We start from the raw sequence: 144,179 nt of genomic DNA on the forward strand, positions 1-144,179 counted from the left end.
GCAGATGCCGAGCGGCATGGAGAAGGAAGAAGAATCGGTAAGATCTTCCGAGTGGCTACAGGACGGTGTTTTGGTTGAGTAGACCACCTTTGATGCCGTCCGTTTTTCTGCTGCGCGTGTTTTTTTTTGTTTTATTGGTTCCTCTTTTTATGAGATCGTCGGCTTTAGAATGTCTGTTTTGTTATTTTCATCCCGCTTTGAAGCTGCTTCCATGCAAACATTTTAAATCGAATTATGACATTTGCATATATTTAAAATTGAAACAGTTTTATCATTTAAAATAAAATAACCAACTAAGCTGGATAACCAAACTCGTGTAAATGGACCTAAACATCGTACTGCAGGAAATAGTTGTACTAATAGCAAAACAATAACAAACAACGCTCATCGATTATTGCACCGGTGCCAGTTGGGTTTGGTTGGTATGAGAAAGAGAGATAGAGAAAGAGAGATTGCGAGGTGCGAGAGCAGGAACACAAGCGTGTGAATTGTTTTTTTTGTGTTGTCTCAAAACAAAACAAAAATCGCACACTTTTGTTGTTTTGCATTTTTAAAGTTTTGTGAAGTTTTTTGCTTTTGCATGGTTAATGATGCATTTATTTTATTGTTTTTTTTTTTATATTTCAAATGGCACAAAGACACTCTCAGCACAAAAGGTCGGTGTGGCGTGAAACTCCGAATGACTTATTTAAATACCAATCGAAGTGAGCGCTGCGTTTGTTGCTTTGTCTGTGAAACACACTGTTGTTGTAAAGAATGTATGGCAAACACCAAGGAATCCGCTGCAGTGGTGGTGTTGTGTGATTGTGTGAGGGGGTGACCACGCGGTTCCGATTTGTTTATGTTTCCCAGTGGTGTAATCCGTAGCTCCATTAGCTGTTTCATTGTTGAGCTCCAGCTTGAACGAATAACCCCTCGCATGATGATGTTGATACAAGCTTTAGAGACTTTCAAGGCAATATAATGCTAGAAGAATGCAAGATTTAATCCGTAAATGATCCATTGGTAGTTGCTTCCAATAATTATCTGCCTCATCCAATAATATGTGCTAAGTGGAACCATTAAATTATGTAAAACCCTCACCATTATACCCGACATACGGTGCGAATTAAATGTTTCATCAATATCAATGTTTATCCTACGAATGCTAATGATTTGTTGTGTCTTCTTTTCTTTATTTACTCTTTTCGATTTACGCAGGAGCATCATCTTCAGCGGGCAATATGCACCGGACTCATCATTCCCACCCCGGAAGTGTACGACTCGACAGATTCCGAGTTCTACGACAAATACTACCCGCCCGACTACAAACTGCCCAAGCAGCTGATCCACATGCAGCGTAAGTAGTGGCAGCTGACGTGTTGCTAATCTGCCTGCAGTAATATCTTCCGGATCATCTGGCCATTAGTATAAACAAGCGAGATCGATAAGTTCTCAAGCTCGATTGACGTTGGAATGTAAACAAGTGAATGGAATAGTTGCATCGATATATGCAAGGTCTTGTGCGAAGTCGCTCATGATCGCGGTCTGGATATAATAGCCGTTCAAGCTAATCACAAACATTATTTATAAACCTCTAGAGCATGCCTGTATCTCTAGATCTGTATCTGAATCTGTAGATCGATAGGTGTGCTAATAAGAATCCAATTTGTTTTAAATAATTTTACAGATCTTTAATCTTTTACCGGATTGAAACTGTCAGGAATTTAACATGTCTATCTCTTAAAACGGACGAGATGAATTTTTGCTTCTCCGATGCTTGTTACTGACTAGTTTCCCGTAAAAATAGATTCAGTTTCTCATCTTGTACCATAAAAACGTATTGTCGTTGCGTGAACAGCTGAAAGCTGAGATCATTTCCTATGTTTTATATTCTGTCCGTGCTTTAGCGGCAGAAAGGGTTTGAGTGCCGTTTGAGTCATCGACATAACGGAGGAGCTCTTTGTCTGAATTCGCTGAAATTGGCCCGATCTTTTAATTTTTTCACAATTTTTACTTAATTTCAGCACTCAACCTCGAGCAGGACATACCGGATTACGATATGGACAGTGCGGACGAGGTATGGGTTACGTCACATGAGAAGAAGCTCGATCTAGATCCGCTGAAGTTTGAAATCATGATGGATCGGTTGGAGAAAAGTTCCGGCCAGACGGTGGTCACACTACAAGATGCCAAAGCCCTATTGAAGCAGGACGATGAAGTGAGCATAGCTGTGTACGATTACTGGCTAAACAAGCGGTTAAAAATGGTAAGCAAATGAATGTTCGTATTATATTCCGGCTTTCCTAACTTGAGTCTTCCTCTATCTGTTCCCAGCAACATCCCCTGATACTGTATGTGAAGACGGAAAATCGAGGCAACATGACACCGAACAATCCCTACCTTGCATTCCGGCGGCGAACGGAAAAGATGCAAACGAGGAAAAATCGCAAGAACGATGAGTCGTCGTATGAGAAGATGCTGAAGCTAAGGTACGGACCATCGCTCCTACACTCGGCGATGCAAGTGAACGGCAGTGGGGGACAAACGGTGGATGTGTACCCCCCACACATTTAGTCGAATGGCATTCATACGAGACCATCTTGGTCCGCTTGTTGTTGCATTTTAGGCGGGATCTGTCGCGCGCAGTGACGCTGCTGGATATGATCAAGCGGCGGGAAAAGCTAAAACGGGAGCAGTTGCACCTGAGCATCGAAATCTACGAGAAGCGTTACCAAGCGCAGGATTTCCATGGTCATCTCCTGTCCGAGTTTACGTCCAATGCGACCCGTGTCACGAGGTATGGAGCGTACCGAATCTGGCTCGTGACGCTCCATGAAGGTGTAGCGCTGATACTAATTTCTTATTTTTTTTCCCGCGTTTCTTTTCATGCAGACCTGCATTTGCACCCATCTACACCAACCAGTACGCACCGTTGGCTGGTGGGCAGGGTGTCAATGCGGTGGGTAATGCTGGTGCCGGTTCGTATCTGAACAGTGGAGGCTCCTCGTCCCAGTACGAAGGTCACGGTACGGGTGGTAGCAGTGGCACCAACAAACGTGATAATGAGAGTCTCAGCAGTCGGAAGGAGAAGCGGCAGTATAAGAAGCGGAAGCTAAAAATGCAGAAAGACCGTGGGTTATCGAGCGGTGGTAGCGGTGGCGTCGGAACGGCAGGTGGTCGGGGAGATGTGGCAGGTGGCACGAATAGTGCAGGTGGTTCCGCGTTGCATCATCATCACCATCCACAGCAGCACTACCACGGAACGATGCTAGGTGGCATTGGTGGACGTGGTGTAGATGGCACTGTAGTTGGCGGACATGGAACAGGTAAGCAGACACGTATAAGTATGGAGTTATAGATTCTGACGATTCACCTTCTATGTTACAGACCATCATCATCATCATCTGCACGGGTCGGGTGATCATGTAGTTTCGTCCGATGATGAGGAACTTTCTAATCTGCAAGGTTCCTCGGCAGAAGAAGAGTACGCTTATGCATTCCGAAGAAGTAAACACAGCCAGTATCACAGGGTAAGCGATACGATTTATTATTTATTCTTTTAGACTCTTGATTAATATTCCAAATGCTCTTACATCGCTTACAGCCCCGCGCGGATGGTTACGGTAATTGGCCGTGGACGTCCCGGGAGGAAAACGGTTCGGCAGATCCACGATATCGGTTTACCCTTACTTCTTTACGATATCCAAGGTAATGTTGCATTTTATTTGCAATCTGTCTTTAAAGCTAGATTTTTAATGTATGCCTTTGTGTTTTCTTTATGTTGCAGACCTCGATGTATAGGTTTTGCGCGACGGCGTTTGGGTCGCGGTGGGCGTGTCATTATTGACCGAATAGCGACCGATTTCGATGATTTGTGGTCACGGTTAGACTACACGATCGTCGAGAGTGAAACGATCGCATCACTGAACACTACCGAGCCAACAAAGTCCCGGGACGAACAGAAAACGGACGAGAACAATGAACCGATCGTGATCCCAACGCGTAGACGGCAAATCGAACGTACGGTTAGCGTTAGCAGCAACTGCAGCAATACCAGCAGTACTGCTGGTGTGGTTGTGTCGTTGAAACCTCCTCGATTACCTGCGATCTTCAACCATCAACATCAGAACCTGCCATTAGTCAATGGTTCCAATGAGTTGTCCTCGGCTGCGAACGGTACAAACACCGTAACACGAAGGAAACTGATTCTGAAGCAGGAGCAAGCTCCCGTGCTGAGTGACTACGAATCGGATGGTGGTGAGATTCAATTTTTGGCCAGCATTGGGCTGATGAATAAGGCTGAAAAGGAAGCGGAGGCCACATTTGCCAATACCAAGCGTCGGCTTCGGTTTGACAGTGAGGAAAAGGATGAAAATCGTCCAGGGACGGCGTTGGATGGGGATAGTAGTGAAGTGTCCAAGGATGGTGGTGTGTTGGGCGATGAAAGGACATTGCGAAATGTTCAAAACTCAGATTTAATTGTGATAAAAAGTGAAGACAGCACTGAGCTGGTGGTGTCGACGGGTAGGGACGGTTCTGCAGTCGTAAAGCAAGAACCGGAATCGTTGGAGGATTACCAAAAGGTGGGCGGTGGTAGTACCGGTGGAGTTCCCATGGGAGAGGATTTCGAGCAGTTGATAGACAATGTAAATAGTCACAATCACGTACGGAATCGTTTTAACGTTACAACGGAGGGCGTCGGAAGCAGCAATAGTATTAATTCTTCGTCGAACTATGGAGCGATCGGGTTGTCGGATGAACTGCAGAACCCGCAGCACACCCAAACCCACCAACAAATGCTCGGTTCGTCCAGAAAGCGTCAGGGGCCGGAAGACTCTCCTTCGCGATTACACGATGCAACTCGGGAAGATATCAATGCGGTGTATAAGGATCTACTGAACGATATTCAATCGAACTGGTTACACTTTCGCCCGAAAACTCCGGAACCTAGCCAGGATGATCTGCTAACGCTAGATGGCGATCTGGAGCACTGTTTCGGTTTGACCGATCGGAAGCGTATCACACTGGAACTGCAGGCCCTTGACGAACAGCTGCCAGCGACGTTATTCGCTCCGAGCAAAGGAACGACGGTATCTTCACAGTTCCGTACCACACCATACGATCTGGACAACCTTATCGAACCGCATCCTTTGTCGCTCGAGGAGGGAGATAGCTCTGTAAGTGCGATGGCAAAAGGAGCCACGATCACCGCATCATCATCATCATCATCGGCCGTTGAAGTTAAGCTGGAGACGTCGGGTTCGTCAAGTGCGGATAATAATCTTAGCGTACCGTCAGAGTTGAATCTAAGCTTGAACGAATCGAGCGAGGATAACGAAAAGATGCTGGACAATATTCTGCAAGAGTGTGCGATAGACGACCCGAAACAGTTGCACCAAACGAGCAACTTCTGGAACGGTATCCTGGACGATGGTGTGCTGAATAATCTCGAGGCTGGCGGTAGCGAGAGAAGCACGCAGGAAGATGATCCGATGGTGGAGGAACAGGAGTCGGGCGATTCGAACCTGTTCGTTTCCAGCTCCGCTAAGATTGGATACCATTCGGAGTTGGTCGGGTATGGGCGACCCTCGGGAGCCGCCGATCGCCGCACGAGCAAGAGCAAACGACGAAAGATGCTGAAACGTTGCAGCTATTTGGTGGGCAGTAGCTACTTCGCGGTGAAAAGTTTACCCAAAGAAGAAATATTTCAGCCATTACTGGATGCAAATGGTCAACCGATATTTCTTAGCGATAGCGATGCGGATGCTACGATTGATGGTGTAATGGAGCAAAATGAACTTCGCGATGTTGAGGACACGATGCAAAGCGACTTACAGTCCACTGCCGTTGGCGTGGAGGCGATGGAGATTAAAATGGAAGAAGAAACCTCGCTGGCACCAGCGAACGACCTTCCGGAGGGTATTTCAACCGTCCCGGTGGCTGTAGCGTCAGGCGATCACGTGATCAAGATTGAACCGCCGGACGAACTGGTACCTCCAGCTGATGGAGGAGGTGGTTGTGATGCGACATTACTGGGCAGCACTCCAACCACGGTTCAATTTCTACCTCACAACAGTACCATGGCTGCACCGGCCGCTACTACCATCAAGCTGGAACCGTTCAATCACATCAGCCAAATAACGGCGCGAAGTTCGACTCCGGACGGGGCACGCGTTGTACCGACCGGTTCTGCGACACTGATCCCGGCAACGATCGTTGTATCGCAACCATCGTCGACGGGCAGTTCGTCGATGTTTTCGGCCACTTCCGGGACGGTTCCGGCCGTTGTATCCGTTGCACTTCAGCAGGGTAGTTTACACCAGCTGGTGCACACTTCGTCCGCTCCATCGATGGGTGCCGGTACGACAATGTTGGTGATGCAATCCATTCCAGCGAACAACGGCGGTTCGTTACAATCGTCGCCGTCCGTGTCGTCGGTCCCAGGTACACCGACATCATTCCTACTGACCACTTCCACCGGTAACGCAATCAGTGGCAGTAACGCCATGGGAACAGCGTCGTCGATCGCCGGTTCGATCCTAGTGCAATCGTCCGCATCGTCTTCACTTTCCAACGTTGGCCAATCGTCTTCGGCGTCAACCGCCTCGTTACTGGCTGGTTCTACACCGATCGTCGTTACGGTGCCACCGGCCAGCAGTAGCGGTATGTCAGTCACACAGCCGATGAATGTGGTAATGCCAACCAGCGGTACCAACACGGTCGTATCGATTGCATCTCCGATCGTTGTATCTTCGTCCTCGGCAGCAACACTGGCCCAATCGATCGTGCATGCACAGTCACAGTCGTCTCAGTCATCGGTTATCGCTAATAATGCAGCCGCCGGCAGTAATAGTTCCACCTCCAGCGTAAACACAGCAACGACTGCCCTGAACAGTTACATTGTGCAACACAACTCGACACCGATCATGCTTTCGCATCAGCAAATGCAACAGCTAGCGAACAGTGGTGGTGGTAATATCGTAACCGTCGGTGGGCAACAGGTTGTCACGACGAAGCAGCACCACGGCGAAACGTATGTGCTCACACAGACGCCGCTGAAGAAGCAAATCAATGGACCGTCCGATGGTAACAAAAATGCCACCACTTCTGCTGGTAAGAAATGGTTCTGTTTAAGCCAACCTGTTTGATTATAAACTTTAACGTTTGTTCGTCTTTTATTTTAGTCAATGCGCAAAATATCAACAACCAGAAGTTCCACGCACTGTTGAGCCAAAAGTTGGGCAGCAAATCTACCGATCTGAACAAAAAGCAGCTGGAAATGTTACGCAAAGCGTTTGGTTCCACACAGAAGATGATCGTTAAATCGACCAACCATACGCAGCAATTGCATGGTGGTACCGCTAGCGGTAGCGCTGGCATAGCCGGACATCATCAGCAATCCGCAGCTCAGCAACAGCAGCAGCAACAGTACAACGTTATTCACCAAAATTCGTTGAACACTCCGATCACGATCGTTTCCGCTCAAAGCCCTGGCCAGCCGACGCAGAACAAAATCATCCTAACCTCTTCGCCACACCTGCTGCAACAAGCAACTGCAGTCGGTGGCGCCACAGCAGGACAACTGATAGCTGCGGGCCATGGTAAGATTCAGCTTACCACGGTCCAGCAAAGTCAACAACAGCAACAAGCAGGTCAGGTGACTACCGGTACGACCCGGGGACAGATTGTGACGCTGGATCCAACGGGCCAGCAAGGGGCGGGAACAGTGGCCGGTGTGCAGCAGCAACTAAAGCTCGAGAAGAACAGCATACTGTACAACATCAAGAACAGTCGCGGTCAGTTTCTTCACCTCAACCCAAAGGTGGTCAACATTATTCAACCGGTGCAGCAGCAAAAGATCGTAAACAGCTTGACGATTCAGCAGCAGCAACAACAGCAACAGCAGCAACTTTTACACAATCAGGCCGGTCATGGTGGGACGACTACAACCATTCTGAGCAAAGGCCAAACGGTTCAACGAATACCGACGGTTAGCATTCGCACTCAGCAACAGGCACAACAGCAGCAGCAACAGCAGCAACAACAGCAGCAGACAAACCTCGTCGATATGGTCGTGGTGAACAATGCAAGTAATATAAAGTTTATTCAAGCCGCAGCTTCGGCAGCGGCCGCTGCTGCTGCTGCAGGTGGTGGTGGCAGCGTGGTAAACAACACCACCGGAGGAACGTTGGCATCGAGTCGCGTAAATTCCGTCACAACATCGTCGGTCGGTGGCACCGCGCTGAATGCTTCTTCGGACGGTGGCACTAGCAACAGCGGTGGCACCAATTGCGTACAGGTGGTCGCCACATCATCCGCAAATGTGAACAGCGTCGGCGCGGGAGCGCTAACGAACAGCAGCAACTCGGGCGTAGTCGCTTCGGTTGCATCTCCGGTGGCGACGGTAACCGCTGGAACGGTGGTCGGTGGTAGCACAACGGTCGTTGGTAATGCTGGTATTGCGGCCAACAGTAGTAATGGTGGTGGCGTAACCGGTAACGCCAGCGGTAACACTAATCCTTCAGCCAGTATAAACATTACCAATAGGTGAGAGTCGAAGATCCAGCTCAGTAGGTAACTGTTACTGTATTTTAACTTATTGCTAATTAATGTTAACGTGTAGGGGAAAATGGTAGGGAACATAATGAGAAGTAGGCAAACTAGCAAACGCTTTCGGTACGAAGCACACACGAGTTTTATGCATAAATATGGGAAGCAGCAGCGTCGGATTGCATGTTGAAATGAACCTGAAAGACACTAATTAACGAGAACGCGCGCGCAAAAGGAAAGGAATTTGTTTTTTTTTCTTCTTTCGAGTGTGCGAAAGAGTGCGCGACCGCCACATTAATGATGTGTCCACATCGGTCAACCTGTAGGTACGGTTTCCAGCAGAATATGAACATGTCTTAAGATGCACAATCGTATGACGATTTCATTCTTTTGCTTTCATTAACTTATGTATCGCGCTGGTTTTAGTTTGAGTATTTGACTTTTGGACTTTTGGTTGAATGGGACGCACAGTCTCTCGAAGGCAATGGTAACACAATGTGGCATAGATTATAAGGAACTTATGCTAAAACAATGCAAGCGTAACGTTCTACACAAGCAAACAAACGTGTCGAGCGATTTAAAACAATCGAACACAACCTTCAGTCAAGAAACGCTTCGGTTCTGCACACATAATAATATATTTGCAACATCTGTGATTTTGATTCAATTATTGTAGATATATCGTTTGCGAGGCGCGTGCAGAAAACATAAACGTTTAATTTTACCACCTTCGTTTGGTTGCTCCCAGCACCATTCCATTCGTAATTGGAACGAATTTCCAAATTAATTAAAACAAAACCCTTCTTTAAAGGTATCGAAAAGGACGATGGTTGGTGCGAAATATTGCAACAGGTTGACCGATGTAAGATTCTATAAAGCTTTACAATAAAACATGCAAGTTAGGTTAAGCAGAAGAACGATTAACTTCAATAGGTGAGGTAATGCAAGCTAGGGAAGCCTGTGGTGTGTCCACTGTACTCGTGGTACGCATGCGCTTAGTTTCTATTCTTTTAATTTTCTAAAAGAATAATGCTATGGAGGGGCAACATCGGTATCGCAGCGAGAAACCGGCACGGGCACATGGTGTTCAGTATTATTTGCACGCTATAGTTTTGCAGCTCAAAATTGTACATGCTAAAATCTTTCCTTATCGAACAAACATTCTCCACGGAACTAGTATTGAGGCTAAGCGGTGTTGTGAATGATCATGGATATCATAATTAGAAGAACATGACAGACACACGAAACAAGCACCGAGCGCTCAATCGTACTATGTCCATATAGAGAGGGGAAAGCAGCGTTCGGCGAACTGACACTGTTGCGTGCCGGTTTGTGTTGGTAAGAGGTCTGTAAGAAACTAAGTACTGTAAATAATTTGTAGCTTTAACAAAAAAATAAATAATTAGCTCTTGTAAGTCCGTTGTACCGTAGCCGGGTATTGATAAACATAAACAACACACACACTAGTAGGGAGAAAGGTGACATTCTTTGTTGAATGCAATAAACAGCAGCAAACTCTACAACTAAATACACTCAACAGAATGAAATAAAGCAAAAGAAACAAATCAGAAGCAAACAAACACAGAAGCAATTCCAATGAGGGAGATTAGAGTGAAAAAAGAAAAAAAAAACACAGAGACAAAAATGGGGCAATGATTATAAAACAGATAAAAGGAAGCAATGAAACGAAAAGTGAACTGCGTGAAAAAAAAATACAACAAAAGAAAAATAGAAGAGTAAAAAAAATCACACACATAAAAACCAAAGTTCTATTGGTTTGGAAAGGCATTATACATTTATCAACTCTCCTGCCAGACGTGCGAAATCTTTTCCCTTGTCGCCCCACACTGGAAGCGGTCGGTTAGGAGAATGACTGAAGTTGTGGTGCGTAGTTTCGTGCCGGGATTTTAGGTTGCCACCACGACGCAGGTTTGCGGATTAGAGACCCCCTTTCCTCATCATATAGTGATGACAGTTTTCAGTGTTGTTTTGTTTGTTTGTTTGTTTTGCTTATCACAAAATGTGTTCCGACGCGTCAATTTCCCCGTTTTTTCATTCCATTCCCTGCTTAACACTGCTTGATGCGGAACTCTTGTCACACCGAAAGTACTGTGTTCCTGTTGTTCGCAGACAGTTTTAAGTTTCTCCTCACTCTTCTCTTGTAGTTCAGTGTTGTGCTTTAGTTTTGTGTTGTGTATATGTGTCCTCTCTCTCTCGCTCTTTCTCCTTCTCTCTGTCCATTGTTTTTCTTTTCTTTCGTAGTTACTGTGTCTGTGATTGTGATGTCGTGTTTCCTTTACGGAGTTTTATGTTTTGTTCTGAGAGTTGTATAAATTAAAAGAAAACAAAACAAACCACACCCTATAGGTAGTATTAGGAGATTTTACGGAGATATCGTGCGCTACTGGTAATAAAAGTCTCGTTATAGTAAAGTACTAAATATTATGGTAGTAAATTTATGAAAACCTAGTATCGAATATAGATTACATGACTGGCATCATAACAGGAGTAGCAAGTACACACGTAAAACCACACACACACACACATACACTTCAACATTCACTTAAAACGCTTACGAAACGATTAGGACTTACCATTTCTACCTACGATCAGTGCGGCGGGTAATCGTGCGCAAGAGAGCCGCGTGGTCACGGCAGCTATATCGAACCCCGGTATAAAGTGTTAGGTTAGGTAGTGACAAATACTTAACCCACTCCCCATCGCTCCTCCACCCCCGTCAAGGGCACGTTCTTACTTTCTCATGCAATTGCATGCACACTAGTGTTGCGGTACAACAAGCGGTTGGCGAAATAAGGGTTGAGGGCGCGAATCCAATGCGCAAAGACATTAAGACATTCGGTTCCGTTCTAGTGCTACATTCACAGATGCGATACCCAGTAGTACGGTTACTACCAATGATCTACTATAATTATCATCAATAATGCTATTACTATTACTACTATCTACAGGCACACGTACGAACACACACATCTACCTACTATTACTACTACCACTACTACTACTACTACTTCGGCTAGTTCCACTCTCTGACAAGTCGGAAGGGAATGTTTTGTATCAATAATACATACGTACGAAGGTGAACGATCGTGGCCATTTTACAGGGGTTGAAGAATGAATTCTTTAACCATCAGCTAATATCGGTCAACGAATAAGGTCCAAGCGTACAAGCGGGAAGGGGGAAACGGACACAACGCGGTGTTAAAAGATAGACAGAGAGAGAAAACAAAAAAAAACAATTGTTTTAAATTGTTTTTCTGTAAGACGATGTACTTGTGTATTCGGTCTGCTAAGTAATTAGAGGAAAATCAATCAATACTACCTTATAAAAAAAAACTATGGAAAAAAAAATATCGCGAGTATTGTTACAATCACGCAGATTAACGTTAACAGACTAGAAAAGGAACGCGATCCTTAAAAAAAAATGCCAAAAATTGCATCTGCGGAAGTCATTGTTTCCCATTTTGGTAACACACGGATTGTTGTCCAACCGTCTAGCGCTTTTTTATCTGTCCGCGTCGTTAGATGAATGCGCATGTGCTTTTCTTCGGAAACTTTCAAAATTCCTGCAAGAAAGTATGGCTTTTTTGTTGAGCATCTAGACGTAATATTGGTGTTTTGACAACTATTACTCCACTTTCTCACCGGGACGTGGAATTAGTGCTGGGGATGATTTGTCTTTCGTTTTGTTTTTCGAATGCAAACCAGTTACCAGCAATGTTGCAGCGTGTGGAAGAGGTTAGTATGTGTCCAGGTTTGGACCTGTTTTTGGGCTATCTTCACGAAAACCACCACCCCTCGCGCTTCAGAAGTGTTAGAACACGGCCGCTTCTTCGTGTGTCTGTGTTTGGTGGAGTTTGTCCCCTCCGGGGAGGGGGAGTGGGACCTCCCCCCACCCGCAATAAGATAAGAAAGTAGCGAGTGTTGTGCGTAAGACAAAGCAAACGTAAGACAGTTGGTAGTAGAGTGTGCAATGGGTAGCGGTACTACCGTTACTGACGAAGTTGGGAACGCATTTTGGTCAAAAAACGATACCAGTACAGTAATTTAACAATGACACACACAACATAACACACATACACACACACACACACGTGCGACATGTTAAATAATATCGATTTGGTGGCAATTGAAGATCCAGTAAAAGAAAAGCTAGAACATATTAAAACAATTGCAGTAAAAAATAAGAAAAAAAGAGAGAAAGAGAGAAAAAAAACACGAAACGTTGTAACGAACACAGAGTACGAACATGATGAAGTCACGGTCACAGTGCGATTGCAACGAAATGCAAAACAAGACAAGAAAAATAAAACTCTTTGCTACACTTTGCAACAGTTGGTTAAAAGTAATAGTAGTAGATCACTACAGGACAAGAAAATGTGCAACACAACACACTACAGCGCAGCGCAGTGAAACGCAAGAGCGGAGTGAGATTAAAAAAAAAACACGGGTTCCCTCAAAAGAAAAGAGAAAAGCAGTAAAACAAAAATAAAGAAAAAAAAACCTTTGAAACAAATATATGTGTGTGTGTGTACGGTAATGTAAAAGCAAAGTAAATCTTAATGACTACAGTGAGAACACGAAGTTGTGGGGAGGTGAGAAGATAAGTTAAGCAGGAAGCAGAGTGCAGTGCAGAGAAATACATACACTACAGAACAATAGTATTGCCCCCCCCCCCCCTCTCGGGGGGAGGGAGGGTGGTGAGGGGCGATTTGCCGGAGCATCCAAACCCCCGCGTTACATCAGATCACTCAAACAACAAGTATTATCCTTATGATGAGAAAAACCAATAAATAAACGAAAGAGAAAAACATAAAAACATGAAAATGATAAAAAAAACCATGGAAATTTTTTTTTTCGGTGTGGAATGGAGTTTTGGAAGAAAACGCGTCGATGATTTTCAGTACTTTCGAGACGTAGTGTTAAAGTTGGAGCTATTTCTAAACTATTTCTGAATTTTTGTGGTTTTTTTTAAGTAGAGTTGAAATTTTTCTCAGTTTTTGGTACTTTTGCTAGTTGGAATCGTGTGTCAGATGTACAAGCTTCAAACAGAAACAATTAAATTTGGAAGAACTCCCAGAAAGTGTGAAGAATTCCACATCTCTCTCAATGATATGAAAGCTTGCAAAGAATCCCGAAATAGAACTCCAATTATACATACTTTTCGAGTGCAAGTGAAAAAATGAGAGCCATTTATGGACGCTTTTCACACTGATCTGGACTTTGGTGCACTAAATCCGGAGTTCTGTCTACGTTCTTGATCTCTTGTAAGTTGAAATATATTCGGGACAAAGATGTTTCTGTTAACACATTTGCAATTTTCATTTTTTTTTGTTGAGAAAGTTATGAGGAGAGTCGACATAAGTAGGCTGCGACGCATTCTAGTTCAACTTGAAAAAAGATTCCAAAAACTCTACTTGACACCGGCGAAAACCCTGTAAATTAGGAATGTTAGGAAACAGAATCGATTTTAGCTGGCAAAAGCTCACGGAAGACAGACAGACTTCACATCTACCACTACATGTTCCACCTCAGCTTGAAAAGAGTTCAAAAGTGGTTCCAACAACACAATTTGAATACCCTGTGTAAGTTATTTTTGTACACAAAAACACAACTATCGGACACATTAAAAGAAAATTGAAGGTGAATGGGTAAGAATGCAAGAATAGCAATTGAATACATGCAGTTCCCATACTAATTACACATTTACTTCTCTATTTTAGGCCACACCGTGCAGCGCAAGACGGGGTAATGATGATCGTTCGATACACTTTGTGTACGTTTCGAGTTGGAACGGATGAATCAACGCTGTGGACGGAAGAAAAAACAAAAACGATATCTTATCCAGCCCGCGTATAACAACGGCAGTGGCGGGACCCTCCTATCCTCACTTTCATCTACAGGAACGCAGGTTAACCGCGTTTACGTGGGGACGTAATCTTATCTGCGCACTGCCTGCGACACCGCAAAAACCCGAACGGGGAACGCATCATAATGCGTTGCGTGAAATCGGGATCGGAAACCATTATCAGATACCTGCCACAAACCTGCCCGTGTGCATTTTACGACGGTGTCGCCCGATTTAAGCTTCATCGACGTTACGATGACAGTGTGGTTGTGCGCGTTGCCAAGCGATGGTGGATACGTTGGCTCGGAATGTGCTGCTGGATGCAGAACAGGCGGTCGCCCTGTTCGAGGAGCTGACACGGAGCGGCGAGAATGGTGGACCGCGCGAGATTCTTTCCGGTGTGGTGCACAGGCTGTGCGAGGAGGAGCTCGGGCACGTTCTGGAGATAGTGCGCTTCCTGCGCCGCTACTACCAGACCCGGACGGAGCACACGGAACAGCGGGTGCAGACGCTGCTGGTGGGGACAGAGGAGCTGTTGCGCTATCTAGACGCACTGGTGCCCTGCATACCGAGGACGGGCTGTACGCTGCTGGTGTACAGTCTGGTGGATGAGGTGTTTACCAGCGGGGCCGATTTTCTGGACCTGGAAGAATCGCTCCAGCGGGTGGTGAACCTGAAGCATTCGCTCGAGTACGTGGTGCGCGACGTTGCGTCCGCTATCGCCCAGCCGATGGCCGATGACGATCGGCACAATCTCGCCGCGCTGTTTGACCAGATATCGAGCGAACTGTTGAAGCGTCTCGTCGACGAAGCGTACGCCGACTGCTCCGACGGGTTGCCGCACGTGTGCGACTTTCTGGAACATTTGCCCTGCATCGATCACCAAATCATCGCCTGTCAGGTGCTGTACCGGCGGATGAACATGGACACGGGCCGGCTAAGGGTCGGCGCAACCGTGCTGGCCCACCGCATCCGGAAGGTGATGCGCTATACGGACTTTGTGCGCGCCAAGCACGTCGGTGAGATGCGTAAGCTGAAGCTAAAGCTACCGGAGGGTGTGTACGCAATCACCTGGGGCTACGTTAACATTGCCGGCGCACAGTTCATGGCACCGAAGCCAAAGTCCGAGCGGATCGGTGAGCTGAAGTGCAAGCCGGCCGTTTGGATCGAAACGTGCAGCAAAGCGGCCAAACACGAGCTCCAGACGGACGATCGGGGCAAGAGTTTCGCGATCAAGAACACGCAGACTGGCCTGTTTCTCACCGACGTGGAGGGTGCGTTCTGTTACGTCGAGACGACGCCACCGGACCGGTGGACGGTGGAGGTTATCAAGCGGGGTGAGGATGTGTGGTATAAGATTACGAACCGGCGGACCGGTAACGCACTGGTGCCGGCCGGTGAGGTGCGCGTCGGCATTGATGACCAGTGCGATGGGTTCAATCTGGTCGATTTCAACGAACGGTCGCTGGTGGTGGTGCAAAAGTTTGAGCTGCACCGTAAAAAGCCAGCCTGTAGCGTGCAATAAGTAGGTGGAATTAGGAGTTCCGACTACCTCAAAGCGATTAACTAGTTCGTTAAGTTGATAGGGTTTTAAACAATTTCATTTTACCATCTTTGCGACGTTATACTCTGTTCCTAGTGACACCAAGCGTTGTGTTAAACAGCTCACATAGATGAAGTGAGCAAGTGTATTTTATTTCATACGAGGTCATAGAGCTACCGAGCTCTATCTCAAGAGGAATCATCCTTCAGTAGGCATTTTGGTTGTAGTTTGTGTGTTACAAAGGCAGTGAAAATAAAGAGCAGTCCCGTACCTTTAACGAAATCGATTGATCAATTGAGTTCAATGCCTTATCGTGACTACTCAGTTCCCTTGTGACAGAGGACTCTGTATTGTAGCCTTGTAAGATCTATGTTAGTGTTTTCTAGTGTTGTGTAGTCGCCTTATTCTCCCAACCTGATCTTAACAACTGCGTTGCGCACTCCGGAAGATCTTTGGAAGATCAGGTCACCAACTCCCTCCCTTCCTGTCCAATCCGTTGACAAGTATTGGGGCTCTCGAAACTCTTGAAACAAGACGCTCCAATGTCCAAGCCCTTTTCACCTCCTCGATCGTGCTCCATGATCCATATCGATGTTCCCAGCCTCATCTCTACACTGTACCTATACGTTCCAACCTACTTACGCCCAGTCTGTTCTACGGAGGTGGTGTAGATGGCCTACTCTTCAACCACGTGCTAGAGAGGACCATCCGTGACTCGGAGATGGACACTTCTGGGATCATGTTCTATAAGTCAATTCAGATCTTGCACGTACTGTTGACACATGCATGGTATGTTCAAGGCTCTCCTTCGTAACTGATGTTCACCACAGGATCTTACAGATCTCGACAAAACATTGGGTCGGAGAATAACGGAGGGTTGTAACGGTCATAGTTGGGACCCATGTAGTTCCAGTATTCACATACGGCTTGTACAAGTTGTTCAAATTTAACGAAAACATCATAGCCGCATTGGAGAGCAAGATACTCAGAAGGATTTTTGGAATTTCTTCGTATAAATTGAGGATCTCTTTGACTTGTAAGATGAACCCACTATCATACAATGAATTGTCTGTCCGTACTCGTCAGAGTACGGTGGACTTGCAATGTCATTAGAATGACCAACGGAGGACCCATTTTGTAAAGTCCTTTAAGGTCTTCTACATAGACAGAGAAGACGTGGTAGATCTAAACTACGATGGAGTAATGCCGTTGATATTTCCGCCATAACGTGCTCTGTACGCAGGACGTACTTATCTAGCTGCGGGTAAATTAAGTCAAAGAAAGCCAGAAATGGCGAACCAGAAACCTCTCGAGGTTGCAACAAAACAAGTAGAACATCAATGACAATCCTAAACTAGGTCGCTGCTCGTGAGAGTAACCTGACACAACAGTAACATAAAAATGTTTGTCGATTACAATTCAAAAGATTGGAACATAGAAGACTTCCCACACTTGCTTCAATTTTATGTCCCGATAGCGTTATTGGAAAGGTGAAAATGAGTTGCCCATCAATTGTTACTTGAAGGAGGACCCCCACCCACTCAGACCAGAGCAAGAAAAATAAGGTGCGAAAAGACGACTGTTGAAGTTCACATATTTTACAACGTTGACAGAAATAGAGAGCTTGCAGGGGGCGGGAAATTCGAATCCGGACCGAAAATTGTTTGAAGAAAAATGTCATCCTATTCATCAATCGGATCGTTACTACGGCTTCCGGTGTGGGGCTACTACGGTGGGGAGGATGCCTTTGGTACGTCGTGCTGCATCGAGCAACCGTGGAAGATACATGCGGAAGGTGTTTTGTATAGCCAGCGGCAACCGAATCGAAGCAATCAATCTCAGCAACCGGAGGAATGGATGAATTTTCCTTCTTCTCCAGTTACGGTAGGTTTCGTCACACACTTTTTTTTTTGAGTTTGCTTCCCTCTTCACTTATTGCACTTTTTTTTCGGTACGTGTGGGACGAGCAAGACGATTGCACACCGTTTGGCGGCAAATGTTAATCAAAGTTTGATAAAGAATTTGATCGTTTAATTCTATCGTTCTGCGTCATTTAACACGGGTTTTCAATAAAAGTTTGGTGCCTTTTTTTGTCTCTCTCTCTCACTCTCTTTCGCCTCGAATGGTTAGGAATTGAATACGGAAAGGGAATGTTGTTGTTTTTTTTTGTGCTGTGTTATTGATTGGAAGATTGTTTGGTTTTAATTGTACCTTTAGTGTTTGCTTTAGAAGTGTTATTTACTAACACAATTTTAAGTCCATTTTTTTGTTCAATTCTTTTAAATAAATTTTAAAAGCAGGGGCATCTTCCCGTGTTGATTGCTGTTCAAAATAATTTCTATCGTGTTTTTTTTTTGGTTGGCGTGGAAGAATTTTTTAATTTTTCTGCCTGATCGGGGACAAATTAGTTTCGCTCCGAATTTGTATATGTGCGCGTGTATCGCAAAGTGGGTTTTGGAAGGGAAATTCTAATCTGGCGAGGTGTGAAAGGACGAGAGGGTTGAGCAAGAAAAAAAAGTTGAGCCCCAAGTGCTATTTTTACTAGTTGAAGAAAAATTACACCAATCAATTCTTTTATGAAATATTTAATTTAGCTAACGTTAAGTAAACTTTTGTTCAGATAAATTTATAAAAAAGCTTTTTATAACTCATCACAGGCTTATTTATATCATAAAAGAAAACATTTAAAGTAGTTTTTTGTAATAAAAATAACAAAAAAAAAACCATTTCCATCCAAAAGTGATGACAAGAACGCTTTAGTTTTAGGGAAAATGGAGTCAATAACAACAACAAAAAACTACTGTTGCTATAAAGCCGCCACGTGACGAAAAGCATGGCTAATGCGATCAATTGCAACCAGCGAGAAGTGAGAAAAGTGTCACGTGGAAAAAAAAGGTTTTCCACCACCGAGGGCAACATTCCATTTCCATATGAACGATGGTGTGAAAAATGTTCACTAATGGTGTGCATCTTTTTTCCGTTGGGGTTGGGTTTTTTTTGCCCTTCTCTGTTGAGATCTTTGAGGGTTTTAAATTGTTGTGTGTTTGTTTTTTTGTTAAATATTTGCAGTTTGCTTTGAGTACTCTTTGTTGGATAGGTGTGTGACATTGATTACGCAGCTCTATCTTATGTTTGCTGATTCTATGATGTCTTTGGAAGCGGTGAGTAATTTAGTGCGATAATGGGGGTTTTCTTTTCTATTGCTAATGAGTTTACTAATGAGCGTTCAAGTTAAGAATTGCATACGTTCATTCCTGTGTTGTCTAATTAGTATAAAATGTCTTAAAAAATTAGGTTTGTTTAAATTTTTGTTGATTATCTAGCTCGACTACAAACATAGTTCCATTTTATAATCAACCTCTACATACTTAGAAGAAGAAAGTAAAACAAAAACTCTCATTTTACATACTTCATTCTTCAATTTATTTCTCTTTATCTCACTGCAGAGTTGACTCATTTCGTTCCATTCTGCAACTCGCCTGTGACACCCTCGTAAAGTTGTGCAATTAATTAAATTTTATTTGATTAGTCAGTGGTGCGGAGTGAATGGTGCGAAAGCGAGAACTAAACGAAACGGGCGAATAATAACGAAAAAATAAAAAAAACCCCATCCACTACCCCGGACACCGGCGCACAGAATGTGTTTCGTAGGCCTGGTACGTGAATCCCCCGTTTGGCGTTGGTCATGAAAACTCGAACCACCGTCAGAAAGATGGAACCGTCGGGCGGCGAGGATAATCTTGGATGCCAAAAATGGGAAGAATCCCTTTGCGCCTGGGCTGCCTGCTAGAAGTGTCCGGCAAAATTATGCGAAGAATGCCCGTGACACGGTGCAATAATTAAAAGTAACCGGGAAACCGGAAGGTAAGGTAGACATTTGCACAACAAAACAAACACATCGTCGGAAAGAATGCCAAAAAGGACGAGTCTTTGCAACAAAAAAAAAAAATAAAACGCCCCACAAAAAAAGAAGAAGGTAAACGATTATAAAATTCTCAAGATGGCGACAGAGAGCGTAAATTTACGGGTTTTAATGTGACTCGAGGATGGCAGGAGGAGGACAACTCTAAAAAATCTACACCCACCCCGAATTGGTTGACGTAATTTAGGTACATTTTATTTTGCTCTCAAAATGGAAACTAATTTCGGCGAGTTTCTTGGGACTTCGTTTTGGACTACGACCCGCTCTGCCAATTCTACTCAGGGCGGACGATAGTTATGATTCAATTTGATTTATTTTTTTTTGTAATAAAAAAATAAACTGCAAATTGATCCCGAAAAAGGGTACAGTGGGACATCGTAAATAGTAATTGAAGTTGGAAATGGAAAGGAGTAGCATTGTACTTGAATAATTGATAACATTCAAAGCAATTGTTTTAAATAACACTTTTAAAGAGTGGACAAAAGGGCGGGAAAACCCTGTAATAGAATGAATTTGTGTTATACTCTTTATATAGCAGCAATAGTATGAAGTCATTCGATACCTTCATATTTCCCACTTTAAAAACCTACCTGTCAAACCTATGTCATGGCGCCTGTATAATAATGATGATACTTAGGCCAACAACTCTCCCTATCGTACCACACCCCATCGCAGGAGTTCTCACATGGCGCAACACACCTCATTAGCCGGTCGAAACAATTGCGTACGGAAAAACGAGGAGGTGTCTACCGGAATTACCCTCATACTTCAATTGGTCGTTCCGTGGTGGTCCGTGGTCCCGCAAAGGGGTCTGCAGCTATATCTCCCATAAAGGGGTACCAAAGGGGGAATAATATTCCAACTGACCATCCCGCAATTGCTGTAACCATCTATTTATCGCGTTTCCTCTCAGGGACACAAGAACTTCGTGGCGATGGGCACATCTTCTTTATCGAGGAAGGGTGTCTGACGACCCTTTCCCCCGTTCGGAGGACAATCGACACAACCGTTAGGGAGTTTTATTATTTAATATCGCATAAGCTCCCGGAGTTTCCCGACCTGGAACATCGGGAGTTTATTTAATATATCGACCACAAATGGCCGAATGGCCCTTAGACACCGGCGTACCGGCGGTTGGGACGGTGCAACACACGGCCATTCGGCAATGGTTTCACGCACGGAATGGGAAACATAAAATTTAAATGGTCTATCGGAGATCGGACAACACACAGAGGCTCCGGCCCGGTGAGGGCGTTGTTTTGGGATGGGTTGTGCCATGCAGGCGTAATTGTTGGGCCTCGATGCGTGAGGGGTGGACAGTAATAGCTTTATAGGGAACCCGCTTGTCAAATGCGGTACGGAATACAAACGGGAAAAATTGCTTCATTGATGCTGGAACTTGGGGAACTTCCAGTCTGTGGAGCAGGAAGCTAGTGGCCGAAGTTAATACCAGTGTACTATTATTAGGAAATTAAAGTACGTCTAGACAATTGCAGGTTGAACGTACAGCGCGGTAAAGGTACACGATTGGATAGAAAGTGTAATTATGGTGGAACGGTGGATCTTATTTTGTTTGTTAACTGCTTCAATCGTTGCAATGGGTGGAACTGATGTGTGGTTTTGTACGATATGTTGCGTTTGTTTTTTTTTGTTTCATGGTAGCAAATTAAGTGAAACTGTTTTTTATATTAATTTGATTGTTTTAAAAGGTTTATAAGCTCTTTCTACTTTCTCGCTGTGTCTAGGTACAATGATCTTCTTTTTAGACTACCGTTCAGCCGTAGTGGAACGAAGTCACTAACAAACGTGACTCATATTTCCCTCGTAGCGCATACATTTAATGACCGTTGACATCGCACCATTTTCATGTGGCATTAACGTGTGACACCCTATTTAGGATGCTGATATGCGTGATGCCCACCATCCACCGCCAAACGTTTTCCACCAGCGTACGAACCGCGCGATCGCGAATCCAAATTGTCGTCCAATTATGTTGGCGTTGATTGCCTTAAATGCTAATGATAACATCGGACCCAATTGTAGGCTGCGAGGCTTCGTTCAGGGTTCGAAAAGGGGGGGTGGGGGTGGCACTACACCACCAGGAAGCAACAACATAGTCGTGCGTTCCCGAACGGTGACATGGTGTGCATGTTTTTTCGCGCCCGAATCGTGTCGGCGTGTTACGATTCCTTTTGACCCGGTACAGGGTGGTGGTCGAACATCCCCCCCCCCCCCCCCTCCCTCCCTCAGCTCGCCAAACGGTGGGTGCAGGATGGATCTTCGTGTAGCAGTTGTCGATTGGAACTTATTAATGTAAGCCTCATTATTGGTTCCGTGGTGGCACCAGAAGGTTGGGAAGGAAGGAAGGACGAGACTAAAAAGTTACACCGAAAATGGGATCATTCGGGTGCGGGAACAGATGGGTATGGAAAAGCGTGTGCTGCTGCTGTAGCAATAATGAGGTATCCGGCATGTAATGTTGCAAAAGCAGGGAACAAAAATCCCCCCCGGTCAACGATTTCGTGCGAAGCTGCTGGTTCGTTAATAAAGTGCTTGATCGGCAAGGGCGCTGTGGAACGGATTTGCTTTATTGTGCTGCTCGACCATCATTATCACATTTGCATGCGAAGGGAAGTGTAAATTGTCGGAATTGTCGGTAATTAAAGAAAGACGCTCTCGCCACACATTACTAAACACTAATGAGGAATGTTTTGTTGCTTTCTTGTGTGGTGTTTGGATAGGCTGCTACTGGTTGGATATGAACCATGTGTGTCGTCTTTATACTGTACGAGCGTCTTATTGTGCAAGGAGGTGAGCTGAACCGAAGAGTTGGTTTAAAATCTGCATTTAGCAAGGAATTTTATTCGAACAAACTCTTCTCTTTAAAAATACAAAAAACAAGTAGATCGTCGTCTACTTTCGATCATATTATACACAGCCTACTGCTTATCCAATTCTACCCAAACCTCAATAGACCTCATCGACGCAATCGCGATCTTTTATTCCTCCGGCATATAATGATATCACACCTGTTTTCACTAATTGCAAATCCGAACTAATGATAGTCCATCTATACAATGCAATGGAGGAAGAAGACACTGTGCTTCATTGGAGAATTGATGTGAATGCTTTAATTAGCTTAAATTAACACCAAATTGCAGGTTATTAACGATTCAGACAATATCTTACCAAAAACATATTTTCTATGTAGCGTAAATGACTTGAAAACTCCTTAACAATACTGTATTCTGAAAAGTATTCAACTCTTGGCGTGTACATCTCGTTAATATCCTGAGAATTCATGGGATATATAAAAAAAATCATTTGGACTTAATATGCTATATTTTATAAATGAGACCAATATTTCCACTTGGTTCAAAATTTTGTCATAATTGATCAATAACAAAGTGAAATTTTAATTAAATCCTCAGCTCAGGAGGAATGGAGGAGCATGTTGAGACTTGGTAATTTCAAACCAGTTGCGTTATTCAGTCGCAATCTATTTTAGCGACATATTTATTTCGTATTTGCAAATAATGCTTTAGCTCATCTACAAAACATTGAGAAGTATTTCGTGATACACTGTTAATATTTGCTAGAAAAACGACAGAATAAAGTGAAGGTTAAGATTACCTCTTTTTCATTAATATTTAATAACCCGTGTTAAATATTTCTCAATCCAGTGGTTTCGGTCAATTTACATGGCGTTGACTCCTCAAAAAGAAAAGAGAAACTAATTTATGCAACCACTCATCTGCAGGTGTAACAAGATATTCGTAATTGATGTTCTGGTGGAGTTTTTTTATTTCACCAAACCTCAAAAGAATCTCGATCTTATCCCCAACCACACAATTTATCGTTAAATGCTTCGTTTACCGTCAATTGCACGTTCATTGCGGTCTCTTTTTACGATCACAGGCTGTCGATGTGGGTCGCTCGATCTGAAATTCCGCGCTCCACTAATGGCGCCATCCTTAGGGACATCTCGTTTCATCCACAGCCGTTTAGCACCTGATTTAGGAACCGTGACATGCCGCCGCTGCCAGATGTCGCAAATGTCCCGAATCTCTGTGCCGGAAGTAGTGGACGCGGTGGTGGGTATGATTCGGTAGTAATTTTTAATCATGCCCAACCGTTTGCCTTCCTTTGCCCTTTCAGCATCACCAGCAGCCAGCAAAGATCATTAGCAACCACAAAGGTGGACGGTTTGAGGTTTGGAACGGGATCCCGATCGGCACTACATCCCGGCATGGGTTGCTCTATTTTCTCGTTCCGCTTTGCTACCCGAAACATAAATCAATCATAAACATGTTACCACCGATCGACTGCGGTCAGTCCGAGCGGCTGCAGCAGTTCCGTTGGTAGCAATGAGTGACATTAATGATAGTGCCGTGATTCTCCGGGCTTAATCGAACCGTTTACGGGGAGAGTTACGAATATAGAGGGTTTGTCGTTTCATAAGCGACATTAAAAGGACAACAGACTGCTACGGACCTTTTGATTGAGACAATTCGTCGATCAACGGCGGAGACAACCTGTTGCAATAGCGGAACACAAATTCCACCGGAAGATTACGCTAATGAACACATGTCGAAAGATTGAGGAATTTTTGATCGCATAACTGTCACTTACTAGTGACATTCCGTCTTATCGCTTCTACGATTTTTTTCTGAAGAAATTCTTTTAACGTTTTTGTGTAAAAGGTTAAATTTACGGTGTTGAATGTCCATATGTGGTACCGACGCAAATTATCCCGAGAGATGCAGGAGATTTGCAGGAATAGTGATGTTGGTGTGAATATAACCCCGTTGCGTTCTACTCGATGCAAACCAGAATTCAAATATCATGACTTCAGATAAGAATTTATTTTTAAAAAAAGGATAAAACCTACTTAGGCAAATAAAAAAGGCCTCAAGACGTACAGCTTCGATGCATCAAAGCATCAACGAGCCGCCGTCGTAGCAAGCCGGCGTTCACCAAACCGCAACAGCATCAAATCACCGCCTGCTTTGCGCGACAGATGCTCAACGACGTGGAAGAATTGTTGGCGTTCGCGGCATCCATTTTCCAGCGCGGATCCGCGCGTAGATGAAGATCAATTATGTTTCGTGCGCGGCTAGGGCTGGGACTCCAACCGACAAAGGTGAGATGGCGAAATAAAAAAAAAAAACCACACACACACACACATAGATACTTGTTATTTTTCTAACAAAAACAACTCTCTTTCTCTGCATCTCTTCCAGCATCATTTGTTGGAGTTGCTTTGGAGCTACACACGCGCACACCATACTCCAAAGTGTCGATGGGAGCGGTCCACACCGGTCGGACTTGATCGTGAAGAAGTTAATTTCCTATTTACTGTCGCTCGTGGAAACCGCGGCAGGAAGTGTTCTAGGTGCGGCAGTGAGGTAAATCTCATTACATGTCCGATCGTTCGGTATTCTGCTCCGACTTTGTACATGTGCTGCTGGTCGGCCGCTACTTAAAGCCCGAGATGCTTCCGGATGTGTTCCTGGGACTGGAATGGGAGCGGAAAGGGGGAAAAGATTTTCGCTACTTCACACTTTGCCGAACGTGACCGCAGCGGACGTGTAATGATGGTGCTCGTTCGTTCGATTGAGTGGCCGCTTTTGGCGCCGCATCCGTGCGCAATAAGTGGCGGCCGGGGCTTGCAGTTGATTCCCTCCTTTTTTTTTCGCTCCATCCCAGTGCGTACGACGCAAAAGGTGTCCAATGATGCTCTTTTTGTTGTTGGTTTGTTAACCGATCGAAACGAGATTATGCAAATGTGTTGCCCCGGTGGTGGGTCGGGACGGGACGGCGTTCAATTGAAATAAGGCATTAATTAGACGGGTTCCCAGTAGGTTGGAAAGTGGGTGGCAAACTGAGATTGATTTGCTTCGTCTGATGATTTGCCGATTGGTCCGTTTACGGGAATAATTCGATCGTGCGGGAAGTGTCCATTCACCGCCTGCCGATTGTGTGGAAGCTCCCGCAGGAAGGCTTCCCGCCGCGAGGATGGACGAATAAGTTTATTTTATTGTGCATCGATAGAGTTTTCTCACGCCAGCGAGTGGCCTTTGCGGTGGGATTGGGTTGGAAATTAAGATCAAAATGGCCGATTGTTAGTAAGACGGAGGACGAGAAGTGTACTACAACATTTTTCTTAATTAACTTATCTTATTGTCATAATGTTTTGATATTAATACATATAATAATTGCTCTTTTTTGTTAATTGGTGAAGCTTTGAAATATTTAATTAAAGGGTTTCCCACATCCAATTACATCACGGAGGAAACGTTGAAGAAACTTATTTAGTTATTCGATCCTTTTCAAACTTTCAGACAGTAACATATCAGCTATTAGGATGGTTTTGGCATATTCATTTCATTTAACTTCAATACCATAGCCGTACGTTCTCACCACACGCTGAAATCTGCATATTTGACTCACTTTTTTCTTAGTGTCTGCATAAGATTTGACCTCTTTGGGATGCTTCCTTAGTGCCTGTTTCATAATAACCTAGTATTATTCATAGGTCATTAATCTTCAGTCTTCAGGAGCGAGAGAGATCCCGTTGGCTTGAAAACAATTCAGAAAAAAATGAATAGTGGCACGATATTAGATCAGGCCAGCAGTTGGTAGGACTCTCGTTTTGCTCCTAGGGAGGAAGCAGATGCATCTGTAGACTCTTCTTGAGGTAGATCTCCCAGTTTAGAGTCCCAGCAGTAACAAATGCGCTTTACTTTGTGTGAGCACATGAGCAGATCGCTTGCCGAATCATGTATTTCTTGCCGAACTTCAAACAACTTCTACTCAGAATTTAAGGACAGAAACCATAATAGATTGTAATAGTTCTAATAATTAATAATATACACTTGAATCCTACAACCTGCTTCTAAAAAAGCATATCCAAACACAAACTCCTCCGGTAGTTTCCAACAAAATAGCACTGCTGAGTTGCAATGCTATGCAAATATTTATTTAAACCCTTTGTGCAAATCGTGCTCATTCCGGTGGCCAACAAACCGATAGTATATTGCACCTTTGCGCTGCAGCACAAAATACCTTTGCCATTGGTCATACAAAAAACTGGCCAGCATTTTGGGTATGGGACACACCGAAGCAAGCTAAACTGGGTAGCAAATGTTAGAAACTGCAGCAAAATGGTGATGCGCCTTGGAACGTGGCTGACTCCGGCAATGGTAGCGCCTGTTGTTGTGGTTTGCGTGTTTGCTGACAAATGGTAACATAAATCAAATACCAAATCCACCGGCTAGGTGCGCTGTTGTGCAAGGGCTAAGGGCGCAAAACAACTGATTCCGTGAGCAGGTAAAAATGCCACAAACTTTTTTTTTTGAGGACTTTTCCCAGGACACCCTGGTGGCTCCTCTGTTTTAGACTATTCTACTCATCTTATTTTTATTGGAGCGGATGGTTGTTGGCAACTGTTTTGTGGTTTTAAAAATCTTCTATTTTTTGTGTTTTTGGTTAGAGAAAGTAATGATTGCAATGCGATTAAAACGATGTCCCTGCAGTTGTGCAAAATATTCAAGCAAACCCGGTGGTTTCTGTTCTAACTCTGCATGAGACGGGAGTTGTGGAAGCAATTCTACAAAATGCAACAAAAAAGTACATGTTTTTGTTGCTTTTCAAACAACAAATGCCATAATGCGTTTGGCTTTTAAGGATAACATTAACTGCCTTTAGCTCTAAGCGGTTTAACCTTGATGATACGCTTGATCGAGTAGCGAGTCGTACAAGGCAGGTATGGGCATTGGAGTTCCAAATGTCCTTCTCTAGGTTCCAGACGATTAGCTTTCCATTCCATCGCAACATATTTCGAAAATGTAAACGTTTTATCCTACCATTAGAAAGGTGCTGCTGTCAAAACACCGACACAAATCAATGCCCTACGGTGGGACGGATCAAAGGAAGGACCTTCCGATTCCCTGTGGTGTTTTCGGCAATTTGCACCGTGTCCGGGACATCCTACGGAACGATCTATTGTTTCTGAACGCTGCGAGCAACCTATTGTCGGTAGGCGCAATTTTCGGTATAAAGGGAATGTGTTTAAGGCGTATAAATATTTTGGCAGACAGCAACATACTCATGGTAACAGCTCTTTGATGGGCGTATTGAGGAGTAGAAATACACCAAAAATCTTGTCAGAAGACTTGGTCGTACCGCCAATTTTGGTATAAAACTAAAAACTAGTTGTAAAATAAGTAAAAAAAAAACTATAAATAATTATTTGATACGGAAACTGACTAGTCAAGGGCCTAATTTAAATATTACCAAGAGTTTTATGTATATCAGAGAACATTTAAAAATCAGTACCCATACATGTAAGCCACACAATTTTTCTAGAAAACCAGTGTACCGATTGATTTCACAGTTTTTTGTTAGGCATTCTTAACGCCTCTTCTCTTCAACTTCACGAAGGAATGATAATTATTTTCAAATTTTGGCAGTAAAATGGGGCAAATCGCGATTTTACCTTTAAACTTTAGAAATTTATTGAAGTGTCTAGGACGTCGGGCTGGTCGAGTGTCTTTTTGCTATAGTATCTCATTTATAATTATTGCAAACCTCGAGTTTCCCACGATGACGAAACGCCATTGAGTTTCGCAAAATATTCGTTAACTACGCCTACTTGGATGTTTTTTTACATATTTTTTGGCGTATTGTTGAATATGTTTACTTTGAATTACTTTTCCTTTTTACGTTTACTTTTGAATATGTTGTATGGAAACGCTCCATATCCAATATTTTTGGTAGATTTTCCTAATAAAAATCTAAAGATCGTTCTTTTTTAAGGTTATGAGTGTACGTCTCTCCTTAAAGTTATTTTAGACTTGAGTATTTTGTCATTTGTCGTCTGCTTTTTAATTCATCAATCTTCCCGTGTTATAGATTTTAAATAATAGAATTCAAAACACTTAGGCAATAAAAATAAGGCAACTTTAAAAATAATCCACAAACTGAGGTGTATCCACAACAGTTTGAGTTCCAGTATGAGCAAATGGCAGAAGCAGCAAACTACAGCAAAACACAACAGTGAATAAATTTCGTAAAGAAAGAACAAACAACGAATCGGTGTGTAGCGGTCAGAAATGGCTAAGAATCACGAGAAAACGGCAAACAAAACAGCATCGCGATGCCTTTTTGGCGCGTGTAATGTATGGCCCCAGGGCGGGCACAGCTTAAGCACCGCGCGGTCGAAACAGTAACAGAAGGACGGCAGCAACGTGAACGCGGACAATGCCACATTCGACATGAAGCGCAAACAAATAATAAGCGCAAAACATAATCACGCCGGGCACGGATGCAAAACACAATGCAACACGATCGTTAAGCGAATCCTCCGAATATAACCCCTCCCGGGTGGTGCAGCCGCGGGATGCACTGGGAGTATGGGGGGTGAAACAAGTGGCGTGGTGTGGGTTTTATGCAAAATTCGTTAATCGAATTCATGATGTCGATTGGGGCAGTCGATTGGTTTGCGCGTCCCGTGCACGATAATAAGCAAACTTGCGCCAAGTGATCGAAGCACTGAGAGGATCTCCAGTACCAGGTGACAATGGGTACCGCTTGGGGGACAATTGGAATGGAAAAGGGGTGGCTGGGATGATTCGTTTAGTGACGTTCTTTTTCCCCGCTTTTCCTTCACTTTAGGATCACGTTTCGCGAACATTTGGAGGATTGTTTCTGTTGGAGGTGTTCTGTGTTTTTCGTACTCAAATTTGCACCCACCCTGTAGAGTTCGGAAAGGGGAGCGATATTTGATCCTCTTTATTTACAGCAGAAAAGGAAAATGAAGGAGAGGGATTCTGTGTGGGGGATATAAGGAGAGCCAACAAAAAAAAAAAACCCCATCCAAAGGCAGAGATGGTTTCTGGTTTTGGTTTAATTCAATTTGCCTCCGTTTCGGAGACGTCAAGCTGTCTATTGGTGGCATTATTCTTACTGCCACTTTTCGCAAGCGCACGGAACCGGCGGGATCCGCAACGACAGACGTGATCCTCGGCGAGAGCCCTGACGCCCAACTGGCTCCCGAGTGCAGCCGAATGGTAAGGCTGGCCATGTTTGGTCTAATGAGGCAGAAATGGTTGTCAGGTGAGAAATGTTTTACCATCGTGTTTGTACGCTGCTCGTCTCACCCCTCGGGGGGGGAAAAGCAAGATCAGCCGAGATTGCGATCTTGGTTTGCAGTTTTCGGTGGTTTGGGAGAATGCACGAAATGACGGTGACCTTACATGGGAACAATATGATCGATACCTTAACGCTTGTTTGCGGCCGAACTGTGGTTAGTGTAGATGAGACTTGCAGTTTGTTTTCACCCCCTTTTCCAAGGAAGATGTCGCATTCCGAAAACAGTGTGATGGTGTTAGAAGCGAGGATGCGAGTCGTACGATTTGCATAGCGAGGAATTTTCCATGTGACATTGTGGTGATGTCGAGGGTACGATTTGCATTTAAGCAAATAAAGGATCAACGTTGATGGACGTGTGCATTCTCTCGGCTGCGAAAAAGGGATGAAAGGCGAGAAATGGAGCCTTTTCTTCGTTAAACTCATCGATTGGAGCGTTCCCGACAGAGCACTTCTGACCTGTTGAGATAGTTATGGGATCAATAAATCCCAGAGATCTATAGTTTATGATGCTACTGAGGCATCTTACACAGTTACCAACCTGCAAACGTACATCAGAAACCTTCTTTAATTTATTTTCCTTATTGATCTTACGCATTGCTTATCGATACTTCACCCTAGTTCACCTAGTTCACCCAGCGAGTACTCCAAGAAGTAGTTTATTATCTCAGCTACTTAACATTCCAGCTAATGTGCAAATACCTTGCTTAATCGGACCGCTCGCTCCAGCTCCAGAGTGTACGCGAACCGATTTCCATCCCGCCTGTTAACATTTATCTGTATATCAAACTTCATCCGATAAGTTCGGAACGGGCTCGAAAGCAATCCACCACGCGAGGGGAAAAAAAATAAATCCGGGCAAAAAGATTCATCTCCATCAGTTTCGCTATCGTCGTGACGCTGTTACCGACTCGCGGACGATAATTTAGTGCCGCACTCGGGATGAAAAGGAACTGCATCCCGAAGCGAGGGCCCACTGTAGCGTCGCGCAATCGTACACGGCCACAAACTGAGTTGCAATAATAGTTGCACATGATGGTAATCATGATCATGGGCATGTTTTATCATCTTCGACATCGTTCCCATCGGTGGTAAAACGGAATGGGAAAATTGGACCCCTTCCGGCACGCTGAATGGAAACGCGGCCGCGTACAAAGGCGTAGCGCTTTTCCGAAGGTAAACCGTGAGGTGGTGAATTGGGCGAAAGAAAAAAAAACGAGTTGACTGTTGACCGTGATCGAGATGGTAGCAGGAGGAAAGTCTGCATTTGGGGTGGGGGTTTTTGTTGGTTTTTTTATGGGGTGGTTTTTCTTTTCGCCTGTGTTTGATTATCGATGGTGGATATAAGCTTAATTAGAGTTACTCTTGAAGCATATCCTGGTTGTTAATGTTTTGCGAGTATAGTCCATCTCAACTGGATCTTTGAATATGATGAACCTTCCCAAGAATTTCAGTTCAAGAGAAGAGATATACAGACATTATGTTATTTTCTAGAAGCTTAAGATATCCAAAGGAATATCTCAAATTGCTCAAATCGACACTAACAAATATCGCACAATGAATCAAATAACCCAAACATAGGGTTTTCTCAATATTTGGCGGAATTTCTCCAATTGCTCGAAAAGTTAATAACCCAGTTATTTGTAATTTTTATCAGGTGTTTTGGAGCGGCCTGGTAGTGTATTAATAGCGACCTGTCTTCACATGAGGCGACTGTCCCAAAATCCCACCCAGTTCAATCTCCTATGCGATGGACAGTTTCGAGTAAAATGAAGTCAAAGAAAGCCATAAATGATAGGGCTAACCCTGACAAGGTTGTTGTGCCGATAAATAGAAAGATTTTTACATCATTTATTCATAAGCCATGAGAGCATTTGGTTTTAAGTGAAATTATTCCAGGTGTACAGCCAACAACAATAAATTTATTTTATCTTGCATTATGTAATGTATTGAAATTTTCCAAAACTATTATCAAAATATTAGATGGAAGTATTTTCTTTCGTAATTAAATTCAAAAATAATTTTTGTGATGAAATGTGACGAAAATCCTATGGGAAATCGGTTTCTTCTTGGGTTTCAAAGTAAATGCTACAAAAATGTCATTTTTGTGTGTGTTTTCTATTATATTTTTACTTACTCTAAAATGTGTAAGCTTTTCGAGAAAAAAAATTCCAATTAATTTTCATTTTTTTATTAGCATTAGATCGGCCAGGCCGGTTAGCAATTGGATATTGGAGAATGTGGGACTTCCCAAAAAATCCCAAATCTGAGAATTTTCGCGTGTCTGAGATGTATCTCACTCAAATTAGAATTCTCTTACAAGAATTTCCATTTCTTGGTGTTTTCTGATTAAAAACAATTATTGATAGAACATTTCAGCTTAAAACATATCTCTTTTATGTACTGTTAACTAATGTTTGTGACGCACTGTAAGAAAACCTCATCTGTAGCTACAACAGTCGTGTACTTATCAATTCTTCCAGAAATTCACACTTCACCCAAAATATAAATCTCTTTAATGCCGTATGAACCAATGTTTGTGACGCACTGTAGTGCAATCCTTTTCCGACGATAGATCCACGCGGACCAGATCCAGATTTTACGAAAAGCTTTTGCCCGTTCAACATTCTCGCATTTGATTGCGGCATTCGGGGCATTTCAGCAATCAGCAAAAACGATCGAAATCAGTAACAAGACAAAGCAGAGGTAATTTGAAACGAGTCCCCCCCCCCTCCCCCCCCTCCTCGAGTGGTAGCTTTTCGTTCCAGGGCAGCATAAATGCCTCATAATGCTGGAAGTAAATATATGGAGTGAACATTTTTATTTCCCCAACGTTTTAGTTCGATTCTGACATCGTAGGCTTTAAGTTCTATGTAAACGAAAAAAGCTCTTCGAAAACAGGGCTGAATGTATTCCGTTTTTATTTTTAGGAGCCTGCTTGAGGAGCTTTCGTGGGGCAGGAATAGACGGAAGAGCTCATTAGGTTGTGAAAGGTTCTCCCCATTGATCCACCCGGCAGGACATTTTTATCTCAACGAGAATATACAGCCGAGCAGCGGCACCACAACGGCTACAGTATAAAACTCTTATATACCAAAGCCTTTTCCATCTGCTTCATGCCGTACAAGCTTAAAAGTCAGCTTTTGGGGTGATGATAGAGGGATGTGGAAGGACCCAATGGGGAGGAAAAGCACACCGAAAAAAACATGATGCCTCTAATTGCGGTTCTGTTTTGCCTCGTCTGCCTCCGGGGTGACTTCTGGTCGGCGAAACAGACAGTTGTCGGGTTCGAGTGTGCAGCGCCAGCGCTTTGCTCGTGCGTGTTGGGTACGCGAGGGGAGCATAAAAGCATGAAAGCATTGTACGAGAAAGAGAGTAAGCGAAAGAGCAAAAGGCAAAAACGATGAAATAAACACATAAGCAGCAGGCGGTGAAATAAAAATCGCCGACGCGTATACGTTGTACACATGTTTTTCGGTGTTTTTCTCCTTCCATTGCGAGCTTTTATCATCGCATCGGCTATGCGTACAACATCGGTATGTGTGTGTGTGTGTCTGCGTTTGAACCGATGGGGTGGGGGAAATCCACACACAGCTTTATGTTGCGCATGTGTTGATGATGTTGCCCGACCGTATGCAGCATAATTCCAACTAGATTTATGCTTATGCTCCGCCTCGAAATAGGGGTTGATGCCACTCCTACCAACGGCAGCGGGTGCTGCGTTTCTTTTTTTTTCCTTTCCGTTCGAGACAGCTTCCGCCTGCCGATGTGGTGTTGGTGAGATGCGTACAGGGCCCTGTTTGCGTGAGTGGCGCGAAATAAATCTAATCGACGGGAGCAATCGAAACAAAACATCGCGCGAAAGAGAACCATAGCGCTGGTGGTGTGCGCGAGAGACCGAGCCAAAAATAGGCACGCAGTCGGGGGTTTTCGGTCGACGCCTACTCTGTGCCGCGGTTCGCCCGCTCGTGGGGATTTCTTATTGGAATTGCTTCTCAGTTGGCTCAAGTGTATCGCGATGGAACGACTGTTTTCGCGTACGATTTTCGCGCTTACCGGTGCCGCGCGCGAGCTCTGTCCCTGCTTTACTCCGGTCCGATCCTTCGCTTAGGAGTCGAACCGCTCCCGTCCCTTCCGTTGTCTTTCACCCCCTGCGAACGGAAGGGATTCCGTTTCCATCCCGCGTGGGCCGTTAGTTCGGTTTTGTTAGGCGGAAGCGCAACAACGACGGCGTTGCGGAACACGAGTGCGGGACAAACGATTAACGAGGAGCCGTACGGCGAGTTCCTTTGCTGTTTAGCTAATTTTCACCTTAGCGCGTTTTGTGAGTGTGTTGTTTTTGCTTTCGACTTGTTTGGGGGGGGTACTCGGGGGGACGGTAAAGGGCGCGAAGGAAGGTGAGAATTGGCTTGTTGCGGCAAATGCAATTCCGTGCAATGCAGTGGCCCTAATGCAGTGCGCATCAAATGGGCATCAATAATGGAACTAGTGTTCTGTTAAGAGTTTTCTGTGAGAAATATACTTAAAAAGGCAAAGCGAAGCTAATCGTGCATGTAACAAGTGAAGTGATTAGTTCGTAATAAAATATGTAGCGACGGAGCGAGAAGAAACGCGTTAAGAACTTCAGAAAGAGTTCGCAAAGGAGTGAAGAACTTCGCTAAAGAAAGACCCAAAGCACACGCACGCTGAGAAGAACGGTTGAACTGATCGTCGGGACAGTTTGTAATGTGCGTGCCGGTCGGCCGGGTAGTGTGAAAATGGCCACCATAATGTCGCATAATTTACCCCTAATACCACTGCCGCTCAAGGCGGGTGTGGCGTTGGCCAAGGCTAGCCTGATGCTGCCCGGTGCCGGTTTGCTCGGGCTTGCGGCCGTGCCCGAGTCGCGCAAATCGTCCTCCACATCGCCGGAAGCGACACGAGCGGGTGATAGCCCAAAACCCCCGGCCGAGGAGGAAGATCTCGACCGGATGAGTTGCTGCAGCGATGACAGTGAGCTGTCCGTTGGCCAGGAGATCGCGGATGATTTGCGTGCCCCACCGACGCTGCTCAACGCGCCCGATGAGCTGAGCAATGATTCGTCCCGCTACTCGAAGGACACCCCATCGGAGCTGGAGTTTGCCGCCCGGTTGCAGCCCTCGATGATGCGACCGAGTCCGACCCGGCTGCACGAGGAGTTCCTGCGCAATTCGCAGCTGTACGCCGAGGAGCTGATGCGCCAACAGATGCAGATAGTGGCGGCCGCCCGTGGTCTTACGATGAGCCCGGCGAAAAGTTCCCTGGGAGGGCTGCAATCCGAGCGAAGTCCAACGCCTGGTGAACCTAGGATGGGTTTTCGGCCGGCAGGCACTCGGGGTGATTTCTACCGACAGGATGCATCGTCGCCGGGTGAGGGAGCTGGCGGGGCCGGGGGCGCCAGCTTCCGGGGCATCCATTCCCACCTGAGTGCGATATCGCAGATCACCCAGAATCTCAACAGTGACCTCTCGAAGCTAACGTCTCCGACGGCGTTCCGTACGTCGCGCGAAAGCTCCCAGTCACCACCGTCGGCTACGGTTCCGAACCATCTGCACGGTCTGCATCAGCTCCATCAGCAGCAACAGCAGCAACAGCAGCACCAGCAGCAACTACATCAGCAACACCAACAGCATCAGCTGGCGCTGGCCGCCCTGAACAACAACATCGCCGTGGCACTGAACGACCAAAGCCTTAAGTTTAGCATCGACAATATCCTGAAAGCCGACTTTGGGCGTCGTATTACCGATCCGCTGCTGCTGAAGCGTGCTGCACCGAAGGGTGGCCATCAGTCGCACCATCACCACCACCATCACCATGTGCCATCGGGAAGCAGAAAGACCGCAAGCAAAAGCCCGTCGGCAATCGATCTCAGCGGTGGCATCGGGTCGGAGCAAACGGCCTCCTCGGCGACACTAGCGCCCCTGCTGGCCGGTACCGCAACCGTGCCGGGCAGCATAGCGAGCGCACTCTCGTCGGTGAAACAGTTCTGTACGGCTGTCAGCACCACGACCAGCAGCAGCCGTGCAAGTTCTGGTTCGGTCAGTTCGGTCGGTTCGGTTGGCAGTGAGGATGTGAGTCCTATTTCGCCCCTCTCGTCGACGGGTTCGCTGAAGGGGGCGGAATCCAGTGCCGGTGGGGGAAGTTCGGGTGCGACCGGGAGTGGTGGTGGCGGTGGTGCTAGTGGTAGTGCGGGGTCCAGTTCCGGTTCGGGCAGCTCGGGATCCGGTTCCGGTGGTCCGATGGTTTGGCCCGCCTGGGTGTATTGCACCCGGTACAGCGATCGACCTAGTTCAGGTAGGTGTTCCTTCAATGTTCCATGTTCACCGAGTGTAAGCTTTAAAAAGGGACCAAATAATTATAGCTGATACTCATTTTATTATTCTTGTCGTTAAGAAAGTATTTAAGATGCTTGTCACTTTGAAATTATTCTGCGCTTATGTCATCATATGAATTGCTAATTCTTCAAACATAATATTGAAGTTCAGAGTGGACATGCTCTTCACAAGAACCTCAATGTGCAGTTACCCAGAGCTCGGAAGAATTTCATTCGTCGAACTCCGCGAATTTCTGTCCTCTCTTGAATCTTGTTTTTTTTTGAGTCGCAAGGAATTCGGTAGCATTTCTCAGAATCACCTGCAATCGTACGCTGCAGCAATGCTACAAGTTCGCCCAATGAAACAAACGGTCGCACGGGGAATTTGTGGCCAATTTTGGTGCCAAGTTTGGTGGACATTGGACAATTGTGCTTCCGCCGATGTGCCCCTGGAGAACTATTGGCATTTGTGATGGAGGTTGAAATGCGATTGAAATGAATTGTCCGCACCCAGCTCCAGAAAGTCAATACCCTATTCTGGCAAAGAAATGTTTTGCGATGACGTTGGAAGGCTTGGCTTCTTGTTGCAGAACACAATTATTCGCATCGTTTGGGTCAAACCCAAAGCACCAGTTGAAGGTATAATACAGCCAGCATAAGAAATTCAGCGGTAAGGTGTGTTAAGCGAAAAGAAAACAAGGTCATTTGTGCAGGAAAAGTCGCAATTATTGATGGAGAAATAATTTTCTACCACACAAAAAAAAAAAACACAAAACAATTAACTGTTGCACTATCGCAAATTAATCCCGCCGTGCGATTTTCTGTGATATATTATACATAAATCTGTTGCCTTGCGCTGCAACAGGTTCAAATACGGTTAATCGCTTGTGAAACAACACAGTTGTGGCCGCGAGCTGTAAGAGTTCAAACGATTTTACATTATTTATTCAACTATTTCCACCGTGGCTCCGATCGCACGGATGGTCCATTTCCGTCCCGAGTGCTCAAAAGGCGGAGGAGGTTTTGTTTTGTCTTACTGTGTTTTTTGTTTTTTGTTTGCAACAAGTTCCGACGGACATTATTTCACGCACCTTGGGAATGCGTTTCTTCCGGCAGCGGATGGTTGAAGTGGGTTAACCGGAGCACACATGCGGTGCTATGATCACAAGAAGACGCGGTCGGCCGATCGTCAAAGTGGGCTTCCTCGGTGAATGTTATCAACGGCACGGCTTGGATAAAATCACCACACAAGGAGCGTGAAGAGTGGAGAAAAAAAGCAAGTTGTGCTTACTTATTTGTCTTGTTTGTGCTCTATTGTGCTAGAGCAACAATTGCAAACGAAGGCGCGGACGGATAGAAAATGTCTGCCCTAATAATGGCTTGATGGCCACTTGGTCAAAGGAAAAAAAAAACCAGAAACTCAATCAAAGAAATTTTTATGAAGCAAAACACTAAAAAAAAACGGGACAGCAAAACACGCGTTTGATCGACCGATCGACCGCTTCCCCCTTACGTGGAAATTGTTCTGCGAGGAAAAAAGAGAAAAACGGCCCAGTCCTACAAACTAGGCAAACAAATTAACACATGCACAGTGCTACGCCCGGTGCTGGTGCAATTAAGAAACAACGCGTGCATGTTGTCGGTGGTGCTTTTATTTGCAAAACCACCGTACAATTGCACAGTACGCACAGGAAAAAAGGGCCATGTAGTTGGCCCCCGCGCACCCCGGGATGCCCGAGGGAAAGCAAAAAACCAGAAACAAAACAAGGAAATTGCGGCAAATCAAAGCCAAACAAAACGATGAGCGTTCTCGTATGGGGACAAGCGGGGACAAAGACGGCCCGGCGAGGATTGATGGCGTGCGAATTTTGCACTTGAGAAAAGCTTTCTCTACGGTCGCGGGATGCATCATTTAGCAGGGTGGGTCACGATTTACTTTTTTTCTCCCACCTGCACCGCCGGTTTTGATCGTGCAATATGAAAAATGAAACTATCGTTATTATTGTCAATTTTGCCATTTTATTGCCGTTCGTGTGCCGCGCCCTACCCAGGAAGATGTATGCTGTACGAAAGGAGGTGTAATAAGGAAGCGTTTTGTGCAGTATTGAAATTAGTATGGAGCGTTTTTCGATTTTTTCCTTTAATTTTTCCACGGCAAACACCTTGTGTCGAGGGAAGAAAAAGGATAGCCGGTGGACCCTTTTTCTTTAAATATAACCTCAGTTGGAAAACTTAATGCTTTATTTATGCACTGTAAAACCTTCTTCTGGTGGCGCTGGTGGCAGAGGTGAAATATTGCTTGCGCCTTTTTGCACATTGGCATTGCAAAGTACAGGTTTTGCTTCCCCGGTGACCAAAGTGATTCACGCGCCCGGTTAAAAGAGCAATAATTTTCCCTTTTGGTCACCCCAAAATGGTGTTTAACACTAGAACTACCTAATTTTGTAAGCGTTTTAATAGGGGTTTGTTATTATTAATATATAAAAGTAGGGAATAAACAATAACTTTAACTTAGACTTATGGTTGTTGTTGATGGAAAATTTATTGAACTTTGAATTACAACTAATCGAATGACTTGACAGAGTGGAAAATTTTAGCTTAGGCTAGGTATGAAACTGATCCTGAGGGATACCAAACATTTATGAGAAAAGAAATAATTAATTTCTTTTTAAATGGTAATTGTTAAATTTCAACTGTTTATAAAATTACAAAAAAGGAGATAAACAATTCAATTTTAGCTCAATATTTGTCATTATGCTAGGAAAGAAAAGTAAATGGTACAAAATTGCTTCAATATTACGACCAACCAACCAATCAATGTTACGCCTATTAAACAAAAATAAATTAACCAAAATTGTTTAAAACTATTGGAAAATAGTGTGAAAAACACCTTCAAAAAATTGTTTAGATAATTTGGGCCCAAGTTTTCAAGGAATTCTGGGAAATTAAAATAAATCGTTAATTTCTTATAGTTTTGGATAGAAACATTACTTGGACTTGGACTTAGATTTTGGACATTGAAAATTCCCATTTTCGAGGAATTCTGGGAAATTCTAAGCAATCTTGGAATTCGTGGAATTCTGGTTAGAATTATGAGCTTTGAGGTATAGCACTTAGATTTTCATGTAATTTATGAGGAATTCTAAGAATTCTTGGAATTCGTGGAATTCTGAGGAGAAATACGAGTTTAGACAATGAGAATTTCCATTCCTAAATGTGGTTGAATTTATATTTTGGGCTATATGGGCTATATATAAGAATAATATGGAAAGATTACTTCATTAGCGAATAATTTACAACAAAATAAAACAAAATTTTAAATTACTCCTTAAAGTTCGTTCTCCCGCGAGTTGGACAATCGTTTTTCATTCGAAGGCCTGCTTGCATTTAGTGCATCCAACTGCAGCCGATGAGGTGTGCAGTTGTGTAGGACATCAGGAAAAAGAGTGAGCAAAAGACTCCAACCCAAAACAACAACAAAAACAGCTCGTACTTGTTTGTTGGTTGGTTGTGTGTGCACATCAAAGGCACTATGAATGAGCATCCGAGCGACCCCGAGCCCGTTCAAAAAGCCGCTCGAAAATCGAAGAAAAGTGTGCGAATGGAAAACCGACACAGGTATTTCCTCGTTGTTGCCCCCCCTCGCTTGCTGTTTTCCCTTCCTTCTCCGCTGCCGGGACACGACGATTAGACGGCAGCTGACTTCATTTGTGTGGTGTGTGCCGTACGGACAACACGTTCCGGGAGGACATTGCGTGCCGCTCGGTTGCACAGCGCCACACAACTCCCTTTTCTTTTGTTGTTGTTTTGCTCTCGCTCGCTGTGTGTCGGAAAACGTGGTCGGTTGCGTTTTTCTCCCGCTTCCACCTACCTGTCCCAGACACACCTGGACACAGCCAGGAGCTCATGTTTTCCCGTGGTGAAGAGGTGTAGCCCGCGCGCGCTCGTGTGTGCGTGTTGTCTGTTCTGTCTTGTATGCAATTTTGCACTGCTGTGCCCGTTGATTCGATCCGTTTGCTGGTCGGGATGCAGTCGCGCACCTCTCAGTCACACAGACCCATCGGGGTTTGTGTCTAGTTTTGCGGTTTTCCATTCCGCAACCCCGGCTCGAATGGCTCAATCGGCATCGAAATGTGCACAATGGTGTTACCCTCGCTGCCTGGTACCCCGCCGGGGTTTTGGGGGGCAACGCGAACCCGATGCCGATTGGAAATTTCATTAGCTTGAAAATAAATCATTCATGTGTCATTTGCCCCGCTAACCGGTAGTGGTGTTGGTGGTGGTCTCCTCGTGTTTCCGTTTTAATTGTCATTTATTGGTCCATTTGGAAGCGTGTTTCAGATAATTCGCCGCACCACAGACCGCTCGCTGTCCCGAGATGCATTCGGGAATTTGGTTTCTTTGCGTTCGGTTTGCTGCCGAGGGGTATTTTAGATGGGGTTTGGGTAGTAGCAATTTGCATTTCTATGGTAGTACATAAACGTCAATCAGAAGTCACAGCACGCAGACAGGGGAAGGGACTACGGATTGCCGTCCATTTTGGGGTTTGATGGACGTTTTGCAGGATCGGCAGGATCGTGCCGATTGCGTTCGGTTAATTAGGCCCTAATGTATCGTGATCGATCGGCCGGGGCCCTCGGGGTCGGGAGAAATTTCTAAATGACACTTTGAAGCTTAATCTTGCAAATAAGATTGAAATCGTTCGATACGTCAACCAAGCATGAAGCTCAGGGAGGATTTCCTGTTGGTTTTATTTATCCTGTTTAATTTAAAATATATCTACTATACTTGTTGATGAGTTAAGATATTTTACGTCTATCTATCTTCAAAATGTGCTAAAAGGTGTTACTATTAGTTCACTAATGCAGCTCAATAACATAATTGCAAATTATAGCAACTTTAATCACTAAATGATCGCTCACACCTTACAGTAGTCAGAAATGCAATTGACTAATTTTTTTTTGCCATTTGGCCAAGAATTATTAGACAATTACCAATTACCGGACCGGAGTGCTACGATCGGGCGCACACCAACAAAATCATCGTGCACCACCGTGAATCGCACGGAATCAAGTCATCCCGCCCGCACGCCAGCGGAATGTGCGGCTTTGAACCGTGCCGCACATTGCATCGCGAGCGATTGCAAAGCGAGCACCGTATCAATTACAATATCAATTACATAAAACCTAATCACATTCAGGCCGCACGTCGCCGTCGAGTGATGTCGTCGTTTGTCGCCGTTTTGGTGTGTCGTTCGAGCGTAATTTACCGCCAATCGATCTGCCCCCGTTTCGCGAGCCCCTCCCCACGGATGGGCCGCTGCATGCCAAGGTGGAAATGCCATGCCAAAGTTGAAGCGTTCGTTCGGTCTTCGATTTTCTGATCAAAAGCCGCCGAAGCCGACCGAGGCCCTCAGCGCGCGTGTTCACCAACGGAACGGGGTAGGTTTTTCGATTCGTTTTCCAACCTTTGCTACCAGTGTTACGCGGCATGTGTGTGTGTGCATTGGTGTGTTCCGTGGAGATTGTGTTTGTGTGTAGGGCAGAAGGGAGTACGAATTGCTTCTTGACTATCGCACCAGAAAAGGCGACCGTCTTCAGGGCCGATTAGATGCCAATCCGCCAACTCTGCCCGCGAGGGCTTCGGTCCAAGAGGTGCAATAAAATGCACCTAGCTATTTGAAATCGGATTTTGGATTGACGACAATCCAGGTGACTTTTTCTGGGTCCAAGATGCAGTCCAAGAAGTCAGTGGCCTCGTTTGGGTGCTTGTTTTGGAGCAGCAATAAAACTCCGAAGAATGGTAAATAATCGGTTCTTTTACCTTTACGGCAGACGGATTGGATCACGGAGGGGAGGAGGGGGTGGGGGTGGGTTTGGAGTTTTGGCATAGTAAATCTGCCCCAACAGGGGGTCCTCCGTTCTCGAATCGCACATTGCGCACAGTCAAGATGGGAAGGTTAATTCAATCATCAAATCGTGCCCTGAAGCCTTGAAGCAGGAGGTCTTCGTAACACCCAACAGCCCAGTAAAGAGGGCATTTGTTTTGCTGGTTGCCTAAAACATTGGGGAGCTTAGTCTAGAGCAAAAAACAAAAACATGGAAAGAGTTCGTACAGTAAAGCAGCAAGTCTCGAGCAGATTATCTTTGCTTCCCGTTGAGTGGCCGACGAAACGTACAGAAGCCATCGAATATCCACCGTCCCTGGGGAGTTTTGAGTCAGTCTGGATGTTTTGTAAGTTGAAGTGAAACAAGGTGGCGATTTTTCCCTCCTCCTAGATGTCTACAGGAGCCCTTGGCGATTAGAGGGTACTCGGTGTACGTGTCCGATGCAGTCGATGTCCAATGGCGTGAACGTTGCGTGAAATTCACGATAAGAGTTGAACGATTGAATTATGGCGCTACCTGGTTAACATTCAGTTCAGCACCATACGGAGGGACCTCACTTCGGTGCACTAAAAACGCAATTGTTGCATTATGTTGGTCGATCGCTATCGAGGATCTTTGTTTTTTTGGGGGTGGAAAGTTGGGACTGTTGGTCCTCTTGCTGGGTCTTGTAAAAGGTGAATCTAAATCAGAGCAATTTACGCGTTCCTGAGCAATTAAAATGCTGATTTGTGAGTGGATGTCCGGCTATTCACCAGGTGGGGTTTCGTGGGAGGAACACGTAAAAGTGATGACTGATTAATTCAATTTTGGTTTTAATACATGCCTTTGAACCGTTTGAATCGGTATGAAGCTAGCTTGTAAATCTATTCGTTGATGATGGCTGATAACTGTCCGAATTTTATAGCGCTCCTCAATAAATGAGCATTCCCCGCAATGTTTTATGTAACTTAAAGCTCCAGCTTAGCTTCCCGTTCTAATTGGACTTGAATCCAAACAAAAACCTCCGTTTGGCAGATAAGATAAGCGGTTTATGCGTTTTTTGTTTGTATCAAATTAGCCCCATCTCACAGGTGGGTAAGGTGCGTGGTAGTTGCATTGAATCTCGCCTATCCTTGCGCAAATAATAATCCATTGCCTTCATACGTTAACGACCGCTTTAAAGTTTCGCGATAGCGCACACCAAATTAATGACTCCCGGCCGACGTGACGCGTATCATAAACCGTTCCAGCCCGCGTTGAATGAATTCATTTAGCCACAACTGACCGCTCGGTGTCTTCGGGTGCATTAAATTACGATATTTCATCTCCAGCTTTCCGGTTCATACTGACCACCGGGGGGTAGCTAATCTTATCGCACCTGTTCACTGAGTTATGGAACAAGTCCCTGCGGTCCCCCGGTGGACATTCCTTCCGACACAGCAGTTATGATTTTTTTGTTTCCTGAAAGTTACGCATTTTCCTTTGCGGTTATCTCTATTTTCTTCTGATCGGGTGGATTTTTGTGTGTGTGTGTATGTGTCCCGTATCGACTTATCTTAACTTTATGCGTCTTTGTGTGGCTGCAGCGCGGGTTGAGTGTTTCTGAGAGGGTAAACATACTCGCAGGGATATCGTTGGGTCCTTCTCCCCCGACACTGGACAGGTTGGTGTGGTAATTAATTGGTTGATGAATTAATTAGACTGCGCGAAGCATATCTACCTAGCCAGTAGCCATAATAACAGTAGGATGTTAGTGTGGCGTCACCACTAACCAGCCTCACATCCTGTCCCGTGCTTCCTGCTGCAGCAGCACACATTAAGATTAATTATCGATCAATCTCGCAGCTTGGAACACTGGTGCAAGCCGGTTGGGAGCGGTGTATCCACCAATGCACAGTAGTCTTCAATTAAATCGTCATGTACTTGTGAAGTGCACTTCCACTAATGCGCTCTTTTCACGTGGCGGCTTCTTTGGGTGTTAGGTAGCGACTGGGAAAAACACACACGATTCAATCAAGCACGGTTAATAGATTGTTGATTCGTGCGAGCCGGTTGATTGGTGAAGATGTATCATAAACGATCCGCACCGTACGAGTTCCGATCGTGCGTCCGGACTGGAGGCGATTGATTATGATTAATTTATGGCGGAATTAGTGAACCGAGAACCGCTTACTGTCATAAAACGTGGTCTATTTGATGTTTGGAGGTCTGAGAAAGAGAGATTTTTGGCTTTTAATTCCCATCCAGCCCCCATTGACCATGTTGGTTGAGATGTTTCGATGTGGGTTTTTGGTTTCGTCGCTGTACGCTTTTAAACCACCGCCCGAAAGGTGCTGAGGTGTGAAGGGTTCTTCTTTTTATGACACCTTGGAATGTTTATAACTCACGGACCCTTTTGCCTGGGGCTTGTGCCGTATCGTTTTGTTTTTCTGCTTCCATCCGTATGGCAAGACTCGAGGTCGTTCGTTGGCAAAGCGAAGCCAAAAATGTGGTGCAAAAAAGCGAAAAAGCTAAAAAAACAATCAAACCCCTGTTCGAAAGCGTCGCAACGAAAGAGCCAAAGTAAAGGCGCAGCGACAAAACATATCCATCTTGACCACCCACCATGTGACCACCCAGAAAGGATATGGATGACGCCGTCAGCATAATTTCGGCATCCGTTTTTTCGGCGGACAGAGCACGCTCTAATCGCTTCGTTTATCATAATCCACCGATCACAAATGGTTCCTCGGTGGGAATGATTGGGATGCGGTTTGACGATTGAATCGAAACGGTTGGCAATGGCAGGGGGTGATGATGCGACATGCCCCGAAGGTGGCAAGTGGAAGGAAGCAAAGCGCAGGACAATATTTGGACGGGTCGTACGGAAGAGAAGAAGATAGATAGGGAAAATACCGTAACATGGCCAGCGGCGCAATGATGTGCCCATAGGGGGTTACGGTTCCTTTTTTTTTCGTTGTTTTGTATTGGAAGTTAGTTCTCGCCTTCTGGATCGGGAGTTTTTTTCTTCGGCAAGCTTCGTGTGGCTCTTTTTGCCAGGGAGTCTGTGAGGTGAAAGGTTTGTGGAATCAATTGCATGTTGGTGGAATTTATTGTCGATCATAATTTCTCGTTCATCATAACGTTATTGACGAAAGATGCATGGGTTTTTACTGTTCTGAAATACATTGGAATGGAAGAAAATTGCGCACAAACCATAATATGTATATCTGATTCAGGTTCAAGGGATGAATTGAATCATTTAAATCGAATGAAAGACTAAGAATGATTAATCTCTGAACCTCCAGGGATGCATTGCATTAATGTAATCCACTATAAATTCATGGATATCTGGCAAAGCAATCCTTTAAAGCTTAATAATGCTCAGAAGTTTTTATGGATCTCTGAAGATCCAGAACTATGCAATGATTCATCTTTAAATCATTGAATCATCTAGAAATTCATTAATTTCACAAGAATTAGGGATCTTCTAGGAGCTATGAATCTTCAGAGACTTGGGAATCTTCAAAGAGTTATTCCAATTTGTTTTTTACTTATGATTCAATTGACTCTTCTATTCACTCACATTGCTATCTCACATTGAATCTCTCAGTAATAATGAATCTTTTAAGAATTATGAATCTTCAGAGGCTAATGAAGCTTAAGAAATCTATGTAATTGTCAGAGCGTTCTGAGTCATGTGAGAATCTACTTATGATTCAATTGACTCTTAACTTAAATTTGACGAATTTATAATGCTTCATGAATCTCTCAATAATTATAAATCATTGTAGGATTATTAATCTTCAGAGACTTTAGAATCTGAAGATTCAAAGATGAAGATGAAGATCTGAAAATCTCCAAAAAATCATTAAGCACAAACACTAATTTCAAGTATTAAAAATTGCCAAATAAAGTGACTTTTCCATGTACTTATCAATCGTCCAAGCGCTCAAATTAAGCTCTCAAACGTGGTACATTTACACGGTGCATTCGGTTCCTCTCTGGCTGTATCTTTGAGGAAACGTTCAAGCGCGCGTATAAATTATGTCATAAAGATATACATAATTCGGGCAAAGGCGACTTAACTGAACCACACAGAAATCGCACTCAAGGCTCCGAAGGAACGCATCGGTCGAGAACGGTGAACTGGCGGAGATGGTGGGCACATTTTAGGATTCTTTTCTTCGGATCGGGCCGCTTCTCCGAGCCGTTGCCTGTTGAGCGGTTATCAACGAATGCTGCGGTCAATACCACCAGTACCACCACTTCATCCAAATACCGAATACCGGTCTGCTCCGGGGGTAGGTCTGTGTCTTTGCCCACCCACCCGGCACACTTTAAATTTGTCACTTTTTCCGTGCGTGTTTTTGATGGGGACGACGCTACGTGACAGCTTTGGGTTTGCTAAGTGAGACATAAAAACGTTGGCCTGGTGTGTGGGATTGCAGGGAAGAAGGACGGATCAAAAACAACGTGTGGCCGCCGAGCGGTACAAGGGTTTTGAGAGCGAATGACAAGCAGCAAGTCGGTGGGTTTTCGGTATGAATGAAATTGAAAGTAGAAGACGCCGAAGGCCGAGGATGGTTAAAGTACACACCGGCATGAACCAGCACATGTAATAAAAAGCGATGCGTGTGAGCCGCAATTGGAGGAGAATGCGCAGAACAAACCAACGGTACGTAACGCCAGCGTGTGAGGCCAAATTAAAACTAAGCTAAGCGATAAACAAGCGAACTGAAAACGCAAAATAAGAGCTTAATAAATCGAATGAATAATGCAACCGGCGTGTGCATTTCATTCGAGCGACCCCGTAGTGTTTGTGTAGCAAATTTCTCGCTCCCGTGGCGTGGCCGATATTATCTGCTCGGGTCCGTTACACTCCGCAAAATGATTCATTTGTCAATTACCGAATGCAAAGTACTGCTTGTGCGGCTTTTTTCTTTCTTAAACCCTTTCTGGAGAGCGGACCTAGAGAGGGCATGAAATAAAGTCGGACATAAAAACATCCCAAGGAACAGACAGGGAATGACTGAAGATACCCCCCCTCCCAGCCAAACGGATGACGGGTCAACAGGAATGTATGCATTTTAAGTGCAGTTCCTGGTCCCGAAAAAAAGCAACAACGAACTAAAACAATGAACAACAAGAAGGCTCCAACCCGAAGGCAGGCTTTACGGTAACGACCTTTCGGATGTTTGTGTGTGTGGAGAAGAGTTTTGGAGAGGGGGGAAGAATCCCGTGCGGATATAACGTACGGACGTACGAGGAAGCGAAGCCAACAAGCGTCAACCCCCGGCATGAGTGAGTCAACGAACGGAGCACAGGACCAGGACCACCCAGGTCGCGCACTTGGCAATTGCTTCCATGTTGCAGTTTCGGCTGACGAACTGGGGCGAGAATTTGTGCAAGAGCGGCCGTAAGCGAACCCTTCGACGGAAGAAGGCCGTAATGCGGTGGTTTTTTGCTTTCGAGGCCCTTTTTGTTGTTTGCACTCAAATTTACGAGTCTCTTCACGGTAGTTCGGGGAACTGCTGCGATGGGGTGTTTTAATTTGCGCTATTTTCCGCATAATCCGTGAAGTTGGAAGATTTGCTCCCGGGTGTGTGACATTTTTATTTCTACAAAGTCACGCATCACGCCCCCCACCGGAATGGGGGGGGGGGGGTGTTTCCCTTGAGCGCACGCCAGCAAGCGACACTTTGGAGTAATATTGATGAATGTTATGTCATTTAGTTCGAGAATCTCAAGAATCCTAGATAATGATTTCAATGACACACGAGGAAGCGAACCTGGCGGCCTTTTACGATCTATTCGATGTGGTTCAAATTCGAAGAATGTTTAATAACCGATCATAAATAAAAGAAGATCAATGCATCATTGAAATGTCAATCAATGATCACAATGAGCTACGATGGTTACCAAGTAGACATGTGAATTGTTACGAACCGACTCTAAAGGCCGTGTCTAATGTGTGTGTGTGTGTGTGGGTAAATGTGTCTAACATGGGGGAAAAGCACACACGAACACGCTTTAACATCATTTGATCTTTTTCCGATCGCTGCGCTAATCGCCTAACGTGCAGGCACGCTAAAACTCACCGACCGATGATCAGTTCGTTTACGTAAGTCAATTAAAGCTCATCTCGCCCAGGAACGTTCGGCGGGTACGGATGACCTCCGATGCGGCCGATTTGAAGGAACACGAGATTGGACGGTAGCGACAGAACGTTATAATTTCATCATTACCTGCTAATGGTGCCACTCATGCACGGGCCACTTGGTGGTCGCGTCAGCGTTCGCTGCATATTTCCACGACCCCTCGGTGTGGACCAGTTCGATCCACCTCAGCGTGTAGATCACTTTTAATCGGGAGCTACTCGTGACGGTGTAGGCAAGCAAAAACAAAAACAGAAAAGATCAGTGCCGTACCGTGAACAGTGCACCGGAGTGGTCGCGGTTGGTGCAAAAATGCCACGACGTGTTGATGCGACGATGATTAATTCACGTTTTCTAATCCATAAATCATTGCCTAGCAGCAGCTGCCCCGATGCGTCCCCGAGCGCGAGCGGGGGAGCCACGCGGTGCGCAAACCAGTTGCAATTGGTTCAAAGTCCCTGTCTCGTGGCTCGTTCGCTGGCGGTGGAAAATGGCGCGGAAAATGCGAGAAAATTGAGTGCACCGGGGAAAGATGCAGAAGAGTATGGAGAAACTACCGCTGCAACGCTGCACATCCGGTGACGGTGTGCGTGCGTAAGTAGCGCGTCGTGAGTGCGCACCGATCTGCGCTGCTGCTGCTGCTGATAATGATGATGATGGTGGAATAATTTAATAATTGCAACCGTCTGTAATTAAGTGCCGCCTTCGGGATTGGACGGGATTGAATTGCTCAATCGTAGCTGCAAAAACAAACTCCCCGGTCCATCCGTTCCGTGCTCGTGGTCTGATGATCTGTTGTCTTTGCTTTTGTCTGTCCGTTTGTCTGTCGCTTTTCTCACCTCTTCCGATGTACGGGTCGGTTTTGCGACGGATCCGGTTCCCATGCGCACGGACTCGCGGTGGGTTTTCGGGGGTACGATAAGCCTCCGAGCCAACCCAGCAAAGGGGAGAACACATGTGAACACCCGTTGCCTTCGCACTGAAGGCTTGAAGGGGTTTTGTGCGGGCTAATGCCCGGAACAGGGCCCGTGTGTGTGTGTGTGTCGTGGTGGCGATTACCAATTCTAATACAGGTGAGATCACCTGCGGTGCTGCGGTGACAGGTCCGTGAGCCGGTGCGCGGATGTTTTAATTGAAAATCGACGTCTAGCGAACGAATGTGCCGATGATTAATCTATTACCCGCCGACGGGCACCGCTGATCGATCGTGCACCGTGCCGACGGTTGACATTTTCGTGCCGGCTACCAGCCGGTGCTGGTGTGGGTAATATATGCGATATGACTTCGCATCGGCTCTGGAGGAAAGATTCCCCTCGCCGAAGGGACCGAGCTGTGGCACGATGATTCATTCGCATGAATGAATGGCTGTGAGCGATTCTTTGGTGTTGATTGAAACTAATTATCTGTTTTATGAATTATATCGTCGTAGCGCAAATCCAAGGCAATGATCTTGACGATAAATATGGGTAGTTGAGGGCATTAGATCAGGCATGATCAGACTGATAGGACTATCGACCTGTCATTAGCTTCAGGGTGTTTGCAAATACGAGGTTTTTGAGTTCAAGTCTCGAGTTGGAGTTCAAGTAAGGGTCGAATATGAACTATTTTTAACAAGAAAATCACTCTTAAGATCTGGAATTCATCTTTCTTTGAAATGTTTCAGAGCTGCAAAGTTTTCCATCTTGGAACTCCTGATATCCTGACAGATATAGGTCAGTAGGGAACTCCTGATATCCTGACAGATAAAGCTTTATGCAGAATCAATGCCATTTTTAATAAGATCCTGGCAGTGAACTTAGAATCATTAGAATTAGAATCAATTACTTACTCATCAGGCGTTACAACAGCTTTGGAGTCTTGGTCTGCTAGACAATTATCAGCTTGAGTCTGAGCAACTGATGTCCCGTCCTTTCTGGCGGAAGGGCATCCTCCTCTGGAACGCTGCTCCAAGAAAGTTTCGTTAGTTTTGGACAAAGTCCATGTCCTATATAGTCCATGTTCTATATAGTCCAACCTCCATTCGTCGGTGTGACCTTGTGTTAATGGCTTAGGATCTACCGGTACATATTCTAGTTCAACTTGGACAGAATCGAGAAATAGTCTTTAAACTTGAACTCAATTCGTCTTCATACCTGCTTTTGAACACAAATTCATACTTATAATGTAAACTTAAGTGAAACTACCCAATCCTAAGCGCAAAGCAATAGGTATTAATGATGAGGATCATCATTAGTGCACTTCTTCAGTTTTACTTCCAGGAAGAAACGTACAAACAAAACATACTATTCCCCCACATTCTGACAACGCTAATTAACATATGAATCAAAAGTTGATCACTCTGACGTACGAGTTTAATGGGTTGCTTCATAAAAGTTGACGTGAACCGGTGCCGTATGGTCGAAGACTCGAACCCACGGAACGGCATGTGGAGCGACATCTCTTCGGGGCAAAGAAAAGCGCAAAACAAAGCGACACACACACTCCACGCGAGCCGGCCAAAGTGTTGCGCCGGGGGGAGGTTTTTTTTTTCTTCGTTACCGAATGCAAAACTCTCCTGAGCGCAACAACAAAAAAAACCGTTGCGACCGTGTGCAGTGTGCAACTTGTGCAGTTAGTGCACATCGTATTGCATTTCTTGCCTCCTGCGTATTGCCATGTCGCCGCTCCGGCTCGTCTCACATTTCACCCATGCTCCCCTTCTCCCCATGCCCGAACCATCGTTCAGCGCTTTCCGGGGTTTTGAGCTCTTCGTGGGTGGTCTTCGAGCAGTTCGAGCGTAGCGTCGTTTTTCTTGCCCCTATCTTCAGGACGGAACGGAAGTTTCGAGCGTATACGAGCAGAGCAGCGAATGTGCTAACGATGCCCAATGTCAAACCGGGCTCTCGCACATGCCAAGGACGGAAGAAAACGGAGGTCCGCGTTTCCAGTCAAATTCATTTCAGTCATATTTGGACACGAATTGTCATAATACACATTGGGGGGATATTGAGGTGGTATTTGCTGGGGATATTGTGGGGTACTGGGGAGTAGAGCGTACGACCGCACAAAACAACACACACAACAAACACAGTGTGAGCAGAAATGACGACCACGGACCAACTCACGCATATGCAGTTCGAACGCAAAACAACCCCGACGAAAGAGCGTTCGAAACGGTTTGGTGCGTTTTTTTTTTTTTGCATTTGACGGTGCCCGATCATAACTATGCTGTTTCATGACCTAATGCTTTTCGCTCGTTAGTCTCCCGAACATTCGCCGTATCTCGCTTCCCCCATTCCGGTCGGTTCGCCTTTTTTGTTCGCGGCATTTTCAGCACCCATTATCAGCCTGCCCGATATCGTGTCGAATCGAAAGTTCTGCTGACTTGGCCCGGCACGGCACGGCCGGTGCGCGGTCATTTTCTGCTTCACTCTCGAAAATTGAGAATTAATTTATTGCCGAGTTTTATGCTCGACCGTATCATGTTTTAAGTGATTTCTCAGTTTGCCCAGTTTGATGTTATCGTTCCGATGATTGGCATGCTCTGGTACGGCTGTGATGTCCTGTTGCTTGTCGAGTGGTATATACGATATTATTGGAATAATTTTTTTTAAATTAATTATTAATATTCTACATCGAATGCCAATATTATGTTGTTAATTAGTTTATTTAATTACTTACAGTGTTTCTCAACCCAGTTCAAAACTGTTGCCATGAATTTCAACACCATCGTTTTCAATGTAAACATGTTGAAATGGCAACTGCGTTTTTAGAATTGCAAATTACATGCGACGATGTTGAAATTCATATTGACATATTTGAGTTTGGCTGAGAAGCATTGCGTGCTAAGATATTTTTTTCACACTGTAAAAATATACTTAGAAATAATAAAAAAAAAATTATAAGAATAAACTTACACTCAAGGGGGATCGTTTTGTGCAGCTTGTTCCAGGAGTGCAGCTTGCCACTTGCCTCACTTAAGCTGATGTTTCAATGCTTAACCATGGTGCAAATAACAATAGCACACGGCCTTCCCTTCGAACGTCAACTCTTCTCCTGCGACCCGCCTCTCAGCCGAGCAAGTTGAGGGCATAAAAAAATAATCTTCTTTAGATTGAAATGTCAAAATATTGTTTTTTATGAGTCACCACCACCGCCCGTTCTCTATTCCGTTTTGCTTCTTGGTCGGACGGTCGGTGTCGGTGTGTTGCGTCGTTCCGTTCCTTTCGTCCCTTCGATCTTAATGCCGGGTACTTGCTGGTGGGAACGTTTGGGTATTTGGGTAACTCATCGGCAAGAAGAAGAGCTTTTCGGCACTGAGTTGATCTTTCTAGTGGTTTGGAAAACTTATTCGGAATGATTTTTTCTATTCATCCAAAAGTGCCAAAATACTTTCGAGACCAAGCGCAAAGAAACCTGAACCATGCCACCGCCCTCATCCCGTACACCGTTCCGGGGTTGAATGCTTTATTTTCGGTAGTTTCGATTTGGTGTGAAATACAATCGAAAAGGAAAAAAACAGACATAAACCATTTAGGGAAATGATTTATCCAGATTAAGAACGCCTCACGAAGGTGAAGTTCGAGACGCAGCAGGAGTTGCGCAACAACGCAAAGGACACATTTTTCAGACCCAGGGGAAGCGGGCGGAACGGTGCCGGAACGGTGGAGTGGTAGTCGGAACAAGATACGGACGTTATTGCGGGCATAAAACGAATGAGAACGGACATAAGAACGAGATAAAGACGCACATCAACCGAGGACACCCAGCAAGTTCGCGTTGGGTGATCCGAATATGGGTTTTGACTTTGGTTTTGCCGTCTTTGGTCTGTTGGTACCGGTGGCTTCCACTCGCCGGCCGTCAGTGGTCGGTGTGTTGTCCACCGCTGCTTGTATGTGCGTGTGTTTCTAAGGGATGTTTCCCCACTGGCCGCGTCCGACCGGCCATCTGTGGAGATCGCGATCGCGCGCGCTGTCTGAGTAGGTCGACATACACACACACACACACACACACACAGTGCTGGGAAAGAAATGGGAAATGAACGGCGAAGAAGCTGTGTGGAGATATCATTGACTAAAAGGGAACGATTCTCTTTCCCGCCTGCCGCCTGTTCGCTGATCCATTCGGTTCGGTTAAAACGAAATGTTTGTCACACGACAATGTAAGCAACCGCGCCACCTCGTGGACGCGTGTGTCCCATGTCCCGCGCCTTCATCAGTGGGTTCTGCGCCGGTGGAGGTTAGATGATTAAGATGTTACGAACGGTTTTAGATGATCTTCCGGGATAGATAAATAAAGTCTCGGCGGGGGAACGATCCCGGGGCGCTAGGTGAAGTGGTCAAGCGTATTAGGTCTTATTATGGAAGTGAGGGAGAGCATAAAGGACTGGCAGGTCGTTCGAGGAAGAGACATCATCAATGAAGAATCTTTCTGGAATTGATATGGTGGAGGACTTTGATTAACTTGGGAGCGAGAGAGCCACAATTTGATGGAGTTGTCAACTCATAAAAATAGTTCTTAAATAGTCTTGAAGCTGATTTCTGCTATTCAAAGCAACGCATCATTCAGTTACTACCCTCATGCCTGACGTTCGATTACCATAGACCGAGTCTTTGTGCAATAAAATTAAGCAACGTACCTTCGCAACTCTCGTAGGCCCTCCTGCGAATGGTCACCGGCCGCCCATCAACAGACCAAACCGTTCCGTGTGCCGTTGTGGACCACCGACAGCGAGGAACTGTCACGCATAAAAATTGCTTAATAATCTACGCTGCCATCCCTTCCCGTCATTGTTTTTTTCCTTCCTTCTTCCCCCCCCTCCCCGGATGTGCGTCCTTCCGTACGAATGCACACGGCGGACCCGATTAGCCAATCACTCCCGGGGGCCACGAAAAGCGGACGGATAAAATGTCTCCCGCGTATTCGCTACCGGGCGGGGTTTTCGCTAGTGTTCCGTCTACGGCGCAACCATACTTCATACCCCGGTGTTAGCTGAGGGACAGCTGAACAAAATAAAGCTGAATAATTTATCGACCTCAATTGGTGCCTGTGCGGTGTTGGTGTTGGTGCTTGGGTTAAACAAAAGTCTCTCCCCTACGAGTCCTGTTCAGCCCTAGACGACCATTCGGCAATGGAACGTTTATAGATATTTTTATCCTTGACCTGGCATTGTTGAATGCTTGGCTATTTGCTTTAATTTATTGTTAGTAGCACACGATTGGAAAGGACTGTATTTTACAGAATATAATCTGCTCATAATATTTTCGAATATAGAAAAAAGATAATGGGGCTTTGAATTTATTCTTTTCTTAACATCTCACATTAATTTCCTATTTGTAACAAAATTGTTGAACTGCATAACCCTCCTGTTCTGCACGATAAATGCCAAACATTGGCTGGCGGTTTTGTGGTTAACTTTCGTTCTAAATTTAATTAAATCACCCCCGACAACCCGGCACCGTAACGATTGTGCCGCCCGTTTACCAGCCACATTTGGCCGGGCCGGACACGATTGTTGTTAATAATCGGCAAACGTTAGTTAGGACGGGAGACGGTTCACGGCGTTTCGATGGCAAGATTTATGCGTTTTTAACAAGGCTCAAGGGTGTTGAGAGGAAGTCGCCGTTGCCGACACTGCTGGCCAACAACTGCAGCAGCTGCAATCCCGGGGTGTTCCGTTCAATGGCCCCAACTGGCCGCGAAAGGTAGAGCGCGGCGTGGTACTGGGGGTTGAGTAAATGGATTTATGCGACTGTGGTCACCGACGGTGGCAAGCGAATCATTAACATTTCACCAACGATTGACTTGTTGCGAGTGCATGTCGGGTTTAATGCGAAACTAAATTGATGGCAAACCCTAATAGCAACTGGTTACTAATGGGATTTAATTTTCCTCTTATTTCATTCCAGGTAAGACGGGTTGAATACTGTTGCAAGGAGATTTGGCAAAATATTGCACCGGGTTCAGAATGACACACGCGGAAATGGCAACGTCAGTTTCGACCACAATTTAAGGCAAAGTAGTTTGCAACCCCCCGCTGATGGTAAGCAATTTGTATGTGTGTGACCCTACTAAAGCCACATAATTGGAATATTTCAAATCTATCACGAGCTCATCGATCCCTCGTTGTGAAAGTTGAAAAATTCTACCACAAAGTACCGATGGTACGAGTATCTTCGTCGTCCAACAGTTGTGGGTCTCTGGAAGGGGGGTTTAGCATTTCATCAGTTGCAAATATTTCGATTCACTTCCACCTATTTATCTTCCCGCATAAATGAGCCTCCAGATGCAGGACCTTTGTTAGGATCATATGCAGTCATCCTCAGTGTAAACACCATCATCAGTAACCTCCACTGCGGTTGCTACCGCTACCGGTGATGATGGTTATTGTTGCTGATTGTGACCCTTCTCTTGCAAACCGTAACAGAGATTTGCAACTGGGGTCGCTTTAGATCATCATTTATACGGCGGGGATATCCCTTCGGCAGAGGTCGTTTGCACATCAAAACTCTGTTGTTCATCTTGTGCCGCAGCCCAAACCCGAACGTGGAATCATTGGGCCACCACAAATTCAGCCAGGGATACGAGGGAGATCGAACTCCGCAGCAGGGAAGGATGGTTTATTATGCGGGATATTCGGTCATTAGGGTAGCTAATGACTGGTAATGATAATGATGAGGTTAATTACGATCGAACTGGGAGCGAGAGTGAAAAATCTGACTTCAAACAATGTAACTGCAGAAGTTCCGAGTCCTTGTGGAACATATGTTGCGCTGGTAGACTGTTCGTGTAATGAAGCAATTTTTGCAATTGAGGCACATCCTGGCGAAAAGATAAAGCTGCAATATATTGGAAAGATGAAGAAGGTAACAACTCGTTGAGAGAATCTGAGAGTTCTGGAGCAATTTTTTGGAGATTAAGTCTGGAAAGTTTAAAGGAGAAATTTGATCGCAGGATGATGTTATTCTCCTGTAGAATTGATGACTTTTATGAAGTTTTGTTTATGAGTTCTTCTATTTTGGAACATTTTCATGTTACATTTTGCTACTATTAATCGATATTAAAACGTTTAGCAAGATGAGACTGGGGATTAAAACGTGTCATCCAGCCAAGAAAATACTCTCACGCGCGCCCGACCAATGGGTTTCGCGGATGAAAGTGGTAAATGACAAACCGTTTTGCGAAGGCCGATAGGCCATACCAATTGGACCGCATTCGTGTGCGTCCATTCCACCAGAGTGCAAGTGCAACAGCCGTGCAAACCGTAACAAACAGTAACAGCACACCACCACCAGAAACGTGTGAGTATGCCGTCGAAATGCATTTCGGCATCGCGCAGCAGCTGCAGCATTGCGCTCCGTGTGCCTGCCGGTGACGTTCCGTAACGTCAGCCATCAAGCCGCGTTCTTCGAGTTTTATCGCGGTTCGAAAGAGCGCACCGGCAACCACGCGCATGTGCAACGCGAGCGCAACAGCAAACAAAAAAAATACCCACCTAGACGAACGACAAAATGTTGCCCTTCTTCGGGCACTGGCGCTTGACCATTTTGGGAAGCGGTTAATGTTTGGATTCTGCGCGATGATTATTGTTTAATGGTTTAGCAGCCGCCGGAGGGGTTTTTTGTTGTTGTTGCTGTTGTGTGTGCGGTACAAAGGCGGTGTGAGTTCGTGAGCGTGGTTCAGTAACGTATCTGACATTAAGCGGCGTTGCAATTAACCAGCAGCGCTAAAGGCAACAATGTTGACCTAGCAAAATGTCATTCGGGAGCTAATGAACATGCACTCGTTTACGGGTTTCGTGAAGCTTACGATGTCGACTAGCAGGGACAATTTAATTACTATTTTGCTTAGCTTTTAAGTAATTTAGCAGTGCCTTTAAGGGTTTATTTTTTAAAGGAACGGGATTTTGGATAGCGTTCTATGGGATCATAGAGGTCCTAAGAGACTACTAGAGAGCTTAACTGTGTGTCGTAGTGAGCAACGTAGTGAGAGCAGAAGTCACAAGTATAAATTAATTTGTGTACCTTTTCATTAAACCAAAAATCCATTCTTCCAGTCTCTTCATCTTGCTTCGTCAATCCTTCTGTAGAGGCATTACCATTTCGTTTCGACCAGCTCGTTTCCAATGATTTAATGCTCGGCGTCGTTTTAAATACCCAATTTATGCTCACATTGATTTGAATATTCCACGAAACCTTCCCTCTCAATATTCGCCCCCAACCGTTTTGGATTATTTGTGACGACTTCGTCTCATGTTCTCAAAACCGAGTTTTGATTGCTATGCGGGATGAGATGTAAAATATATGATCCGAGGGTTTTTTTTTGTTATTTTTGCTTCTTCAGTTTAGTAGTTGGATCGCATTCGGTGGCTGATTTTGGACACAGCAGCTGGCCACGTTGGAGAGTTGGCTGTGGAAGGAAATGGACATTCTTCTGGTCTTTCTGGAATATGCTTTATATGCCTTCTTATTACGGCCCAATTTGACATTCATCGCAATGCATTCTGGTAGTCGGCAATGCTTCCACTTTGCCAAATAATTCCACCACACGCATCTTCATTCCAGCCTGAAGTTATGAGGTCAAGTTTCACGTGTGTCCCTGCGTGCGTGTAGGGGTAAAGAATACTGACCGCCGAAGATACCATTTTTTATGAACAATAATTTTTAATCGCCAATCTAAGACGTTGAACCCCGCGTGGCTCGGGGGAGGTGAGGAAACCGCGTGGGTCCGCAAAGGGCATATCCTTCTGTGTTGCCAATTTATTAGCGTTATAAATTTCCCATGGTTCGGTAGCTGTGTTGGGGACGTGGTTTTGTTGCTGTTCCTGTTTTTTATTTGGTTTGTTTATTTACTTTACTTTACTTCTTCGCCATCCCCCCGGGTTGCCCGGGTTCGGGTTTTGTGCGGTGTGGTAGGTCGTCTCTGCAGCCCTCCCCCGTTTGTCGGGCTGCATTCAAATTAGCGGAAATTGAAAATAAATTTAAATAATCCCCCAAAATATAAACTCATTTCTCATCTTCCAATTAAAATCCGCTCGAATCGAACTCGTTTCGGGCGGTATTTGTGTTCCAGAGTCCGTCCCCAGTACCTCACTCGTGGGGTGGGTGAGGTTTTTGAATGGCATGGACCAGACAAGGCACGTTTCGCTGAGAGTAATCCACTTGGCATGTGGAGACGACGATTGGGAGTAGAATACAGCGCACAAAAATGCTCCTCTGACCACCAAAGTGGACAAACTTGGTATAGGGTTTAAAACCGGCCCCATCTGGTAGAATGGACGTTCTGGTTGCAGAATGGGAGAACGAGGGGCTCCCAAGTGCGGTTTAGTGCCACGCTCTACACATGCTATTCATTCATTCGATACTTCCCGATCACAGCTGGTTTATGTTAAGCTGTCAGCTTAAATCATACCTCCACACTCGCAATCGCAGATTCGTTGTTTTTTTTCTGCAGTCAGTGTGACTCAGGTGCATTCAGGTTGTTTGAATGCGACCTGCACCTCGGTACGGATAGAAGTGGTAGAAGTAGTAGTAGTAGTAGTTGCTTATCGGCACCGATGTTCTCCGCACGAGAAGCTGCCGGAAGCTGACCCGCGGGGCTACTTTTTCTCGCGCCAAAGCGAAATCAATTTAGATAACATGGCGGATTCGACCATTTCGACCAGTTCGTTCGCTCGGAACGGGGTGCTTTTTCTTAAGGGGCGTAGTGCACAAAACGAACGGTGGTCGATTAGAAGCACACGGTAATTAAGCCATTTAATTGCCACAGTTTAATAAGCGGTTTCGGTAGAAGCGGGCCCAGTACGGCAGTGACCAACCCCGCCATGCGCAATCTAAATTGCGTGTTAATATGACACTCACAGCGTCTATCACTTTGCGCGATCTGTTGCGAGTCTTCGCAGTGGGCAAGTGCAAGAATGTTGCTAAATATATGAGTAAAGATAGCTAATAAGGCGCTTAGATTCGGGTTGGGTCAGGTTGCCTTACCCGGCGGAGGAGGAATTAAATTATAGAGGTGACAAATAAATCAGTTTCCCTTTTTCCACCGTTTTACTGAGCTAGAAGCAACGTGAAAGTCTAGCTAATTAGCTACAATGTTTGGTAAATGTAGTCAACATATGGATCGATCACTGACATGGTACGTTCATTAGAACAGATTAATTTAATGTACCATGAGGTCCTTTGAACATGAGGCCACTTATATTACCCCCTAGTCCATGGTTTGAAGTCTAAGTACACGATTCCTTCTTAATATGTCGGGAACTGCGGAACCACGGGGCATAATTGGTCGACATTAATTAGCTGATGTCTCGATCAACTAAACATCAATTGATCAATGCGAATTAGGGTTGGAGAAGTCATTTATCTTCGCAACCGCTCGTGCTCCGTTTTAGGTCACGGTAAGGTGCAAAACCATGATGCACTCACGTGCAGGAGCAGGAAATTAGCATAACGTACTTGTTAGCCACCGAGTGACCACCCCGGGGGACACACGTAGTAGCGACGGCTAATGTACTATTCGATCGATAGTGATGCATTGCCATTTACAGGTTGCGCTCCGGTTGATAAATGGCCAACAGATAGCCCCGAGTTAGCCGATGCCGTTGGGCCGCACTGCCTGGCAGGGGGGGTTTTGCTGTAAATCAATCAGTATGGGAAGAGAAATGTAACGCCTAGGCGTGGACTGCTTCGGGCGATGTGATCTGAAACGTGGCAAATTCGTCTTCCGCATACGGGATACTCGTACTCGCTCGCTTGCGTCACCCGACCGTCGACCATCATGCCCGTGCGTATGGGGTGGACAGGTTTCACCTGGGTAAACTGTTATCTTTCACGCCACTTTTTGCGTGCACACACACACACGCATGCCGACCGTATTGACGTCATGTTTGCGTCCTCGCAAATCTGTCCGGGAGATGTTTCGGTTGCCTGGACGCGCAGGAACGAATATGTGATTAGTGCGATAATAATCATAATTATTATTAATTGCTGTTCACAATTACGATCGACAATGTAGGATGTGTTACTTTCTACTTCTCCTTTTTTTTTTGGGTCGCTGCAAATCGTTTTCTGGACGCCTTTTCGTCCTTATCTAAAGGGAGTCGTTTTGCGCCATCGAAACGATCGTGTACTCAGCTTAATTTAGTACCGTGTAAGGTTCGGTCATACCATGATGAAGCTACCGACATTAAGTCTACTTAGCAAATTAAAGACAAAGAAGTACATAATGAATTAAAAGCAGTGTTTATATCGCTGAACATGAGCAGTGGCAACATGTAACGATTTGTGTTCCGAAAGGCGTAATGGAATCTTGTGGATTAATTACGACTTGTAGGACAAACTGATCGTGGAATATTAAATTAATAATAAATCATAACTTCTCAAGTTTCTATACGTAAACTTTAAAGATTTCCATAAACATTATAAGGAATTTTGCTACTGCTTTTATAACGTTTACGAATTAAGCACCCAATTTCATAAAAAAAGAATCATTTTAAGACCTCAGACCCGAAAGCCAGCCAGCGAATTCCGCTAGTAATCGACATGGGTGGTTCGTCTGAGTTTTAGTTCTCCACCGATCATTAGAGCTAATTCGGACAGTTTAAATGGACGGATGGAATTAGTTGATATCAGTTAGCATGAAACATATTCCGTTCATCCGGCAGACATTCGATGGTCTGTTACTTCCTCCGAAGAACGAAGAACGACCGCCTGTTGATGATTCCGTTTTGAAAAGCATTCGGAACGCAAACCGGACAGACTCGTAGAGGGAATCTCCTTGGTAGCAAACTGGTGAGTCATAGCTTGTGATGCTTGTTTTGCTTTGGGGCTTTATGTCTGTTTTTAGTTTCAAATGTCAAAAATATATTAGTGATTCTATTCAACAAAAACAGCTAGTGAGTAATGGATATTAAAAAAAACTACACATTTAATAACGATCGTTCAATGTTATTGACACTTTATGTGCCTTTCGTTTTGTTAACAATTTGTAACTGCAGCGCTGCAAAAAAGCGGTCAAATAATTACTTAATTTCGAGGCCTTCCAGACGATCCCATGAATCAGGAAGTCCGGGAGGCTTAATCTCCATTTGCCTCTCAGTGCCTTGCACAGCCATGCACGACGTGGATGCCGAGTTCGTATTTCATAGCTCCAGTTATAAAGCTGCTCCGCAAAAAAAACTTAAGAAAACTCTCGCAAATGCACACGGCAAGGCACGAAACAAGCAAACAAAACAGGATTAAAAAAATATATATATAAACACATAAGATATTGGAGCCCATTTGGCAAGCAGTGGTAGCGAGATGGAGCATAAATATAGCGAATATAAAACAAAACTAAGAGAGCGCGAGAGAAAAACAGGGGGAAACAAATAAAAAAAAAACAATAACAAAACCAAAAACCATCGGCAAAAAAAAAAATAAACCAGAACACCGACGAAACCAGCGCCGGACGAAGAATGATATCGAGAAGCATTGTGGTACAAGTTTATTAATAAAGACCACACATCTGACATCTCGGACCACCCAGCGTGCCAGCCTGGTAGATGTGTGTCCGAGAGCTCTTCGGGCTCCAGCCTTTGGGCGACCCCCGAGGGAAGCCTACCTCCCCAACCTCCCCCTTATGGGCTTACGGAGCTGGCTGGCTTCCCTTTTGCATTTTGCTCTTTCCGTCCACCGGTGCTGGGGAGTGTTCGCTGGCACTCACTTTCCCTTTTCCCGAACCGGGGAAACCTGAGAAGCACCGGGCAATGTTTGACAGTTGCGGGGATGGCGGGGCAAGATTTGCGAATGTGAAGCGAAAATTGTGGACAAAGCGGAAACGAAACGTCTGTTGAGGCTTATTACTGCATGAAGTAAGTTATTTGATGATGTAACCGATTTGTTTGGGTTGTCACATTAATAAGCAAATATTAGCAAGAATTCCCCTATCGTTTGGGTACTAGACAAGCAACAGAGCAACAAGAGCCTTTAATGTATGTAATCTCCCTAAGAGGTGTCAACTTTTGCTTAAGTTGTTCTCCAGCGGAAATCCTTCTTCAAACAATCGCTAGACCTCCTTGAAAGGGTTTCCCTGCGTCACAATAAAAACGTAACCATGGGTACATTTTTCGGTGACATCGCTTATCGTACGAGACATCTTAATTAATTATGTTGTTGGGCGCTCAAGTGCGCACGCCCGTCCGCTCTGCATAACGATTGCGGTGTCTCTACGAACTGGGTGCACTGCCATACACGTCTATCCCGTTAATTACCGGCCCTGCTGACGTTCTTATCTTCGCCGGTCCGGTGTTAGGCACGCATGTGTTTTCTTTTGTTTATCCCGTACCTTCAAAGGCCATTCTCACGTGGCGTGGAAGTAGCGGTGCGGCTCCGAGGTCAATGAGGCGATGAAGTTGGGCGAAACGAAATTGATGACGGAAAGGCTCAAGACAGCTGGAGTGGATGTCCGTGAGTGAAGAACGAGAGGAAGAGAGCTAGTGGAAGAGACGGAGACAGCGCGATACCTTACCAAATAATCGGAACATATCAATTTACCTACCGCCGGGTACCGTTTAAGGGCTCAATTTAGAGCTCGCACAGGTTGAAACGGCATGTTTCAACCCCGACTGCTGTTGGAAAGCAGGACAATGAAGAAAAGCGCCACCATCACCGGACCCTCCAAGGGCCGCGTACGGGTTTCCTTTTTGGGGGCATAGATAGACGACGACTGGATTATAATTAATTATTTATTAATTAAGCACAGTAGCGCATCGGCGATCGGTCCAATGTCGAGATAAAGCATCCAACCCAAACGGCGCGGTGCGTACGGTCCCTCCGTGTCTTCAGGGTGCAGGAAATTCGGTTTTCTGGGTCAGAGGCAAACCAGAAGCAAGAGAGGAACAAAAAAAAACGACGAACTTTGCAAGATGAATGTGGTAAACGGTAAAAAAAAAACGCACGATCGGAAGTCGGTGATCGGTTCCAGGGGGGTTTTTTAACGGTGTGTCGCGGTTATCGTGTTCGAATGTTTTATTGGACATTTTATCGGGTGGATTTATTATTGGAAACAACTTACGGACCACCGTCGGCACTGCACCAAAGTGTGTGCGCCCCGGCGGAAAACTGTTGCGGTTTTATAATGCGATCTTTTCCCTCCCCCTTACTATGTCGGCCTCTGCTGTGTTGGCCTTCCATTCTTTACGCGAGCCCTTCAGCGATCGAGCAGTTTCACGGTCCACGGTGTTTCGGTGGATGTCAACACCGGCGACACCTGCACACAAGGTGACAGAAACGGGAGCCACCGAAATAGGAGGGGGGGAGCGACCCGTTTAGATGAATGTCTCGCCTTTGCCGTTCACGAGGACACTTGCCCATGCCTTCGGTCACCTGGGCACCGGGAAGCGACGGTTGGCGTTTCGTGATGATGCTGATTTGTGTGTGACGAGTCGTCGTGTCCCGTCTCCCGGGTTGTCCGCTTTGTATCGTACCCGCCGTACGGACCATCAGCCATAAATAGGGGTTAAGTTATTGAGGATGAAAACGACACTAATTAGCTGGCGAAGGCTTGAAGGTGAGCTGGATCCGTGTGGCCGGATCTGAATTGAAGGGTTTCGCACGCACGTATCACCGACGATGGATTAGGTTGGGATGTAAAGGCGCCGGGTTGAAGCATTATCACATTTGTTTCGATGGAGCTAATGAATTCGACGCAAATTGGACGCCGTGTGTGTTGTTAGTAAAAGCTGGAAGGAACGGTAATTGGGCACCGGTGTGGCGATTGGTAGGAGATCTCGACGGTTGACTACATGTCCGTAATGGGTAATTTATTGATCGATAATGAGAGGTGTTTGTATGCTTTTAATCAACAGTTTATTTGGATATTTAAGGATTTTTTTCATTTCATAAAGGCAGAATCTTGTGATGTTTGAAGAACTCCAGGCTGATTTTAAACCTCAAGAAACTGCATTTGTTTTCCTTCATTACATCTCCCGTCTGTACACCGCTCACCACGTCATGATGTAATTATTTTCCCGTAAAATATCTTCCTATACCCACAATTTCCGATGCTTTTGCAAACGCTAACTGCACCGTGCGGAAGCTTGTCTGCGTTCCGACTTACGGCAACGCTTGGAGAACCGTAACCAACCTCGCACCGTTTTCACCAACTTCTTGGCTGGGGCAAACAAAGCTCGCGTTCGGGTTTTCCCCGCTGCTCGCAAATTAATCAATCCAACTGCCCAGTAATAGCTTCTGACAATTGAATGTATCCGCGAAACCGGCCCAGACCGCGGGCACACGGTGCTATTCTCATCCGTTCGATGGACCTCCCTCGATGACTTTCGGGGCCCGTGGGCAGGGGCGCACCAGATCCGTCCCGGATGCGTTCGAGTAAAGCGCGCGAAAATGCACCGAATGGACACAGCGAGCCGGGTTGAGTGGTTTCGTTTTCGTTTCGTGGCTTCTTCGCCGCTTGACCCGTCTTCTTTACGTCACGTGAGACATTAAACTGTCCATTCGTCCGCTCCCCGCACGGGGCTGCACTCCCTTTCGCGTGTAGAGCGTCTCCACGCTGACTGGAGGTTTAATTTTCTTCCACAGTTCCCAACCGACATCTAGACACTTTCCACTGCGATGGAAAGCAAGAAGACGTCTGCGAGGAAAACAAGACTATCCTACCCCCACCCGGTGGATTGTCTAGCGGTTTCGCTAGACAGCGATTGGAATCCGCGTCTAGTTTGCATTTTTATTATAATGTCAATTTGTTTAACTAGGCGCGCGGCGCGACTTCTCCCTTCGACCCGGGCCAGCGTTCGCCGGAGCGCCTGCTAACAAGCATCAATCGAACCTGTCCGTAAGAATAGGAAAACCTCGCTAACGAAAAAATCTACACCGGCTCTCTATTGATGGACCGGGCCTGATGGATGTGTTGGCTTGGACGGAAACTAGCTTCAAACGCCGATGCCCTTTCTGATCTTCGGTTCGAGTGCCCTTTTCGCTAACTTCACGCAATGCTTTGTGGTCGATGTTGCGTGAGATTATGTGAGATTGGTGAAGGTAGATTTTGGAGTTGCTTAAAACAAGTTGCGAGATTACCTTCAAGTATAAAGTATATATATTGTGTATCTCCGATGGCTATCGGTAAAAAGTTCCATGTTCATATTTTTAAAAGCAAAGTTTCTCCCCGATCCGCATCAACACCATGCGAAATGAAGCGCTTAAACGTTCCCGGCCAGATTGATGTGATAATTTGCTCACACATTAACGTCGGCTTCGATCAGCCCGGGGTTGCTCGGTGCGCAGAATTAGGCACTTTATGATTCCTCCGCCCGATAATGGCCACACGGACGCATTCCGCACTGCCGAACGACCCGTCGGCGGCAGAATCGAATTGATCGCACCACATTAACGCTAACCCACATAATCGATCGCGTTCGCCCGGCCCGCATATGGCATATGGGGGGGTTCCCTTCCCGCGGTACGGTCTCGGATATGGGGTACACCACGCTCCAACACCGCACACCAGGCGGCCGATAATAAATCCTCCAAATGAAGTCACCGGGTCTCGTCGTCGTCCCCCGGGGAAAGGACCGACCGTGCGATGTCCGTGGGTTGGTCGCGTAGGCGCAGAAGCACCGATCGCGAGCGAGCAATCGCGTAGTATAAAATTTAGCGGTACGAGCTACGAGAAAACCGATAATCGATTAATCACACACTTGGAAGAACGTTTGGGAAGTAACACGTGTTTGGAAGGTAAACTTTGTGGAACGAATTTATTAGAAATTGTGTAGCGATGCAAATTCGCGCTGGAATTTTGGGTTGGATGAAGATAAAAAATTGTGTGATATTTATTTTAATTACACTCCTTTAAAAGGGAATGAAGCTTGTAGTACACAATGCGAAGAAAATTTTAAGTATAGCAGAGCAGTATCTTGTTGGTGAAACCCAATTTCCACACTGGCAAATGGTGGTTATCATCCGGGACAGGTCGCGCATTGGCACACCGGTTGATTCACACTTCATAAATTTTAATGCTATGTTTCACCCCTGTTTTTTTTTGTTGTTTGCATCACCCCTGCACAAAGTGGCGGATGCGATCCACCATTGCGCTGCAAACAACCCGGTCAAGATGGTTGTGCGAGTGCGGTGTGACCGGTTTGCGGGTTCGTCGCCTGCTAGCTGTTGATGTTTTCCGTTTGCAACCGTAACGTCCTAGCGGTGCTGCTGCACCAATTGTTGTCTCGTTTGTCGCACGCAGTTGACCACTCCCGTTGTGCGTTTGCCGCCGCTTGGTGGTGATCGCGTTTTCGCTCCGCTTCTTCCACGCGCCGGCGACAGGTTTCCATTCTCACGGGCGGCGTTGCGATGCGTCATTCGAGGGCTTCGGGAGGCATCCGGACCCGCTCGTCGATGTCACCAGTAAGCATCAGCAACGAGGCAAACGTATTTAGCCAATGATCCATCGCGCCGGAGGTCGTAGAGGTGGTGGTTTTTTGTTCCAAAATTCATGGAACTAAAGCTGCGCGGACCGAACGCATGGAGGATGGCGTGCCGGTTAGCGTACCGAAATAAAAAAGAACCGGTAGCCTAGCCACCGGTATAAAACGGTAGCATCGGATGGGCATGTTTTCCTTCCAGCTGAGAATGTTGCATCCCCGGTCGTCCCGGGCCCAGAACAGTGTCACCCTCCCCGGTTTTGCGGACGTGCGTGACAGGTGCGGTGTGGAAAATAGAAATGTTAATGAGTTAATTAGTGGCCAGTCGACAACGGACGACAAAAGGCCGAACGAAGATGTTAGCTGATAGCGGTACCGCGCGGTTGAAGACACGGGCAAGCTTTCGTGTGGCAGTATGCGTATGCTGTTGGCAGCTTGGCTTTTTTTTGGTTGTCGTTGCTGTTTTGATATTGTTTCCACCGTTGCACAATCCTTTTTCCCACTTTCCAATGCCACGATCAACCGTGGGACGGTTGCTTCTCTCTCTCTCTTTCTTCGAGCTGGTGTGGGTTTTCATTGTGAAACAGGATTGTTGTAGTTTCCCACTCTGGTCCTTCTGTGGTTTTGTGTCAATAAATGCCTCGTGTTGCCTTCTTCTACGTGTCTCGCTGATGTTAAAAAGTTGACGTTGATTTTCTCGCCTCTAATTCTCAGAATGTGATCCTACTCAAAATTCCTTGAAACCGAAGGCTCGAGAGCAAGGACTTCAGTTCTGTGTGTTCTTTTAAATTCACACATCAAGAAGCTGCTTTTTAGTAGAGCACATCTACAAGAACCTCCAATATTAATGTGGCTTATTTTCCATCGCTTATGCGATGGAATATATTTTGTTTTTCCAGCTGCCACTCATCAGCGCGCAAGTGTGAGCTTACTTGCAGCACATTGGTAAACATTAATTGGAAAGGAAATAAAGAAAAAAAAAACACACGTTGACAGCCGAGAGGAGCAAGCGTGAGAATGTAAAGCCTCGAGGATAGCGAGCGTTGATTAATCAAGCGAATTAATTAGACTTGCATGCTGATAAGCAAAAGCAAAACATGGTGAAATCGTCTGTCGCGCATCACTTGAAGATGATGTCTTCATTAAGGCTAATGAATCATGTATGGTTCGTTGTGGTTTTTCGGCCGATGACGGTGACAGGCATTCTTGCATAGGTTGCAAACATGCCACAAACTGCACGAAGGCGGTACTCATCTTCGAACTCACCCAGAGCTTGTATTTGGTCCCGTTCGTTGACCCGCAACCTTAGCGACATTTTGGCGGGCATCGGATAATCGCAGGTGTTATCAAATGGTGAAATCTTACCCGGTTTTTTTTTTGTGTGCAAAAAACCATTAAATGTGTTTTTAATAGCCACTAAACGACCGACCGGGTGTGTTCCGTGCGGCCACGGGGTAGAATGGCTGAAGATGCCACCACCAAGGACACATACAGGTGAAAGCCTACAGCCCCGAAAACGGCACCAGCGAGGGCAAGCCGGTACCGTTTGGCCCCGGGGGGGAAGGGTTCGGGATCAAATTTCTTACACTCGCTCGTTTGCGTTGATACTTTTTACGATCGAAATGTCACAATTTTACGGCGGTTTTTGGTGGACCCTGTGGGCCGGGTTGGACGTTTGGGATCGACGCGGCAAAGCCGATCAACCGATCGCACTGATTGACTGCGCCCGTTCGGCTGTGCGTGTGATGCCCGTGATGCGTTTGATTTTATTGTGCGTTTTATTGCCGGACAAACATCGTCGCCAAACTCCTACATTATTCATTTATGCGCTGTGGAAAGATTGATCTGCTTCGCAGCCGATCCGAGCACAGGGGCATGATCGATTGATCGCGACGGCTCGTGGATGGGTGGTTGGAGGTAGATTATGGATTCTTCAGTCCGTGCAGGGTGGCCTGTCGGATGCGATCGTTTTGATTTTATTATTTATATCCAGTACCTTCAGCGCAGGTGGTTGGGGCGTTTGGGGTTTTGCGATGCGATAAAAACGGCATTTGATGAGGCTAAAAGTTACACATCCAATCAACCTACATTTCCCGACTACACGACATCAACAAAGACCAATTTGTAGGTTGTAGGTCTCGGACAGGAATCTATGTCGTGTAGTCATCGAGAAAGCATAAACCTTCAAATGAAATGTTTAGTACTTGTACTATGAATATGAATATTTTATGTGTCTTTAATGGGGATTTAATGAGCAGGATTTAATCGATGGCACAAGGAAGGACCACCATAACAAACGCTCTCGCGCGCACCATAAAGCGTGTCGAACGAATATGGGACAATTTCGTAATCACTGCACATTGCATCAACCTCAAGCAAAATGGTTCATCAGCAAAAGGACCACCATCAATCAGCAACGGACAAATGGGCCTCCGAATGGTTCGCCTCCATTTCGTGCAATTCCCTCCGAGAGGGCGCACGCACGCACACTTCGGACCTAGTGCTGGCGAATCGGCCATTTGGCAGCAAGTATCGCACCCTTCAATCGCGGTCACGTGCACGCGATGCAACGCGGTCGTCGGTTCGATGCAGTGTACGCGTCAAAAGCGACGCATTGACGGTCGAAGTCGTGAGGTGACATTCCACCCCGAACGAACGCTTTCTCTTTGCCTGGCGTGACACTAATAGAGACAAATAGATTGAAATCTTCCGTTTCTTACCTTGTGTGGGTTGGATGGAAGGGACGATGCGTTTCGTTGCGTTACCTGCTGTCAGAAAATGATGACAAATTATGAGTTTTGTTTCATGCGTTGGGAAGAAATCAATCACAAAATGACGCCTTTTAGCCGTAAAGTGTAGCGTCTGCTTATCTGCTTCCACACAACAGTGGTCCACTGGAGCTAGCGCACGATCGGAACGGGATTCTCGCTATCTAGGGCTTTAGGGCACTGGTTACAAAGGTTGCCCATGTTCGGAGTTAGACACGGCCTGGCCAACCATTCGTACGCGTAACTCACATCGGTCGCTTCGCTCCATCGCCGCTACCGTCTTTGTTGGGGCTATAAAACATCAACACCAACACCGGATCGCGCGGGGTGCGATCAGAGCGAGCAGGGCAAAACAACAGCCACCATATGGAGACCATTTTGGGGACCACCCAAATCGAGCACCCAAGACCTCACCCGGGGGCCGGGTGGTTCGCCGCAAGCGCAAGCTCGCGTTCCGTCCGACCGGCGAGCGGAATTGAATCGTAAACACATCAGACGAATCTCCGCGCGCGATGTTGAGAAGTTCGTCAATGCCCAACTGAATGGCTTGGTGAAGGAGAAGGGTGAGATCTCGAGTGGGCAGTGCAGCGAGTGAGAATGGTGTTTGATGTTGCGTCTGCGGTGGGAAACTGCAAGCAGCATTGCAGTCCGATGGGCTTTGCGCGCACAGAGACGAACCGGTGGTGGGGAGATCGTTTCATTTACAACATAATAACGTGCCTCGGTGTTATAGCCAACCGACGCGGCACGGTGCTGGTGGAGTTTTATTAGATTTGCTTTGAGTTTGCTAATTGAAATGTGAGATGATAATTAAGACGAACCTCGCGTTCTTGACGAGCGATGCTGGAATGAGGAGATCCGAGGCATGGTAAAGCACCCCTCGCACCGTATTGCAACGCCACTGGACTGGTCGTGGACGAGTTGTTTTGCAGTCTCAATAAAACCAAAGCAAAGCTAAAAATAATGAGCTTTGATAAACATTTGCAAACTTCCAGCAGTATATCTTTAAACTCCGAAGAACATCTTCAGATATTGGTGACTTCCAGCTTAGATTTGCAGTTCGGAAGAATTGCGGAAGGGAGGCAAAAAAAAACTTGGCCAATCTTGTCTTCAAACTTACATGACATTGATCTTTTCGAACACGTCGTATGACATTTAGACGATTAAACACAAGCCATCCAACTCTCGGCTCCCTGTTTGCATACAAGCTAATGACGCACGGTACAATGACTTCCTTGTGTACTCGCAACCAACCCACCTCCTCCCCCCCAAAAAAAAACCTGTTGCCTAATGGACAGTGGTGCAGTGAAGGAACGGCCACAAAACATAATACCTCCGCGTGAGTAAAATTTATCACCTCATTTGCCGGAGTTCAATCCTTCGCCAAATGTGTCACGATCGAGTCCCTACAAATGGCTTATTACGGTTTATAAAATCGTCCACAAATCTCATGCATGTGGACATCAATTCGCCAAAACCATCGTCTTTGCATCGCACTGCCCGCGGTATGTTACGTGTGTTACGGCGTTGGTGAAGAAATAAGCACCAGCGCTCCGTCCAGGACCTGCCTCCGCTATTCACTTTGCTTTCGTTTCGTTCATCCGTTTCGCTGGGAACTGGGAGCCTCGCCTCTCATTCTCCACCGTTCCGAATGCGACGTGGGTGGCCACGGTGCACTGGCGCATTGGCATCGAGCATCGAAGGAGGTTCACTTCAACCCGATATGCATGCGGTGTGCATGTGCAGCAGCAAACGATTGCCGTGCCTCCTGCCTCCAAAACCCCCCCCAAAATGATTGGCCATTGCGAAGGTGTAAATTAATTGAGTTGTAAATTTTTCCACGTTTCCGTTCATCGGTCCGTTCCTTGTGTGCTCGGTGGGACCGCTTATGTTGATGTGAGCTCTTTCCCGCTGCATCGCTGTTTGAACGGCCAACGGTGCATATAAGGTACGGGCCGGGAGGGCCTTTATTCTGTGGCCGTGTCGCTGCGTGCTGGTGGACATTTACGGGAATCAAATTTACCGCTAATTTTTCTTTCTCTTTTCTCTTTGGGGTTTTATTTTTTACACATAACGTTCAAGAAGTATTCGTGCAGGCAAGAGAACATTGACGATAAAAGCTCCACCACGGCAGCGAGATCGCGGAACTGCCCTGTTTTCTCCATAGAAGTCAAGTTATGCACAATCTCTCGTTCTCTCGAATTTCTGTGTCGTTTCTTTGCTTTCTTCGCCTAGCATTGATCATAGCCGCTTTGGAATCCGCCACCGTCTCGAGTGGCTTCGTTGGTGGGCTTTTCGCCCAGTCTGTCGAGACACTGGTTGTGGAAGAAGCAGAAACTCAACTAAATATCGCCAGCGTGCCAGAGGGCGACGCGGGTAGGGCTGGCCAAAAATTAAGCCACCAACTTCCAGATGATTAAACTTACACGCACATAACCGTAAGCTAATCAGAAAGGGACGATCCATCAAATTGATTAGCGTCACCTTGGTAACCGATCTTCAAGGTTCATCAGCCCACATGCTTGAGGTGCCTTAGAAGATCTCCAGTTTGTTGGAAGAGTTGGTATGAACGGTGGCATTTGTTGGATATTTGCAACGGAAATAACTTTCAATAAGTATATCAAAGGTGTGAGGTTAAGGTGATTAACCTGATCAACTTGAGCAGCTTCTTTCAAGCGACTCTAGAAACAAAACGAGGCACTGGAGATGTAAAGAAGACGTCTCGATCATTTCACCAGTGCGGTGTGACCTGTCAAAATATTCTACACTGAATCCATCAAACGTGATGACCAGATCACCACGATATTTTCAAACGCTGGAACACGAAGAGTTATAAAAGTCTCTCCAGACTCTCCTCGTTCTAACCTGGTTCTATGGTATGAATCATCGACCGAGCAGGCTTTGCTGCGGTATCTTAAGCGATTCAAAGCAGAAGAAGAGAGAACCAAGACATAGAATGGCTTAAGAAGGTGGAATGAAGATGTCAGACCGTTGGACACGACCTTGACGTACGTCTGTGTTTGTCAGCAGGAAGGTAGAGGATGTGGCATCACTTGTACCCAAGCGACAGTTCCTGAGCGGCGTTGATTGTAGGTTTTTAATCTGTCCGGGAACATTGCGAGTACAATATCATTACCTGATGGGTGCGTTTAGTTTTCTTGCCATAGCTCTGCGGGAATTGCGTTGAGAAGCAACGGTGAAGTGGCAGCTCTTTAAAGGCGTATGTAGAGCAGCATCGGGAAGGTAGTAACAGCTTCGGACGAAGTGACCCAGCCTGTTTTGGGAGTTTTGCTGCGTTACGTTTCGCCAGAGAATTCCCATTCAATCCCCCCCCCACCCCCCCCTTTTATCTCCCCCTTTTATCGACAGTGTGTAAGAAAACTGGGGATGCGAACAGAAGGCGAACATCCCAGAAGACCTCCATCGTTGCGCACGGTGGTCGATGGGATTCTGTGTTCCATTCGTTTTACCATTCCCTCATTCCCCGGGAGCTTCGCTACCGGGGCACGGCTCGCGGTTGCGCGCCTCCGACTTAATAAATATATGTTTTTCTTTATTGAAAACTATTCATGGGGGCATTAAAATGATTACTATATTCATTTGAATTTTAAGATGTCTTCATTAGGTTTCGGTTTTCCGTCGTGTGCGATCGGCGGTGCCCGTCGGTGGCTCGCGAGATCGAGGAATCGAGAAACGATGGTAAGATGGGAATGGCAAAATCAAAAACGACAGGAAAGGAAGAAAAAAGCATACACACTCACGAATGCCTGATGTGAAGCGGAATACGAAAGACGTGAAGTTGTGATAAATAATCAGCAGCCAAGCTGAGCAGGGGCTGGACTGGAGGAAGGTGCGCTTGAGGTAGAAGGAGATCTAGAGATTTGTTGATCGTCTCTGTTGATTCAAGGGGATCACAACTTTTAGCACGAAGGGCAGCTATAATCTTTCTTAGAGTAGAGGATGTTAGTAAGAAACCGTACTAGGAGAGAGGGTTTTTCTTTCAATTTGATTTTAATGGGTATTATTTGTTTAATCTATAGCGTATAGGAGTGAATGGCAATTTTATAAATGAAATATGATTTCAGGCACATGAAAATATCTATGTGTTTAAGATGACATCTTCTCGCATGACTATCACTTCATCTGGTAATGGTTGATGTATGAAACGGCTGGATCAATTTCGTTGTCACTTTGATGCACTACTGACGGATAATTTAGCTGTAGATTCTTGGAATCGAGCCCCGGCTTCGGAAATAAAATCCATCATAAGAAGGTTTTCCTTCCACCGCATACAGCACACGGATCCGCTCTCCCGTCCCGGGGTCTCCGAACGCCGTGTTCCGAACGACGGAATATCAGTCATGCGCAACCGATGACAAGGGCGACGACGATGATGCGTATGCAAATAAAGCAAACGCTCAAAAAATCCTCGCATCCGCCGACGATCCCGCGTGCCCGATTGTGTGCAGGCCACTGCATAATGAGCCGAAAGATGGGGTCGAATATGGGCAAAAAAGCGGAGCAGAAATTAAATAAAGCCCAAATAAACGCACGGGAAAAGTGGTGGCGGGAGAAGGGAAGGGAAAACAGGTGGAAGGGAGGCGGCGACACCAACAAAACCCCGGACCAGTGGAAAGCGCGCGCGAATGTTGAACTCGCCGTCATACATAAATCACATAAATGGTGTACGGTTCACATTAGAGCTGAACATTATAGCATTACGAGCGGAATGAATGCCGTGAACATGCTTAATTGGGCCCCCCGTGTTGGATTATGTGTGAGGTCCCTCTGGACGACCCGTGTCCGGAAGGCTTGCAGTGAATCCGTGGGCAGAAGGGAAGAAGGGGTAGTACCACTCCTCTGTTGAATGTTGGGCGATGATTTGGAGCTCAAATCGGGAGCATGTGGGGCTCCGAACGGGAAGTAGCCTGAGGTTGGATTTGTTTCGGACCTTATCCCGTACTGTTACGGTGCGTTACAGAGTGTTATTCATTTTTAATTGATTGCATTTACATTTTCATGAAACAGTACATAATTTCACTAAATTTTGTAAAATAGTACCTTGTAATAAAAGTGTAGTGTAAGTTAGAACTTCTCATTTTTCCCATAAGCCTACAGGTGTAGAGAAAAATTGCCACCGACTGTAAACACTTTGGAGAGCGAGAATTTTCGGATATGCCATTCCAACGATCGCATAAAAATCACACACTCGCAGCTCGCAGCCCGCTTTAATCTCGAGCCGAATGTTATGCTTCTATGATAACATATGTGGATCGCATCGCTACTGCCGCTCGCAGGCATATGAGGTTTTGCGGTAGATCGTGCGCTTCAGACCGTTTTCGACCGGGAATCCTCGCATGTGGTCACCTTCGGGGGCCACCCGAAGACGCTGGAAAATGAAGATATTACCGTTTGATCCACAAAAAAAAAAAACAACAACAACAAAAAATCAAGCCCCCAGCCCTAGGGGCGTTTCGGTTTGCTTCTCTTTCCCTTCCTTGTTTGCTTTCTTGGGAGGATCGAATCAGTCATGTGTTGAGTTTTGGTCTCATTGAGAAGACATTTGTGTTGTTTTTTTTCTTTGCTCATATCAATTTGATTTGTAGAAACCTTTTAAGTAGTGCCTTGCTGTCGTGGATGTTCCAATTTCTTCCAATTTTCTTGTGAAACTTTTATATAACTTTTGGTATATTATCCTTCATCGATGGATCATGTAGCATTTTAGTTACGTATGATATGTTTAACTTTAATTTATCAGAACTTTCAGTAGTGATGAATTATGCGACCAAATTGATTATAGTGTCAGCGAATTCCGTATTGTTTTCATGTGCCGTGTGTCACCCAAAATGTGGGTGACACTTTTGTGCACATCAATAGCGGAACGAATAGGAATTGTTCCTTAGTCTAAAGTATAAATTAACAACAACAATATTGAATTAAAACTTCTTTAGACAAATTATATCTTTTGTTGTTAAAAATAATTAAATTTTACGGATTTTGTCGCACGTTGAATTATTTCTCCCTATTTGCAGTGATTCTGAACATCCCAAAACAATTTTATTGAATTAGTTTTATTGTTCGTTTGTTCAACAATTTTTGCTGTTGTTTATGTTGTTTATGTTGTTTATTACATATTTAACCAAAAAATAATTAAGTTTTAATCAAGTTACTCGCTTACTTTACCATCAAAGTTTTATAACAATTTTTGTTATCAAAAATCTATCAAAAAAGCCATTGACTAGATTTTACGAAGCAACATTTCAGCAATGTTTGCACCATGTGTCCACCGCAAGCGAAACATCGTCTTGGGAGGTATGCATCCGTCAAATGGATTTGCTTTCGTGTGTTTGCGCCGTCTTTCTTCGACCCAGCAGGCACATATGCCGGCCGGTCCGATGCGTCATTCATGCACCGTGCCGTGGGAAGGGGCAGATGCCAGACGGAGTGACGGTGGCGATGGAGTGTAACTGTTTGTAAAATAAATCAATTAAGCCATCGATCGAAACTGAGCCGGCCGATCATCTGCAGATCGTGGGCCCCACCGTGGAGAGCGTAAATAAATATCCGACTCTGACGAACCATCGATCGGACAGTTCGATTTGAATCACCCCGGCCCCGATGTTCAGCCCTTGGGGGTCTGGATGGAGTTTGCATCGTCGATAAGATGATGCTGTTGGAGGTTTTTGCGCCACCCGGTGCATTTTGCAGACAGGTGGAATGACTGAGGCGGGGCGGTGGAATGGATGTGCAACACAATGCAATGAATACGGCCGATGATGAGATTTGGCTCTTGATCAATGGGCCTTTTTGGCGTTCCCTGTCCGGCGACGATGGTTCGAGGAACTGTGGAAGCATTTTTAGGAATCGTTTACCCGAAATCGTCGTTTCGGTGGAATTCTCCCCAATCTGGGCGGCATATGTGTGTGTGCGCGATGAAACCGGCGTCAATCTACCCTGTCTTTCCACGATCTTGGCCGTAGCAGGAAAAAAATGGGTTGCCGGTACGGTCGGTTTGGTATTCATTTGTTTTGTGTACGCTTCGCCTCCGTATCGGTTCGGTTGCGTCTTCGTCGCTCCTTTGGGATGCTTTTCTTCCGCACGTTTTTTGATTGATGTTTGGAGCCAAACTTTAATGTCTTAATTAGTTCGAGGGGATCGTTTCGTTCGGAGGTTCGCGACGGTTACCAGGCCACGATCGGGTACGAATCATGTGTGTTCCTGGAAGACAATTTAACATTCTTTGCGCTTTTGTAATGGATGCCTTGAATGGTTAGGTCGCGGGATCGATAGTTGCGTCCGGAATCGTCCGGAGCGAGAGCGCGCGCGCCCGCGCGAATGAAATGTCATCCTCGATGACTGCACCGTTCGCTGTGCAGTGGTTCAAGTTCACTCACCTTTCACGAACTTGCATTTAGTTTGTGCAAATTCATGAATCCACCATTAGATGATTGATGAGCGCCAAAACCCCCCAAAAAGGAAGTTGCAGGATAGGATTGATGCTCCACCCCGAGGTGCCGTGAGGGCAAACTGTCTCCTGCGTGCGGGTGAGTTGATTGAAGGTGTGCGGAAATGGAATAGCTCAACGAAAAAACCCGTGGCTAACGCTTGGAAAGCATTATTTATGGCTCTGTCGTCGCCACACATTTCGTCGCTTGATCGGAACATCAGACGCACGTCATCGCGCGCAAACAACAATGGGTCGTTGGGAACGCACGGGAAGGTGCTGTGTGTTATTTTTTATTCCTCTCCTCCTTTCAGCATATTTACAATGATGAATGGATTTTGCAGCTATAAGAGTTTAATTCAATGCTAATTCAAGGTTACGGCTAAATTATGCAACAGGCGAGTTCGACGAGGCGCAGAATGGGATTTAATTAAAGAAGGGGCATTTTTGATGCCTTTTAATGTCTCAATCCAATGATTTGGGGAGATGATTTTTGGCACATAAAAAGAGTGTCCTGTGTAAAATATTATACAAAAGAAATAGATCCAAAATTAAATAAACTGAACAAAGAGAAGAATTTTAATGATTGGTTTACCTACGAGAGAAATCTCAATAGATATTCTTTTTATGAGCCATAATTCAATCAACCTCCTTCACTTTCATACTTTATGGATGATAAAAACATCATATTTCTGCACAACCATAGATACAGGCTTTACTGAAAGATGAGCTACTCATTAACGAGTCATTCGGTTTACTATTAAATCTTCCCCATGTAAGAGGGAAAGCAATAGAAATTATCATATGAGCTGTAAAACACTAATGCTCATCTGTTGCTGTCGCAGCGCGTTTGCATCTTTTTATTGCCCTTTTGCCGACTATTAAACACATCGAGCCCAAGATCGGTTGCATAAAACGGCCGTAAAACGAGTCTGGTGCGGGATGTGTGTCTATGAAGGAGTGGCGGTTCATAAGTGTTTATGAGAAGAGTAATGAATCACTAAACACGGCGAGCGTTGAATGTAAACCGTGATACAAGACGGGGAAATTCCAAAGCATTTTATTACGCTAATGGAGCACAAGTTCCGGTATTCATTCGCATAATTTTTCCTTGAAGTCATGCTCATCTTTCAGGATGACGCAAAAATCCCACAGCCTGCTAAGCTAATTGCACTCCATCCACGGTAACGATCTGCCCAATGTGCGAAACCCTGAATGGGCCGAAAGTATCGCACAAAATCACGACCGGTCGGTTGGCCTCAAACTAACCACGCAAGCAATATGCTTTCAGACAACCCTCAAAATCGGTCAGTTCATTCAGAAAAATTGCCCTCAAGTTCCACGGGCCTCACGACCCGATACCGCACTCAGATTTAGCTCTCAATTATCGATAAACAGAGAGTGGCAGATTGCTGTTAATTTTCCACCACACCACCCACTTAAAAGGAAAACATCCTCTGCAGGCGGCCGCCAACCGGAGGATGGGTGCCGGTATCGGTTAAGGGATGAAAACAAACACCATCGCTTCCGGAACCGATTTCTCGTCCGGAGCTCGCCAGCGCAAAAGGCGATGTACGGGGAAAAATTTAATAAAAGTAAAACACTCCCCGAGGGTGCGAAACAGTGGCTGACAATGATGATGATACCCCGGGAGCGTTGAAGGGATGAAGAGCCTGGAGGCGAACCTCCCGAAGTGTCGGAGGGTAAACAGCCCTAATTTTTCCGAGTTAGTCCGAGACCGAGTTGAGATGGGTTTTTTCTTCTCACTCTCCCCCCCCCCAACCGGGTTGCCATGGGGAGGGTTTGTGAGCGAGAAAATTGAAAATCATTGCCGTTTACCACGCCACCGTCCTGTTTGGCGCCAAGGGGTGAGAAGATCGGCCGGCATTGAAAGGCAGTGTGTCGAAACGATTTCATGCTTTTCTCGTCGAAGAAAGCGAGAAAAACGAACTCCTGCATCTCGTTCTCACACGATGGCATGGAGTATCCTTTCCACCCCGCCAGGAATTGGTCCGAGAAGTGTGAAAACATTATGTTGTGAAAGATAAACTCGTGCAATCGAGCATTGCAAGGACAAGGCGAGGGTGCTCTATCGGAAGCAATCGTCCATTAAATGGAATCGGTACGAGTTCCAGGGTGGTTTGGGTGGCGATCTAGGGGGTAGGTGAGCTGGACGAAGCTGAAATGATAGGTCGGAAAAAACTTCCAAGGAGTGCCCCGGAATGGATCGATTCACTTCTGGCACGAGAAGTTCATGAATTCGGAATTATATGACTATTTTCCTATCGGTGGTGTGAAACGGGTTTGAAGCCGCAGTCGAAGGAATCGAAGAAGTAAACTGAGGGGTTTCTCCCCCACTTGGTTCTGGATTGGACACGATTAGCCTTATCATCGGTAGCAGATCCACCCCCGGAGCGTAAAGTAATTTAGCTAAAAGTGTGAGTGGATTATTCAATTAAACTCTATTGGTTTGGTTGGAAAAAGGACATATGGTTTAGACAAAGGATTGTAAGCCTGGCGATTGGAACGTTCCGATAAAGCGATCCCTTTTTTCTGCGGTAAAGTAGCGCGTTCAATATGTTGTTGTTGTTTTGGGACTGTTATCATAATTAAATGACATTTTCCACGCACGCACTTAGCCCCAAACAAAGAAGATGGCTCCACATCCACATCGTTTGTGAGCATGTTTAGCACGATGATAGCACGATTTTGCGTAACGTGTGGCTAAAATGGTAAATAAATTTACATTCAAATTACAATTCTTGCTGGAGTGCGTCACCAAACAGGACACTAATTGTTTTTTCCACAACAGCCACCGGCTCGGCAAGCTGGACCGGCGTTGTGCTGACATTGATGAAACAGTAGAATGATTGGTGACTTTCGGGCGGTAAATTTAGAACTCGATCCATGCGCATGGTAGCTTAGAATTCATTCACGCATTCAAGCCCTGACTGATGACTGTTTGCACTTCTCATTTGAAATGTGATAATATCCCGTTTGTATTAAACAGGCGAGTTCATGAAACTGCAAAACCAAAAAAAAAACCCCCGAGAACTCTAAACTGCATCTAACATTGAAGTTCCAAAAACCGTGCGCTCGCTTCCGGAACATGGGTGGCACGGCACCCGGTGGAACGAATTTCCACGTAACGAATCGAAAATGTTGCGCGCAAGAGAGAGACAAGACTGCCAAGTCCGGATGCAAGGGAGCCAGAGGGAGAGAAGGACCAATTTTCGGGACCATCCAGAACAGACACAGCGACATGAAGGATTTAATTAAATTTAACTTCATGACAGTTTGTTAAGATGTGACGTTTGAAATGAAAACGAAGTACAGTACGGGTACGCGCGGTTTGAACAAGAGATCCTCCCAACCGGTTGTTGAAACACACACACGCACGTACACATTGCTCGTGAGGGTCCGAACCCCGTTTTGCCTAGACCTTTCGGGGTTTGCTAGCGTCCAACCGGTCCGGATTCGTTCGCGCTCGGCAACAAGGATTAAATGTTCAAAATCTGCAATAGTGACGTTTTTTCTGCACGGTACAGATCGGTGGAAAGCGGTGGAAAACGCTCGAGCACGAGGGAAAAACATGACAGATTCCGTTTGAAATTACATTTTATCCCACTATCCCTTGCCTCTCGGTTTGCATTCCGTGTTTGTTTGAATGTTTTTAACTGACGTTTTTTTTTGTTTGTTTCGTTCTATCGCTCACAATTCTCGCAAAGGAATGGCGCTTTTCCGATGTTCAGGAAAAGAGCGCCTTACTGCGAAACCCTGAAGAAACAAGATCATTTTCATTTCAGATTAGGATAAGGGAAACCAGGGAACAGCGAGCGTGCGGAGTGACTTAAAATACAAATAATTAGTTACTAAACTATGTCTAATTAAGATTTTGACGATGTTGTTATGCCGGTGGCCCATCCCTCGTGCTAGTGAAAAAACGATGAATTTCGGTAGTGATTTTTCACCGCCCTGGGAAAGCCTGGGCTGGGGATGGTAATGGTAGGGAACGGTTTTCATTATTATTAGCCATATATCTTGAGATGATCTCGGGACTGAGTCGGGTATTTTTAGTACGGTGATACTACCCGGGGCTATAGCTGTTAATGCGAGTGAGTATGATGTTAAATGCTTGCGTTTGAATGAAACGAAGACCATTGTTTTGCGAATTGTTCTCATTTGATGGATGTTGATATGAGTTGACATGGAGTAGGCCGAGGCATTAGCTCACACTGGATTACTTTGATTGACAACGGAATGTTTTGAATGGCATTTGGGGATGGAATTTTGAGTTTGATTGATTTTTGTAGTTACATTTTTGATAAAGTCTTCCGTAAATATAGCGCAGTTCTTAAATAAGCTTTATAAAGACGTTTACCCGATGACGACAGCATCACACGTACGTTGCCCGACAATAGGACCACAGCGGGTGACATAAATTAGCTCCCTACTACGCATACGCGCTTGATATTCGATACATTTAATCCATGATTTATAAGCAAACGCACTTCCACCAAAAATGATCACACTCAGCGTTGCCTCAGTATGACCCAAAGCAGCAAAACAAACTCGCTGCGATCGCTACCTTTATCGCCCACGTGTCCGGTATATGTGACCAGTACGGACATTAAGCCTTTCCCGTAGGTATACATGGTGAGGGCCACTGGTAGAACCACCTTTACCTCTTGGCTTTAGGTGAAACGCCCAGCTGGTGTTGTGCAGGGGGAAGAAAATAAAATACAAACTCTGTGACTGTGTGACACTATAAATAATAACAAATCGACCAAAAATAAAGCCATTAAACTGTCATTATGAAATTTATGGCGTCGCCTACCGCGATTCGCACAGGACACCAGGACGCACCGGTTTTGGAACACTCGAATCCGTGTTTTGTGTTTTGTGATTTTTGAGCCGGGTATGATCCACTGGTTGGCATTTCGTTGGCAAACAAGCAAGTCCGAGTGTGTGGGCATTTGTAGAGAAGTGCGTAACTCGCGCAAATAAATCTCCTGTTTAACAACTTCTCCAGCGAAACGACGGAAAGAGTAGTTACAAAAGACGATACATTAATTACAATCGCTTAATTATCGCACTAAACTGGTTTGTTACGTTCAAGAGCTGCAGTAACCAAACTCTCACTTAGCCCAAGTTAAGAATTCCTCCAACTGAACCGTACTTCCGCTTGCAGTCAATCGTCCTTTTAAGAACACCGATTGGCACTCGGATCGAACAATCGAAGTGTTGGATTACACCGCTCGCCGGTTGTACGTTTCGGTAGGTCAAAAAAAAGGTCTTCTTAAAGACGCCCTCGCAACGACCTTTAATGGCCGCGGTTTCGATTCGCCCGTTGCAAATCGATCGTTCGTGCGCCGGGTTTCGGGTTATTCTTCCGTCACGATCCCAACGGGGCCACAATACCGCCAGACCGGGTGACGCGGCCAAGTCATAATTCATACTATTTACGATCCACCAACGCAGATTTATGCTTCGAATAAATCGATACGAAAAATCGGTCGTTTCCTGGGGCCATAAACTCCACCATGTTTGTTGCGCTTTATTTATTTACCCTTAGCTTTACCTGGTGTTCTGCTCGCTTATTTCTTCCACCCTCGGTTCGGTTTTGGTCCGTCTTGGTGGCCCCGTTTGTTTTGTGCGCTTAGAACGGGGTCTCGCGGTTTTCGTGGGTCCTCTGTAGCTGAAGGAAGTAGTTCCGGGCCGTTCCGGGCGTAGCTACTCATAAAGACATTCCACCTGTCTCGTAAGGAATTCACCATCGTCACGTTCCGAACCGCCTGGTTCGTTACGATTGTTTATGTAGGCCCTTGAACGGTTGGCCACTTCCCCTTTGGTGGCTGACTCCGTCAACCGGGGGGGAGAAACCCCGTGGTGAGCATGTGCATAACGGATCAGCCCGCTGGATGAATGGTTGATACGGAGCGTACTCGGTTGCTCGGGCAAAGTACCCTTTTTTTACGACCAAATCGGCAGTAAATATATCAATTGGTTGTCAAACGGTGACATGCTGCCAAAACGATATGATGACGGTGGAAACGGCTCGAAATTGCGTGACGATTATCGATTTGTGGCCGAGCGTTCCGAACCGCCACCAAACGGCTTTGTAAAAGGGAATGCCATAAACAAGGAAGATGTATAAAACGGCTCAAAAGCAACAGACAATAGGGATTTAGGTTTCGTTAAAGCATACGCGTCGTTGTTTAGGTGACAAGCTTAATACCGTACCTGAAATGCTAAGTAAGAAGCTTAGTTTATCTATTCACGGATGTATCTATTCAGGTGTTGTCATGAGTTCATAAATCTTTTGTGCGCGTGTGCATGTGTCTATAGCTCTATTTTACATAATTCACTTGAAACTCGCTCACCGCAGGCAAAACAAAGGGGGAAAAGCCAGACATTGCTCACCTTTGGCAAGTGTTTGAAATCTCCCGAATAGTCCATGGTGGGCTTTCACGTGTGCTCGCGAGTTGATAGTGTTGTAAGATGGGGCGTTGACGACGTTGTTACCCGTGTAAAATCAATAAACAATAAATCAACACCTACACAGATTGTCGCCATTTTATTCTGCCCGCGCCTGTGCCCAAAATCTATTGAACCGAAATGGAAGGCTATGTAGCGTATCGTCGACGTGCTTCATTTATGGTGTTCTGCTCCTTGCGGCCAAATGTCGATCGGTGTTCGAATCGGGTAAAAGCAAGACGATAAAGCAGATAAGATTCACTGCTGAAACCACTCAAAGTTCAGTGCACAGCGTTGCGAGAGCAAGAGCAATCGGCGCCGTGATTCGTACATCCACCTGTCAGTCTGAGGATGGAGACGAAGATTTATTGTCTGCCTTTTTTCGTTTTCCCCACTTCAAGATCATTGATTTTTGTTTTTCTGCCAATAAAGGGCGTACCGTACCTTGGGCGGTTGGAATTTAAACCCCGCACGCACACACAGCAAGTGAAAGTGGATTTGTTTTATTTGCGCTTTTGCCTTTTTGTTTCGCCCGCGCCGTCACGTATTGCGCCCCAATTTCTAGGTGAGGTTTAAGGACAGATTGACACTTTAAAACTGTTGAGCAAATGATTGAAGTACGAAGGTGCTGTAGACGTCACCCAAGGAATGGAACACAATTCGGATTCCAATAAAGTGCCAGCGTTGCTCTTTGAAGGGCGCATCGAATGTTGATTTATTAGCGCACAACCCCTTTCCCATGCGGCTGCATCGGCTTATCGCATCCTGGCTGGCTGTTCTGGTGAAGGGATGCTGATGCTGTTGGATGGAGAAAAAAAATCATAACCCTAACAATGTCGCCGCGTTGAGGGTGTGAAATTATTGTGATAAAATCCCATGGCACGAGTGTGTATTATCAGACCCTTTTCGCCGACCAGTTGACAGAGACCTGTGGAAACGCCACCCCACACACTAATGTCACTTTATATCCGTGTAATTCAATAAAGATTAAAACACTTCTGGTGGAAACTCCTTACACGGGAATTCCATCCCGCAACACCGGCCAAGATCCTGACGACACTTTAAATCCCCTCGATCTGTTTGTTTATCCACCCTAGCCAGACATCGAGAAACACGTGTTCACAAGAACGATATCCTCCTCCTCTCCCGCCCCCAATTCTCAGCCTGGCAAACCGAACATTGGATGGGTTTCTTGCTCGGTGAAACTTTTACCCACTGCTAACAGGTTTTTCCCAAGCAAACGGGCGTCGTCGGGTTCGTCCCCGCAGAAGAATGGCAATTTTCGAAATCATTTGCCGGTTTCGGTTGCCAGGAGTAAATTTTTATTGGATTAATTTGAGGATTATTATTGCTTTATTACACCGAGCATACGGATGTGCCACCGGCTTCTTTGACTTGTCTGAAGGTCACACAGAGCCGTCTCGGGAGGGGAAATCCATTCTTCCGAAGGAAAAGTTTTAAGAAACGGCAAATTGAAACGATTCGTCCCTGGGGTGGGGCGCAAAACTGCTATCATTCTCCATTTAAGGGAAGCAATTTGTGGTGAATGGGGTGTAAACGGGAAGGTTAGGTAATATCCTTCCGCTCAATAGAGTGCGAGATTTGATGACTTCTTATTCGGTATTCGGTTGGGGAAGATTTTGGTTGCACAAAATCGGGTAGTTTAGAGATGTTCACTGTTTTTTAAACCGAAAATCTCATATATTTTTTGAATGTTTGTATTTAAAATCAAATATCTCTGAAAAAACTTCCTAAAATGATACACTTCATCAAAAATAAAATTAGTCTTGACAGATAGTTTCACTTTTAAATATCTTGAATATTAAATAGACAATAGTAAATGGGAACTATGTGGCAAAATGTACTTTTGTATTCTAAATTTTACTTAAAAATTGGCAATCATTTGAAATATTCGCAGCTTAAAACAGTCATTAATTTATGATCCTCCTAGTAAAATAAGTTCAGGAAAACTAGAGTTGCCCATTATTCCAATTGCCTAAAATTCAGACTAGATGTCGCCAGATCAAGCAGGTTTTTTCTTTAACTCAATCTAAACAACATTGTGAAGGACACTCCATTCTTCTCATGATATGTGCATGGGCATTGCATGATTGTAACTCTTAACCCTCATTACAATGACACTATGTTATAGGTTGTCTCTTTACTATATGATCTGAATGATCCGCAAATTAACAATTTTAAGTATACTCCAGGATTTCAATGAAAAATTAACATAATTCCTATTTCTTAAAGTTCTTGGGAAACCATATGAAACCTTATCTGAACCTACTGCTTATGTCTCATATCTCGGATCATTCTCAGGATTTATCAGGAATTCGTGGAGTTTCTTTATGTTGAAAACGAATTATCAAATTTTAAAGTCATTAATTGTAATCAAAGACTCTCTGATTGTTGGGCATGTAATTGTATTTAAATAAATTAATTTAATTTAGAATAAAAACTTAACACTCTCTTTTGTTTCTATTTCGTTTACAGGAAGAAGTAAGTACCCGATGAGATCTATGAAATTTCCAGATTATTCGTAAGTATGCTGCAAAATCATTTCTACCCTGTACATCCCTCTCGGAACCAGTGCTTCGAATTGGTGTTGATTGCGGAATCAAGCCATCACCTGCGGGCTGTCAAATGGTATTAGCGTGTGACAGTGGAACATTCGTAAATCCTCACACTCACACAACAGCGCGTCCGCGCGTAGAACCACCGTATGAACACGCGGGTCAGATCGATTACCGGGCTGGATCAGAAAAGCCCCCTTCGAACGAGTATCCCGATCGATTCGCTGCGGTTTCGCGAAGGTCACCCGATCCGGCGCGGATCACCAACGTGTGATCCCGTTGTCACTTCCGATAAAGGTCGGCCGTGTGTTCGATTGATCCTGCGGTCCCTTCCTGAGCCAGCGCGAAACTTCTCGTCCGAGGGGGTTGGGATCGGGCCGGGAAACCGGGCCCACGGGGAGGCAGACCAAAATCCAATTTAATTAGTACATTAACACATTTATTGACGGACACGATCTGGTTCGATCACTGGCCGTGGTGGGGCAAAGTGGACCCGGCCGAAGCAGCGGCCAGAAGTGTGCAGCCTTAATGTGCAAAAATAAAATATCACTTTCATGTCATACATCACAAAATTGTCAACGTATCGAATTACCCTCCCCGGTTGGTGGTGTGCGGTTGAGCAGAGTGTAAATTTTTTGTCACCTCTTTGTATCCTGCACCACTGTCGATTGGGATTGATGTTATTTTTTTTGTGCTTCTCCCTTCACACCAGAAGATCGAATCACGAATTGCCGCGTGTAATTACGTGATCACGAACAGCGAACGGATGTACCGAAACCTGTTTGATATTTTTATTACTATCTGGAGGTGGAGGTTTGCTGTTCGGTTTGGGTGTTTTGTTAAAATTTAACTCACCATAATTTTATTTAAAACTTTTCGCTCCAAACTCATGCGAATAACAAATGGAAAACAACGGAATAGATATTTCAAACCCATTCGTCACCCCATTCGTACGCGGGACCGGGTGCGATAATTTCACAGTCGATTGCTCACCTCCAGACGGCGTGCAGTTGGTGCAACAGAACTCTGCAAACCGCATCCCATGTGCGTATCGGGTGCCCTTACGCAGCGAACGAACCGATTCAAGACGAGTGACAGACTTTTCACCAGAGTTCCCATTTTTCCACACGCACACAGCGGCAGGAGATGCGATGGGAGGGGGGGGGTGAAAATGTCAACGTCAATAATTGCCGCTTCCTTTCGCAATTAATTTTTATCCATTTCGTCATCGTTCGTTCGTACCCGTTTGGGCACTCGGCAGACCGGACCACACACCGCGTGAGCACGGGTGCATAATATTCGGTTCCTGCTTTTCGGTTGGTGACCGGGGTGCGTTGAGGAAAATGTTGTTTTCCCCCCACCACTGCTGAAGGTTTTCCTCATTTCCTCACTCCCACGAGACCCTGTCCGAAACGATCGTGCAATTAGGGCCGGGGCGGTGGTGGATCCTAGCCTGGAGCTTTCGCTGTAAAGTGGGAAGCGAGCGAAAGGAAGTGTGTGCATTTGCGTTGGCAGCTCGCATTTGCTTAATTACTGGTGAATGTGTCGCAGTGCGTCATCATCACGGTTTCGTGTCACGGTGTTGCCGAGCCGAACAAACGTCCGCGTCCCCGATCGTTGTCGAGCTGCCAAGGCGATGTAATTAATCCATTTTCACCGGTGCTCTTAATTTCGCATTTTTTACAAGGGTGGGTGGGGTAAGAGGGGGAGGGAATGAAGATTTTGCAATCCTTGCTGGGTTTACGTTGTTTTTTTTTTTGGCCGGTAAGAGAAAAAAAAGCATGCTCAACATTAGTGAGCGTTCGTGTACTCGATAGTTCCTGCACACCAGTTGATGGTGGGTGTGCACATTTTACAACGCTTCATAATTTTCGGCCCCAAGTGTCATCGTGTCACGATTGACCATGATGTTGATGTGCACCGTTTCAATCGTCGTGACCGAAAGGGATGCCAGGTGAAGAAAAAAAAAAGTACAAGAAGCGCACCACCCAAAAAAAAAAATGGAGTTAATTGTTACGCTCAATTTAGCCGTTGCTTAAAATGTTAATTAAAGCTAGAGCTGTTCAGTTTTCGGCGCTGCTGGTGCTGCGTTCGAGGGACGTCACGATGGCCTTTAGCCGGCAATTCGAACAGGGGGGAGGGGGGAAGCAAAAAGGTGGATTCTGCTACTCGGAACGAACGAATTTCGAGCATTTCGTATGAATGATTTGCGAAATTTTCTTCCCCTCGGGGCTGGCAAACGTATGAATGATGGTGAACCACATTCCTGCGCTAAAGAGCGAGAAAGATGAGCGTAGAATTTATGTATAGGGTGGATGTTTGAGATTCACAACAGCGGGACAAATAGAGTGAGGCTGAAGAATGGCACGTTACACGGCCGAACCTCTAGTCGCTTGGAGCGCTCATCAGAGAACTGAGTAGGGGCAAAAAGAAGGATTGCCCAAAAGGTGCTGCACACACAGAGATTTGACATATTTAAAGACGGGAGTGGAATTTTTATGTGCACATGGTTAAGGTTAAGGAAGCTTAACGTACGGTTTGCCTGTCAGGCAAATGGTGACATGATGTCGAAACTTCACGACTGCCAACTCCACCGTACGAATCCTAAGTGCAAAGTCGAATGCTAATTAAATCAAATTCAACACCTTCGCCACCGGCTGCATCGATGCATCAACCCAGCAAACACCTAAAAGGGTGGTCCGATCACTGTAGCCGCCATTGTGTGCATTGCCATAAAATGGCTTAATTCGTGTGATTTGTTTGACATCTCTGTTGCGTGTGCCGTGTATGCTTGTTTTTTTTTATTCTCCATTTCCTGACCGCCCCGAAGAAGGAGCGGTCCGATGCCGATCGGGGAGGTATGTAATCATCGCGTGTAGGTGTGACGGTTTTGAACCAACAACAACAACAAAAAAATCGTGTGTCGCTCAGAAATCGTGTGTCGGGGTAAGGGTACGCTTAAAACAAAGCACCATCAACTCTAGGTGTTTGCTGTACCGAACGCACGGGATGATTATTTATGCCGATCGGGATTGCCTTCTTCCTACGGAGGTGATCACCGCCAATCACCGCACACAACCGGAACACGGTTTCTGCTCCGGTACAAACATTCAAACCTCACGAGAACGCCACATCTTCAAACTACACTCCAAGCACCTTGAGGGTGCACGCAAAAGGAATCTTTTCGAGAGGGGGCGGGCTTGTTTTCATGGCAGGAGAGAGCACTTTCGTAGCAAAAGGTTGAAGTTAAATTTGAAACTTTTACTATAGCCGTCCCCCCCGAGCATAGCTTACGACGGCAGGTCATCCATCCTCCCACCGGGGCAGACGGGCTCAAGAAGCCAGAATTGAGTTGGTAAGTGTACCGTACGGGAGTTCGTTACCAGCAAAGTTAACCCTCACTCCCTTCCGGGCCGCTACAAGCCATCCCCGAGTGTCTTCCCGTTCCCATTTACGAGGGTTGTTAGATTTTACGGTGGAAAGATTTATGTTGCTCATTACTTCTTGTCCGTCCGTGCGGTCGATGCTCGTTTGCTTTCGGGGGCACCCCAAAGCAATTAAGCATTTAAATTTTAGCCAAATAACTCACCGGTACATGAATCAGCAGCTCGTCTACGGCTTCGAAACGTCGAAGACTATCATTACTTTCAATTGCCACTGGAAAACGTGGGCATCTCTCCAGTGCCAGGTCCTCCGGTTGGGAGTTAGTATGGGGTCGGAACCCCCCTTTTTCCCTGGCCTGGCGTTTTGAAGTTGGAAGGAGTGCCTTAAAATAACTGGGCCTCCTGTTCTGTCCGTCGGAAAGACTCGGTCCTTTCGTTGTTTTTTTGGGAAGCTCTTTTGAAGAGCTCCCCCGAAAGGGATGTCGTAAAAGTGTAGCTAATTTCTCACCCACGGACCATCTACTTCACGATGGGTCTCAACCCTATTAGGAAGGTCCCTTTCGAACGTCTTCAGTTCAGGCTATCTTTCCTGCCCGGTTTAGCTGTCGAACTTTCTAGGTCCCGTTCTAGTGAGGAAGTGAGGATTCTTGAACAAATGCCTCCGTGAAGGATACGCTTCTTTACACTTCTATTTGTGGTTTCAATTTTCGAGCCGCTTGACAGTTGCAGATGTCATTAGAGCTTTCCCCTACTGAGCACCTACTAAAATTGTTCTATTTGTAGCACCGTTTGTCGTGTGGAAACGACGCACTAGTGCGTCGTTCGAATTGCTCCATCGAGGGCAAGCAAAAAAGCACAACTCGCCTGCTGGAAGAAGAGCAGAAGAATGTTAGTTAAATGATTGCAAATCAGTCGAGTAGAATCGTTGGCTGTTTTTCGGTGTAGTACAGGCCGGGGACAACACTCCTTTGTTGCCATAGGATAAGTTTAGTCGTTCGGCTAGAACTTCGATCGATTGAGACATATTGAGTGGAGTGAACCTCCTCGTTCGTACACTTTAAAAGCGCTCTTTTGTCCGGGCAGTACAGTGCTCGACTTCTGCCAACGTGCCGATGACAGGCTGCACATTCTTCGTTGGCATCGCAACAAAAAGGCCAGCCATGGAATTGAACAGTTTTCGATTTAATTAATTGTTTTAAGTTTTAATTAGAAAATTCCATCACTCGAGGGAATCCGTCCGGTAGCGGGCGTCTCTAGCAGGAGCCTTGTTGAGAGCTGTCGTGGTGATGGGCTGTGATATAAATGTTATTTCCCTTATTTGGGCTGAAAGCTTTCGCCTGCCTGGACAGGTCAAACAATCAATAAACTATTGATTATTTTTTGGTTGCAAATAAAACCAACGCAAACCGTCGGGAGGGATAGACCGAATCGCGGGGCAAGGCTAGCGTAACTTATGTGTTTATACTGAAATGTGCAATAATTGCGCCATCACAGTTTATTAGCGTAAGTCACTAAATGGTTTTCGGAATTTCGAACGGTGTTCCGTGCCATTTTCAGCGTACATTCTTCAGTTATGGATCGTATATTATTCTTTCGCCCAACCGCTCATATGCATTGATAAATAATCGAACCAATTTGCCGACCCGGGTCCGTTCCTTCGCTAATGAGGATCATTTCATTTGCAAGGATCCGACGGTTAATCCGACGGCAATCTCATTTCCATCACGCAAATCACACAAAATGGATGTCTTCGACCCCGTTTGCAACCTGTCGCGCGTGGAAAAGCCTGGTTTCGTGTGTCGAAAAAATGGCAATGCTGCCCGTGCTGCTTTGCACCGTTGTGCTGACATTAAAATGTGCGACCATTTCGAAGCGCTTGCGATGTGTTTGTGTGCACGTGTTTGTTTTTTTTTTTTTATTTATTCACCCGTCCGCTTATGGATGCACACAATCAGTCGACAAACATGCCCGGTTCGACTGATTGCGAACGTGATCTTGTGAGAGAGTGCGAAGACCGGAATGGGAGTATGGGAGCCTTTTTCGAGGGCTTTCGTGAGGGGGTTTTTCTTTCCATTTTTTTTTGTTTTTTGGTTCGCTCCGGATCCTTTCTCCCTTCACCGAAAGGAACGCATTCGCATTCGCAAACGCTCCACAGCCGTCAGGAGCAATTACAATAAAGCGATATAAAGAAATTCCGGTTAATGTGCGGGACCACCCACGACGGATCTCCGGCTGCCCGGAATGCCGTCGGATGCTGTCCTGAGCATGTATCTTGATTTTGCTTCTGACTGTTTTTTTTTTTTTTGTTTGGTTCGGTTTTATTTCCCCCGTTGAATGAAGGATGGGATAGGCTGATGGGGAATTGATGAGAGATGAGACTTTGAATGTGAGAATTGGCAAGCGAAAACGCTTTTGGAATGTAAATGTGCTACATCAAGAATATTACTCAAACTGGAATTCTTGTCTCGAATAAAAAAAATGCAATAAAGCAGGATCTTCGAGATAAATTATATGAAGAATAATATTCATAAATATTGATTGATTATTTAGCAGCATGTGTAAATATTTCTCATTCTCATTGTTCGTATGCACTTGGGAAACTCCTTTTGCGGGAGATTTGATCGATGTTTTGATACCGTCTTTCAGTTTCATCTCAACGCCTTCAGGAAAAAAAACACTCCAGCGACAAAGCGTGAGTCACCGGGTGAAGTGTTTGTACGGCGCTCGTACCGATCAAGCTTCTAATAACCTTTCGATTGTGGCAAAACGCAAACATTAGCTCGATAAAGAATCGGCCCAGAACGGCACAGAGGGCGTATGGCAATAAAAAAAAAAACACCAAGAAAAACATAACCTTTTTCCCGGCGACCGCCTCGAGAACGTCATCGAGAACGAGATCATAAATGTGAAATGAAAACAGTGTAGTATGGGTACCACATCGATCTATCTACCTACAAGTTGTGGACTTCGTTCCGACGCAGTTGTTTTTATAAGGGCAGCATAAGAAACGAACAAAACGAAGCTTTTTTAACACTCACTTCAGGCGCGTTCTGAATGAGGAATAGTACGTAAGTAAACATGCGAACATGGGCTGAGAATCCGTTTCTGAAGTGTTTGTGAACATGATCCAGAACAGAACAGGATACACGATGCTTGAATGGGAAGGATTTGATGGCTTGTGGCAATTGATTGTCTTCCCGGTCGCGGTTCCAGGGAAGGCCCGGTGAAGGAAGCGATCGTATCGCATTCCTTTCTTTGCCGCAAAAATTGCAAGAAGCCACCCGAAGGAAGCAATCAATGCGGAGATATTACCACACCTACCTGCAAGATACATCTTTGTTCCAGGGGGTGGAAAGGAATTGTCGATCAAGCAGGAACGGTTTAGGGCCCGTGGAAGGATTTTAATTGAATGGAGTAATAAACCATCGTTTATGAAATCAAACACAATTAATTACTCCTGGTAAGCCGAGAACCCGCTCGCGGTGCACCGGGTGGTTCGCGATGGTAGTACGCCGGGCGCGATCGGTAATAGAAATGCTAATTGGCCGACTTTACGACCAGACGTCCCATCCGAGACCACCCACTACGGGCGGGAACTTGAACCGAACCGATGCCGTGGCCCGTGCCCGTCGGTTGCGTCTATCACCCTGCGACCGTGCGAGTATACTTCTGGTCTTGAAGGAATGAAACACGCATCCGGCGGTGTGCATTTGCTTCCCAATGCTTCTGGTGGACTGGTCGGGGGATCACAGGAACTTTTTTTTTATTTTTGAGTAGCGTTTTCTGTTGCAAACCGGACAAATGGGTGTAATATAGTGGACGTTTGATTTATGGTTGTTTCATCGAGGAACTAGGTTGACTGTATCCAGCGACCAGCGACATACGTTTAGCGTGCGCACGAAGGTTTACAAGCTGAGTCATCCGAATGGATTTTTAATTATTTGCTGTTTGAAACGCTTACTTTAGCTTGCAATCATTAATAAAAGTGTTTTAATTCATTCAAAGATCCTTTTAGAAGAAAAACCTTTTCATTTGAATAACCTGAGCTGGATTTTCTTACAACTGAGTGGTTCCAACATCAAAAGAATCCAAGATTCCCGAACTCAATCCCCAAAAGGACATTATTCCTTCTCAGTATATTACGCAAAAAAGATATTATTTAAAGGTTGCTAAGTACAATCACTAACTTTTGGTGACATTTTTCACTTTGTTGAAGAGACCTCTCTCTTACGATGCTAAATCGCCTGAGTTTGGGTCATGATCATGAAGATTTAGATATGAAGGTGCAAATACGATCTTTTGATTTGGTTTATGTAAGCAAATCAGCAGCAAGACTATCGATCTTTCGGAGATACATTGACGCATACAGTAAGGGAATTTTCGATGGCAGTAAGCGATAGTAATGCTTGATTTAGTTAGATTATAAGGAGATTGGAAAGTTTTTCACCCTTACAACATATCGTTTAAGCTCCAACACAAACCACGATCACGACAAACCCCATCGTGACGATCAAGAGCAGACAGATCGGTGTAAAATTATCACCTTCATGCATCGCTCGCACAATGTTTGACGTTCGTTTCCGGCACTCAATTCCTCTGGCTGCGTTTTGTGGTCAGTTGCGATCAAGCATCAGCACAACAGTTTCGATTTGTTTTACACCAATCAAATGGAACACGGCTAAGTGCTGTGGTGTGTCTTTACGCATTAGATGGCACGGATAAAGGTTAGGGAAATGCGAAACGAAAACAGATATTAGACGCATAAAACAACAAAAACAGTTTTTGATCCATTCACACCTTTGTTTCGTGTTGTTTTTTTTTTTTTTTTGTGCATGGAGCTCCTTTTTTCCCTTTCATTTAGAGGAACCTCCACAACGTGGACGAGACTTCGGGTTTAACTTGGGGAAGGCGATCCTCTCGAGAATTCCACAGTACGGCACGCAAACGATCGTATGCAGCCGCCATCTGTGGCGACTGTCGAATGTTCGTTGAAAAGTCCTTGGGAACTCTTTTCCGTGGTGAGAGCTTTCCGGGAAAAATCATCTCATTCCCTCCGTTTCCAAACCCCCCCAACCGGCACACTTCCGCACGGTACGGCACCGACAATGTCCCGGAGGTCCGTTCCAATCAAGCGCATGTTGTTTTACCTCCACACAGAGTGTGTACGATCATCATCGCGATCATAAAATAATGCACGACATGATACTTGAGGCATGCGAGAACAGATTGAAATCACGTGATGAGCAGAGCAGATGTAATAGAATCGAAGCGTTCTTGATCGGAACCACCCTCAAGGTATGGAGGGTAGGGTTGACGATGGCCCACGGATGGCTCAAGTGCATATGATAAACAAACAAAAATACCACAAATGGGCGAGTTATTGTTCCCGTGTACGCAATCCTCGTGTACCTCGTGAGCTATGCGCGATGCTGACCCAGGGTGGGAATGGGAAAACAAACACCCATATCGGGGGAAAGAATGAAGGAAGAGTATTGAAATACAAAAAAAACACACACACACACACATCCTACTCTATGTACATCTTTCAGGAAAAGCAAACAACAAACGATCCATAACAACATGAGCGCAAACATGACGACAGGCAATGTGTAATGCTGCCTTTCCGCTTTCCTTCCACCGTTCAGTTAACGATTGTTGGTTGTGTTTTTTTTTATGGGGGTTTTGTGGTACCCAGCTTAGTTTCTTCTGGCCACTCAAACTGTCTCCTTTTCCTTACGCTTACGTTTTTTTTTTGTTGTTAAAGACCTTATGGCACTGGAGATGGTGTAAAACGTTCCCAGCTGGCGCTTGGGAAATGCTTGAAGGTACCACCGGGAAAAAGGGCACCGTTTGGCGCCATAGGGCACCACTCAGCCGACGAAAGGCGCGGGAAAAATCTTCTCAAAAACCACCACGGTGGTCTTCTCCGGCGCATCACTCGAGAACGACGCTTTTTTTTTTATTTCGGGGGGCTAATTTCCGCTGTATCTGTGTCTCGCTCGCGCCCTAGTGGTCCGCATCGTCCCGGGGTAAGGCTATTTGTACATCAATTATTACGCATCGCTACCGTTTGATTATTCTTTCAACCAACCACGATCTCAACAATGATCCGGTGAGGGTCGCGCTTTAAAAGAAGGGTTTTTTTTTTCTTTCGTAAAAGATGGCTTTTATTTATCCCCCATTTCATCACCGTATACTAACGAGATTCCGCGCATTTCTTCTCGTTTCCCGCGTGCAGGTCCACGAACGCGCAAACCAAAGAAAAGCCCGGCGGAAAAGAGCAGCAGTGCGGCGCAACAGACTGCAGCATCGGCACTCGCGGACGATAAGCGACCACGGACGGCATTCAGCGGACCCCAGCTGGCACGGTTAAAGGTACGGTTTGCACGAGCGGCGCTGCTTTTCCAGCTCAGAATTAGTTTAAACGACGTGAAATGTAACAATCTGGTGGAAAACGGTGCAGGTTCTAGGTTGTGAAAGGTTGTGTTTGTCGAACTAATTCGGTGCACATTGTTAACTGGTTTAAGTGCTCTAATTTTTGGTGACATAACAGAGGCAACTTTGGACAGAGTCGTATGGCTAACGGGCTTTGAAAATTCTTGTGATTTATGATGTGTTAAATGCTCGAATTAGAGCATTTATTATACCATGTTTAAAATGGTTTGAAGATGTTTCCCGTTCCAATTACTCTCTCAAGGGAAGGTGCAGCAGTCAGTTTGTTCTGAAATATTGAGTAATTTTTTATCGCATTTTCTTGAAGAGCAAACTCTTATTAATATCATAAATTTGGAAGTTTTTAGATCAAGAGTTGAGGTCGAGACTTAGTTTTTCATAAAATAAGTTGTTCAATTTAATTTTTGGAATCTCTATGAACTAATTAACTACATATAACCGTGAGATGTTCTTTTACTAATTTGTGAGTAATAGATAATGTGTTTTTAAATTAAAGAAGCTAATATTTTTTCAGTCAAAATCATTTCTTCAACCACATACGACTCATATTCTGTTAAATGTAAAAGATTGGTTGAAAGAATTAATTTCTTGAGACATGTTCAATGTTTGTTATTTACAAGCATTTTTAGACAAAAAATCAAAGGAAGCTCTGTTTATATTTTATAACATTCAGAAGATTAGCTTTCAAAGTAATCAGAAGGCAGAGACAGACCTCAAGAGATCTGGCCCTTTTGATAAATTGTGGAGTGTTCTTACTCTATTACTTGTGTTAGGGAATTAGAACCCAACCAAAGAACAAATATTTGATTAATTCTCTATGACAAGCATTGCACTCGAAACTTAATGTTTTGAATCGAATCCTTGAAATGCTCAGAATGCTTATTTCACCTAGAGCATCTTTGAGGGAAAAATCCTTGAGAATGTTTTTCACCTTTGAGTCTTTTTGGACAAGAGAATTACTTAATCACTGGGTTAAGGTGGCAATAACTTAGCTCTCATTACTACAAGCTTTAAATTTAAAATTTGTTTAGCTATCTCTTCATATGCATAATCCATTCCAATAATAGATCCATTTTGTCCACCCCTCTCATTAACAGCACGAGTTTGCCGAAAACCGATACCTCACCGAGCGTCGCCGTCAGCAGCTGAGTGCCGAGCTGGGCCTCAACGAGGCACAGATCAAAATCTGGTTCCAGAACAAACGCGCCAAAATCAAGAAATCGTCCGGCCAGAAGAACCCCCTCGCCCTGCAACTGATGGCCCAGGGTCTGTACAATCACTCAACCGTCCCGTTGACCCGCGAGGAAGAGGAACTGCAAGAGATGCAGGCGGCGGCAGCCGCAGCCGCCGAATCACGCACCGGATCAGCCGGACCGGCGGCATCCGCGACCGCAGCCAACGCGTAATAGGCCAATGCGTCCGGTGGGCTTTGGGGTGCAAAGGCGCTCCATCAAGAAATTATATTTATTAATCCGACACTATCTCTCACTCACTCACTATTACTCCTGTTGCGGGAAATTGTGTGCGCTCGCGGTTTAGGGACGAAACGTATGTGCCCAGAATGCCCATAGTGTGTAAATAGTATTGTTCTTGTCGCGTGTGTGGCCACCCCACATCCCCCAGCCCAGTCGGGTTGGAAAAATCAAAAACCATGGCAATATGAAAACATAACGAGAAATGAAGCGAAATATCTGTGATAACTAAATAATGAACTACCGTATAAGTGAGTATGTGCATGTATGTTTTTTTTTTATATTATTTGGTAAATGTATCGCGATTGTCCAGAAAACTATGTTTAAAAAAAAGGAAAGGTCCCAATGTACAGATTAGTGGTGCTGTTTTTATTTATTATTCCACAAGGGAAAAGGTCGGAAGTCGTCCAAATACTTCCAGACGCGCCGTGTTTTTGTTTTTAACTCTATCTCTCTCTCTCTCTCTCAGTCACAGACACGCTTAGCCACTCGTAAATGAACTTATTAAAACCGAAATTGTCCTAAATGGTAGACAAAAACAAAAAAAAACAGGTAAACCATTCGAACGACACAAATTAAGTCATATCTAGGTGGAACAGGAGAACGAAACGTGCTAAAACTATCACGAAACAGTAGTGCAGAAAGCGTTGTTTTTTGAATGTATCCTTGTGCGAAACTTTTACCGTATCGTAAAACCTCGGTAATACCTAACCGGCCCGACCTAACCGTTTGCGTTTCGTGGCTCATCCCGCAAATAATCCTTTTACTTCCACCAAACAAAACAGCCGAAGAGCGCAGCGAAACATTCAAACTATCCCCGAACGGAACGGAACACTACACTCTACGTACACGTGATTGTTGAGCGAAGTAGGCACACACGCACACTAAATGAGCGCAAGCGTAGCCGTAGGATGGGCACGGGACGAACGAGCAGTAGCTGGAGGGCTAAACTAAACTTGGGAAATAAAATATTCATAGTTCAATTAAAACTGTTCAAACGCCGGTTTGCGTGTTGTTTGATTTGATGATGTGGGGGTGTAAGGGGCAGAAAAAAAAACAAAGATGGCTGGAAAGAACTCGCACCGTGTAAGTGAAACTGTGAAAGAAAGTCTAGTCCCGTCGGGAAAGGTTCGGTGTTTTTCGTAAGTAAGTGATTAGCCGCGAGGTTGTTGATCTGGGTAGCGTTGGAATTTCGGTGCGTTGGTGTATTGTTTGCATTATTTAGTGCAAGTGCCGGGTGTTTGTTTATTTAATAAAGCAATCGATCAGTTTCGAAAATTGGCTTTACGCTGGAACGCTTGTCGGAATGCTTCTGATAAGTGAATTGCTTCATCAATACGTTGGGCCCGAGGAAGTTCGGAAAATACAGCCATGGAGGTTGAAGAATGTTGGAAGTAAAATCTTCAAATCTAAGCACCCAAATGTGAAATGCTATAAAGCCGACGGGTTTATAGCATTCGTTTCGTTTCTTGCTTGAAAAGCATCACCAAACACGCAATGGACTCGTTCGCACCGACCGAGCTCCTTCCCAACACGATCGATTTCGGTTCGATAAGCGTTGAGCGCTGGGATTCTTGTGGATGAAGCGTGTGTACACTGGAATTCATTTACCTAACCGAAAGAAATGATCTCTCCGCGAGTGACGTGAAAATATTCCAATTCCAATTACAGTTTCATTTGCGAGAGGGTTACAGCCTACTAAGACCTTCGTTCGTGTTGATCTCGTGCTCACTAGCCATTAGAGAGCGCAAACACCACACCATGTAGGCGAAAGGCGCTATCGAGGGCCCAGAAAACGAGCGGAAATGGACGCGAAATTAAGTTATGAATTTATGGAATCGAATTCAGTGGACATTTGCCACCTTCGCGTTTGGAATCCATTTTGTTTTTCTTCCAAACCCCCCCCATAACCATTCTTTATCCAACGAGTCACCTTTTTACCCGACGAGTTTATGCAAATGGAAGAGCGAAGCATTGTTGGTGAAGAAACGAGCGCCGTCAGCCGTGAGTATCCATGTTTTGATAGCAATCGTAACGCACCACGACCATGGGCATGGGTGGGAGTTGGAGCATAAATTTTGGGGTTGGTGGTTTGAAAATCGCGCTCTTCCCGCTGTGTAGGTACGACATTTTTCTACTCACCGAGCACGAGACGATGAACAGAAATCAGTGCGTGTGATTAATTATTGCGAAGCAATGCGAGCGTTACTGTGGTGGGGTGCGATTGTACAAGTGGCGTGTGTGTTACTAACTCCTACAAGAATGTAAGGTTAATACAGTGTTAGCTGGTAGTACCGCTGTGCCCGTTTTCTTAAAGCCCTCACCACCGGGTTAATAACTTTACCGAAACCAGCCGCCTTGATTGTTTGTTGGTCGATTTATGGCTGGCGTTTAGTGGTTAACGATTTCATTATGCTTTTCGTAGAGCCGTGCCATACCGAGCAGTATGGCTTCTGGGGCTTGGTTTTAATCGGCCCTAGGAGAAAGTGATATCCGTCTTCTCTATCGACAAAAATGGAGGTAGAAAGTACTGTTTGCTTATCTTAAATATTGCTTAAGCATCGAGCTGTGATCGATATGAGGTGGGATAATATTTATTACTTAATTTTCTATTCTTCCAATACGACGAGATTCTAATCACTCTCAGTCATTGTTTCACATAAGATTAATCGGATAACCAAAGCTTGTTTTCAACTATCTAAGTCATCAACTTTCTAACTAAACTTCTAACTATCTAAGTCATCAACTTTGGAAAGCTCATCAAACATTTTCTGAGGAAATTTGATTTAAAACATGATATTTGTTAGTTTATGTAAGTGAAAGTCCACAAACTCCCTGAATACTAAACTAATTCAATTGAATTTAATCGATGTATTGATAGTACATAGACAAAGGGGAACAGTATTTAAAACTTTTTTAAAGATAATTTTATACACTTTTCCTATCATTTGTACGGTTTAATTGTACTTCATTAACATAAAATTTAAATAAACCGATTTTATTTTCAAATAGAGACAAAAATTCAAGAAAAAGTGACAAAAACATGTGACTCTGAGACAAAATGAGGTGGCAAAAACTGTAAACCTTCAATAGATGTTTCTGTGTGAGTTTTAACGATGGGAGACTTAAACGCTTTCCATACAAACTGTTCAAAAAAGCAGCTTTTAAATAACATTGTTTTACATTGCTTTCCTCCTGAGAAAAAATGAATTAAAGTAAAGTAAATTGAATAATAAAAAAGGTATGATGGAAAATCCTGAAGAAATATCTTCTTGGCAGTTCTTTGGAGTTCCTGTAGTTCAACAACTACAAATTTTGGATGCAGCTAAATTCAATAGTTTGACGGACTCCATCTTGCAACTTCAGTTCCCTAGCTTAAGTAATGATAGACGTCCATGTTGGTCTTCGAGCGATAAGATTAGCAACGTTTACTACATTGTTTCGCTGTTCAGAACTCTCCCCCAAACAATCATAAACTATCACCATCTGATCGAGCGTTTCGATTGTAACACGAACAAACTGACACCGAAACGGCAAAAGGTCAGCGAAAGCGAGCTCTGTTACAGTGACGACGGCTTTGACACTATATCGATGGCGGACTCGTCACCACCGGGTACGACAACCAACGCAGTCGAGTAACAAGCGCACGATCGGTTTGTAGACACGATCGCCGACGATACACGGTGTGAAATCGATGTGAAACACCACATTAAACATAACAAATGGACAGTTTTCACTGCGTTACAACCACAGCTCACCACAGCTCTGGTAAGCATTTTTGCCGGCACCGAGCAGGATAAGGGCAACATAAAATCAATGATAAAATATGTTTTGCGCAAGAGTGAAAAAGAATGTGTGTTCGCAAGATATCGCACGCGGCCAATCTAAGATGCCACGTTCGCGCGTAAAACGAATTCGCGCCAGAACGGCCGGGGAACTGTGGAACCACACCGTGGTGGGAACGTCCAAATCAGCGTCCATTGGCTAAATAAACATAGGTTAATGCAAAACGGTTCGACAAAACGGAATGTCTTCCATCTTTCCCCAGCGGTGGAAACGGGAGGGCACCCATGTAAATGTAAACGTGCAGGTAAAGTCATGTAATCATTTAGCAAATATATGATTCAATTGTTTAAATCATAACGCTTGGAGGCGTTAATTTAATAACGAATTATTTATGAGCCAATGGGTTCATTTTTTCTCCCCCCACCGCCTGGTCGTGTGTCTTTGTGTGGAGTGATCTCTGCGTTGCGTTTTCTTCAAACCACGGACGAGATGCACTCGCGCCGATACACACCAGAAATGCAGCCATTGGGAGTGTGGCTTCAGTGGTTCCAGTGGTTGGCAGATACGGTACAACGATCCAGATTGTGGCTTTTGTTCGGCATCGTGGGAGTAAAATTGCAAAAGGAGGCGAAGCGGGGGAGTACGGTGGGAAGTTCTTGTTGTTGTTAAGTTGAATATTAATGTGATTATGTTGCGCGTGATATAGTTATATATCACCGAACAGAGGTGGGAACCGGTGGTCGCGGCAATAGGACAGATATGCCCTTTGCATCGGTGATCCATTTGGTGCTGGCGTGCGGGCGTCGGATAATTGTTGTGTTTCGCATTGCGTTTTTTACACACGACACGCCCGTTTGCTGGCGAAAAACCTCCATTTCAGCCTCCCTTTTTCACAAGCTAATCCATACATCAGGCGCTCGGGAAACGTTTAATTGGTTCGATTCCGTGTGGAAGGCAGACGGAGGTGGCCATTGCGCTTTTTCCACTGGGCTGAGGTGTCATATTTCAACGCCGACCGGCCGGCCATACCGACCGGGGTAGCATATTGTTCAACAGGACCTTTCTTTCGCTGGGCGCTGCGGCATTTCGGTAAGAAAGTCACGAGTGTTCCTATTCTTGATCTAATTGAAAGGCAGGCGAGCCCATAAGCACTCGGACACCCCTGGGAGCGGCACACAGCTTTGTGTTGCATAAGATTAGGATTAGGTAAATCACCGATCGAGCAGAGAATGTTGTCGTGATAAATTACCACCATACAGCCGGTAGAGGCTAAATACATTCATGACTAATAATTTTATCACGCTCTACTGTACTGTGACCGACGCAGCGATACTGTCTGGTGTAAGTAATAAAAAGGGGCTCGTGGAAGTATACTTTAAGATCATAATAAATTCAAGTCAAACATTGCATGTTACATCAGTGTTTACACACCTGGAATCGGTTCGGTTTATTTATTAACGCACACATTATCACTAATGGAGCGTGAGCTTACATATTTTATTCAAAATCGGAACGAGCTCAAAGTTAATATTTGTAAAAGAATAATTATTTACAACTTTCTATAGCCGAGTTTTATCATTTGTGTATAATTAGTGGACTTGGTATTCTCATTATTCTCTTAGATATCCCTTAAAAACAAGATTCATAGCAGGTTTTTTTCATAAAAACTTTCCATTTTCCGGAACTCGGTGGAAACTAAAGCTGAAAAAATTGGTTTGAAAATATCCAAGGTATTCCAATTTGATTGTAATTTCTATGAAGTCTTTTTTTATATAGCCTCTCAAATATTTCAAGACTAAAAGCTTTTTTGGTAAATTCTAGAAACAATTTTATTCTGCGTCGCTGTCTACTTGAATAAGGCTCGTCTAAATTATTTCCATTATCCAGTTTAGATTTTTGTTGAAATTAGACTGATTAATGATCAAATCTATGTGCTAAAGCTTGCAAACTATTTATTGCACCCTTTTTTTATTTACATCTTAATATATTTTGGGTGAACCTTGAGCTGTTTTTTTCTTAAAACGAAATGTCGAATTCTCCTTCAATTTGTGTTTGAACACTTAAAAGTTCCACAAGTCCACAAACTCTGCCTACACATATTCAATCCAATAAGTGTCCACAAGCCGGAAACAACCTTGCGATTGTTTCCCGCAGTTGTTTGTAAGCTTTTAGGTGTCATTTTGCTACCGATTGCCACTGCGCGACGCTCGAGAGCTCGATAAACCATTCCAAACAAGACGACCAACGACGCCACCCCGGGACGTGACCACCCCTGTGGCCGGTGGCCATCACATTTACATGTTAATTAGTGATCATTTTTGGGCGAGCGAGCGAGGATCCTTTCGGGTGGCTATTTAGACAATTTTCTACGCACGATTACCGCCAGATCAACGGACCAAACCTACCAGAAGCACACACACGGGGTACGCGGGATACGGTCTAATGGCAATGGTGACCCTTTGTGGCCACACAGAACCACCCGTGCACGGGGGGGCCAATTAGTCGTCGAGGTGATGTACGGAAACGGTGCGTGTTTGCGATGGTCTGCGCCCGGACGCCCGGGTCGCTGGCGCTGTTTGCGAGTAAATAATTCAAGGTGGCACCCAAAACCGGTCAGCTATAAACGGCTTCGTCCCCGGTCAATTCATGCGGCCAGGCGTCGACAAGTGGCCAGTGTTTGCTCTTCACTTCACACTTCACGAAACGCAACTAATGAGTGACTCGCCGTGATGCGTATGCGCGCTGTTGACTTAAGAAGACGTCTCGCAGCCTGTCCGGAAGGAGCTGATTAAGGATGTAAGGAAAGTTTGTAATTTTACTTATTCCATAGATTGATCATTCATTTGGGGAAACAAAATCTTCCAGGGTATTTGTGTGTGTGTGCACACTATTGTCTAAAGAGAAAAGTGTTTACCAACGAAATAAGTTATTTGCTATTTTTTCAATGATCTTTATGTATTTGCATGACTGATCATCACACCCTGGAACAGAAAACAAAACCCACACGTTCGAAGCCATTCTTGGCACATTCCTCTTCCGAAACGAATGCATAAGCCAAAAACCACAAAACAAGCAAATTGTGCCTTTATTAATAATCCGCTTTACAAAAATAAGTACATTCATCATTAAATCCAACGGCGGCATAATGAATAACCGGCTCGATTTATATAATGAATGGAGGAGTTTAAATCGATCGGGCAGGACAGGGTACCAAACTGTACCAGAATGCAGAAATTTGCATTACCAAAGGTGACTGGTGAGCCCGTACCCACCGAGATGGACATGGTCGGTTAAGCTGACGTTTGAGGATTTTGTTTGAATAATTTGGCCTTTTCTGCTTTGGTGTACCCTCTCTTCCCCGGGGGTGGTGTGGGAACGGGAAGCAAGGAAAGAGGCCGGAATCAAAATAAACATAATATAAACATCTAAATATGTTGAAATGGAAACCGGCGAAGGCAAACATTCTACGCTGGCAATTAGGAATGTACGATCGAGTGCAAAATGAGCGCAGTCGATAAGTGTTGGAATTATTGTTGGGAATAACAACGTAGTGTAGTTTATTAAATCAAAGTCCTCCTCAAGTAACTCCTTATATTGCTGTTTTAATGTGATGTCAATTCATACTCTCCAACGCGGAGATTTAAATATAAATCTAACTCACTCATTCTTGTTGAATTTACTGAGGACAGTTATAGCTCAGGAGCGAATCAACCCACTATTAGAGAATTGTTAAGCAACACAGAAAGTAAATACCAAATCTAACTCGTTCACCGGTATTGGACTCACTTATGAGGATTATAGCTCAGGAGCGAATTACTCACTGTGAGTTGTCTATCGCCAGAGTTGAACTCACTCACTCTTATTGCACTCACTCATAAAATTTTACGCTCAAGATTGAATTGACTCGCTCTGATTGAGTTGTTATTCCCAGAGGAGTCTTAAACTGTATCAAACCCAGTTAATTTTTTTCACTTATTTATGTACTTTTCAGCTAAGAAAGGAATTGACTCGCAGTGATTGTTAGTCGCTATGGAGAATTAAATAGCTCACCCACTGTTATTGAACTCACCTTTGAGTAATATAGCTCAGTATCGATTCAGGACGCTGTTAGTAAGTGAAATCACAGTTAAAATATAATTTTATTGATTTACTTGTAGTATTTACAGATTATTAAAGATAAGTATTTTTTATTATAATGATAGGTTACAATTAACATCTATCAATTAATTTAAAAAAAGATTATAAAAAATCAAACGAGCTGTTTAGATTCGTTTCTCACAGCCTGCAATTATTTTGAACGCGCGTGTTGAATCAATCCATCGGGAACAACTTACAGGGGACGCTCTGGGACATCGTCATCGCAAAAACAAAAAAAAAACAATCACAAGGTTGTCGCTAAACCCGTCCCCCACTCTCTTTGCCCTCGCGGCTTGGTGGATGCAAACATGCTTTAGGTGCCCCCTTCGGAGGGCTATCGCTTCACCAAACATCCATCCATCCATCTGATGAACCCAACGTATCCAGTCAGTCCCATCGATCCATCCACCCCGGCCAGCATCAAATCCTCGAGCTCCAAAGTTCCCGATAAAATAAATACATTCATAAAACGGCTTAAGCCCGACGCTAATCCTTTAACGGTGTGTGCTCGTCTTGCGCATGCATTTGCCCTCCGTATTTTACCGTGAGTCCCATCCGATCCCCGTCGCAACGGGATGCTTGGCACGATCTGCGCGACCGTCCGCGTGCCTTTGCCCCGGCGTCCCTTCACCCTTTCCCGAAAGGAGCGCAAAGAACTCCCTTGCGTAGTGACATGGGTTTGAGTTCTGTTCCGTTTATCTTATGCTGCTCCTTCACCGTGCGAGTGTTTTGCTCCGTTGCCACACCCCGTCTTCGGGTGGTTCGCCCCTCCCAGCCTCCCGTGCTCCCTTGGGTTGGTTCGTACGGCCCGCGTCATGCGCCAACTGCTTTGCCAAGCCAGCAAGCGAGCTCTTGAGTTTGCCAGCGTCTTGGGTGGTCCGCGGGCATCACTCTTTTATTACACGACATAGCAGCAGCAGAAACAGCAGCACCAGCAGGCACAGCAGTCGGCATTAAGCGCAACTGGTACCGGGGCGTAATATTGCAAACGTGTAAGCTGTTGGAGATGTTTCTGGGTGGGGTGGAACGAAGCAGTGTAAAAGGGGATGTGGGGGGGGGGGGGGGAGCAGAATCTTACTGGCAACTTTAACGTTGGGGAGTTGGGAGTTGAGTTACATCGTCAGCGAGTAAGATCGCGATCAGTGGTAAAGCGCCGACCGTTCGCTCGCCTTGTGCCTTGTGGGATGTGTCGTTGTAAGTGCACCGTCTACTTGTAGTGGAGAAAGTGAGACGACAGTTTGTGAAGACGTAAGGCAGCAAACAGAACGAACGAGTTCTAATGCAAATGATCACGTTTCAGGACGATTCGATCTAGATCATTCGTGACATAAGCAAGAAGAAAGAAATGCTAAACAATTAACCAAACATATTTGTACAAAGGATGGTTTTAACATGAAAGTTTTGGTACCATCTCCGGTTTGCGTTATTGAACGAACGTGGCAAATAAAGATGATTTATTGCTCTCATAAATCTCGAACGATGATATAAGCAACATTTTTAACAGCTTAGTACTTATGCGACAGTATGCAGCGGCTAATTAAGCACGGAATGTGCGGAATATGATAAATTTTCCATTCCGCTTTTTCCAACGATTGCTTTGATCGTGCCCAAGGCGCTCCATTTCCCGGGCGGAATTTACGCGCTCGTTTCATCGGGGAAAGAAGTTTTCCCGTGAAAATCATTCTCCCTCCTGCGCCATAACCATAACTGCACACGGCGAGGAAGAATATTTTGCAAGCATTACTTACTTGCGTCTTTACAACCCACTCCCACTACCCCAAACAACCGCCCCACGCTCCCCGCTTGCTCTGTTTTAAAAACCCCCACCATGAACCATGGGGCGGCTAATTAATGGCGGCTGTTTACAAAGACACATAATAAATATTTATGCAAACAATCAAAAAGTGCATGTACATTTAATTAAGTGAATAATTCATTCCTCGAACCATTCTGCCTCGCTTCCCTTTTCCCGGAAGACCGTGCGCGCATTGCGCGGGCTCTCGCATCTCTTGCGGCCCCTTTTGCTTTCGCAGCCAAGATCTGCATCTGCATCGCGTAAGTCGCGAGGGTGAGCCGTGAAAGGGCGAGCGGTTTGTGATTTCGCACACAAGCAAACAAAACCGTTGTGCGGGGCCCGATGACGGTGCAGCTTGCAGCGCCCGTTTCACGTGTATGCATTCTCAATAATTAATCAAGCGGACAATTATTCGGTCGGATGCGGCTAGTTGCGTCGATTGACCGACGGATTTTTTGTAGATTTTTGTGCTTATCATGTGCAGAGAAGAAGCATCAGGTTGATGAGTAAGCGAATCGAATCGGAATGCTAGAAGCAGATGGTGTTCTATTGAATATGTTTTGTGATATTATTAAAGGGGAGAAAAAAGATGCTTAAGTGTTATAAACGAGATCAATATTTGTTACTCTACTACATTTACATTACGTACTAAAAGTATCTGCACATAATTAAAGAAAATATTCTTCTTTTTATTATTTTGTTTGAGTGAGGTACTATGCTCTATGGCGAAGGAGCTGTCACCTTCTCCGCAACATTCAGCGATACATCATCCCAGGTGCCTGTCTTTTGGCTTTTAGAATCGTAGGCCCTCAAGAAGATCTTTAGTCTAGGTCTTTAATTTATTTCATCTCATTGGAACTCAAAAAAGATGTTGATTCTTGGCATTCGTGAATGAAAAAAGCATTCGTGAATTTGTATTGAATCTAACACAACAAACTATATCCATCAAGTCTTGTTACAAGTTAGAGTTCGTGTCAAGTACTAAAGATTTATGTGATGAAAATCTGATGGAAAGCTCAGAAAACTTCAACTTCACTTAAACCAAAACTTCAAAAACTTAACAACTTCAACAAGAACAAAACAAAACTTCAACATATTGAAACGATTTATCCAATAGTTTTCTTATAACTCTCTAACTATACAATTCACATTTAATTCAAATGCTCTGAATACGAACCCACAGGCTGCTAACCGACACGATTAGCATCCGAAAGCACACACTCGCTCGTGATCTTCAATGCGATCCACATATGCCAACTCGAAATGACTTTGAAAGTTGTGATTTCGGTTTTTACGATGCTACACTTATCGTATAAGCTGGCAATACGAGATAAGTTTAATATCATGCGTCTTCAACCATCGGCTCGTTGCATTCTAATGATTGAGCCGAATTTGATTGCTTCATCGAAGCGAGCAGATTGAATCATCGCTCCGCACAAATAAATAACTTTGATTGGCCAGAAAACCATTTGCTGTGTTGCTCTCATCGTGCGATAAGTCTTTACAGCATGCTTGTGCCACCACCGGTCCCCGGAACGTTGTAGAATTGATTGTGATTTGGCGCTGCCACATGCTCTCCGCCACACTCATCGCGTCCATTCCACGACGTTGGATTATTATTGATTTTTCGTGCCAATAAATTTTGCGATCGTCAAAACGAAAATGAGCTGCCTAATGACAGCAATTCATCAACGGCCGTACGCCCTATCGGGCGGTATTAGGTTTATGATCCCTGTGCGCCTCATCGTCCACCGAAAGAGGAAACGGTGGGTGCACGTGTAGGGTTTTCTGCATAGCCCAACGCTCGTTGTTTGGCAACACAATGGTTGTGTGCGTGTGTGTGTGTGTGGGTGGTTGAGGCATCGGCGGTGGATCATTTGATTTCGTTGGACATTTTTACGATCCTTTTGCGTAAGGAGCTGCTTGCGGATGGAATGTTTACGATCGTCTTCGACGACCTACCGCGATGCGATGGTTTTCTGTGGCGTTCGTGCCTGGTGGATCGTAGCAGGCAAAGTTTTATTTATTCTTTTCACGAGGCGAAGCTGTCGAATAATTATTAATTTACATGCACTAATTGAGATATATTGCGCTGAATTGGAGACTGAAACGCCGTTGGAAGGTAGGTAATGTATTCGAAAACTTTAAATGAATATATTATTACGACACATGCTGCACAATGGTGAGCTATTGGTAGCAAAGATTTTTAGAAAGATGTTACTTGTGATTAGAAGACATGAATGATGTAGAAAGATTTGTCCATTATCCAAAATATGAATTCATATAAAGATGGCATAAATCCAACAAAAATACTTCTGTAATATACCCTAGAAATACATCCCTAAAATAAACTATTTTCGATCTAGAAGCTCCGTAAGACGTCCACCATTCGACCTTCATTTCAAAATACGATCGAATGCGATTGGCAATAAAAGGGCGTGCATGATTAATTTTAACCCGCTATCAAAATTATTCATCTGTGGTACTTAAAAACCATGGTAAAACCCTGAGCGATGGCCTAAGGCAATAGTCGATAGGTCTGCTCCGCCGCATGGCACAATGAAGCAATATACAACAGGGTATTACTGTGCGCACCGTAGACCGCAACCGGATCCTTCAACTTCGCGAATCACTCGACCGCGGGGCGTATCTTCAAGTGAGTTGTAGTATAATTGTTGGAAGATAAAATTGTTTCTTACTCCTCGGTACTCTTCGGTACATTCGCTGGGGACAAACGTATAAAATAATCATACATCATCATCATCATCATCATCGCCATCATCCTCCACATCTTTGGCGTGGTCACCGTTCGTCGTGCGGGCAATCATCCTCATCATCAGCCCGCCCGAAGAATTAATGGGCGAATGGGCGTCATCACACCTGGGAAGGATGCACAATTTGCCGGACGGAAGCTGAGGCCGTATTATTTGCATCGGTATCTGCATTCGGTATCTCGAGTGTGTAAATGCGACTCCTACACTCCTTCGTCAGGCTGAACCGCACGGTCCATACGATGACCATCTACGGGGTTTGGAACTCGTAAAATGCACGTCGCATCGACAACAAGAATAATGAACTGCGAAGATCATCCACACTGCAAATGGATGGATGCGTGTTCGGGGTGCGCATTTCGATCGATTCCTTCCCAGGATCCATTTACGATCGTTTTCCATTTGTTATGTGCGCGAAATGTGTGCATGTTTTTCGCTCCTTCTCTCTCTCTCTCTTTGTGCGATGATCATTCCTTTGCGTAGTGCATTCACCACCGTTCGCGGTCATTTCGCGGGTAGATTAGGGATGGGAATTTGTTTTGACAATCGTGTGACATCGGAGAGGTGACTTTTAATTAACATATTATTAATTAACCAAAACCTCCAACCAAACCACCCGGGAATGACGCGAGCAGCAGATCGAGCCCATCCGAACTACCCCCTGGTCGGACATCGTATCTTCAACTATTCTTCGGCCAAGCTCCGGGCCCATCGAGAGCTATCGCACGTTCGCATCTTTCCTTTTGGTTCTACGTGGTGCAGATAGTAGCAAACGAGCAGTGACTGTTCTGGAGCAGCGGTCGCATACGGGACCAAGATGACAACTTATTAAGATGGGCGACGTACAATATATCATTACGGAGCTTATCGCTGGACGCGAATCGAATCGGTTAAGACGTTGTGAGATGTATTGCCTGGGCTTTACCTCTCCCCTTCTTGGCAGCAACAGTATAAAGTTGTTAATTATTGGTCAATTTAATTAAACATCGATCTGACTTACAAAGCTATCGGGAAGGGACAGGACGGACGCTTATGGCATGAATAAAAATGGTGCCGGTTTGAGTGGGTTTAAGATTACGTCGGAAATCGGGGTGTTATGAACGATCTTAAAAGCTTTTGCTGTTTGCACGAGAAAATTACGGCTTATTTATTTATGGAACCAAAGATCTATTAACGTTTTAAGTAAAATGAATTCTCCATTTTATTTTAAATAAAAACTGGCAGCAATTTCGGACAAAACCGTTGGCGACCATTTGGTGCAACAGCCATTTGCCATTTGGTCGATTTCGTCCATTTTCCCGTTACAATTCTCGTTATGTTAATTTTCTCTCCAACTTTAATTTACTTTCCATTCAACTGGTTATACTCCTTGTTTTACTTAAATGCTCCTACAAGCATGGTTTACTCGCAATGTTGTGAATGGTGAAAAAAGAGAAGGATATAGCTTTTCTCTCAAGAAGTAATCATTGGCCAGACATTGCAGAGAGCGGGAAGATATTGAGGTTTCTTATGACTGCAAACGCAAAACCTCAAACAATTATGTATCAAGCTTCCAGAGAGCTACTATCCGACAGAAAACTGCGTTCTATTCAAAAATCCGTTGATCATAAACACTAAATTTGAGCGTTCATCAAAACAAACCTTTATTGGACGTTTGACAAATGCGTTCCTTTCATATTCAGCCCTACCGAAAGGTCAAAGCGAGGCCTGATAGCAGTTGATCATCGTTCCTTCTCCGTTCCGATTCGTGACCGGGAGCTAATCTACCTAAAGCTCAACCCAACCTCCATACAGGTCTATCTTTCTAGACATATAGATGGCATTGGAACAATGTGGCAGCATAAACCAACGCTACTTTGTCTGCACCTAGAACAAAGAACACTTTATTTTGATGCCTCATTGATGGTTTGCCTTCCAATCCGAACGCCCGCAATTAATCTTTACCGGCGACAGCACTGTCGTCCATCGGTGCAATCCTTCAATCTTCGTTGACCAAAAAATGAAAAAAAACCTTGACAAACCATTAAACTGAGATCGACAGTGACGAATACCACGCAGGGCCGTACCTTTTAGCTGAGGTTTTCTCGGGTCAACCTTTTTATTCGACCGGAGTGTGAACGATGTACTTGTGCTGCTTTTCGGTGGCGGCGGATGTCTTCGAGTGGTAGGATTTTTCGGAACTCGGCCACGAAGTTGTCAGTAAGACGCTTGATGAATATATCATTTATGCTTATCTTGAGGCAATTTTTCAACCTTATTTTTACGAAACTTTTCAATCACAGATTACGCGAACAGTGCGCTAATGAAAACACATTACTCTTTTGTGGGGTTTCTTTTGTTGTGAGGTTGAGCAGTCAGCCCAATTTCCCAGCCCGGAAGTGTCACTCGACAAACTAGTCTCAGGTCTGTTCTGATCTTGACCTACTGAAACACATAGATCAAACTGTGCCGATGTTCGGGATCGCTTTTGACACGATCCATCCACCAGGTCGGAACTATCACCTCTGACTGTAAGATCCGTTTCACGGAAAAATGTACCAAATTCCCATCATTGACTTACGTCCAACTGCATGAAATTCATCCAAGCCGCCGTGGAATGGAACCGGGGGAGAGGGACTTATTATTTATTTTACGTTGGCGATAAAAATAAACGACGATCGTTGATCGTTCATGCTTCTGGCTGCACATTCGAATTGATGCATCTGGCCATCGTTAGCATCAGTCTGGCCTATCTGTGGGCCATTCATCAGTCAGCATAGGAATGCATGTCACTGCCTGGGCCGGGAACGGATACGGGGGCTTGATAAATGCTTCCCCATCGCTCACTAATACCATCGCTATCGATAATGAGCTCTAGCCAGTGGAGCGAGGGAAGAGGACGCGACAGTGATTATCTGCGGTCTGGGGTGCCCAGAAATAGACTGGCAGCGAGTTAGGAGGAACGGCGACCGTAAAATAATGCCGAGGTGTAATGAGTTCGATCATAATCGACTAAGCGATGCCCATTATTGTTGTTTGGTTACGATACTGGTTGTATTATGGTCGGTGGAAAATTATAGAAAATGATACGATACTAAAATGAAAATGAGAATGTAAATAATACTGAAATAAATACTTTGATAGTAAAGGATCATATAAAATATTTCAACAATTAATTGGACATTGAATTCTATCACCAATAACTGCCTTTCGCTTGTTGACAAACTCGATAGAATAATCCTCTGTAAACCTCAAATCAATTACCGTGCTGCGGCACACGTAAATCACTTGAAATATGCTATGCGATCATTTATTTATTCTTTCGCGTAATGATTATAAGGCATTGTACTAATGCATACATTACTCCCAACGATCACTTGAACCCGTCCGTCCGACCGGGCCATCGCCAAAGAGGAACGCTCATGAGTGCGCCCAGTCATTTTCATCCCAGCCAGCGCGAGTTGAGCATTTTCGAGAGCAATCTCCGCGGGCCTCCAACACCAACCGACCCAAGGGGGGAGTTCGCCAAAACTGCAGCACGAAAGAGCAGGCCAGCAAAAACCGGAGCACGAACCGGGCATCGTTTTTTTCTGTGGCGCAAGAAAGACAACACAACATCAGACCCCGAAAGGAATAAATCGCCGCGTCCCCTTGCGAGCGAGTACGATCGCGAGCTGCGCCAAGGCTTACACCGTTTCGCCAGCTTCCCCCGGATCGTTCTCTACACACGCCAGCTCTGTGGTGAGAGAAATGAGGACCACACACGTCGATTTTTGCTTCTTTGCTTTGCTTTGCTTCGACACCGTCTTGCGCCACCAGCGTGCCAGCAGCTATTGCACCAAACCTCGCGCCGACAAACTCAACCCCGCTAGAGTTGATGTTTTTCTCACCGCCACCCCACCAGCTCCCTCGCTTCATCACCCACTCCTGCCTTCGCCCGGCCGGTTGCTGTGGTGGAGCACAGTGCTAAAAGAAAACCATTTGGCCTTTTTCCCGGTGTGTTTGCTTCCCGTTCGGTCGGTTTTTGGAACCGTGTGTTAGAAAGCGCGAGCAAACGATGGTGCCCTTGCTCTTCCGCGCGCATGAATGTGTGTTTATGTTTACGGCCATCGATCGTACGGGATCGACTTTCGGCGATGTTTTTTTTTTTTTTGCTTTGTTGGGGTCTCTTTCTCCGTTCGATGGATGGATGGTTGGTTTGACGTGGATGGCGTTAAACGTGTGGCTGCATCTTTGATGAACGATCCGGGCAGGATTCCCGGGCCCTTCGCTTCTGCCTCAGTTGCAGATGCGTCATCCAAAGGAATGTGAGAAAATGGTCCCGAAAAATTGTTTGATACAAATGCGCATTTGGAGCGATCATCCCGCGAGCGATCGCACCTCTCGGGGTATAGCCCAAAAAACCGGTACCTTTTAATGGCGATCATTGAGGTTTGGTGAATGAGGGACGGCAGGCGATTATGGCTGGAAGTGGTTGGAAGCGGTGTGGAAGTTTCAATTTTGTTTCCAGGCTCTTATTACCGGAAAATTGAGACAAATGAAGGTGGTTTGCAAATTTGCACCATGAAAATGATTAGAGAAGCGAAAGGAGATGAGTGAAGTAATTCATCTGTTCTTTGGTTGGTTTGAACGATAGCTGATAGAAGTATGATTTATTGGAAACACAATTTGCCATAAATGTAATTATCCGTTTAAGCTATTTATTATTACTTTGACTGCTACTATTCATTCAAATTGTGGTATAATGTGACAATTTTTCAACCGTTAAGAGCTAAAATTTTTAAAATCAAGGCAGAAACGACAATCTTTGCTTGGGTTTATGGTAAATTAAGAATTCCAGCTCTAATTGTAGAATTATCCATCAAAAGACAAAGCCTGGCGCTCATGCTATCTGTCATAAGGAAGTTAGAAGAAGAAACTTAACTTCTTTTACTCAATAGATGTATTGAAAATGAGACAATCCTCTTAATCTAATAAAGGAATTTTCTTATAGTTTAATTTCGTTAATAAGAGAACCAACTTCTCCTTAAATGATGCGCAGTAATATTAACTTATGAATTAGTAAATAATTAATCATTAAAGAATCATACCATCTTATGGAAACTAATAAAAAATCATAAATGAAACGTATTATCTTCTTAATCTTTCAATATTCTTGCAAATTTTAACTTATGAAACTAATATTTAAACCTAATCAACTTATTATTATTAACGTATGTAAATAAAACATTTTAATCGTCCAATCATTTTAAATTACAGCTCAGGAAAAGCAAATAGTCCAGGATTATCGCAAAAAAACATTAAATTTCATAAGTTCAAGGTATAAAAAGATAAACAAGTAAACCAATAGGACAACGTCGTTACGACCCAAAGAGTGAACTCATCCTCTTTCAAATACGTATATCTTCACTGGTCAAATTTGTCGTTCCCGAAACATAACTTAATTTACAATAAAAGTTTTCAATACTTATCCTGATTTTTTTTGAAAACCTAAGATCCGTATTTGGTGAAAACTTATTTATTAAAACTGTTGTTGTGTTGCTGATTAATTCCCTAGAGATATCAGATTATCAGGATAAAGCGCACTGAAGAAACTCCTTGAAAAACGTCAAATTTAGTGTTTTTTCGTAATTTTTTCAAGCTTCTGGGTGTGTACAGTCCCATCATGTCTACTTTTTCTGCTGTACTTAAAAAAACGCGAGCAGAAACTCGAACACACCGCACACAGGCAATCTTTATCGCTCGCCATTCCCATCGGTTCATCATTCAGCGGTTGTGCTGCGTGCGTTAAACCTTTAGATTTCATTGAATAAAATTCCTATCCCCGCCAGCCAGCCAGCCAGCCAGCCAGCCAGCCAACCAGTGTGTCAGCCATGCACCAGTATGCCCCATCCTGTTGTCCGATTCGTACGCTCGTTTTGATATAGATTTACTAATTAGCGCTACTCACCGCAAATGAAATGTAATTTTAATTGAAGCAAATGATTGTGCCGGTGGCACGGAAAACGCTCGCGTCCAACCCAGCGCGAAAGGATCCACCGTGCAGGCCGTCGTGGAAAGCACTTTTCCCGGGAAATCATTTAGCAAAGCATGACTGTGGAGGTAACAGGGGAAGTTCGGCGGGCTTGTGTGCATTTTCTAACGGAATTTTTCTTCACACTTTCGCTGACAGCAGTGGCTGGTGGAGAAGTACGGCACGATCTTGGCACAAAATGCAATGGCAACTGTCATGACCATAGCTGTTGCGCCGCTTATCGGTGTCCTCGAATCGGTCGATTGCGATCGGTCGATCGTTTCTTTTTCGCTCGGGGAGGTTCCTTTTTTGGCAAAAATCGAGCCAAGTGTCGTGTATTTGGCCTTTTTTAAGATTGTCCCGCTTGTTGTTTTTTTTTTCGTGCCGCCCGCAGCATTCGCCATCGCGGGGCAGAGTGAATTGAAACGTGCGCTGACTAATTAATGACAGATTACTAACGGAACATTTCGTGCTGGCTAAGGAGGTACGGTACGGTGAGAAAATGCTTCTCGCTGGTTAGCGTTGTTTTGTTTAGACAGTACGCCCATCGTTGGATCTCGCCCGACAGGTGACGGAAGTGCGCGTAGTACATTTCACCACTTTCCTCGTAGCCGAATCTTTTTCGCTTCCTCTTGCCGGCCAGGGTCGGGATTCCTCGCTCCGAAGTGACGATTGAATTGCCAACCATCCGTAAAGCGTGAGAAGGAATTAGCTGGCGTTTAGTAAATACACGAAAAAAAAGTCCACCTAACGGAGTCGAAATTAGCACGAGTTCCGCGCGTTTGAAGTGCACGCACAAATAAAACAACGAACGGAAAGGAAGCAATATGGCGAAAAAAAATACGCACACACACACACACACACTGCGCACACAATTTTGTCACTAATGAGCCGCCAACAGACGGTGCGGCACGATCGCTAAAGACGCTAAACGCCAACAGTTGCAAACAGTTGGCGTCATCTACACGGCCGAAGAAAAAACACAAGAAAAGGACGTCCGTAGGGGAGTCGGGCGGGAAACGGCGGCGGAAAATAATGAGACAAATCGTGCACACTTAATGAGAAGCCAGTTGACGAGTGGTCGCACTCATCATCCATAAAGCCCGCGGTCTAGTGGTCCCGTGGTGCCGAATTTGGAAATTCGGAACGCAAACGTGAGTGCGCGCCCGCTCGCTCTGTTTTTGTCTGTCACCGCGCGTATTTATCGCTCTTTGTGCTGGCTGATTGCTTTCATCTTCCGAGTCCGAACAGAAGGGCCCGCTAAATCGGCTGGAAAGCGGCTATAATTAATTTAGAAACAACAAATATCAACAAAACACGGGGTCGGGATGATTCGATCGCGAAGTTCGCCGGTTTGAAGTTGTGGGTCTGTATGTCTTCGCTCCACCCCCGGAACATGCTTAATCTCTCCGTCTTTCCATTCCAGCGGGATCATTACTGTGAGGATCAAAAGAAAAGCGTACGCAACCGAGTTCAATGGAAATTCGGTGACAAAAGTCGTGAAAAGTCACCGCGTATGCCCTTTATTATTGAAGAGGGCGCTCTGCTCTTCTACCCCTGCGTAGGGAAACGATTTTCTTGAACTAATTAGTCTAAGTGTCTCGGTTAATCATGTTGCACGTTGTGGGAGATGTTGTTGGATGAGTTTGCTGCAGATGATCGCCCGCGATTGAAGCAACCCGAAACAACATGAAAAGAATTCCGGACGATCACGGCGACGTATGATTAATCTGTCCGATGATGTTTATGTCAGCTGGAACGCTTTATGTCCGTTTGAGTTCCTCTGCTTTCGTCTTTCAAGGGGCTGTTGGTTGAAACAACAGCTAGGAAAACATTCGATAGAATTTTCTTCATTGTTCTGATGGCTTATCCGATACGAAGAAAGGATATTTGCTTAAGAAAATTAGCTCTTCTCTCCTGAGAATTCTCACAATATTTAAAATTAAATTCTTCAATTTTTTAAACATATCAGTCACCAACAGAATAGAATGAAAAATGATGCAGTTTTCGCGTCCAAATAATATTAATGATCTTGCAAATTGTTCTATTTTAATGTCCACGAAAAAAAAAACATATCAGCGGGACGATGTCTGCATTATTTGCCAATTTCTCAAGGGTGTGATCCATATCTTAAGCCTTTTACTGGTAATAACTACAGTAACCTTTTCAAGCAAAATATTTATCTTGCACAAAGCAACACAAACCCCTTTCGCTTGTATTTCAACAATGAACATCCCTATTTCCATGTAGTTGCTACCTGAATTTTGAGTGACCTTTGTCCAGGAAGGATTGTCAGAAAGGACACCAAGGAGGAGAGGGAAAGTGACTGTCAATAACGACATGAGACAAGTAATAAAGCAATGCCACACGACGCAAAACTCTTTGGAGAATACATATTTTGAATGCAGCTTAAACACAACGGATGAACATGATTAATTAACAAGCGACAAAAGTGTTTCCCCTTCTTATTTTCTAACAATCTTGGTGCAAATGAATACAACTTTTTTATAGCTAAATCCTAAAAATTGATCTTTGGATCCTTTCCTGTAAGATTCGACCACTGAGACCCTTTTTCCTTCAGCTAATGAATTTCGCCTCAAGTTTATCATCCGTCGATGGTCCACTTTGCAAATAGCTTCCTCGTTCCAGGGCCCTGTCCCGGCTGCACGGCTGCGGTTGGTTCGATTCATCTCATCACGAAAGGAGGACAAGTGCCAGCCTGGTAGGCAAAAATTTATTCCAAAACCTTCCGTGGCCGACTGCGACACGACCTGGGTGGTATGCAAAGTGGAACAACTGTACCGACCGGCTACTGGGTTTGGTAGCGCTTCGGAACGGATCGAAAGTCATCGCCGGTTGTTCAGCCGGGTCTCTCTCTCGCACTGTTTCTGCCCTTTATCGTCATCCGCATACGGTAGCAAGCAATCGGATCAAGGAAATCCGTGAAGACCAATCAGACCCTCCATGGCCTCCGCGAAGAACGGGCAAAATGCTTCGGCCCGAAACGTCAACGCAAAAGATTATCGATGCGAAATGATCACATTTCTGGAGCCTGTTTTCGCAGATCGTTCTCTCGTGCGGGACGTCGGGACGGGAATGGGTTGTTTTTTTTTTTAGATTTTGATAGGAAGCGGGCACATAAATTAGAATTATACCGTCCGAACCCGTACGTCTCGGTGGGTCTCTTTCTAATCCGGCCGATTGCTTGCCGGATCAGGTGCACGGAACCGTCCGTCCGCCCGGAATGGTGTGTTAAACGAGGTGTTGGTGTTGACCGTCGCCTTCCGGGGCCTTTTATTTTGCGCTCGAATGCCACTGCACAGCCGAGTGCAGCCCGGGTGCAGTGATAGCATTTACGGATTTATTCACACACACCGAAGGTTGCAACGATTATAATCGTTCTTATCGAGGGAGTTGTAAATAGAGATTAAGGCGGAAGTGCAGCAGTTTACGCTGGTCATATGGCAATTGAGGTCTGCAAAAGGAAGTAACCGTTCTGCTCATGTGTAGGACGGTAAGTGGTAAGTGAGATCCAAACACACTAAATGAAAATTTACCGACAGTTTACGTTCGATTCGCGGCCAAATGGCATTGAAGCGAATAGCAACTGCATAAATTATCGTTTCCCCGTTGAAGGTATTACACACCTTCGCTCACATTATACCGTGACTCATCCGCTGCATCTCGCAGCGAGTGCAGTTGTGCAATGGTGGCGTCCACTTTCGCAAAAAAGGATCAATTGCCTCAGTTGCAGTTTAAAATTTCAAACAATTTAATTGAAATTCTCCACAACGTGCAACCCTCGACGTCGGATGCAGGCTTCGGTGATGGACGTTGGACAGGACATCATCGACCCCGGCAGGTAACGAAATCCCCATCGGCAAACGGTTCAAGCAGCAGCAAGGATGTCATATAGGATTGCATATTCATTCGTTCGTTGCGTTGGATTGGAAGTTGTTGGACGAGTTGGATCGTTGGGAGATTGCAAGAGTTGACAGTGTCCAAGAGAGGCGAACTTTAAACTGGAACGGTCCCGATGAGTGCCAGTGTGATGTAATACGGCCGTGGTGTTTATTGAGCTGAAGTGGGATAATTGTAAGCCAAGTGTTTGCTGTTTGGTTCTTGTATGTTAATGAAGGAAGAGGGTGATACTTTCTGTAATATGAGTAAAGTTACACGGATATACGGTGGATAAAAGAGCTAACGTAGCTTTTTTTTGCATAATTTACTTGATATACTTGATATCTTCAACTTTTTCTCTAAATAAAAGATCGTTTATGTAATATCATTCACTCAACAACAACGAAAAAGAAACATCATTTGATTCTGATTTATGCCGCACATTATCATCACCCGATATGAAATTCAATCAATCCAAACCAACCATCCCTCCCGTACGCGGGCAGCCACCATCATATCTTTCCGGATCTGCGTGGCAAACGATGGAGAGAGAGAAAAAAGAAACAAAAGGGCAACTAAATATGCTGTCCAATTAATTAAATCAGAACCAAATTTCTGCCTTATGTCCACCATGAATAAACCATTACACTCCATTAATCATCCGACCCCTCGGCGCGGTTCATCTACCACGGGGGGGCACCAACGGGAAAAACCGTTTAGCACCGGCTCATCATCCTTGCCGTCATCATCATCGTCATCATCACCGTTCTCGGCACTCGGCATAACCTCAAGGGTTTGGCCCGCTTGGTGCTTTAGGGTGCGGTTAAACATTAGACCATCGTCGATCGTCCAGGCTTTGGCGATGGGCTAAGGTGAATGGCGAACGCCGAACCTATCTGGTCCGTCCGTTCGCCAGCGGTCCGTCGAAATATCCAACTCGCGTTGGTTTGCCCTGCTACCGGAAGCATCGAACGCTGGCCCGGAATTGAATGGCCCACATGGGATGGTGGTGGGCCAATTAGAACTTTTTGTTAATTAAACGGTAAATCATTAACGAGGGAGAGGAAAACAACCTAGGGACATTGGATATTTTCGATCATATCGCTGTGCATCTAGGAGAGTTGCTTGTGTGATCTAGATAGGACTTAAAAGAGGTAGAAATACACTCGTTTAGGAAGAAATCTTTCAATCATACATCTGATCGAGGTTAGAGAACCAAGTCTTCTTAACTACACTATCGTGATCTCATTACTGCGTCTGATGGATGCAATCATTTTGTTTGGGCAAGGATCTTGAGTCATCTTGACGATCTTCTACTGTCTTAACGACCCCAATAGACGGGACCTCGATCCTCATCATCATCAGCTTGCTTTGATCGAAACTCACCTTCTCCCCAAATCTAGCTACCGTAAATGTGTGTTTATGCTAATTATGCCCTCCACCGGAGTGATCCTATTAATTGCGAACCGGTGAAACACTAGACACTCCAAATCATCGATCGAGCGCAAAGTCAAAACAACCTTCAGCCGGAGCACCTTCGTACCTTGGAGCGCTGCATGTCCAGGGGTGTTGAAAATGTTGCCACTAATCAAAGAAAAACACTAATTTCATAAGTCACTCAACACACAAAAAAAAACTCAGCTGCTACTGAAAAGGTTTTCCCACTTCGCAACAGATTAGCTGACGGTTGCTAAGGGTGCCTTTTGTTTGCGCTAAAACCGCATTCCACATTGCGTCCATCTTGGTAGGCTTTCGTGAAAGGCTCCCGGGAGCTGGTTTGAAGTGTGCACCTTCAACGTCGACGCTATTATTGTCTCTGGAACGGTGGAATCGATGGTCATCATACACCCGTGGTGGTGGCGCTCAAACCATTCCGTGCTTGTGGCTGTGATTAATTGATGCTCCCGCAGCTTACGAAATGGGGCGCACTTGGAATATTATATTCAAATTTCCCATTCCCCCCGCCCAAGGGGTCCCTTTTTGGCTGCTGCACCCAGCAGCTCGTCGACGAATGTTTTCAATCGCGGTTTGGCTACTGGAATTTACTGGCCATTCTCACAGCACATCATACGAAACGGTAGCAACTCGCCTGCCTGATCCGACACGATTGGGCAACACATGAACTACCGGCGAACACGGATCACTTCACAAGACTTCTCAAGATTTGGAGTGTAACATTCGGTGCAAAAACAAACGGTAGCAGAAGAAAAACAGGGGAGAAAACACGATTAGGCAATGAAATAAAACAACGCTTGGAAAATGGCAAACCGAGAGCGAAATTTGCATATCAAGTCATAAGCCCATTCACCTACCACAGTGTGTTTCCATCGAAGGCTTCCCCTGCATAAAACAGCATCTTTATAAGCGTCTGTTGAAAAGTCAATTATACTAAAGCCCGGGTGTGATATTTATGTTGGTTCGCTATTGCTACGCTCAATGAAAGAAAGATACACCACGGTGATCGTGTTTGTTTTGAATATTAGATTTTCATACTTTTAATTTACTTCTTCGTACGCAATATCACATGAGAGTGTGTGTGTGGGTGTGTGTGTGTGTGTGTGCAAAATGTGTGTAACGATGGATGGATGGATGCCATCGCTTATTTGCGTTCGTCTTGCCGCAAATGCTCCCGTCTTACAGCACTATTTACCGAGGGTGGATTTGTTTTGTTTTACAATATACGTTTCATTATACTTATAGCTACATAAATCTCTCTTTCTCTCCCTCTTTCGCTCTTCCATAAATGTTGTGTTGAACGCTCGCTCGCTACTCCTAACCTGCTGCTGCTAAACAACACATTTTCAGTAAACAACTCTCTTTATACTTGCTAAAGGATTGTGGGGGAGCTGGACGATTTATCGATAGAATATCATAATTGTAGATAATATCATACTTGCTTGCTGTGGCTTAGGGTGCTAACGGGGTCCTACCAGGCTAGAACGATAAATTGCAACGTTTTACATAGGAAATGTAGATATTACGCTTGCTCGGCTGTAAACGAGGCGGCTTTCAGGTGTCGCTTCTTCTGCTTCGGCGCTCTTACCCACTAATAGAAACATATTTGGACGCATTTCGACTAAAAGCTAACCCTTAAAAACTCTCCTCCCTTTCAAGCGAATTGAAACCGTTTTGAGGCATTCGTAGCGATTCTGTTTCATTTCATCATTATTCTGTCAAGAAAATAACTGGTTGTAGTTTGTTTTTTTGCTGGTTTTCGCCTCATGTCTAAATGTTGAAGAGTTCCATAAACTTAAAAGCACCGCCATTAATTGCTCGAAAGCAAGAGAGCGAATGATCGCTACCGTTGAATCTACTGCACTATTTTATGTACAAACAAACAAAATGATTCCTATATATATATACACCTCACACTGCTACTAAACACCGCTTGCTTTGTGCAAATCTACGGAAAAAGGACACGGCTAAGAGAGCTGCTAAGAGAGAAAGGTAATAATTTACAGTGTATGTATTGGTGTGCTTAAACATTTAAAAGGTATCCTTGTCGTTCCTGCGCTTTGCCTTCTAGCCTGCTACATAGTATTGCTTTATCTTGTTTCCGCCCAAAAACACCTTCAGGACATCTCCCAGGACCGGAGCGCGATGAATTTGTGCTACTTGTTGTGAAGATCCTTCTTTCGTTATTGCACCCGCGGATCATCATCATCACTATGCCCTTTCCGCGAGGGTGCCATCTTCGGGTGCGTAAAGGGGGGCTGCTACTTGTACCCTGTGAGAGGGAGTTAGGGGGGGTTTGGGAGAAATATGGATTCAGGTCCGTGTTTCTCCTGTTGGAGTTGTTTCGTATTCGCTTTTTTTTTGTTTACGGGATCTGCCCGTTCATGCGCATCTCGAGCTCTTCCTCCTCCTTCGTGAGCGGCACGGTCGAGTGATTGTACAGACCTTGGGCCATCAGCTGCAGGGCGAGCGGGTTCTTCTCCGACGAGCTCTTCTTGATCTTGGCCCGCTTGTTCTGGAACCAGATTTTGATCTGTGCCTCGTTCAGCCCCAGCTCGGCGCTCAGCGTTTGCCGCCGCTTTTCCGTCAGATAGCGATTTTCGTTGAACTCATTCTAAGGTAGCAACGGAGTAGGGAGATAGCGGAGAAGAAACAAATGGCCACGATTAGAACAAATCGAATACAGTTGGGTGCAAGTTGTGGGTTGTGGGTTGAAAGGTACCCAAAACCAAAACTGCAACGTTCCCGGTGTGACTTCCGGACATTGGCGAGAGAAATGACTCGGGACTGGGATAATGGTGGACCGGCTTACCTTCAGTCTTTGCAGTTGCGCATTGGAAAATGCTGTCCGCGGGCGTTTCTCCTCACTTTCACCCTTCTCCTTCGGTTGCTTCGTGCGCCTGTACCGTGGACCTGGAGGGGAAAAGGAAGCAAACGACACAGCAGAAAATTAATAAAAATGTCACCCGACTTTAACGACGCTGCAAAACGGCAAGCAAATACAAGCAAGCAGTCCCTTCCCCCATGGGGGGGAGGGCCGCAAACGTTGGTGAATAAATAATCATTACTGTCGCTCTTATCTAATTCAATTAACCGTCGGATGAGATAAACGAAGGTGCTAGGAGGGGGGAGCTAGATGAGTTGCCGTGATGGCAGAGAGGTGAAAGCGAATGATCGTACTTGTTTATTTCTTGTGCGAGCATACGAGATCGAGACTGGTCATTGCATTGCTGGCGGGTGTTGTTTGTTTTGCATTAGCACCGTTGCGGTTCCTCGGTTTCTTGGCTGCTTTGGCATACAAATGGCCGTTACTGAAGAGCTCGAAAGACACTCGAGTGAGGAAGAAAGCTCCCGTAAGATTAAAACCCACGACCCCCATCCACCTCGACCAAGCTCAATGCCGGGCTGCTCGTCAGCCTCGGCACCGCGCAAGAAGAATGTGTTTATTTCACTTTGAGCCATTTTTACGATTACCCAGCGAACCCAAGGGAACTAGGACTAAACCCACCGGAGTCCCGGAGACTCGAATTTCCATTCGCCGAGGTTCATAAATTTTACACGACGCTTTCGCTACTTTTCTCCCCATCGCTAGGGGCCAGTGTGCTTCTTGCGCGCTATTGCGCGCTTGCGGGTTTGCTTCATTTAAATTAGTCGAAATAAATAATCGCACTAATTAATGAGCTCCGGCGAGCCCGCGTACGGTTCCTTCGGGGTCAGTTGCGCACCGGGGTTTTCCAACACTTTCCGGGTCCCGCGTTACGGGAATAGAAGGTTAATTAATATATTAATTCGATAATTAATTCGAGCCGAACTTCTTGCGTTGCTTTTTTCCCTATTGCGGCCCCAACCCAACACAGCTAGAATGTACGTGAATTCTTCGTCCTTTCTTCGGGGTCCGCGCGGTTTGCCGGATGAATATTAATGGCCGGTTTGTTGCAAGCGGGCCCCCTCCCGGCACACCGCGAGACCGCCGGAGATAGAAGCCACTACAGCTCACTCACTCGGCCATTGTGCACCTCGCGGATGTCTCACAAAAAAAAAACCCTTTCCACGACGGTTCGATGGTTTATCATAATTTGACATTTTAATAGAACTTATAAAGAAGCGAAACCAAAAACAAAAGGGGTGCGTTTTGTGGAACTCCACCTTGCTGCCTGTAGCGTCCACAAACCGGGGCACCCCGAATATGAACGGCGTAAATCGTCACAAATGGATGGAAATAAAATTTTGATGAACGCAAACGGACGACGCATTCCCATAAACAAAGAACTTAATCGCATTCGCGGTTCGTGGTGGTGGGACCCCCTTGGAACGCAGTGGCACACACAACCTTTCCGTGGCTTTTCTACGTTTGTTGGGCGCAATTTTTGTCTACGCAACAAACAACAAACAGTTCGAGATGCCACAAATTAGCCGTCCGTTTAACACCGGCATCCCGGAGGAACGGCTATCGTGTGAAGAACTCGATGAGGAAGAAATTCATCCAGCACGCTGCAAGGTGCCGTGGTGGAATTTCACTGACTAACTAACTGCTCCTGTTGTGTGTGATTTAGACGATTGGCATTTTCGTTTTTGTTCTTACACATTCCTAAAAATAACAACAGTTAACAGCCACGAGCTAGTGTAGTGTTTATACCCTATTCTTCGACACAATCGTACGGAAGCATCGTTGATAGTGATTAAATGAGAACGGCCAGCACGCACGCTTACCCACTTAACGCCGATCGATAAAAGACACGGGCGACGAAAGCTGACAATGTTTTGCTCCCGAAGGGAAAAAATGTGTCACCCCGTTTTGTGTGCTACCGATGGAGAGAGGAAAAAAAATACCAAGGGGTCATCCAATATCGGAATATTGGGATGAAAAATGAAACCCCATTAAAAACTAGTAAAAAGACACAGCAAACAGACGCCGAACAAAACGGAGGGGGGGCAGCACCCTGAGTGTAGTTCTAATCGGCCCGAAATCGGATGATTGCTACACAAAGCAAGCTTCGAGATGGGTGAGAAATAAACTGTCAGGCCCGAAAAACGCAGCAGGCGACGACTGACAGATGATCTGTCGACAAAATGCTTCTTAGAAGCTGCATTGAAGCGGCCTTCAATTGGAAGGTGTATTTGAGGGCTGTAGCAACACTTTTAAAAGGGTCTGTTAAGCGATGTTACGATTGGGAATTAATTTGTTCGAACGATGTGTTTGACAAGCAGAGGCGGCTACTGCCACCACTGCCGATCAATCGATCGATCGATAGGAAATAGTTTTTTTTCTGATTTATTAATCGGAGGATACGATTTTGTTCGTGTCCGAGCAAGTCAAAGTTCACACATAGCCGGAGTGAACGCCAAAACATTCGGTGAGAGTTTTGTAGAAGAATTAGTTTCTATTAAGCTACTTCAATGTTTTACGATCTCGCTTTATTGCGTTCATAATTTAATGATCGTAGCTCGCTCGGGGAAAAAAGGGTTTACGTGCACATAACCATCACGAAACAAGGGTTCTCGCTAAAGTTCCCGAAAAGGTTCTTGATGTTTGACGGACGACGTTACGAAACGTTAGCGTTAAATTCCACCGAACGCCAACAGGGTGGAATTTTTTCTAATTGCTTCTAATAAATTGAAATATCAGCCCGCTTTATTGGTCTAAGCTAAGGGTGGCTGGTGGCAAACCTGTGTACAAGAGTATAAAAGTGTACTTGAAGTCCCGGATCTTCTACTCGTGGTATCACCCTTGGGGAACAACCCCGCCTTGGGACATAAAACTTCGTCCCTGAAAAGGGCAAACGGAGAGCCTTGTATTTTCCTGGGCGCGCAAAGAAAGCTGGTCGATAGTAAATTAATTAACTTCATGCCACTCGGAAGGGCTTTCTTTGTGCACGTTTGCGCACAACGTTGCGGCAGTAGTTGGCTAGTTAAATGAAGCAATTCCAGTGCAAATTTCAGCACCGGGAACACACCGTACCCCCGTACTCACGCGGGTTTATGTTTTTCGACTCAATTAATCGAACGGCGAAGGCAAAACGAAGCGCAGCATTTGTGGCGATGGCTATCGTAAACGTGCAATTGCACTCGCGCAATTGCACCCGACAGCAAATGGCAGGCGGAATGGGTACACACCGGAGACCAGACACAGTCAAAATGGACGCGATTGCAATCATCATCATTATTCGCAATCGGGAATCGACGGACGAGTTTTTTTTTGTTTCGGTGTGTTCTTTCGCCCAATGGCGTTGTGTCGAGTCCGTAATTCATTTATTATTTCTTAATGTACCGCGATCGGTGTTGGTGTATGCTTTGGGTTTTATTTTCTCCCAGGGAGATCCATCGCTAGAATGCTGAAGCAAACAGGATTTAAAGGAAGGTACTAGAAAAAAAAGAAGCAAGAGAGAAAATAAATCCTTCCCAGGGAGTTGCAAAGGGATGTTTAAGTAAATTAAACGATCTATCTTGATTTTGCTACGATCATTAAGCTCGTGCTAGCAACAACAACTTGTTTTGTGCGAGCGGGCGGGCTCTAGGGATCGCTGCAAGACAAAAACGGAAATATGAAGCGCTCAACCCCGTGCGGACGCTTCACTTGCCTCGATCCGAACACATTACATTGTGCCCGCTAATGGTGCGTTAAATCGTCCGCAAGCTTATCGGCGAACGAATTACTCCCACGATTTCGCACCAAATTGAGCGTCCAATGCAAAAATATGCGTCCTATTAGCTTGAGCTTCAAACTCGAATGTTTCAGAAAAGGCGCTTCTAAACACCGGCCAGCGGAAGTCTCTTCACGGCTGTAAGGCGGCTATCTATTCCGGGCGATGCGTGATCGGGTTTTGGGACCAACTCAGACCAACAAAAAACCTTCACGTATTTCCGCGGGCGTCTATTGACGACGGGCCATAAATTATCGTCAAAATTCCTGGGCGCCCGGGTGCTAATGAGGGCCGCCGTTTTCCGTTTTTATTGATTGTATGTGTGACCGGTCCAGGGCGCATAAAACGCGGGGTCCCGAACGCAGGATATCGGATGCTCGCGGAGGCGATAACAGAAATATGAGGGTTATGAATAAATTATCACATGCCAGCGGAGTACACGCGGCGCTGTGCTGTGACTGCTCTACATCCGTAAAAGGGCCCGCAGCATGAGGGTGCTGTGCGAGGAGCCCCGTGATTAAAACCCTATAAATATTGTACGGACAGATTGTGTTTCTGAGTCGCAGTCGCTGTCATTAGTGTCTTTCTGTTAGCCCATTCCACACGACCCTCCTTGTGGGAAGGTTCATTTTGATTCAATTATCCAGCGACAAGCGACAATCAGCAAGCGATCGATCTGGAACTGATTCCAATGACCTTTTTTATTTTTCGTTGTTCGAGAAAGGAAAATGTCACATTCGTGCATTGTTTGCACAATGCGTCCTGGTTGCGGTTTTCCACCGTTGACTTTATGATTATAGTGCGTCACATTGTGCTCGGTGCCCTCACAACAGTATGGCAGTTGACTTCTGAAGAAGTTGTAGAAACCACACCAATTAATGGCCCTTTCTTGATAAATGCAAACTGCAAACACCCTCACGGAGAGTTGGACACAAAAACCAAAGGTGCGGTGCGGTTATTGATTTTCCCTTCAGCCGTTAGTTGACATCGTTTCCTTCGCTTAGTATGTAATCAAATTGTTACACCTCGCCTGTCATGACAAACTGTCTACATGTTCCAATGACTTGTCAGCACTCTTTGTCGCTCTCTTTTTTTAATCTCTTTCTAGTCTTGAAACTTACCAGAACTTGGACGGTCGCTGTACCGCGTACAGTACACCCAGGCCGGCCACAAATTGCTGCCGTTCTCGCCATCTTTAGTGCTGCTCGTTTCCGACTTTGCATCGTCCGACGACTCCATGCCGGTATCCTGCGAGGATGATCCCGTGGTCGCACCGTTCACCTCCGTGCTCAGTGGCTTGGGAATTGGTTTTGGGGTAGCTTTGGTGGAAGTGGCCGAATTGCCATTAGGAATTCCGTTTGCACTCGCCCCATTAAGGCTAGCCGTACCGGCCACATGCTGACCGATCTGGGACACCGTTTTGCAGAGACTCCCCAGCGGTGGAATGTGAGACGGATGGGAGACGGCCGCGGCAGCAGCAGCCGTAGCGGCCGCTGCCAATGCCGCCTTCGTTTGCGACTCGATCAGCTTCGCCTGGAACTTCCGATGGCTGTTGATGATCTCTTCGTGCAGCTTGGGATAGCTGGCGGCCGCACTGAACCCACTGAGCAGTGCTGCCCGATGGTCGAGGGCGCTCGTTTTGCGACTAAAGTCATACACGCTGCCCGTTGGGCTGCTGGTAGTGGCCGGGGTGGTGATGGCGGAGGATGCGGACGAGGGTGATGCAATGTCACCGTACGTGGCGGGACTCGGGGCGGAGGTAGAGTCCTGCGTGGAGTCACTGTCCGTGTGGTAAGGATGCATCGGTAGCGGAGTGGCCGAGCTGCTTCCATTGCTGCTGCAAAGCCGTGGACTTTTGCTGATGTCGTACGGCCGGAACAGGCTGTCCCTTCGCTCCAGAGGTCTTTGGGGCTGTGGCACGATCGGTTGATGCTGCGGTGCGGGGTAGTAGTGGTGCAGACCGGTATGGTAGGCCGGGTGGAGCAGGGCAGGATGGGCCGGATGAAGCATGTGTTGCGGGTAGGGCAGCAGTACACTGGGATGGATCGGTCCGGGACTGCTCGGTTCCCGGATGGAAGATTGCTGCTGTTCGCCCGGTGTCTTACCGAACCGATCGCTCAGAATGTTGGAGATCGAGAAGGATATGCTGGCTGTAGGAGCGGTCTGCGGCTGGTGCGGGGAATGATGCGGCTGCTGGGGCAGGTGATGGTGGTGGTGATGGTGCGGAGGTAGAGGCTGCATTGGTTGCATCGGCGGCAATCCATCGGTGCCCATCGGTTCCTGCTTGATGTGCAGCGGAGAGATCGGTACCACTAGCGACATCTCGTCGCGGGTAGGTGAACTAGTGGCACTAGCCGTGGTCGTCGCAGGCAGCGGGCTTGCCGTTGCCATCGTAACCGTGGTCGTGCTCGTCGGGCTCTGGCTACTGTGGTGATGATGCGGTGGACTCGGAGCACTCTGTGGACTACAGCGGTCTTCTAGGGCCATGGTCTATGCCGACTATACTCTCGTCTCGAACACTCGTCTCAAAGGTCTCAACACTCACCCACTCACTATCTCACTACACGCAAAACAATGTTTAAATCTTCACCGTTCACTGCAAGGGGCTTTAAGAAAGGATACCGAACCAACTAACGATATCAACGTTCCGAAATGCATTCAAAAACACTGCAAACACCGCACAACGTGTTGGCCCTGCTGCAAGGGGCGCAAAGCAACAACACAATATTCAATCACTGCCCGCGCTTCTCGGCGTACCACGTAATTCTTCTTCAATTTCCCGTGTGTGTTGCCGCACCGACTCGACTGTCGTATCACGCGTTCGAATATATCCCGAAACCGGACCGAGCTCGACCGACGCACGAGATAAATTGTGATGTGACAATGTCTGAAAATGAAATGAAATGAAATGTCAAACGCACCCTGACTGACAGTCTCAATCTCGCAGACTCCCTGTTTTTTTTTCTACCCCGTACCCCCGTCGTTTTCCCTTGTTTTCCCTTCCAGCAGAAATAAAACAGTTTCTCGCTTCTTGTGCTATCTTGTTCTCGCACGTGCGCCTCCATCATCCCTTCCCTTACGCGAAGGGGTAGCTGCTGTCGTAGTGTTGGTAACGGCGAGTGACGGTAAAGAGAGCACAACGCATCGAGTACTCTGGTGGTGCGAATGGGAAGCAAAACGAACGCGTCTGCATGTGTTGGTGGTGTGCAGGTAGAGAAAAAGGGGCGTGTTTAGCGTATGAGTGCGAGAGAAAGAAAGAACACGAGAAAAAGATTAAAATGGTTGGGGAAAACCGTTGCGAGTGTGTGCGTGCGCACGGTATACAACTCTATTACCGCGTATACGCGACAGGCAGACGTCTCTTTCGCGCACGGACCACACACGTCGAAAAGGGGGTGCGTTTTTCCTGCGCCAACAACCCCATCGCTGCCGTTTGTTGTTTTTTCAACCCCCACCTTTCAAGGTTCGACTTGCGTTTTCCGAACGCATCCAGAACCGTCGTCCTCGTCGCTGTCGTCGTCCGCCGAATCGAGATGTTATTTTTTCAATTGTATAATTTTCGAAATTAACCCCTCACATGTGACTGCACACACGTGTTTCGGCGCCGCCAAAACCGTGGTGGTTTGCTTTTCGGTGAAATATCCGTACTGTTGCGTCTGCTGTACGGGTACGATTTTTACTGTCCTTCTGTTTTTCCCGGGTTTTTTTTTTTTTGGTTTTCAGCACAAACTTGCAACTGACTTTGAAATGGTTTTAGCGTGATGCTGTGTTTGGAGTGCGTTCGGATTTTTTTTTGAAAATGTCCTTCTCAGGCGTGAGTCTAGTTACACGCATCTCCATCTGTGGGAGCAGATGGCTTTTCCTAGCCAGACACTGCAAGACAGTCTGCTTTTAGCTCCAGCAAGAACAAACAAAACGCGACACGACACGTGGAGCCTTTTCCTACGGGGAGGCCCTGCGAAATGTTTGCTACATTGTGTGTGGTCTTTCCGTTAGAAATCGGCGTCAGTAGAAAGCGCCTGGCGTTTAAAAATAACTTTTGAAGCAGATGGCGCCCATTGTCTGTTGTGCTTCAAGGTGTGTGGTCTATTCTTTTTGTGTACTTTCTTTTTAAAAAAAAACTTCCTCTTCGTTACGCGTCTTCAAAACGATAAAGATTTGGAAATCACGAGACGAGAGTAGGAAATAGTACCTATATACGTTTGAATGTTTTTTATTTCATTTATTTCATTTTTATCATATAAAAATGGCTACTTCCATGTGTCTTCTGCTGTGTTTTCCTTCATTTTTAAAACAATTTTTACAAAATAATGAAATAGATTAACGAACTAACGTCAAATTTTCCAAACCAATAGGGGCCACAACAATAGCACCACACACCGTCAAGAAAAATCCCACACACATTCCTTCTCACGAAACGGCAATACACATTGCAGCCCCCCCAAAATGCATGGCTCCTATGTCGGTGGCCGTTTGAAAATTCATTACGTCCAAGCTCCATCCCATCAAACACCCAAGGTACAGTAATGGAGGTTTTGTTTTTTTTTTTTTGTTCCTGCTGTATCATTATTACCGCTGCTTTTTTTCTAATTAATTCGTTGACTTCACAGCACAGTTGTTGCGCCTTCAATGTGGTCCGCGATAATTGCGCCGTGGTTGGGGTTTTGCGCTCCAAAAATTCAACTCACCCTCCTTACTGCCCCCGGTGCAATAGAACGCTGGAATCCTGACCATGCCCGGCTGCCCTGGCCTACCACCCAGGGCCTCACATCCGGTAGGTTATTGCGAAAGGAAAGCTTTTTTTTGCCGACTTTTCCACGTTTCGTGGAACCTCAAACCCGTCTGCACCTTAAAACGCACCTGCAACGAGAGGAATTCGCTAGGTTTGCAACGTTTTTTTTTCTTTGCTTTGCAAGACTCCATCTGTTTTTTTTTTTTGCTCCTAATACTGTAATTTAAGCTCTCCCAGGCTGCCCCCATCAGTGTGAAACGGAAATCGGGAAAAACAATAACCGTAAATAAATAAACAATTAAACCTAATTGCGGCCAATCATGATGGCGGTACGTTGGACTCTTCAATTAACACCGACCGGGAAAATTAAGTTTCATTTTTCTTCGTTTTTTCCCCCCCTATTGCTTATTTGTTGGTTTGGTCCGTTTTTTTTTTTTCATTGGGCTATGATTTTCATTTCCAAAGCACTTCACTTCACAGAGCCCCCGGTTGAGTGGCCGCTTCGGAGGCTCCGGTGCCTTCATTTGCCGCTCACTTGTGTAATTGTGTTTTTTCTTCGTACCTAATTCCCCAAAAAACACTTGCTCTCTAATCCATCCACGTGTTTGGGGAAGAGGTGGAGAAACGACTTCGGGGAAGAATGTTAGACTTATCCCAAAAACTCCCTCCGCGGCCACAGCTACTCACCAGCAACATTCCAACGCAAGTTTCTAACCCGTTTGCGCAATGGAGGAGGATCGATTTTTCTTTTCACCCTTATTTTTTTATCGGCATTAAAGCCTTCCTGCGTGTGTGCCAGTGCATTGGAAGCGTTTTTTTGTTGTTGTTGTGTTACGGAATTTCAATAGAAAATTACCAACCAACCAACTGAAACCTTCATGTGTAATTTAAACTTTTTCCAACTCATCCCCAGCACCGTTTGACTCCCCGCGATCTTCCCCGACACATGGGATGGCCGACACATGCCCCAAAATCCATAGCAGGACCGTTCGGTGCGTAATTGCAGCTTCAATGAATTCAATGGTCTACAATTAACCCGATTAGAATTCGATTCGTTGTGCGCCATCATGACCGCACCGACCGAGGGCGTGGATCGCTTCCATTTTGCTCTCCCCAAAATACAAAAAAAAAAACCTCCCCAGCGAGAATGAGAACGGAAGCGTGGAGGAAAACATTTGTTGGTTTGAAAATTACACCTCGCAATGATTTTCGGTGCAGCAAGCCGTATCGAACCGGAGCCCGCGGTTTCGTGATTTGTTGGAGCAATTATGGTGTAATGGTAAGAAGAATTAAAAAGCAATAAGGGTTGATTTTCATCTAATTTGCTTCTAAATTTGGCATTGCAAATGAGGTATTTCTCTAAGAAGGGCGAATAAAAAACATTCATCCAGAGTTAGATCAATCGTGTTTGAAATACTGTGCGTGTGAAGTGAGCTATTTTAGATTCTTAAAAAAGGCCTTATATTAACATGATGATGATTCAATTCACACCTTATTCTTGCAGATTTTCAAGGTGACATGGGGTTTGTTAGCTAGAATTTGAGAAAAACCCCCAAGACATTCCCCCAAAGTCACACCTGAAACGTGATTGTCGAATGAAGTTATTTTTAAAACATCGTACAATTGATCTTATACAGCAACTCCTGTTACCACGCTAAAATAGAGTAGACTTTTATCACTCCGGTGCTATATTTCGAACCAAACAAATCAATTGTTGAATTGCTGGATCAATTCTTCCTCTGGATCTGACGAGTCATTTCCCAATCCCACAATCCGTCCCTGATCGATCAATTATGTGAACGATCGATATTGCGTACCAATCAATTTCTGTTAGTGTCCCCAAAATAGCCGCGATCGATGTGCAATTGTGCCCAACCGCTAATAGATTGATCGTTTCACACATTCACGATCGTTCGGCGATATTTATGTCAGCAGCGTCTAATAAGGTTGCTAAACAACCAATCGCGTTTTGCCTAACAAGTGACAATTGACAGCTTCAAGCGTACAGTGCGAACGGGCAACATCCTTGAAATAGCCAGCATGGACGTCAGGAACGATCACGCATAATGTGTGCCACGCGCAAGTCATTCGCACTCCACAGTTCCACGCCTCGTTCGGGTGTTTTTGTAACCTTCGGCTTAATCTCGGCTTAAACCTTCGATCGACTGCAGTCGAGGACACTGATGAAGCAGCAGTCGCACGACTCGCATTAAATAGCGACAAGTGCAGTGTTTGCATACGAGTGACTCCCTGTGGGTTGTACTTTGCTTAGCTTTGTAGCGAATCCAAGTTTCCATGTCTCTAATGGCTCATTTTCACCGTACAAGTACAAGGCCAACTCTGTCTAGGCAAGGACGGTAAGCATCTCATGGGAGTTGACAGTGTCAATGGAATACGAAGAAGAGGAGCAACAACAACAACAAAAAAACAGGACGGAGAAACATTTGTCTAGGAAGGATGTCTAGAGGACGGCAGAAAACTACGAATACCCACGGGATGTCTTGTCGTCGGAGCGGACGAGGTTTCTGTGTTTGGGAAGATGTCACCCGAGGATGCTACCGTTCAGCAGGACCTGCCCGAACAAGTTCTGAGAAGCACTAAAATTTGGTCTCTTGATCGGCCGAGGTGATCAGCTGGAGATCAACAGCCTTCGGGATTCGGGGGTGTTTTGACGGATTGGTGATAGCGCGTGAAGCGTGCCATCCATTTGTCGGAAGGTCGGTACCGGAATGGGAGAACTTCCGAGGACAATCGTTTTGGCAAACGTGCTGTTATTAAAGTGTCTTTCCTTAACTCGATATTGGAAATTCGCTGGAAAAATATAATGAAAAACGAACTTAAGAGAAGAAACTTCGACGAAACTCCCTGCGTTGAGGTTTACAAATGAACTGAAAGCGCAACTAAAAGGTTTGGAGTTCGCTTTCATAACTGCATTCGTCTGGTCTTGCAAATTAATTACGAAGCGTAGCTTCATTTGCTTGATTTTACTTTCAATGAAAGGAGTAATTATGATTTTCTCTCAACAAAACAACAACCAAAAATAAACGGCTTATGAAAAGTCTCACCGGAACTTCACCATGTTACATCTGGTGATGATCGATGTTTCGTTAGTTAAGAGCTAACCATACTTCTATTAACGTTTAATACATAAAATAACCTCCACGTCACATCTTGCCACATTTTCCCATCGAAAGAATTTCAAACTGCTTCAAAATCGTACTTATTTATGCTTCCCCTATTCCACCGATCGGTTTTCAACCATTATGATGCCCACGGTTTTGCACGCTGTGTAAATAATGATTAAATTATTTCTTTATCAAGCTTTCGCAAGCTCCAGCCACCGGCACAACGCACACGGCTGGCGTTGGCAGCGCAGAAGGCAACGGTCTTTATCGCAATCGAACCGGAATGGATGGAATTATCTCGCAACAACAACAAGGCCCCGGTGGGCCGTAACCGAAGGGACGGTTTGCGCATTTTCAAAACCATTTCCCTGCGTGCGATGGAATCGATGGCTTTGTTTGTGGGCTTTTCCACGCGAGTTGCGCGTATAAAATAATGGCCTTTTTCGATAAGGACGAACTTCACACAGTGCGGAGCGGTGGAAAGTTACCTGCCTTTGCCTTCTTTGTCCGATCGAAGCTCGCATTGGCGATCGGTGGGCCGTTGTGCGGCACGAGAACAAAAGCCAAACAGACAGACCATGCTTGCTGACTCCACCGCTCACAAATCATGCCACCGATTGGTAACGGATTTATCGGCCTCGATTAATCGATGAAGTCTTGCGCCTCACCTCACGCCACAGCGCGCGGTCGGAAAGAGAGAAACAAAAAAAACTCCGGCAAAGCCCTGGCGGCACTTTACACGTGTAAATCCACCACACCACGCACCACACATGCGCTCGCACAGCCCGGGGATTTTGCGGTGAAAATGAGTGAATTCAATTTACGAGACAACGATCAAGCTCGGTCGCGGTTTCCGGCAGTTTTCCCCCTACAAGCCAAGCTCCTTCCCCCGCCTATCCATCGCATCGGAAGGGAAGACAAAGAATGCAACCGGGCGTTTCGTTGCCGGTGGTGGATGGCAGACAGATCTGAAAACAATCGCTCCCTTCTCGAGGCGGGAAAGAAAGATGGAACGATCGTTTCGCGATCAGTGCGCGATCGGTCTTAAATGAATTAACGGTGTGTTAAGAAAATGTGGCAGGATCGTCTGTCGGGATTCCATTCAACCATCGGCGATAACCTTGAACTGGTCGGTGTATGGCACAAAACAACGCCGAGATGAAGATGAGACGCGTTATGGCATTATGGCGTTAGCCGTTGGTTGATTGAATTGTTTTATCCTTCAAATTAATTTCCAGCGAACAACGAACCATTAGCATTGTGAGATGAGAGACGGACACCAGCAAAAAAAAAAAAAAAATCGGAAGATTTTCGAAGAAATCATTCTCCGGTACACATTAACCTTTAAACCGGTTTGGTTCGGCGTGTATTACGTGAGCACGAACTCGTAGCCGGGAACTTCATTTCACGTTCAATGCCAGCGCGATTCCTTAGCAGCGTCATTTTCATCTTGATGAAATAATTAAAACATTCACCTTAACAGACACCAAACAAAAAAAAAAAGCACGATCAACGCACACACACACATATAACCAAAACGAGACACAGATTAAGGGAAGCCAACTGACGATCGTTTGACGATCACGGATGGGGACTCAGGGAGACTCAAGGAGATTAGGCAAAAAATACAACACACATAACCCCAAAGATGGCACACGATTTGGTTCGATTTGGTTTGGAAGTGATGGGGAATTAATTCATCAAAATCATGGCCTTTCCATCAGCCCAGAGCGAGCAGGCAAGCATAACGAAGTTTAAAGCAGGTCGGATATATCGGAAGAAACAAGGGTAAGATTCTCGAAGAGATGGATATTCGTCTTCTTAGAAATATATAAGTTTCTTCTCTGTACAAGCTTCTTATTGGTTGTTTGAAGACTCTTCAATACTTAAAGACCTTGGAGACATTGTTTCTTTGATATGAGTTCTGCTGGGATCTAAGTTTTGTAGCCCACGTTACCGGTCGCAATCAGCCCAATATTACCCAAAGTTATATCTAATAACGCATCTACATAACAAAGCAATCAATTCCTGAATTCTGGACGGGTTTTTTGTGGTTGCTGTATCTCTTAAAATTCGGAACCATCCATTTAAAATTAATGTGTCGCAGCTTATTCTGATGCAAATGAGCAGCTTGCTGTGTCACGCCGGGATGGTTTTAATGAATTTGTTCGTTGAAAATTGCCAGCAACAAAACGAAAAAGACGAACGTAATATGCATGTCGAAAACGAAGCTCCATAGTGAGATGGTTTTCTCACCGCGTGAGAAGAAAAGGCGGAGCAACATATCGCAAACGCTGCTCCGAAATGGTGCGTAAACGAGGGGATGGAAAACTTCGCAGCCAGAAGGCGGAGCTTAACCGAAAATTTTACATGAGATTGTGTTGTTTTTTTCCTTTTCGTTCGATTTTCTTTATTTACTTTTAACACATGAGCTTAAGTGTGTGGGGATTTTTGTTTTTGTTTGTTTGTTGGCAGTATTTAATAAACATGTTTATCATAATTATTACATTATCTCGCGATTGCTAAGAAGGCGAAACGCACGTTACTGCAAGAATAAGACGGAGAAGCAGCAAAAAAAATAATATAACATTAAAATAAATACATGAAAAAAGATCCGCAGCACGGTTGGTTTGGCTACCTTCGCGCCTGGAAATCGATGGAAAAATAACAAATGATATCAACGTCGAGCGTATCGATCAACTTCGCTATCGACGATAAAGACGTGTACCCGCACATCCGACGCTGATCGGAATGCATAATGTGCTGTGCAGTAAAGCCATCCAAGTTGGCGCTCGCGTTGAACTCGCAAAAAAAAACAGAAAAGAAATATCGAACCGGCCCAACGAACCGGTTGCGCGATAAGGGGCGCATTGATCGTGCACCGCTCAAATATTATCCCAGCACTGTTGGAAGGGGGGGGGGGGGGTTTGCTGTTGGTAAATATGATTATCATTATCATGCCGGCCCCGTAGAGTGCGTTCCTACAGGGAAACTAATGAAAACGTCCACAAAACAAGCGTTAAGATTTTGAAGGAGAAAAAAAAAATTAAGCAACGCACACCGCATGTTATCAACATAGCAGCCACTTTATCGAGCCACCGGATGTACGATCGTGATGACGTTGACGCTACCATTAAGTGACGGCTATTCTCCCCCCTCCCTCTTAGTCCCGGCGGCACGAAGTTTAATGAAAAGTCAGCTGTTGTCGGCACACAGTCGTCACACTGGTACGGAAAAACTACCAACCAACTCCACCCCACTATCGGATCGCCCGATCGCACCCCAGCTCCCGGTTGCAGTTTGTCCGAATGGGCGTCCATTTAGTGTCACTTAATGACGTATTACAGCGTCCGCCAAAGAGTTGAGAATGTTTGCAGGTAATTGCAAATAACTATGCTTTTCGGCGTTGGTACAGTGCGCAATATTACACCGGAACCGTGGTGGAGCTTTAGCTTTATTTAATTTTCCCTTCCGTTTAGTATATAATCGGTAAATTGCCACAGCAGTGCAGTGCGCGATGCTTAATGTCTTTAATGATGTTTTTTTTAATGTTTTAATGTCACACCGCTTCGCTGGGGAGAACATAATTATTGCTTTACGCTGTACAGTGTGCGTTGGTTTGCAGGGGTTTTCAGACCATTTTAAGGCTATTATGTGTGGCATGAATAATAGGGCATGTGTAATTTATGGCTTAATATTAAACATTGCGTGCAGGTTGATGAGTGTGAGCGATAAGCCAGGATTCTGCAACAAAATGTACTCTTTTTTTTGCATTTGTAAAATCGTTGCTTGGTTTATTTATCATGATATTTTTACTTGTCTAACTGAACATCGTAAAAAAATACGGTTTATTAGCTTAAGCCTCTTGGTATTTGGAGGTTAAACAGATTAAGGCGATGTAGAGAAAAATGATGCTCAAAATAATTATAAAGAACAATTAATTTACATTTTTGAATGATCCTTACACATATTCTATTCACACTATTATATATATTTCTAACCAAGGTACTAAGGTGTTCGAGCACCGTAAATAACTCAAATAATTTACTAATCTCTTTTACGAAAATTCAAGTAAATGAAATATCTCATTTTGCTCTGTTAAACATATTAAAACGATTTTATTCGAATGCAATTATTTTTGCTTAACTATGCAGAACACAGTATACAAACATTGCTAGAACTTTTCGTTAAATTCCAAAATAATAATTGACCTTTAGTGACTTCACGGTATGCAATATCCATTAATTAAACGTTATTTAAGTTTATCAAATATAAAAGACGAGTTCTAGCGATCTGGCTTACTCACCTAAAAGCAAAATGTTAAGGTCATTTGTATAAATTATAACCAGACGATAAGATACTTTTAATGGCAGCTTCCCAGATGGTGCGGGAACCGAGTTTGCAGTCAATGTTAATGTGCGATGTAATAAAAAGGTGCAATGAGTTCATTTGCTCGAGTGGCTCACACTTTCTTACACCGCAAATCACTTTCAGGGCCAGTGCAAAACGGGCACTATCAACTATCCGACAGCTCTCTTCAGCACGAAACTGGCCAAACTGGCCTGTGTTAAGTAGATTCCTGCCGGGAGAGAATCTTGATCGGCACTCATCAACTGTCCAGCGTTTGTACGGAGCGTTTGTCCGCAGGCGCACAGCGTGATCCATTCGGTGCCAAACTACCAATCCCGTGGGGTGGAGTAGGCATTCCGGGCAGTGCTACAGTTGTGAATCCTCCCATGGGAGATAGCGCACCGCTCAAGATATTTCCGCAATTATCAATCATCGTAACGATGCGTACGGATATGATGCGTTTGGAAGGAAATCGCTAAGAAAATGTGCGATTTTCGAGATTTATCTAAACCGGTCCCTGCTGATGCTGCTGTTGCTGGTGGTAATTATAATTGATTTAATGATGAACTCATAAGTCCCACTGAGCGTGGAACGTCAGCCCCGTCAGCTGCATGGGTGAGCGTCGGAATTAATTAGTGTCTATCGTGGCTTATTATTATGACTATCGTCCACCGGCCGCATTGGGCAACATTGCGCGAATGCCCGAGAGATAATTGCTATCACTGTCCATGGCAATACCCTATCCAACAGCCCCAGCCGGACAGGTCAGCCGGAAAGAGGTCGATCGATCGATCAGAAGAAGGCGAAGTACTTGTGCAGATCGGCAAAATGTGCGCGAACCACTGTCGACCGTTCGAACCGAACGGTGGAATGTGGTTATGCTTTTTAATGCCAACCACCGCGTTGCGTCTCGATGACGGAATTTCATCTCGCCCGTCGTCGATCGCACCAACGCGAGGTGCGCTTCTTGGAAGTAAAATGTTTTACTTTCTGACGGCGCAAGCATACAACAGGACGCCACTTTGCGCAACGGGTTTTGCAAGACCCGGCACGAATGGCTCGTCAGTTTTATGATCGATTTAGACATCGGCAACTCCCCGCGCAAACACTCCGTCCTGCGCTGTTTGTACGGTGAGGCGTGAGTTCGGCATGGGGCGCACCAGAAGCGGTAACATCCGTGCGCAATCTCAATTGTTCGATCGGATCGGAGGGATTCGTGATCAGAGTTCATGATGCGTTCATGTCTGTTTGTTCCCAAATCTTGCCCAGCTTGAACCGCCCAGGCAGCAACTACAAATTGATTACTTGGAATGAGGAGTGAGTAAAGGAGAAGACGCTACCTTGCGCTCGGAAGATTCGAACGAGGTAAACATTTTTCACACCGTCACCGTTGAACGTTAATTAACGCAGCACGCATGGTAGCGGAGCCGGTGGAAGCAGCCACAAAGAACAACGTGCCAATTTTCCTTCCTTCCCGGCCGGGTAAAGTTATTGGGGTGATTTGCGAAAGGAATTGATTTATACTGCGAGATAAACCAAACATGGCACGATCAAACATATTAATTTCTCTCACATCATTCGATCGAGTCGCCAAAAGCCCAGCCGCGGCAATGCAATGGGAATTGTTGCGCTTCTTGCTGGCACGTCGTACATTTACCCAATCAACAAGCGTGTAAGCTAGCAACAAAATGCCCCACAAACAAACACACAAAAACGCGAGAAAGTGTAGTACCTCAAAGTACCATTAAATGATCGTCATTTCGCTATCGGATTGCCATCACGTAATGTTCGCTGCGCTGCTAATCACTCAATAGATTTTGCTTTTTTCAGCGACCACATCGCCGTCGCATGCTCGAGATATCTTAGCGGCAAAACCCTGCGCTGTTATGCAACGCCATCGCGATGCTTGCTACGGCTGTCTCGCGTGGAGTTAATGCCGTGGCCAAGCCACCTTTCTCCCCCTACCCCATTTCGTTTCACACGATCGCACGAATCAATGCGACCGTCCCGCAAATGCGCACACCGATCGGGTGATATATCGAAACCCTTTAGTGACGCATAATCAGACCCTGTACCCGGTGGACCGTTTTGCACAGGAACGAGAAACGGGTGCGATCGGTGTGGATGAAACGGCAAATGATGTAGGCGCATAATGTGCCCCGATCGATGCGAAACCGGCGAGGCAGTGTGCAGAGACATAAATAAATACAAGCGAACGCGATCGCACCGAAACCACAGCCGGATAGCTGCAGTGCAATACAGAAGACTGGCAGCAGAATGCAACTGATGCCAGGGAAGGCCGGCGGTGCTGATCGAGCCAGTGAACAAAACGCTCAATTTAATAATCTGGCTTATAGAGACGCAATGCGGACGACGCACGACGCAATGCTTGGGACCCATTAGCGGAGCAGAATTGTTACCATCATTCCCTTCCCTCCTTCTACCCATTTCTGTCCTCCTGTGTGTGTGTGTATGCACTACTTGTTATCTTTCCTCCCTGGTTCCGCAAGACAGATCGTCGAGCACGGAGGTTCGTCGCTTTAAGTCTTTCGTTTCAAAAGCGTTGTTGCTGCGCTGTTCCCTTCATGCACGACATTCAACATCTTCCCTTCGTGCGACACGAACCATACGTGTGTGTGTGTGTGTGTTCCCATTGTGTATGTGTGTATGGCCGCCTTGCGGTAATGCGTGTACTAATGTATGTTTTGTTTTGTCATTGCCATTTTAATAGCAGCGAGCAGCGATCGACGCAGCGAATGAATTAAGAAAACAGCAACAAACAATTCTACAACTGCAGCTCGGGGAATCGGAAAACGAAATGCGATCGTACTGGCGTGACGGCGGGCGAGACGCAGAGCGATCGGGGATCGTTGGATAGTTGATCACTTTTATGCTCCCAAAGGAGCTCCGGCAAACGATGTTGTCGTCCGAACGGCGAAGAAGTTGTCCCACTCCGCGGTGATAGTGGTAGAAGTAGTACGAATAGTGGTAGTAGTGGTAGTCGTTGTCACTGGAAGCTGTTCATCTGCCCGTCCGGGGCCGTGTACGGTTGCGGCGTTGTGTCGGACAGCGCGACGGTTGCGACGGTTCGTTCGGTTCCCGCGTGTGTGAGTGCGCGTTTGCCGACGGGGAAGAGAAATAAATTTTATTCCTGAAATGTGATCGCCCAGCGCAACCAGGGGGGGTATTTTTCGGTACGCAGTCACCGCTGGATCGCGTCCGTTTGGTTTGATATCGCTGGGGAGTGCATTCTGTGGGCCCTCGGTATGAAGGGAGTCTCGATGTTGTCTGCTTTGCTTGTGTGCCTCTTTAGCCTTTCGGACCTTTAGGAGTTTAGTGCTGCTGGCAGGGCTTGGTCCGTGGTGTACGACGGGGAAAGAGATCGGGAATAAATTCATATATAAATTGAATTAAGAGAACAATTTATTATATTTTACTGCTTGTGGACACTGACAACTTACAAGATAACTTGGGCACGGTTAAGGGCCTCTCGGAGAGTTTGTTTTAAGGATTGGAGGACGACGCAATAGGCGTGTAAGGAGAACCGGAATGTAAGAAGCACTGCAATGTCTGATACGCATCTATGTCCAGAAAATGCATGTTGAAATCGCTGTTCAGGGAATTATTGTTTCAAAAGTACCTCCGGATAAGCTCAACCATCCTGAGCACGTCCTTGAAGAGTGCAACAATTTAGTTTGTTTAAAAGCAACATTTGATCAGTTCCTAGAAACCCATTTAACCCCAGGTCCGTGCCATTCGCATCCCGCCAACACATATTATTGCTGGATCTCATCATTCCAATCGACCACAAAGGGAGCTGCTCATCAGCAACACATTTGGGCTGTGCTCTCGCCAAACAAAAGCCCTCAGAAAGAAAACTCTTATCTTCACCGCAGCGTAACCATCGTGCATGGGGGACAATTAGGTCCTCGTTAGGCAAGCATTGTGGTCCTGCAAAGCGAACTAATATATCTCATTAGGTCGCCTTAAACCGATGTACACACAGCTTACAGTTGCATCTTGAAACACACACACCGACACCAACACAACAAAGTACCATATGCTCGGTGTTGTTTGTCTTTAGCATAAGCATTTTTTTTTTCGGCCAACTCATCCAACGTGCTGACGATGCGATGAGTTCCGGGAAAAAATGCATCCTGCGGTAAACCAGCAAAACCGGT

The 144,179-nt window shown here is 45.2% G+C and overlaps 3 protein-coding genes across 3 annotated transcripts in view; 2 read left to right on the top strand and 1 right to left on the bottom strand.

Moving 5' to 3' along the window:
* Positions 1 to 8,533, top strand: part of LOC128711257 (uncharacterized) — an 8,649-nt gene extending 116 nt beyond the window's left edge. Inside the window, exons 1-10 of the mRNA XM_053806124.1 lie at positions 1 to 37; positions 1,201 to 1,339; positions 2,007 to 2,248; positions 2,317 to 2,471; positions 2,609 to 2,779; positions 2,875 to 3,308; positions 3,370 to 3,512; positions 3,587 to 3,690; positions 3,770 to 7,095; positions 7,167 to 8,533. The exon at positions 1 to 37 is cut by the window's left edge and continues 116 nt beyond it. Coding sequence (XP_053662099.1) covers positions 1 to 37; positions 1,201 to 1,339; positions 2,007 to 2,248; positions 2,317 to 2,471; positions 2,609 to 2,779; positions 2,875 to 3,308; positions 3,370 to 3,512; positions 3,587 to 3,690; positions 3,770 to 7,095; positions 7,167 to 8,533 — 6,118 coding nt within the window. The remainder of the gene's footprint in view (positions 38 to 1,200; positions 1,340 to 2,006; positions 2,249 to 2,316; positions 2,472 to 2,608; positions 2,780 to 2,874; positions 3,309 to 3,369; positions 3,513 to 3,586; positions 3,691 to 3,769; positions 7,096 to 7,166) is intronic.
* Positions 8,534 to 34,772: 26,239 nt separating this feature from the next.
* LOC128711862 (homeobox protein invected) lies at positions 34,773 to 97,248 on the top strand. The gene is made up of 3 exons (XM_053806749.1): positions 34,773 to 36,333; positions 95,628 to 95,764; positions 96,940 to 97,248. Exons 1-3 carry the CDS (start codon positions 34,773 to 34,775, stop codon positions 97,246 to 97,248), a joined length of 2,007 nt encoding a protein of 668 aa, XP_053662724.1.
* A 26,267-nt stretch (positions 97,249 to 123,515) lies between these two features.
* LOC128711613 (segmentation polarity homeobox protein engrailed) lies at positions 123,516 to 130,278 on the bottom strand. Its single transcript, XM_053806494.1, has 3 exons — positions 128,913 to 130,278; positions 123,963 to 124,063; positions 123,516 to 123,764 (listed from the first exon to the last, which is right to left on the bottom strand). Exons 1-3 carry the CDS (start codon positions 130,276 to 130,278, stop codon positions 123,516 to 123,518), a joined length of 1,716 nt encoding a protein of 571 aa, XP_053662469.1.
* Between the last annotated feature and the right edge of the window lie 13,901 nt (positions 130,279 to 144,179).

Source organism: Anopheles marshallii, chromosome 3 (assembly GCF_943734725.1).
Source record: "Anopheles marshallii chromosome 3, idAnoMarsDA_429_01, whole genome shotgun sequence".
NCBI classification, from domain to species: Eukaryota; Metazoa; Arthropoda; class Insecta; order Diptera; family Culicidae; genus Anopheles; species Anopheles marshallii.

Bases quoted from the DNA above. Each gene is read 5' to 3' on its own strand.
- LOC128711613 (XM_053806494.1), bottom strand. From the start codon at position 130,278: ATGGCCCTAGAAGACCGCTGTAGTCCACAGAGTGCTCCGAGTCCACCG. The intron at 124,064-128,912 runs GTAAGTTTCAAG...TTTCCCCTCCAG, and splicing joins CAGCGACCGTCCAAGTTCTG to GTCCACGGTACAGGCGCACG. The intron at 123,765-123,962 runs GTAAGCCGGTCC...TTGCTACCTTAG, and splicing joins CGCAACTGCAAAGACTGAAG to AATGAGTTCAACGAAAATCG.
- LOC128711862 (XM_053806749.1), top strand. From the start codon at position 34,773: ATGGCCACCATAATGTCGCATAATTTACCCCTAATACCACTGCCGCTC. The intron at 36,334-95,627 runs GTTCCTTCAATG...TCCCGCGTGCAG, and splicing joins TCGACCTAGTTCAGGTAGGT to GTCCACGAACGCGCAAACCA. The intron at 95,765-96,939 runs GTACGGTTTGCA...TCTCATTAACAG, and splicing joins CCCAGCTGGCACGGTTAAAG to CACGAGTTTGCCGAAAACCG.